The sequence below is a fragment of the Anopheles ziemanni genome, chromosome 2, assembly GCF_943734765.1.
Source record: "Anopheles ziemanni chromosome 2, idAnoZiCoDA_A2_x.2, whole genome shotgun sequence".
Taxonomy (NCBI): Eukaryota; Metazoa; Arthropoda; class Insecta; order Diptera; family Culicidae; genus Anopheles; species Anopheles ziemanni.
The window spans coordinates 72,519,128-72,663,306 of record NC_080705.1 but is presented as its reverse complement, the minus strand read 5'-3'; the positions used below and the strand labels follow the sequence as shown (position 1 = coordinate 72,663,306).

The 144,179-nt window shown below is 44.5% G+C and overlaps 4 protein-coding genes across 4 annotated transcripts; 1 reads left to right on the top strand and 3 right to left on the bottom strand.

The window, feature by feature from the left end:
- Nucleotides 1-19,891: 19,891 nt before the first annotated feature.
- On the bottom strand, nucleotides 19,892-26,047 carry LOC131282985 (klaroid protein). The gene is made up of 6 exons (XM_058312543.1): nucleotides 24,719-26,047; nucleotides 24,435-24,641; nucleotides 22,308-22,512; nucleotides 20,761-22,271; nucleotides 20,478-20,590; nucleotides 19,892-20,110 (listed from the first exon to the last, which is right to left on the bottom strand). Exons 1-6 carry the CDS (start codon nucleotides 25,953-25,955, stop codon nucleotides 19,901-19,903), a joined length of 3,483 nt encoding a protein of 1,160 aa, XP_058168526.1. The 5' UTR covers nucleotides 25,956-26,047; the 3' UTR covers nucleotides 19,892-19,900.
- A 2,478-nt stretch (nucleotides 26,048-28,525) lies between these two features.
- On the bottom strand, nucleotides 28,526-31,202 carry LOC131282783 (succinate dehydrogenase [ubiquinone] iron-sulfur subunit, mitochondrial). The gene is made up of 4 exons (XM_058312326.1): nucleotides 30,972-31,202; nucleotides 30,157-30,267; nucleotides 29,622-29,926; nucleotides 28,526-29,515 (listed from the first exon to the last, which is right to left on the bottom strand). The coding sequence occupies exons 1-4, from the start codon at nucleotides 31,029-31,031 to the stop codon at nucleotides 29,119-29,121; spliced, it is 873 nt and encodes a 290-aa protein (XP_058168309.1). The 5' UTR covers nucleotides 31,032-31,202; the 3' UTR covers nucleotides 28,526-29,118.
- A 5,411-nt stretch (nucleotides 31,203-36,613) lies between these two features.
- Nucleotides 36,614-135,483, bottom strand: LOC131290180 (rap guanine nucleotide exchange factor 4). Its single transcript, XM_058319485.1, has 21 exons — nucleotides 135,368-135,483; nucleotides 119,162-119,304; nucleotides 118,994-119,088; nucleotides 80,899-81,045; nucleotides 70,060-70,111; nucleotides 68,889-69,007; nucleotides 63,619-63,705; nucleotides 63,147-63,288; nucleotides 62,556-62,742; nucleotides 60,019-60,164; nucleotides 57,322-57,466; nucleotides 56,665-56,838; nucleotides 55,108-55,429; nucleotides 54,241-54,330; nucleotides 53,941-54,055; nucleotides 53,350-53,603; nucleotides 52,971-53,141; nucleotides 40,587-40,720; nucleotides 40,317-40,487; nucleotides 37,218-37,396; nucleotides 36,614-37,134 (listed from the first exon to the last, which is right to left on the bottom strand). The coding sequence occupies exons 1-21, from the start codon at nucleotides 135,400-135,402 to the stop codon at nucleotides 37,010-37,012; spliced, it is 3,033 nt and encodes a 1,010-aa protein (XP_058175468.1). The 5' UTR covers nucleotides 135,403-135,483; the 3' UTR covers nucleotides 36,614-37,009.
- On the top strand, nucleotides 46,948-49,904 carry LOC131290341 (uncharacterized). Its single transcript, XM_058319528.1, has 3 exons — nucleotides 46,948-47,623; nucleotides 48,718-48,797; nucleotides 48,876-49,904. The coding sequence occupies exons 1-3, from the start codon at nucleotides 46,948-46,950 to the stop codon at nucleotides 49,902-49,904; spliced, it is 1,785 nt and encodes a 594-aa protein (XP_058175511.1).
- Nucleotides 135,484-144,179: the final 8,696 nt, after the last annotated feature.

Genomic DNA, 144,179 nt, shown 5'->3' with positions numbered 1-144,179 from the left:
CCCCAGCCAGTGCTCGACGATGTTGATCAGAAGTTCGCACCGCTTGAGGGAGTTGGATCACAAAAGCCTTCGCACAAGGCATTGGTGCTGTCCACCCTTTTTGAGTTTTTCCATTCACGTTTGCTCCTGGTTGGCGGGAAGCGTCGATAATGAAAGCAAAAGATGAACTCATCGGGGAGAAACGATAAAGAAACAAAGGCAGCAACCGCAAACAAACACGCGACTTGCGAAACCGTTCGTCCCACACGGTTGCGATTGATTATTTATCCTGCCGCTTCACCAACGCTTGGAGCTGAGATGGAACATCTCGCTAACGAAGCAGCAAAGCGGCCAACAAAACGGTGACGAGTACTATTCACCATCGTCATGCAGGTCAATGAACCGCGGCCTTTTCTGACTCGTACTGGAGTTGAAGGCTATATCAACGATAAGAGCACGGAACGAGCTGATAGACATCCGGAAAACTTTCTTGAAATATTTATCATCTCCAAACGTTGACGCTCGACATCAGTCAATGGGGTGCCGAAGCAATCTCTTTCGAAGGTTCGGCTTTCTGCACAATAGAATTCGCTTCAAACCTCTTTCCCTGTTGTCTCGGGGAGTTAGGTTTTGAAAGGTTTTTTTTTGCGTGCAGGTTCCTCCTTTTCCTAATCTCCACATGACATATCGCGCAAGAAATCAGTGCATGGAAAAGGATTGCAAGGATTTATTCTGGAGGGGAAAAACATAACAGAAGTATGTGAAAAAGAAGCCCATTAGGGAAAAAACCCATCCCAGCACAGTGAAAGAGTTACTAGACGAAATTGAAATTTTCCCTCCAACCACAAAACGAACAAAAATCAACACAGCCAAACAAAAATCTGAGAAAAGCCACAGTAGCTCTGATTGAGTGACAAGCCAGAAAAAGATCCCCCATGCAGTGTGTCTGGTTTATCGGTGAGAGATTAACCTTGCGGGCCAGCACGCAGACCGAGATGACGGGGTTGTTTTTATATTTTCTCCACGACATTTGAGTTGAATGTCAGTGATGTTACGAAAGTAAAACTATTTATAAACTTTATATAAACTATTCTTTCTTTCGAAAAAGCAGCAAACTATAAAAAAGATTATTATAATTGTTTCAAATGTAGAAAAAGGAAAAAAACCCACATAAAGACAACAAATGAACTATATCAACCATGATCACCGGCATACTTCATTTAAGAGGGATAGACAATGAAACAAAGCATTAAATAATATTTCTTAACTTGAACGAAAAAAAGTTCTTGGTTTAGATATTTCGCAAAAGGCTTGAGGTCAAAGAAAGAAATAATAGAAAAATAGTATTTTTTGCCTTCGTTCAAGAACGTTGGATGCGGCTCCTTTGAAATTCTCTATTGGTTTTCTTTTGAATGTGAACGTGGTTCCACCAACTATGGATTTAATATCAGCAAGAGGACTGTTAATTAACTCCCAGAGCATTCTCAATATCTTATATGTCTTTCCTATAGAAATTGTACAATACACTAAATATTTGCAGTCAGGCATACTGAATCACCATATTATGCCTTGTTTTACTGGAAATTGCTGATATCATGATAGTGCTTAGAAAAAGAAAATAACATACGGCTAATGAAAAGTTGGACATGATTCATAGCAAATTTATAAGCGGTACTATAAAACAACAAAAATTAAAAAGTGTAAAATATGATTCATTGTTAAGTTAAAAGCCTACTTATAAGAACCTAATTTCGTGAATTTAACCAATAACTTATTGGCGAGTTGACTAAATGGCGAGTAAACCTATTTTGGGAGGAAATGGGGCCATCGAGGTCAACTGACTTTGAAATCACCGCTATAGAAATTGTGCGCAAAAAAAGTATTTGCAGTGAGGCATACTGAATCACCATATTATGCTTTGTTTTACTGGGAATTTCTGATATGATGATAGTGCTTATCTTAAATGAAAAGTTGGATATGATTCATAGGAAATTTATAAGCGGCACTATAAAACATCAAAAATTAAAAAATATGAAATATGATTCATTGTTAAGTTAAAAGCCTACTAATAAGGACTTAATTTCATGAATTTGGGAGGAAATGCGGCCCGCTTAGTCAATTGAGTTTGACATCACTGCTATAAGGGTTAAAAAACTTAAATTCGAACAGCAACGCCATAACCCAATCTGTCACAAATATGGATGTTGCGGTAAGAAAAAAAAGCCACAACTGCCACCGACGAAAAATATAAAACAACGCCCGCCAATATTGGTGCTACTGGACAGCTACCGTTTACCCTTACCGAAGCGAAACTGAACCGATCGATAACAGCCACATACGGTGCACGGGTTTTGTTTGATGTGGAGCAGGTGGTGATCGATTGGCACGACTCGCTTTAATTTATTTTTCGGAAAATCCGCTTCGTTTCTATCCGTTTTTTTTTGCCACCCATTTCCTCCACAAATAGGAGAGCAGAAAAGTGTATCCATCAGTTGGGATTCTTTTTCTTTTTGTCCGTTTTTGTTCAAAGTTCTAGATCAGATGGACGGAATATGTTTTTTGCACGTTCGCGCGAACCGCCGCCGATTGCCGCCGGGAAAACGGACGTTCGCACGTTTTTCCACTCGCGCGAGAAAACGACGCAAACCATCCGGTTTTAAACAAACACACGCGCTTCGGCGTCCCCCTCCCCGGCCGTCCCGCGCTCGACCCGACCCGGCTGTGGAGGATGTAAAAACATGCGTCAAGTGGTGTAGTGTCTCGGCGATATTGAGTGCAAAGTGCTTCCGCCGCAACGCAACCACCACAACCAGCTCACCGCAGACCGACGAAACACCCCGTCCTGCTGCAGGTTTGGGGGTGCGCTTTTCCGTGGGAAAATGTGTGCATACACTGAGGGGGTATGGTGTGTGCAAACAACCCTCATACCTCGCACGACGCATATCGCATCGTGAGGAATCGATAAAGGGTCCGTGTTTGGCAGGAAAGCGACCGGGAGGAGCGGATGGAAAACTAAATGAAAAACCTCTAGTGCACGAGGGTTTGTGGCACGCATATGCTCTATCCTGCCCCGGTCGACGCCGCGTTTCCGTCGTCCGCACGCCGGAACACAGGGCATCTCACGTCATTCAGTAACGGGTGGGGGGGCTGCCTTATGCTCAACATGATGACGGCGAGGCCCGCTCGGTCGCGCTTGCAAGGGCCAGGGATCTATCTGGTGGTGAGTTGGGTGAGCTATTTTTAGCACCGGGTATAATTAGATTTTATACCATTCGCTCGTATGACATGCGACCACTGTGCGACGGCTTGGGCGGAAGGTTGCTTGGGGTGGGGTTCGCTGATGGTGACGGCCTACTTTCCCGTGCTGGCTCTCTATACAGAAGTGTAGGTCAGGGATGAACGACGAGGGTAGAGACACAGGGGGCGCGCAGGACGGAGGGGTGAGGCCCCGAATGCGGCGCCGAAGGAAGAAGGAAAACGTTGGCGCACCGACGGATGGTTGTTGTGCCCATGGATTCACCCGAATGACGACGTGGTTGCTAAAACAGATAAATCGGACACAAAGTGCTAAGCAGTGTGCTAAGTAGGTTGAAACCAAACAAACGTCGCAAACATGGATGAGGTGTGGCTGTACGTAGTTGTGCCCGTCGTTTAGTATGCTGTTTTCTGCGCATCCCATCGCATGTACCGTACTTTATGATCTAGAACAGTTGGGGGTCGACCTACAAGTAAGACAAACGTCTGAAGGTTAAATAGGATGTGAAAAGGGCTGCTTGCATCGGACTACCCAAACACAACTAACCGATGAAGAATTGTTTAAATAAAAGTAGTCAACAATTCCAAAACGTGCAAACTTATAACCTTTTAAAGGTGGTATATTAAAGAAAAAGAAGTTTCCCCTATTTTTCAAAACCAAATACACCAGCAGCTTCCTTCCACACGTGGTGGAGAATAATAAAATCAATCAGTTCATAATGCAGCGTGTTATCTGGCTGGTACCATTCGTACCACGCTTCACTAGATGCCATTAGACACATGCAGGGTTTGGCACACTGTTTTTCAAACTAGGCAATACTGTTGAAAGTGGACGAGCCAACAGAACTCCGAGGGAAGTAAGGAGGAATGTTTGGAAAATTATCAACGCACAGCGTATTGCAGAATACTTTTCTTTTGTTTCACATCTTCAGCTACATTACTTCATTAATAGCAAAGAAATGGGGAAACGTAGAAAATTAACAAAATTAACAAAAAAGCATTCTTCTTCTTCTTCTTCTTGACGTAACGACCTCTTGGTCATACCTGCCCGTTAAGGGCTTACGAGACTTGTTTCCCTGTTGTACGTGGATAGTCAGCCCTCTCGTACAGGGGAGGGTCCGGTCTCGGTTAGGATTCGAACCCACGCCGTCGAGGTGGTGAGCCCCGGCGCTCATGGTCCGATTTTCTAACCGGCGCTACCGCTCGGCTGTCGCGGACCCGGCAAACAAGCATTATTTTCATCAAAATTTTAAGTGTTTTGCTTGTCTACTGAATAAATTAAAATTTCAAAAATATAAAAATCCTCGAGACTGACTTAACGCTCACTGCCAAACGCGCATTCATTTGAACTTCTTAAAGTGTTTGACAGTTAACGTTGAACAAAAATTGCTTTAACGATGCCTCAATCAGGTTGAAAAATAAAATTTCTGGTTGAACAATCAAACCTGGTCGTTTAAAAAAGATGCACAAATATCCTGAGCTCAAAGAAAAAATTTCACTATTTTCATCACAAGCTGGTAGTGAGCCTTAGTTTAACAACCACTGAATTCACCGTGTGTGTGTGTGTATGAGTGTGCTTCACCGAGTGAGCTTTTATCATCGACAACGAGTCCGTGCTGGGGGTGTTGCGCTAGTTCGGAGTGATATCGCAACCTCGGTACTAAGTGAACTGAACGTTCCACTCGTCGAAAACACATACGATTCGGCAGGAAGCAAAAAGCACATCAGGCGGAAGAGAAGCCCCGAACAAAGCGTTCCACTGTGGATGGCAATTGAAAAGGTGTAATGGTGCAAAAGAACGGCGGAAGGCGGTGGGTGGAAAAGGCACGAACAAGAGATACTACGACAATGGAACTGGGACGGACATCAGGGTAGAGCTTTTCGCTCCATTCCACCATCCGCCATCCGGCATCTTCGGCAGGGAAAAGCTTGAAAAGACGCGAAGGGTTCGCGCTCTCACCGGACAACAAAGAAAACTTCGAGATGGACCGAAGAATCGGGGTGAAGGGCAGGAAACGACACAAGACAAATGGAGGCCCATTTTCACGTCACATGTTGCTGGAGTGCACAGCCGGGAAACGGTGTTGTTGAGCCGCTCGGTGTCGTTGTTGTTGGCCTTATCGTCCTAAAAATGGCGAAATGTCCCGGGGCTGGGAGGTGTGAGATGCGGCCAGGGATTTCCCTCGCCATTCGCAAATGATTCATTTAGAGGTGACCAAAACTATCACACAGGAACAAGGAGGCGGACGGGAGGATGGTGAAGACGATTGGTGGATGACTTCAAGACTGTCAATGGATCCACTTGCCGCTTGCTGGATCCCAACCGAGTGGGAAGGTGTCGTGACGCGTTTGGATGTTTCGATAAATAATAAACATCCTTGAGCCGGAACGGACGCTCACTACACGCCAACGTTTATTTCCTAAGAGACCATTTCCACGATTTCCTTTCTTTTTTCTGTTTTTGGTTTGTTGCTCTTGATTCGTCCTCTTCCTATTTTTGGGACCAGCATGAATCTACGTCAGCCGAGATTACTGTGCAAGCAAGCAGCCGGTCTCTCTGTGCTCTGCTTTCGCCAGGAGTGTCTTCATGATTACCACTCGACCTACGAGAAATGAGGTTTTGTTTGGAGTGGAACAGTTTAGTCCTTGAGTGGTATCGCCCGAAGGCCCAGTGCGCTGGAGGAGGATGTTGATGTTCTGGCCCATGCAAACCTTCACCAGGAGCTAAGAGCTAGCAGTTGCATTTCACAACACCCTCGGGTGAAGTCCAAATTGTCAAATGGGCGATAAGAATGAAGTCTTCAAGAAGGTAATGTCCCGTTTATGGAAGAAAAGACAATAGACAGTTGGGAGAGTATGTCAGCCTACGTCCAAACGGAACTAATTATTGCCCTGCAGGTTTCATTAGGTTATTCTGTAATTAGCTTGCCTAGCATTTGTGTCAAGGTAACTCATAAATATGGGAACATTTAAGACGAACTTCAGATATTAAGAGAGAAAAACATTCTAATCATTGCCATAAATCTTTCCCTTTAAAGGACTAATTTTCCAACCGTACCAAGGTATCCAGTTGGTGGAGATTACTACGAATAATAATCATTATCTCAAAAAGAAACCCCCCTGCAAAATGTAAGTAGAACCGTCGCGACAAAAGTACAAGCACAAAAGTATAGAAAACTTCATACTTATAACAGATCATCACCGGTATCACAGGAAAGTATAGCCAAACATAAGTATTTTGATTACATTCTAACAATCCAAGCCAAGAAACTCCCCGGGCCGGACGCAAACTACCATCCGAGGATAATTTGTTCGATTTATTCTGCCATCCTGAGCTGAGAATATCCGTTTTGCCTTCCTTCCCACTGCTCTGGTAGCAGCTCCTTATGCAAAAATGGATGGTACACCTTTCATTCCGAGGTGCTGATTTATGCGCCCGGAAAGCAATCGGTTCTCATAACGAACTTACAACAACAGAGCCTTAAGGGCTCGGTGGCTCTGCTTCCGTTCCGAAAAATACCTCCCAAAGGCTCCCACGTGGGCTGGAGCGCCCTGTTCACGCGCAAACAGACACAAACCAGCAGTCACCGAAGCGTGCGGCAAAGTGATGAAATTTCAGCAGCAACCCCAATAATTTAATTAGAGCGGATATAACCCGATAGGACAACAGGATGGCTCCGAGCGAGGGTGGAAGAAGAAAACCAAGGGAGGTATTTTGTTGTTGCTATATTTTTACTCACACATTCGTTCAGCACCATCAACCCTTGTGGCAGGGTTGGGATGATTGTCTACCTCGGGGGGTCCTTTGCAAATGGAGGAGGATTAGAACTTGGAGCACATCAGGCTCACGAAGGTCAATTGGAGTTGTTGAGGAGGAGCCCGGCTGCTAAAAGAAGGATGCACCGCACTCGCACAAACACAAACACAGGGACCCGGCTGTGATGTGCTGGAGTGTCGTGCGAATGTATAACGTTACAGCCATAATTCAATTATGCATGCAGAGAAACAACGACCGACGGCTCCAAGGACGATCACCAGGGGACAGTAGAGTGAACGTTTGAGGGCAGAAGTAAAGGTTCAGGGAGCATTAGGGCCGGAATGAGGAGATTTGCATTTTCCGACTGAACTTTTCCATGAAAGAACATCCACACCTCCCACACGCCGCAGTAGTCTCACGTTCCCAAATGGAGGACACTCTTGAAATTGGCAACCGGAGTAACTTAATCCCTGCCGAGCGGGAGTCGGATCGATGCAAAAGTTCCGATCGGATCAGCCGAAGTCCAACTGCGGCCAGGCGACAGCAGTTCATAGTTGTTTGCAAAGCGAAGGGAAGATTATTTACACAATGTGGCCACGTCCGATTCGCACAGTTCGGGGAAGGTACGAGGGAAGCCACGGATGGTGCCGGACCTTTAAGGAGGATAAAAATATAGATTTGATTTTATCCTCACTCATCCGTGCGGCATCGAGTTACCGAAGCCCGCTAGAGACCACCATTGCATCGAACCATCGGAAGGGCTCCATGGGGGAGGGTGGTTGCGCAAATTGGATTCCGCAATGATACTCAATACAAGAGAAAAATCTTTTATTCTCAGATCGATTTCTCGTTCGCCTCCCAGGGCTTCTGGAGGGGAGATTTGTCAATAACGATGTGCAATTTTACATATTGCACCCCATTTAATTGTGCAAGATGAGGGTATCGATCCCAATGTGAAAAGCCGGCTAAAGCTGCTAGAAAATGGGTGACATTTCTAATTCCCAAAGCTGCACGCGCCTAAGCGGGGTGTAATACTTATTTCTATTACCATGTTTAATGCCAGTAGACGCAATAAACTCAAAAACCTATCAATCTTGAAAATGTATTGGATGAATTTAAAATTCGATTACTTTCCTGAACAGTGAAACAGCTTTTCCATTCAAGAATGATTCAAAAGTATTTTAAAGCATTGTTTAGTATCTGGCATAAACTATCAAGAAGAAGAGTGAGTATATAATGCATATCAAAACGAAGTGAACTGCAATAAACTTAACTCAAAGGTACCCAGTGCTCTAACAATTAAAACTGACGTAAATGTTTTATTACGTAAATGCTTAAGGACCATGTAGGTAGACCTACAGGAATGTAGAGATGCTTAGGAAAATTGGATATACAAGTACAAGATAATTCATATTTTCAAAACTAGCCAACACATATTTTCTGTATTGTTTGTTATCTTGATCGTATGTTTTCTTGATCATTTTGTTCTTATTTTTATAGACCACGGAATTAATTTTCTAACCAAACTGTAGTCTTCGTGACTTACTTCTTCTTCTTCTTTTTGGCGTAACGACCTCTTGGTCATGCCTGCCCGTTAAGGGCTTACGAGACTTGTTTCCCTGTTGTACGTGGATAGTCAGTCCTCTCGTACAGGGGAGGGTCCGGTCTCGGTTGGGATTCGAACCCACGCCGTCGAGGTGGTGAGCCCCGGCGCTCATGGGCCGATTTTCCAACCGGCGCTATCGCTTGGCTGTCGCGGACACCGTGACTTACTATTGATCGTTTCTCTAGACAAACGTAGAAAACCATTTACCAATATAGGGGGCCTGATTTGCAACACTCTATTCAGAAGATGGAAATCCTAGTATATCGAGCTCAAAAAGGCCACAACGAATGGTTCGATGGACTGTAATATGAATAAAAAAGTAATTGTAGTAAATGAACCAAAAGTAATGCCACAAGTTTATGCTTTACTTCAATGTTACAACAGCATAATGGTAAACATTGTCTTTGTTTTATACAATCATGTAAGTGCGTGTGTCAAACATGTGTTAGCATTTTGTTATAATATATTGCAGGTATAAATCAATTTAAAAGCCTGCATGTTTATTACGCCAGACTATACTACATCATGATTCTTGTAAGTTCTTCTCCTACATAGAAACCTCTCAATATTTGGTAACGCAGTACCGAATTCAAGCGAATTGCGACATCACGACCAAGAAAGCTAGAAATATACAATTATTTGAATCGTAACCTTTGAGTTCTGGAAAAGTTGCACCGCCTCGACACCATTGGTTTCCCCCCGGCCTAAGGTAATATCGATTCCGAAAGTAAACATTTGAGCAAGCACAATTTCAATCAACTTTTCACCCCGCTACCGGTCCACCGTGTGGGAATCTTATTTGATTTGATCCGAATCATTTGTGGTTGACTTTTCAAAATTTCACCCTTCTCGCACCGCAATGGCGCAAGTCGCTACCGGAACATATAATTCGCGTGACTAAGCGTAAGCCCGGAGGAATCCGACCGTACGAGGCGTTTCGCACTCCCCAAGAGTTGGTGCTGGTAAACAAATTTCGAAACCACCAAATAAATACTGTACTGTCAGCGGATTTAGTGGCCGTTCGGTTTCATTTCGCGGAGGGCTTCTTTGCTGGTTTGCGCGAGAAAAGGGTCACATTACGCCGTGGGGGACTTTGAGGCTACTCCTGCCGATGTGGTGTGTTTGGATCGACAAGCAAAATCCCGTCAAATCTTCACCGTCGCGAGCTTATCGACACATTCGGTCGACAGACACGCCAAAGCGAAGCTGATAGCGGTTTGGTTACGGGGTTTTACTTACCTCTCGTCTCGGTTGCGGCCTACTTGGAGCAGGATAAATCCGGGTTGGCGATAAATTCTGGTCTGCTTTTCGAAGAAGAAGTCGACTCGTCGCGTTGAATGCGATGCGTCAAATCGGACCGTGCTGTGGCTTAGTGGTTGATAATAGCTGACACCTTCGCGAATGCATCGACGTAGAAAGCCGCACTTGAGGCACGTGAGGATGGTATTTCTTATCAGGAAACGGACACAAACTCACCATCGTACCCTTATTTTCCAGTAACCTCAGTTGAAAGGCTGAGTTTAACTAAAGCAGGAGACTAGTTTCACACTTTGTTGACCATCTAACACACTCTTTGGTTTGCTGCCATTTGTTACCTTAGTTACCTCGACATTAACCTACTTTGACTCTTTAGAGTAGTAGTAGTATATATATTTTATAGAGGCTTTGAGCCGGGTGGCTTCTTTCACCTCTAGTTTTTGACTTTTTAGAGATTGTTTCAATTGCCATACCTTGCATTTAATACTATCGAAATTCTTTCGTAACATCCAATACCCTATGGAACCAATTCTATAGAAGCAAACTAATAAATGCTGCAGCATAAACTGATACAACTTTGCTATGAACAATGCACAAATACATCCGCACGAGATCACGCCAGAAATGTGAAAAATCATCCAAGCAAAGGACCAAGTTCCTAGACACTGTACAACTGAAATGTCACAGGAATGGCACACTGGGATGACATTTCGTATTCGACAGAGATTTCTAGGAAGTACAAGTCTAGAAGACGTGAACGCCACCCGACATCGTTGCACAATCCTTCCGCAATCACGGGATTTGTCTGCAATATTTACACTTGGCCAGGTAGCGAAATTTTCCAACTTCGCCCGACGTGAGCCTTTTCCGCACAATCGTACAATTTCACCCGCCTTTCCGCAACGAGCCCGGCGTGCGGTGTCGATTTTTCCGGCACTTGAACCTCCTTCTGAACCGTACAGAAAGTTGATACGCACAACATACACACACATAGACACACGCCCGCACGCACTAAGCCCGTACCACAAACGTGTCCAACGTGTGCTTCAACCAACCTAGGGCCCGGTTTTCCACTTGGATTTTGCGCTTCGTTTCACCTTCACTTTCTTCTGCACGCTCTACGTATGGAACAGCATCGGGATGAAATCACAAACATACACACATAAGGGAGACACACAGTAGCCCTATGCCATATCCTTGCCGAGTGAGATAAGCCTACTCCTCTTATTCACTAGGCTGCGCTTGTTTTCATGCACGATCAACTTCGAAAACTGTACGGCAGATGTCCTTCCGTCGGAAAATCACAGTTAGAATATCCTTTGCTGCTGCCTTTTTTACACGCTCTTCCTTGCTCGCTCTTTCGCTCCCGCGCTACCACAATTATCCGCTCGCATTTCTCTCGCATCGTGCAATCAAACGTATTTCTCTTTCGACTTCGAGAAAACTTTCCTTGGAAAGCAGTAACCGAAAGATCGGCCTTGCTCTTGTGGAGGAAAAGTGCCGTACGCCTGTTCCCCAAATGAAACGAATCCTTGCGATGATGGTCTACTTCATCTCAAAGAACTGCATATGAAAAGGTTACTTTTCGTTGATCCCAACTTATAAAATGGAATGCCTGAACAGATGGAAAAACTAAAACGATTACAAATTTATGTGCGATTTCATTTTTTATTTTCCACCATTCTGTCCATGCGTATTACCACCACGATGGTATACGAGAGGATGCAGACTTCGACGTTTCTCACTGAATGTCCAGTTTTTTTTTTCGTTTTTGTAATCCTCCACATTCCGGCGCACTCGGACTCTCGCCATTCGTACACACACGCATCGGAGCTCACATGCATTTTTCATTTTCCTTTTCTTGTTGTGAATAATCGGCTGCGGCTTGTTTTTCCTCCGGCGTAGCCGTAGCCGATTTTCCCATCGTTCATCGTACGCATCATGTCCAAACGTTCAGTTTTTCCAAACGTTCAGGGCTTTACTTCCCGACCCGCCAGTCATTCGGTGTTTTGCCTCATATCCTTCGGCTATTTGGTCGCAAAGCTTGGAGGAGAGCGAGGGGGTTGCTTGCGGTTATCTTCGGGAGAGCGCGAAAGGGCGACGGAATGGCATTTCGGTTGCCGTTTGCGGTTGGGTTTGAAAAGGTTCCTGTTTTTCTCATTTTTGTTCCGTTGCTTTTCCACCGAGTTTTTCCGCCACCGGAAGCCCCAACCGGGTGTTGTCTAATGAAGTGAAAATTTCTTTTCTCCAACCGTGGCGAGTTTCCGTTCCGTTGCGCTCGACTGGGTGGACAAAACACAATCATGCGTGCGTGTGTCTGTGTGTATGTGTGTGTGACTCTGTTTAGATAAGCGTGTAGCAATGTTGGGGGCAAACGCGTACGATGTGATGTATGTATCGTTATATCCACAGCGCCACGGACGACACAAAACGGCTCACAAATAAACATACAAAACGGTGGGGTAACAATATAAAACCATAAAATGGTCCATCTTCAATGTATCTTGTGGAGCAAACTGTGCGCCCCTGCGGTCACAACCGCCAAGCCGAGGAAATATGATGTGCGGAAAAGCTAAACAGAAGAAGCGTGCGTATGTGTGTGGCGCCACATTTGCGATGAAAATTTGCGTCGACCCAAAGATGACAGCACCTCTCGGAAGGGAAAACTAGAATAACACAAAAAAAACTCCAACCCCAATATCAAGAAAACGCACGAGACACACATCCCCGTGCCGTCCCTTTTCCGTGTCACAATCGTGTCACACCGCACAAACAAACCGATGAAAAACGAGGCTAACCTGTGTGTTTTCGCTTTATTCACCTTTCATTCGCGCTTTCCGGTTCGATCGCTCGCACGCAGGCGACGGTAGATAAAAGTAGGCGACGCGCACGCACACACCGACCCGCACTACGCAAGCTATCAGCACGCACACTGCTGCGTCCAAGCTGTCTCCTCCTTTACGACACTTTGTATCCTTGCACACCGTCGACACGGGCTTCCACGGGGGCAGACCGAACGCTGGAACCGTAGGAACACCGCTGGAAGGGGTGGAAAGCTGGAAAGGGTGACCTCGAGGGCCACCGAGGGAATCCCTTGTGTCACGGGCACGGATGTTCTGCTCCGAATTCCGTCACCGCTTGCGCGGAGCGATAGTCCCTGAAGACCGGACCGGACGCGAAACCGACGCGACCGAACGCGAAACGATACTGCGAGAGCAAACGCGCACGTCACCCGTTGACAGCTGGCTCGACGACCACCGTTTTCTCGGAATCGATTCCGGCAGCGACACAAGAGGGCAAGAGAGCGGCCGTCGGGGAGACTTTCTCACCACGAAAAATTACTACCAGACCCCCTGCAAGACGCGTGTGTCTGTTGGGGCGATTAGATATACACAGCGCCTTGTTTTTTTTTTTGTTTACATTGCGATGCGATCTACAAAACATGTTTCAAGTCCGCGGTGCATGTGAGATAGAGAAAATCAAACGAAAAAAAACTCCTCAGGTGTGGGAGAGAGCTGAAAAACGAAGCGAGGGAGGAGGTGGGTCGGAAAACAGGAACAGCAGGAAGAGAGCGAGAAAAACCTTCGTCGTTACGACGGAGGATCAACATTTTCACTCTCCGCCAAGATAGCGCGGATATCAAACCTTTCCCTTTTCGCTTGTGTAGTGGTGTACGGGGTCGATTGTTTACACGTGAATTGCTGCCACGAACACCAGCGCAGTATTGCTGTATTGCTCACCCTACTACGGCCGTCCTGATGGAAGAATTCCTGGAGACAAAAGGTTAAGGTCCTTGCACACCGTGGACCAACCAAATCCGCGAATCAAAACGAATCTCTTGTTTGACTGATGGAGTGCGAGGGGTTACAGTTATCAAAATATTGATAAAAAATGAACCATAAATGTACAAAGTAACCTTATTTAAACAAGTCTAGGTGGCTAATAGCCTTCTGTCACATCTTATTGAAAAATGATGTTTCGTGTTCTAGTTTTCTTAATTTTAAAAAGGTACTTTTCTTAAGCTTTCTATATTTTTTTTTAACGTTCAAATATTTTTTTAAATCGTTAAAAAATATACCCCATGTCCACTGTGATCCCCAATGTGAAAAAGAAAAACCTACCAACCCACACAAACACATGCACACCTTGTCCTAATGGTTGTTGGTAGGTGTTTTTCCTTATTTTCCCATGTTCGATAATCAAGTGTACATGTGTCGGTGAGAATACAGCCCCCTTCTTGCGTGAAGTTTTCCTTCGTTGGGAAAACGAACACGCTCGCTCTTTCTTCTCTTGAAAGAGAGCGAGAGGATTCTCTTTCGCCGCTGGGAAAATGGGAAAAAATCGATACAAAACAAGCAACAAACACATCCGCAATGTTTGCCTTTCTCCACTCGACCGCTCAAGAGGTTGTTCCCGGTTGTAACGAATACAGCGGGTTTATGTTTTATCAACAGAGAGCAGCGTACGAGAGAGAGAACGAGATAAATTCTCTGTAAAAAAATATCCCCCGATCTCGGCCCCCTGCCCCCTAGGACTAAAGGACATGCCGGAAAGTTATGTCTTCCTAACTTTGCGGCCGCTCGACTGCGGGAACAACAGCGGCACAGGTACGCGAGCGCCGCTTCGTCTTCGTTGGGTCGGAAAATGGGGAAATCTCTTCCGAAGGCCAATCCTCGTACGACCGTTGTGGCCCACTGATAACCAGCAAATCCAAAAGGACCACAAAATCCTTCCGAACTAGTCCTCTAGGTGTGAAAATTCAACCAAATACAAGTCATTTAAGGAGCCATTTCCACTGTGAGGGAAAATTACTTTATTCATCTCACTACAAGCAGTTTTCTTTAGCTTCCAAAGGGCACGCCAATACTTGTGTAAAGGAATTTAACTCCACCGAAGAGTAGGAAGCCATTTCCCAGGGCTTTTCTCCACCCCCAATGGGGGAGGATTCCGCCAATCAACATCCCCCAAGCTCCCGCCGGTCGCGGGGGCAATTATATTAGCATTAATTGATGATACCCCTCTACCCTAGCGTCCCCTTTTGCCTTCACGCTCGTTCGCGACTGAGTTGGGAGGTGTTGAACAATGCCACCCGACGGATACTAATTTGAATTCATGAAATGCCAACACTCTACGGAAGGATAACAAAGGGCACGGTTGAAAAGGGAGCGTTTTAAAACGAGTATTTGATAGTTGATAAATGATGCCCGAAAATCGAAGAGAAATTTTTCGATTCAATCAGTCCATCTCACGGCAAATAACATAAATTCTAGCTTATGGCTCGTCCAGTCCCAAACAGTAACCTGATCCTTCGACTTCACTGCATTAACCTCACCACGATAAACGAACCATCTGTTATGGCTGGCATTTGAATTGATTTCGCTTCATTTCCCGCACAAGAAGTTCGAGGTCCTTGCCGAAATGTAGAACCACACAAAACCCACCACTGGCGCGCGATGCGTTCGGGTGGAACACGATAGATATGATTTTCCATTTCGTCATCCCACGTAGACATATTCCGTGAGCCAGGTTTCGGCGCGGTAGGTTTTCCGATTCTTCTTCACGCGAAGATAAGCAATCTTCTTGCCATCAGATTCGTCCGTTTTCCCTGCACCGCCGCGTTACGATGATCTTTATTTCTGTTTGTTACAACACACTAACATTATCCTTTACCATCATTGGCAACATCATTGGCTTTAACGCTAGGCCACGCTGGCACAACGTTGTTTGCGAAAATGAATATTTCATTTCGGTTTTATGCATATTTCGTTACACTTTTTCCCGTTCCGCCGGGCTTTGAAACGAGCCTGCGATGGGAAGGGGGGGGGACACGGCGTGAAATTATCTTTGTTCCGCTCATTTTTCTCCTAGGCTTGGAGGGTTCGATTATGGGGGCAGCTATATTTATAAAATCCTCAAAGGGATAACGATGTCCGTCTGGCAGCTTCGAAAATATCAATTTCTTAATCACTTCAACCACTGATATCGGTTGAATACCTTGCGATAGCCGAGGTAGCCGAAATGACCCGCAAATGTTAACAGGCTATATTTTTGAGTATCTACCAACCAACTTAAGAACATTCTATTTATTTCATTGTAATATTAAAATTAATTTACATTATTAGTTTGCAGAATATCATCCGCCAAATGTAGAATGACCAACCGATGTGACTAACAGGAAGGAAACTAATCTACAAAATGTTCCTTAAGTTACAAAAGTACTTAAACATTATGCGTAGAATGTAACTGAAGTGTTTGTAGCTTGCACATTGAAAAACAAGTCTTTAAAAAATATCAGGATCATTGATTGATTAGGATTTTAAGGAAAAGTTAAATTAAGAAAAATTAAGAAGAAATTTAACTAGCACAAACGTGTTAAAAAAATCAGTACTAAAAGAAAATATGCTCAATGCTCTTTTTTCCAGTACACAACATTTTCTGTTTTTCAACAATTGCTTGTATGTGTAACTACATCCGTGAAACTACCTTTTATCTTAGCATACCTTTTATTTAATGTAAAATGATTTTATTTACAATGTAAAACAAGTCAGTACAAAGTAAAACGTGTGAATTTCAACGCATACAAATTAATTTACTGCGAATGGCTGTTGTCAAGTTTATCAGAAGTGTTTTGTTGAAAAAACCGCCATCAAACTACGAAGCTTGGTGGCTGTAAGTGAAATATTCCTGAAGGCCCCCCTCCCTTCCCCTACACCACAAATTCCTGAACTTCTCGGACGGAAAAGGAAAATCTCGCGCCAGATTCTCCATCAGTCCCCAGCCGCTCACCACCGGACACCAGCCTAAAGCAGCTCTCTTCCTGCTGATTCCAAGGCTAATCGTCTGAAGCATTTGAATAATGAAAGATTCATTTTACACTCAAACGCTTCTTCAGTGCCTTCTTGCTCCCCTTTTGCCACTTCACAAAGTTTGGGCACGCGGTTACCACTTGGCGGAATGGAACTCATTTCCCATTCTCACCACCATTCTCCCGGCCAGCACCATAACGCCGGTGGCCGGCGTTTCTTTGACACTTTCTTTCCCCCGAAAAAAGGAAATGAAATGAAATGCCTCGGATTTCCCCCCGTCATCTTCCCGCTCACCCCGAGCCGTCAAGAACCATACGGGTCACAAATTAACTTGCAGCTCGCTTGCTCCGCTTGCGCATATTGCATATGCACCGCGTCGTCCGGGATTGTGGTCCGTTGGAATGTCAAGTAAAAGCTTACGTTTTTTTCTCCTTTTCCACTCACGCGCTCTTCCCGCGCACGCGGGGAGGGGAAATGAAATGCAATGCAAATTGCCCCCTTCGTCCTGTGCAGTCCTTCGGTCCTTCGGCTCCAGACTGCAATTACTCCCGTTCAAGTGCCCCCGAGGATAATCCGACTCCGACCCCCGACGACATGGAACGACGCATATCAGGGATTCACTTTGAGCACGGGTTGTTTTTTCCGTATTTGCTTTGGCCGTCGTCATTTAGTTTGCATAATTCGTACTTTTTTTTTCTTTGTCCCTCTGGAGTGTCGCTTCTTGGTTTGGCTTAGAGAATCATCGTGTTGACGGGGAGAATTTAAAAGGTTTGTATCAACAGCTGAGAGCATCCTTTCACAATGAATTTAAAAAATAGAAAATAATCGTACTTACCTAACGTCTGAATAGTCTTGGTTATATAAAGCTCCATCCGAAACAGCTAATTGGTTGCTCGTCAAGCTAGTCAAATCGCGCAGCCCAGCTTCGATGACAATAAAATAAAATATTTTCACCAGCTAAAACAATAACGAAAACAAAATTAAATGCCACAAAATGTGTGTAGCATGAACTTTAATCATCATTAGAGTGGATTAGAAGCAAGAAATGACTATCCATTGTAAAACCTTCGGGGGGAAAACAATCCTTAAACTAGAAATTCAAACACTAAATCCAGCTTCAACTGGCCGCTGGAAACATTCCATCAGTTTCTCTCTGTGGGCAGAACTTTTCTCGACTTTTTTTCGCTACCGTTGCGACAGCAAGTCGAAGAAAACTTGAACCTCTGCAGGCTCCGTTCCCTTTGAACTTTGCACTGGAAGTACGCTACTCCGAACTCGCGCCCAGTTCGCTGTTGCTGGTTAGGTTTACGTTCGCCTCCGGTTCTTTTATTTGAAAAGCAAGGAGAAAACAGAACAGAAAGTTGCTAGGAAAAACAATGTTGATAAGCGCACACCCACCAAGTAGGGAAGACCAGCACCGAGCAGCACAAACAAGACCGAAAGAACAGGTGATCACGGTAAGAGTTTGTTGCAAATAGAAAGAACTCAGCTCACCGGAAGCCTTGGGAAACATATGCCCGTCGTACGGTGGTGAAGTTGGTGCGCTGTCTTGGTGCGTTTCAAGTCTTGACGATGGCCAACGGATGTATTTAATTGTTGCCACCAAAGACCGACCGGAGGTATTGCTGTCCTTTTAAGTTTTTTTTGTTTATTTTTAGCTAGTTTACTGTAATTCATTTTCCGGTCGCGATGGAAAAAAAAATACTACACTTTAAAAATTTACCGTTCGGAAAGAAATTGCCATACATTTCCCATGTTTGCAGTGTTCTCTTAAAGCTAGAAATGAAATAAAAACACAGATCCACGGATAGGTTACTGAACGACTTGCGGATGGCTACATTTTGTTTCTAGTACATTTTTGTCGTGTTTAGATTGTGCTTTAATTTTATTGCAAACGACTTAAATTAAAATCTTGAGTTAACCAAACGGACAAGTTTATAAAACCAATTCAAACAATATCTTTAAACATTTCTGTTGACATGATGTTTGTACTAATATCTTTTCTACAAGTATTAATCTTTATTGTTTAAAAAAAACTACGTACAAATATTGCTCCCTACCTCTCTCTTAAGACTGTGGAACTTTTGGAAAACTAAACGGAGTCTTTTGCTATCAGGAATGGACCAAATGTTTAATATCTACGTTTAATTATTTTCGCCAAAATTATTGAGTTTAGATGGGAGAACCTAAGTTATAACCTAAACAAACGTGAGAAACTAGCATTTTGAAGGGAAAACTGATTAATATGACCGAAAATCTATGTTTTCTATCATCTATAGGACATTACAATCGTTTGTATTAAGCATTATGTTTTTAAGCAGCAATCCTAAGGCATCTCTGGTTTACGTTTTGCTTCACACTTTCGTTAGGCCTCGTTTGTCTCTACCGATAGAAACTAAACGTACTTTAACACAGTTTACATAAATGGACAAACACACAGTAGGGCAGTATACAAGAGCTAACGAGAGAAATCCTCAACATAAAGTGTAGACAACCCCTGCGAGGATATATGTTAAAAAAAAAAGAATGGATAAGGTCCAGACCAATATTAGTAGTTTATGTTTACCTAACGTAGGTCTCGGATGAAATGTGTTAATATTTGTTAGATTTGCGAAAAACTTGATCCATTTTGTTAGTTCTTACATCGTTATGAAAAATACCTTTGGTTAGTGAAAACTAGTAAAAAAAAAGCTGTACAGAAACATTACGGTTTCATTACTTTTGGTAAGAAAAATGAGCTTTTGTAACAGAAAAGAAGGAAAACAATAACAAAGGAAAAGGGTAAGTTGTTTTTGTTTTGTTTTGCATTGAGAGCTTATTGTTTAACAAGAAAACTAAGGTTATGTAAAATATAATCAATGGTATGATTGATGGGGCTGTTACACGAAACTGTGATACTTGAATATCACAATATAACTAAGTAAATTAATATTAAAACAAACACTGCTCATTCCAGCTGGTACCGGACAAAACACATTTACAATAAGACTTACCGCAACAGAAAATTACGTATTAAACAAACAGAGTTAAAAATTCTCATCATAATCGGAGAATAAATACATACAATATTTTTAAAACTAACGCAATCAGCTTAACAAACGGCAGGCCGGCTGCATACCGCTGTTCCAGGACCTCTTGGTTAGAAGGTGGGGCGGAGGCTGGGGCTGGCTGCTGGCCGATATTCTAGCTGCCGGTGACTTAGTGTGGTGAAGAAATAGCAAGCAAAACACCCCTTTCTGCCTACACCTTCTCGCCGTGCACTCGAAACCGGTACAGACAGGTGTAGCGAATGTTACCATGGTTGGTCTCGATACGCAGCTCCACGATCTGAAGCGGTTGGCTCCAGTCCTTGTTCTGCACCGGGAAATACTGCACGCTGCTACCCAGTTTGTCCAGGTACTCGTAGCTACCCAGCAGAATCGGATCGGGGTCGTTTAGTTCTTGCAGTCCCTATGTTTTGTGTGCGTCCAGGGCAGGAGAGAAACAAAAATTGGTTATGTTGCCGGTAAGAAAACAATTAACTATTATTTAATTGAAAACGTCGCTACAGTTTACATGGCATGCATTTAGTTACGCAGGATGGGAACACTTTCACAGCAAAGGATTGGATTATCAAAACATCTCATCGAAACGCCGTTACGATAGTTGGACCATTTCTACGGTATTTTATCGCGATGAATTATTACGAGCAATTGTAAATTGTTAAGGTATTTAAAGACATTTAAAAAAAGTTATATAGATGTTTATAAAGAAATAAAATACTCAAAACAAAAGGCAACACCATCAACCGTAGATAAAAAAGACGAATAAAACCTACCCAAACCGTGAAGTGCTTCGGGGCAGAGCTAATAGATCCGTTCGCAACAAGCAGTTTGGAAATATGCTCCAGCGTGAAACCAGTCACGATTATCTCGGTATTTAATTGTATGACTAGAAATAGAAAGAACAGTGTGAATGGCACGAAAAACGAAAACAGAGAGAGGCTTAATCAATTGGGAAATAAACGGGGAATGGATGGAACGGAGAGAAAAACTATAGCGAAAATGGATCTAAGTTAAACTAGATGAAAATGGAAATTTCTTGTCGCTCCCGAAACTCACCCAGATACCCGGGAAACCCTTGGAACGCCCAGCACTGGCCCGGTTCCATGGTGGGTGAAATGACGGTCCGGGGCGTATTGGATGGGTACCAGATGGGAATGCCAAATATCCGAAACTCGGCCGAGCTGGCCTGATAGTTCTCGGTGCAACGAGTCGACAGCACCTGCCCGCCGGCCGATTCGAGAGCATAATCCACCATGCCGGTCTTGTCGGCATCGTACACGGTTAAAGCGTCACGCACGATCCGCTTCACGTCGTCCTCGGTAAGCGTTGACGACGATTTCCTCGAGTCTGTACCACCCTCTTCCGCTCCGGTGGATTTACTTTCCACCGCGTCCGTTGCAGTGCTCTTTGTATCCGACACTTCTTTCCGTACCTCGTCCAATCGGAGCAACATCTCTTCGCGCATCTTTTCACCGATTTCTTTCATCAACCGACCCGCGGTTCTTTCGATCTCTTCACGAACATCCATGCCAACCTTCGCCTGAATTTCCTCCAACCGCCGCTCGAGATCGTCCCGTGCCACAAACAGCCCGCTAATCCACGCCCGCAAATCCCCGTCCCCGATGTCCTGCTTCACGTTCAGCCCCAAGATGGTGATGATGTGCTCTCGGACCGCACTGTTCACTCCTTCGTAGCGCTCTTGACGCAAAGCGGTCAACCGGCCGTCGATATCGGCCAGCAGCTTTTGGTAGAGTTCGTTGTGCTCTAACCGATAGGCACGTAGTTGATCACCGAGCTGCCCTTGGTTTGCCTTAAGCGCCTCTAACCTTGCTTCCCATTGAACGCTACTGCTCAACAGTTGCTCACTAAAGTGTGCCTTAATATCGTTCAGTTCTTTGCGCAAATCGTCCACCAATGCATCGCGCCGTTGTTGATCCACAACCGACGCTGTCGCCTGGAATTCCTTGACCATGCGTTCCCCGTTGACTGTAGCTCGTGCGTCGATCAAGGCGAGTAACCGATCGGATGAAAGTATCCGCGTGAGAAGCTCTTCGAGTTGTGACCCAGTGATGACATAATGATTGTTGTGCACCGTAATCTGCTGCTCCACTAGCCGCTGAATTTCGGTTAGATATTCCTTGCTCAGTACTACCTTCCCTCCGGCATCCTTCTCCTGCTGTTCAACAATTTTCTCTGATTGTCGTGTGAACAATAGTGGATGAGTTGCTTCCAGCACGAGACGAACTTTCTCCGCCACAAGATCCACATCGGCATCCGTAAGGTGGTAGTTGTACTGTTTCAAACTTTTCTCGATAACGTTCGCCACGTGTACGGTTAGTTCAGGCGCAAGTGACCCCGTTGTTGGTGATGCCTTCATCCTTTCCTGCTCCCGTTCCACCGCTTCCACTCGGGACGCGTACTTTTGCTCCATCAAACCATCGATATACACGTCAATATGACGCATCAGGGCATCGTACTCTTCCGCACTGAGTGTTCGCTGGAGCGTCGAACGGAACGATTCATGGTCGTTGGTACCGCCACTTCGAGGCCACCACCACCAAGACCAACTCCAGGGCCAGGAGAATACCGTTAGCCAGCCAAACGATGGTACTAACGACCGCACGGATTCCATCCATACCGGAATTGCGGTGACATTCGCCACGGAACGATAGAACGATTTTATTCCGTCCCATTCCATACTCCGATCGATGCCTGATGGAAGGATCCGGGAAAGGGACGATAGGGCTAGTGTAGCGCGGGATGAAGCCGGAAGCACGATTGTTTCCTTCCCATCTGCCAGTAGGTAAGCTGAAAACAAGCGCATACAAAATAATTAGTTTGTTGTTAGTGTTTTTTGGTGAACCATAGTAAGCTGTAATAAAAGCTGTGACATGCTATCAAATATTTCACAGCATACTGTGGTTCGCCAGTGTAGAACAATAAACAAGATACTAGAAATCAGATATGGATACCTTGAAAGCCAATCCCTAACCTTCTCTTAAACCCTCGTAAATCTCAAGTTTGTCTTTTTAATGATATTCAATGACACTATGTCAATATTCTTCTCGCCAGCCGGAAATTTTGCCAAACAGAAACAATGGAAAACAGCAACATAAAACCACCTCTGCACACATATGGATACATCTTTGATTAAAATAGGATTGCTTAAGTTTAACCTGCGTTATCGAGAAGGATAGAGGATGGACATTCATAGATACAACATGAAGATAGAAAAAGTAACAGTGTTCATACTAGAAAGGAAAACAGTAACACGATAGAGTAACTGTGAAAGTTAAGGAACACAAAGTACGAACATAAGAAATACGATGCTTACCTGCAGCTCTACTACACTACGCAACAGCATGGCAGAGGTTCCGTCATCGGGAACTCGTTTTGTTATTTACGTTTTCTTCAATTTCTTAAAAGCCGGTATACATAAATAAAAAAGAACGACTCGTAACTTACTGCTGTTGGAGAGCCCAAAAGCTTCCAGATTATGTTTATTTTAACTATCTAAAACTTGTTTTCCAGTTCTTGGACGAACATATTTTTACGAGGAATTGACTTCAGTGGAGAAGAAAACAAAATTGTTTAATGACAATTCAAGTGCATTTACATTGCCAAACTTTAAGGGACAAACAGACGTTAAAACAAAAGATAGCTATTAACTGAATCCTGTTCCTCTATCCGTTCTCGTTATCATTCTGTATCCTTTCATATTGCCATGTATTTCATAGCTTTTTAGTTTAAGGAAAATGTAGTTACTATTAAAACCATTTCATTATTATATGTAGATTAATATTGTGGGTGTTTAGTAATATGGCTGACACGTTTAGGAATAATATTAAAAGAGAGAACGCGGCTCGTGTATGTCTATTGTCTTGGTGGGGGCTCCAGAAGGTGATGTATCGGTGGAGGAATGCGTGAACTTAAAAAAGAAACTAAATTGAGTATCCATTTTACGAATGGCACACTCTGCAACATCCACCCACAATCCATGGTTGCTGTTTTGATCGCAATTGTAACGCTACGCTAAACTTATCTAACAAAAATGTACCATATTACGTGCAGAATAAAATGGCAAACAATTAGGCGACAAGTGAATGAAAGAAGAAAAAAAAACAAAAACGAAAAAACAAGAATACTCCATCATTGCCGGCCCGCGTTGGCGCAGTAATTAGGCACTCGTTTCTTGTTCTGCATCGCCCCCGCCCCACAGCTGGCGGATGGCTTCGAGCGAATTTTGCGTAAAAAGCTTCATCTGATCAAGGTACTGGCTGTTCAGGTCGGACAAATCGGTCCACCGTTCGCCAACGTACTGCTTGACCGTGGCGACGTCAGGAAGCTCGGGCACGTTTGGCATTTCCGGCATGGCGGGAAGATTCGGTAGCTTAAGTTCAAAGTCACGTAAGCGCGACGGAAGGCTGGCGCGAACCGTTTCCAGTGCGGAAGGGTCTAGGTAGAGAATGGTACCTGTGGAGTGCAGAGAAGGTTATGGTTGAGCTAAGGATTCCGAGGAGAAACGTACGCAAATGGTTGCCTTCACTTATTAACCCTTAAAGTCACAGCATACCCCCTTTTTAAGTATTATTTCGAATTCGTTAAATCACGTGCCTTTAAGGGTTAATAAGAATTTTTTGCCATGTTCATAAAAACATCTCTACGTTGTATAACGATATTTTAGTTCTATTTTGTATTTGAATAGCTAGGGCATTGTAAATATAACTTACCTCCGATCAGCAAAAACGGGAGCAAAACCAACAAGAACAGCAAAAAACGACGCTTTCGTTGGCCAGCTTGCTGTTGCTCCACGTTCCTTGCGCTCGTCTGCAGCAGCCAGGCGTCCAGAAACAGCACGGAAGAAATCAGCAGGTAGATGCGCTTGAACACGTTGATGAAAAATGAAGAAACCAAACTATAGGCGCGGGCAAAAAAGCCTACAAAAAAGTACAATAAAAATGGATTCCATTAATTATCTGTTTTAAAGTTGGACCTTCCTTTGACGCACTGCTACCTCGCTCATCCTCGATGCGTGTGTAGTATTGGTACTCCTCGTCGCGACGCCGGAAGACACTACGCACGGAGTCGAAGCAGGTAAAGAAGAACGTAACGATTGACAGGAAGAAACGGCTGACGATCGACTGCTGCTGGTTCACGATCGTTTGACGCTGGTGCCGTTGGTTACCCTGACGCAGGTAACTGTCCACTTCCTCGGTCGAATCGTACGGATCGGAGGGCACAAACATCCCACTACTTCGGGCGGATGTGTACCGTTGGCGTATGAACGCTTCCTGCGTAGGATTACGCTCGATCATCGTCTGCACCCGCTCGGCGTGCTTGTTCAGGCTAGGCCGGGACATGTTGGGCATCGCAACTAGCCCAGGCGCAACCTCGCGACGATGCGGCGACAGCTCCGAATAGGTGTAGTCCGTCTTCGGGTACTTGTTCCAGTACTCGCCCGCTTCCAGGTACTCTTTGTAGGCCGCATGTTGCTGTAGCTCCTCCGGTGTTAGGACAATCTTCGCTGTGGCTGCCTTAAAGGTTTGGGCATTTTTCGGCGTGCTGGTACAGATCCTACCGGCACCTCCAGCAACGGTTGCTTTGCTTGCCCCAACGGTTGTACTTGTCTTCTTGCTGGTTGCCACGGAAACCACCTCCTCTTGCTGCTTAGTTCCACCGGTTAGCGGAGTCGGCTTCGATGGTGAGCTGGTGGCTTTCTTTGGTGATTCCGTTGTGGCCTGTTTTGCCACCGTAGACTCCTTGTCCGCGGAAGAATTGCCAGCGCTACTGGTTTTGACGGAGACCACATTTTCCTGCTGATCGACGCCCTGACCCTGCACCAACACCGTTTTCGACTCGAAAGTTCTAGTGACCTGCGTCGTCGTCGTGGTAACGGCCGACTGTGATAGCTGCCCGGACTTTTGTATTTTCTGAACGACAGCCAACGCCTTTTGCACACGATCCGGCGAAACGTCATCCGACGAGTAGTCGGATGTGACGATACGAGTCTTACGCATGGCCGTTGAACGGGGTTGCCCGCCGGCAGCGGCTAATGATTTTTGTGAGGACGGCTGCTCGTCGCTTTCGTCGATCGCTTCAACGGTGGGCGTTTTGCGGACCTTCCTGTTGCCGGCCGGGGAAGACTCGCCATTCTCGCGATCAGAACTGACGCGCAGGTTCATCATTGGAGTTTTCGAGCGCGAACGGCGCCGCGTCTCTATGACATCGCCGATGCTCTCCGGCTGGGACATTTTTCTTCCGTCACGATGCTCGACCGGTCCAAGAAAAAGCGTTTAAGCCGTCGTTGGTACTGTGCTCTCTTGATTTTTTTAATTTTCTTTATAACTTTTATACCGCTGCTTCGCATCTGAAAGTGGAAAAATACGAAAGCATGATTAAGCAACGTGTTGAAACCAGGTCATGTAATCATACAGTAATGTAAACAAAGTTGTACGGACATGAAGACTTGGGTACAGAAAACCTTCAAATGAAGAAGTGTTGTTTACATACCACAATCGGTATTCACCCGTTTCTTATGTACCTGTTCAGACACAACATACATATCTCCAGTGGTTTATGATCCCGTACACGTCTTGAACAGTCACATACGCACAGGATTACTCAAAGTACACCATATGAATGATCAACGATCACCTACCCACATTGACACGCACTCACACGTTCCGTACTTCCGTTCGTTCCGGCAGGAAAACTGGAAACGTGAGTGTTGACATTGAAACTCGATAGCGCTTGGTTTCGGTGGTTTTCTGGGGGCGGTAGCAGTTGCGCCACCTCCACAAACGAAAGAAGAAACCGTCGCGATAAATGGCCAGCAGCACCTCAACGCTCACCCTACCCGATATCCCCGTTAACCACAGCATACATAGCGTCTGTGAAATGTCAACACGCGCATATGTTTACCGACGTTTAACGCTCTTGTTTGGCCGGTAGGCGATTTAAAGTAAGATATATTGTGACGCGAATGAAATGTGTTTTCAAATGCTTCATTTTGCACCAATATGTTTTGCTCGGCATGGGGCACGGAGTTAAAAATAATAGTTCAGCTTTAGCTAACGGATAGGTCCCACAAAGTATACCGATCCAATGTTTGCTAGGATCTATCTTCCCTCGCGCCTTTTCTTTTGCCCAGCTGATACATAAGAGCAAGGCCGCCTCAGATCCTGGTTAGAATAAAAATACATCTTAATCCACGCATGGCAAACGTCCATTGCCCTAGGTTTCGCTTTTCAATGACGCTGAGTGCAGCATCCCATTTTAAGTCTTCTTTTTTATGATTAACCAACGAAACACGCATCGGATGCGCATTGTTAAAAATAGGCACATAAACAAGTGCGTCATCGTCTCGGTAGTTTTCCCTTTCCTTCTGACTTCCTCCCAGTGATGCGCTGATCGTCAACGTAATCGTGCCGTTGGTCCGCCACATGATCGCGATGCTAGAGCTCGCATGATCGGTAACATATTGGCGGTTATGTTTTTGAATTTTTAATTAACTTTTCCGACCAGCTCCACGATGGAGGCTGCCCCACCCTAGCTTGTGTTTTCTGTTTCTTCCACTCATGTTTTCAAGAGACGACGAGCTTAGAGACAATCTACAAAGTTTTATCTACTTTTAGCTGAATTAGTTGATAACAAGTTTACGGTTTACAGATAAAACCGAAGGAAAAGAAATTGACTCAAGTGTCAATCATCGTTAGCTCATCGGGGAACGTTGTATTCCATTAAAATGCAAGCAACTCCCCACGTTTGGAAGCAACATAGCAGTGTGGCTTGTACATCCACTTCAGAAGCATCGATATTTTATCATGGCGATCCGACCGAATCTTCGAAGGGACCGCGTTTTAAAAATAAACAATGCTCCCGCCTGCTTTTCTTCCCATCCATAGGAATACATTGAAAATGGAGGGAAGTGATGCGATCCGGGTTTCGCTACTGATACACTTTCCACCAAGCATCCACATACAGTTTTATTAACGAATGCGACTCATATGTTCAGTATTGTCCATTCTAGTTGATTTAGAAGCCCTTCGATACCAAAGTGGTGTATTCCTCGATGGAATACATTAAAAGTTCCGTCGATCGCATGACGCTACCCCGCGTTCCGTACCTGCCCTGCTTCGGATGGATCGACGCTTCACTAAACGGGCGATTTTTCATGGGAAGAACGGACTAAATCATCAAATCTTTATCGCACTTACCTGCACTGAGAGTATGGCTAACTTTTGGTGCTATTTCTACCCACCAACAACTTCGTTTTATATGATAATTATTTCATTTTTTGGAGCAACACAGCGGCGCTACTTCTCACGCGTTTAACAAAACTGACGTCACCGATTTGGACTGTCAAGTAGTGTTGAGAGAATAGGGATTCAAAATGTTGACTCTTTGGCGGTTTCTATCGGATTGGATCTTGACGAATTCGTATGAGATTCAATTCCTTTGGGACGCGAATTGATTCAATAGGTTTGGGGGTGACAATGATTTAAATCAAGACCTCGTTTAGATTTTTACAGTATTTGTAATTGAAAAAGGCCCTCCATCAGTTTGTTGATTTGATGAGGATTCGGATTTGTATATGCCATTCCGGCTTGAGATTCGGTTTTCCACCACTACATGAAACATTGACCGTTGGGCAGGGTTGCCAGAATGAAGTGTTTTAAGTTTGCTATAATTATTTCGCCAGGGCTGCCAAATAAGAGATTCGGTTTGCCATAACCATTTCTATTGGTTTTTAGTCGATACACATTTTTTTGAACACTTTCTTCATGTTGGTCATCATTTACACATGATAAGTACAGCGTAAATTACAGATATTAACCGAAATATGCCGATGAAAGCGACCGGTTTAAGTATTTTGTCTATTTATTACTCCTTCATTGCTACAAATCCATTTGCTACGGAGGCGAAAATAAATAATGCAGATGTTGGTTAATTCTTCTGGTGTCTCACTTGACGCCGTTTTTGTGTAAGGCATAGGACAGGGATTCTTTTTTGTGATGAAGGAGTGCATTTCAATTTCGAATTAATTAATCGCGTACTCAAAACCGAATCAACTGCACACTAACTGAAACGGAATAATGAGCACAACGGATGACCGGTCTAACTAGCCACAAGCATAATTAACTTCGATTTTTGGTCTTTGCTTCGACAAATTAGGATCTGATATAATGTGCAGCACCCTATCGTTTTCGAGGGATCGAATTAAGTAATTAATTTACAATGTTGTTGATCTTGCATGTGTTCAAGGTTAAGATGATTTGCCCCTCTTTTTGGTATCGAAATACTTTTTTTTGTTTGCGCGAGCCCTTACAAGGCCTACGCACGTCCAAATCCTTTTGTGTTGCAAAATAAAGTCAGCAATGTAACTCTATCAACGTCATGCCGCATTGCATAGCCTTACTTATTGTGCAGAGCGGCCGTCTCTAAACCTGGTGCGTCCTTCTTAGCAATACCCGACAGTAGCTTCTTGATCTCAGCGATCGCCTTACCAGGGTTCAGGCCCTTCGGACACGTTCGCGTGCAGTTCATGATCGTATGGCATCGGTACACACTGAACGGATCCTTCAGCTTGTCCAGCCGGGCGGCGGTGCTTTCATCGCGCGAATCAATGATCCAGCGGTAGGCCTGCATCAGCACGGCCGGTCCTAGGTACTTATCGCCGTTCCACCAGTACGAGGGACAGGACGTCGAGCAGCACGCGCACAGGATACACTCGTACAGACCGTCCAGTTTGGCGCGATCGTCCACCGACTGGAGGTACTGAGCGTCGCCCTTCTTTTCGGTGCTCTCGTTCCTACGGCAGCAAACAAAAAACAATCATGAGTAAGGTCAGTTACTAGGCAATTTATGGTGGCTGATAAGCCATCGGATGATGGAAACGCGGACTCAGAAACACTCACTTGCGCTGCAGCCAAGGCTGAATCGAACGGTACTGATTGTAAAAGTTGTTCATGTCAGGCACCAAATCCTTTACCACGTACATGTGAGGTAGAGGGTAGATCTTCGTCGGTTTGTCCAGGTTGTCCGCATCGATCTTGCTGATGCAGGCGAGCGTGTTGGTACCGCCAATGTTCATGGCACAAGAGCCGCAGATACCCTCGCGGCACGAACGGCGGAATGTCAGCGTCGGGTCCATCTCGTTCTTAATCTTAATCAGGGCGTCCAACACCATCGGCCCGCAGGCGCTCAAATCAACTTCGTACGTCTGGAAGTAGAATACGGGAAATGATGTATCAATGAATACCATTCAATTCACACTCGATGACAACAGTATTTTCTTCACATTCCCATTGGCTACTATGAGCCAGAGAACAAAAAAACTTTTGCATCGCAAACTCGACACATGATCAAACACTCGGTTCACAATTATGACGCGCTACGTCTGTTTTCTAAACTGCACGTTGCGTAACCTTGTTTTGTTTCGGAAAAACTCACCTGATTGTACGGTTTCTGCTCGGGCTGGTCCGGGTTCCAGCGGTAGATTTGGAACTTTTTAACTTTCTTTGCCGCGGCATTGTTGGCGGCAGCGAGGTGGATGTTTCTAATCTAAAACAAAAAAGGAAAGCAACGGACCCAGGTCATATCAATCATACGGACAAGCAGAAATGACAAATTGATTGAATTGCATTGGTAATCTGGTTGATACAAAGCGGCCTTGTTGACCCACGATTGACACCGTGGCGCGCGCGGTTGCGATTTGATTCAATTCGATTTACTGAATTGATTCGCGGTGCGTTCGCGTGCCGCCAGACGATGGTCGAACGATGGTATTTCTCACATGGCGAATGGAAAAAAAATAAAAGCAGCTCAAAATAGGGTACACGGGCGGATCAATTCCCGCCTGTGTTAATCATATTCTCCGCATCACATTGACCCACGACCACCTTGGAAAATGTGGAACCTCCTATCAGCTGGCGGTGGAGGGGGCAAACAAGATTGGTTCGAAAAGTTGATGCCATTACGCTGAGGGAAAGGACTGATGGGGGCGCCTAGAAGACTCTTGTATGTTGCAGACTACAAAATTATCACTTTTTGCACGATAGTCGTTATATAATGGCACACTTTTTTTTACACGGGCAAGCGCGGGAGATTATAACAGCGTTTCTTTCGTGCGTCAGCATTCCATTCCTTCATTGTCCCCGGTGGCCAATGTATCCTTTGGGCCACAAGCTAATCGATGTGAAAGATCTGGAACTAAATCTGGCTGAGCCCCCGGCAGACAGCCAGGTTCACCTATCCCGCGCACATACCTGTCCGAACGTTCCGCGGCAGGCCAGAAGAAACTTGAGATCCGAAACAAGCGCGGCCATGATTTTGGACAAGGTTTTTTCGCAGCGCTGGCACGACAACTATCTGCACTTCTACGCGATATTTTCACTCGACGTTTTGTGTTTCTGACAACAGCAGCGAGAACCTCCCGCAGTTACCTAAATTTGTGAAATAATCCAAAATACATCGAAGGACGAGCCGCGCAATGGAACGAGACAGACAGGTCTGATGTTGCTACAAGATGAGTGACAGAGAGCACAATATATTTGTATCTCATTCGAGATAATGACAGCTGACAGCTGTCATCCTCGTGTTTATGGCGAATGATATGTATCCAATTCAAATTGACTGTTAATTGAAACTTACCATAACATTTTCTAGCTGTTCAGAAACGGAAACAAAACATTCGGAACTAGGAATAAACGTTCATGAAATGGATAAAGCGTTTCATTGAAAAGTGAAAATATGTGAAAATACTTTATTATTTTACGATCGATTCAGAATCGGCTCAACGTTTGCATATCAACCACTTCCATATGAGCTCCGGCATGATTTAGCCGGTACGCATAAATTGGGGCCTTTTGGAGACATATTTTTTGTGTTTTTGTTAATAGTCTTCACCTCCTCAGTGTCCTACATTCTCACCTGGCTACACAGCGTTTCTCAAAGATTAGTTTTGTTTTAGAGATAGAACTGCTAAATTGTTAAATTCATAGCTAACAACTATAATACAGGAAAAAGGGTGTCTGTTTTTTTATCCCTCTTTCTACTTACGGTCCGTGATGATCTCAATTTCTTTTCGACCAAGGGGTCAAGTTAGAGCGTCAATAGCATATCCTATAGGTTGATTATGAAAATGTTGTTTCTTCAACAGCGATTAGAAAAGATATAACGAGAGACAGCTTTTGAGTATGATAGGATATTCTATCGCCTACCAATTCCTTCCAGGGAAGAAGCCTTTCCAGCAAACCTTTTGCTTCCTCGTCTTATTCAAAACTCGTGTGTAAAGTCACTGCCCTGACATGCCGTTTCGATGGAAACATCATCCCTACTAAATATTTGATTATTTTGATATACGTTTGCCTTTGGTTCTACGATGGGTCACTGACTAATAAACGATTCCAACAACAGATCTACGAGCTGTGTAGAAAAGGAATTCAGTGATTTCTTGAAAGATTTCGCACAATTACGTCTCGTGTCGGCTACGGACTGAGCGTTGAAATGATTCCACCAATTGCTAAAAGTGTACAGTGTTTACGCCTCTTTCACATCGATGCTGATAGTGGAGGTTGATAAGACCAGATGTGTTTAGTACAGTTGGTGTGCAGATAACCTCTCTACGTTTACTTCTTTTTCTTACATTTTGAATTTGTTTTCGTTCGTTTTAGGGAGACTTTAGAATATGTCTTCATTTTTATCAATCATGTGATTCGAAATGTACAGCTATAACACATACACATTAATTACATTTATTATTTTTTTATGTTTTCTCCTACTGCCTATTTACGCAAACACTATGGTTCGTTAACGAGCGTTTCTAGCAATACGCTCATCAAACTCGTTGGAATTTGAACATCCGAGAAGAAAATATAACAACAGTACAGCGAGGAATAGGACCGCAGGAGCGTTAGGAGCCGCATTCGTCTCTCAAAGAAAAAATCTGGTCTAGTTTATGCCGTGGACCATGTTGTTTGTGAGTAATCGTTTAGTTGCATTCGACTTTATATGTGTTGTAAATTAAACACAAAATTGCAAAATATAAATTCATGCACAAACTACGACCCCACCCGCCATTCAGTGTGCGGTCTCTATTCACTTTTCTTCTTCGTTCTGCTTTTAAATTGGAGTTAACCTTACAGTTTTGTGCCTTTCGTTAGTATTTTTTCGGTTTTAATATAGGTACATTTACTTTTTGTGTTCGGTTTCGTTTTAAACTTCTGACTCTGGTGACTTTCGTAAAATGTTACGATCTGTTGGAATTTTATTAAACCGTTATTTTTAGTACGAAAATGTTTGTCTCTACTATTTTATCATCCAGACTACATATGAAAGCCAAAGGAGTGGAAAACACAAAAAATAGAGCCAGTTGTCTTACATTTTAGTATAGTTTTCTAAGTTTATATCTTTTCTGGGGTATCCAATCGTTTTTCGAACAATTTCCACTTTCCATTCTTTCAGGACCCCGATTTTGCCCATACCATTTGAGTAACGAATTCACGGACACTATACAGTGCATTTTCAGTGAGAGGAGGTCATTGTTGGTACCTAAAAGAGTTTGTACCTAGTTCTACTTATGCATCAGAATGATTGTCAAGAAAGACGCTAACATTTGTTACATGCTGTCACTACATTCATCACGATCACTAGCTATGGCTGAACCGTTACACATTGGGAAAATATTGATCTTGCGTGTGATCGCGTTTCATCTAGAGCTTTAGAGATCACTAATCGCAATCATCCTTTTGTCCAAAGTGCTTGCTTCCACGCTATGAAGATCTCACTCACTCTGATCTATCCTTCTGATCTATCTGATCCTTTTCATTTCCTGTTACCACTATCCCTATCTCCATTTATCTATCAATCGAATTGTATTTTAGTCTCAAAAGGTACAAGTGTGAAATGTTCATCTATCATTAGAATGCCTATATACTCTAGCATCAAGTTGACTGAAGAAACATTCGCGCTGATAGTGCTTGCTACTGGACATACATGTTTTTCGTCCGATAATCTTTCCTATGTTTTTCTTCTCTTTTAAGTTCCTACTCGGAGTCAATGGTAAGATTTTCCCTCGTGGCCGTATGTACTAATTGAGTGTGTCGGTGATGATAAAGGGTTGGAACACTGATATAAACGGTTACTCACACGGTTTCCTATTGTTGACATTGAGTATTGTATTTTCGTACTTGTACATCACGGCTTAATATGTTTTATCGTCCAACTTTCCCATTTGCTAGCCCGGGTGTACAGTAAATCTTTAGACAAAAGTTCCCAGTACTCAACAAACATTCTTCGAATTGTTCAACTTGGAGAAACTGGATTTAAATGATTATTTAGACAAATCGGAAGCTAGCTGAGTAAGAAAATTTGTTCTTGCGACACCCAAAGTCTAGCAGTATTCTGTTCAGAAAATGATTGTCTTACTGGGGAAAGTTTGGTTGAGCTGTTCTTTAGATGTTGAAGCAAGGGGGTGTAAAAGTAACCATTTCATTTTGAAAGGAATAAAACCGGTCCGAGTGTAGCAAAACTTTGAGATTCGTTTTGATTTTCTTTTGCATTATAGAAGCGGACAATGACTGAATGTTCTGTTCTGTTTTCAGTTTGAGTGTTTGATGCCATCCGTACACGTTTTTGAAGGATGGTGAAAACAAGTTTTCGTTCCATCGCTGTTCGTTATACATATGTTGGGATTACTTGTACACATCGATGGAATAAATGGATAATTCTTATTTTCATTACATGCTTCCGTGGAGAGATTGTCGGCTAATCACATTGACATACGTGTGTTTAGTTTATCAGCTGCATTTTGAGTATGGATGGACGTTTCCGTTCCTTGGGGTAGCCTTAGTACTAACGATACAATCACATCAACTTATTGGCGTAACATCCCCCGCACGAGAGGAAGGCCTACAACCAATAGCTATTGGGATTTTAATCGGTCGCTGAGAAATGCTCTATTTCTAATCGAAAAAGAACCATTTAAGAAAACACGTACAAATGGATTACCAGCTTTGGTCCAGCCAAAGAATTCCATTTGTTGCAGGTTAGCAACCGATGAGCAGTTTGAAATAGAAAAATTATATCTTTGAGAAGGGTCGCACTCCGGTTTTTTTTTTGTACAGATGCAATGTTGTTGTAAATATACTTCCTACACATCTGATTCTATAGTAAATAGTTTCATCTCCCATTATTTTTTTTGCTTATTTTGCTGCTTTGAATTAAAGAACAGGATTTCACTGATATTGACGACGCAATGCAAACAGCATATTGTAATAGGGAAGGTTGTTTGTGATCGTTTGTGGATAAGTTTGATTGGATATTTTTAGGTGTGTATCAAATAGATTACACCTTAAACTTTTTCTGATATAGAAAAGGTCATGAGAATATTATTGTGTAAAGTACATGCATACAAGACTAAGAATATCGGCATAAAACTGTCCCAGGAGATGGCTTCTTCAAGTTTGTCATGACATCGAATGAAACAAATTAATGAAACAAAACCTATTTCACCTCAAGAAAAATGGCGCTTCCTCTTTGAACGGAGCATGATTTCAAACATATGAATTAAACCATCGTAATGCAATGGGAGAAGATAGAATGAAAATTTAAGTTTCTCGATCCGATATTCTGAGAAATCGAATTGTGCTCGTAGTATTACTTTACATAATGTCAACCATAGTAGACCGTTGGAGCCGAATTCGTTCCTCGTTTCCTGGAAAGAAGGTAACGAACTCGGCCATGCCTTCAATTTAGATTTACCAATGAACAAAGAACTTATGTGCCGTGGGTTTTCACTGCGAAAAGTATCCGTTTCGTTTTCTTACCACTGGAGCAGCGGTGGAAAAGGTTAAATAATCGCTCGTCAAGGAGATTGTGCGATGGATACGGTAATGGAGAGGAAAAAGGCTTCAATCCTAAATTTTAGGAAGTGTCATAAAAAAATATCCGGGGAAGGCCGTAACAGAACGTTTGGATTGGAACCATTTTCTTCGTGACTCTTACCAAAACAAAGTCAAAATAGATAAATGAAACCTTAAACGAAAGCTACTAATGCCACGATCATGTATGGTGTGTATAACAAGTACAAATTGCCGCTATGGGAGGGGTACCTCATTTCTATTTTATAAAATATCTAACATTCATTTGAAAATACGGTGGTTTCTTCTGAGCCTTACTGCAGTAGGTTATCCCTTTTGTGGGACACGTAGACGTCTGGTTTGGCATTTTCGCCTTCTTCTATTCTAAACAAAACGCATTCCACTGCAGGATCGGAGGGGTAAGTGTAAAACCACACGCGGACATAAACTACTTCTGCTACAAGGAAACCAGTCATGTTAGAATACGATTCGTAGAGTTAGGTAAGTTAGCCTGTTGCTTCCGGTGAAGAGTACCAGACTTCACGAACGCGGATGAGCAGCAATTGGTTTTGCTGAATGATTGTGCATCGGTTTTAATCAGTGCATTCGGGAGCATGTCAATCGTTAGTATATATATATTATATAAAACTCAAATGCGATGAAAAAGGAAAAGTAATCTATGTAGTCGCTTAGCGTCAGGTTTATTTGACCAAAATAATTACGAATATACAACTGAAAATACTTAAAACAATACTTTACCTACCACCTTCTAGGTCGGTACGGGTCAATGAGCGTGTCAACGAGTTTAAATCAATGATCAATTAGCGTTGTGCAAAAAGAGAATCTCAACGAAAAATATTGGTGTTGGGAACGAGAAAGCATCCTTTTTCGTAATTGTTTTTCAGAGTTGTTAACAGAAGTATTTAATACTTCACGTTGGCGCTCATTGCGCGTCAAAGTTGAACCATATACTTGCTGGGGAGATTTGGATGAGACTTTTGCTCTTCTTGAAAATGTTAGCACATTTAATATTTTGTCATTTAGGTCGCTATGTGCTGAGAACATGTGCATATCAACTCAACGATGTATTATCTGCAGGAGAAACTCCACGTTGCGTCGCCTGAAAAACGTATCGCCTATGGAGTGTGTTTTTATTTCTGTATCTCATCATGCAATCAGGATTGGTCTCATGGTACCAGCTCGGCTAGGATACGCCCCCCAGGCGTTTGGTCCAGTCGGTTAGTTGATTGGTGGGGCCTCCGGAGGATACGGACGAAGTGTGCTGGGAAACGGGGTTGGTGGGTGTGAAGTTTTAAATTAATCTCCCCAGTGGGCGCTCCGGTGATCCATTTATCGCATCCTTCACGCCTCACAAACGGACGCCGGTCCCTTTGGGGCTGCTGTCCGGTGCTGCCGTGCATGTAGGTATATCCCTTGGCGGTGTCTTAAGATCGACGCGGTTCCACCTTCTGCGACATCGAGTTCAGCACTCTTTGGTTATCGATCGTCCGGAAGCAGCGGATGTAGTTGCGTATTTCGTTCTCGTTTTTCGGCGACGGTGGATCCAGCACTGGTGGAAAGAAACCCTCCCCGGGGTGTATATGTTAGCAGACCGCGGCGGTGGTGGAGGGGTTGTTGGTGTTGGTAACTTACCCAAGTGACGGGACCGACAAAACCGCACCGCGCGCATCGTTTGCGCCATCATGTGCATCTTCTCGAAGTTCACCAACCCGTCCAGGCTGGTCTTGTTGCCCTCGTGAGCGAACGTCATGTCCTTGAGCAGCAGTGGCATGAACGGGATGACCGGTGGTTGCAGTTTTCCGACCGACATACTGTAATTGGGGGGTGAAAATGGATGTCAGAGATTGCACTGAATGATAAGCAACAGGACAAAAAGGCTCAGGCAGACAACGTCATGACGGGACCCCAAGCCGTCTGATGTTTCCTCGCAAAACCAATATTTGTTTATTTCATGCATTGGATAAATAATTACGTAATTCCAGCCTCAAAAAATAAAGTAAAAAACTCCCTATCAACTGAGTTTTACAAACGAGAATAGTTTTGTATAGAAAAATATAAAGGAAGAAATGGTTTTCCCGACCGGAACAATGTTTGGCAAAATATGATCCCTCAACAACCTTTCCCATGCCACTGAAAGGAGATGATCATGATGGCGAATTAAACCTCCCCTAGAAATTTCTTATTCCATCCAGCTAATGTCCCGGACCCGGACCAGTAGTGTGGCAAAAATGAGAAAGCAGCCAGAAGGAATGACTCGTGATTTTTCAATCGGATCGTATCGGGAACGCCCCCGCCGCCGTCTGGCTTATTTGCTGAACTTTGCCGCTCGAACTTTTTCCAATTTTCAACATCAATACACCTTCGGTTGAGTTGATTGAGAGGCGAGTGAAAATGAACGAACACGAGGGTAGGAAGGTGGGAGTGAGTTGCAATGTTTTTTTTCCCCCCATTCGGTCCGGTATCGTTATCATTACTTCACTCCTATCGATAGCCCGTCGTCTGGGGTTGGAAAAGGCAGTTTCACACGCCCATGCCTTGAAAGGTCCTTTGGAATGTTTTTCCACGCTAATGGTTTATTTCCAGCCGGACGAAACGGGCCCCAAAGGAAAGGGGAAGGTGAAAGAAAGTGGCCGAGCCTGGTGCGACGGTTAGACACGCGGCATGATGATGGCTATGATCAATTTCCCAAGTGGGTGCGTGTGGCGTTCCCACACGACGATTGTGCTTCGCGGAAGGCAACGAACGAAAGGATCCGATGGCGAAGGTTTGATGTAATTTGAAAGTTGCTCGTACGAACTCGCGCGCGAAACGCGTCCGCCACTTCCACAAACAATTTTCACCCGAACGATTTCGATTATCACTCCGTCACGGCAACAACACGGTGGCGCCAATCCCATCGGCGGAAGTGTTATTTAAACTTCTGATGAGACACCTTTTACGAGATTTTCGGTCGGAAAGATTAAGCTATTATCACACGATCTCGTACAACAAGGACGTGGGTACGGACTCGCATGGCTTTCAAATCCCTCATCAGTCTTCTGGCAGGTGGTTTGAAAAAAAAAGGCAAAAAGATAGGCAAAATACTCTCCGCTCGTAACGGAACGTTTCCACGTGCGGCCAAAGGAACGTGGAGGAGGTCGGCTTCGAGGGGATTTAATTTGATTTTCAATCTACCATACTCGTGCGTCCTTTGGAGGTCGTCGCAAACGCGAGCGTGGCGGAAGGCGAAGGACACGATCGGACAAACTGATTGTGAATTCTTCGGAGCCGCTCAACTTTTTTACCCACTCCCACTCGAGTTTTCCCTTTCATCCGACCCAGAAACGTTTTTTTATTATTTTTGTAAAACTGAAGCACTAAGGATTCGCTGTGGCAGTATCCACTTGACATGTGATTCCTTTCCATCCCCGCTCCTTTGCCTGCGCCAGTGATCCCTATCGAAATGGAGCATCCAATATGTCTACGGCTTCGCCTTGGCTTCGGCGACAACCTTATCGCAGGCTCATTCAGAACTAATCCAACCCCAATATCCGGGGCGCTTTTGAGGATTGCTGTCGTGTCGGAAAAGGCTTGTGGGGTCGTCCGATGCGCAACAAGTCCACCGACTTGCGACGTCGAATCGGGGCTCTCTCATCCCTTGATCCGCTTGTGCGACAAATATTAAACCTCCCACAACCGCGCCGGGTTTGGGTAGGGGTCCGGCGTGTACACGCGTTGGATGCTGTGGTTGCCGGTTCAATTCATCAAACTGACACCGAAATGCCACCGTCGGAAGGATTCGCCTCGGTTATCCTTCGATCGAACAACACTCTACGCGATTGATGTCGCGAATGGAGGCGAAGCCGAAGTAACTTGCATGTGTTTGTGGACATCTATTTTGCGGAGCACGAGCAAACAAACTGGAATTCAGTATGCCAAACAGTTTGGGTATTTGATGTATCGTCAAGTTTTGTAAACTGAGATGCCAATTCAACCTCGGATTGGTTTGTCACCGACAAAGGGGACAGTTTCAGCGTGATTTCTTGTCTAAAAATGTGGCCTCGCCAGCTATAAAACACATTTAAATAACGCCAGACATTTAACACAAAATAACGCCAGCTGACAAGCAAAAGTTTATAAACCACCCTCTCATCAAAAATAATTTGGAGAACATTACAGTGGGTCATATCAATTAGTTTCTACTCCTGTTAATTCATTTAGAAGAATGCGACTCGTTTATTCCTACTTGGCGCTAATGCGTTGCAACTTCTTATGAATTCTCCATGTTTGTTTTGTTGGCTATTGTTAAAGCAAATCTTCAAAGTATCGAAGCATAGGGGTTCATTTGAAAGTATTTTCTTTATTAAGCTGGCTTATGCAGTGTTATATTACTTTATTTGAAAAAAACTGTCTCTCTCTAAAAAGGACGAAGTTTTCGACAAAATCAACTACCATCAGCAGGTAGTTTAAAACCATTCTCGCAAGCAAAAAAACCTTCCCGTTTAAGTTTCTTTAAAAGACTATTTTTGGTTTCATCACCCCATGGAATCAATCGCCATCCGTACTTGGACGGAACTCAATCGATTGTGGGCGAGTGGCGGAGTTGAGTTGGAAGTTTTTTTATGGACCGGTGCGTAGGACATTTGCCGTGTGCCTTGCAAAACACGGACGGAAATAAATCTTCTAATGGAATGCATGTCACGCGTACGGTCGTCGTTTGTACAAAATGGGAAGCGCCCCCAAAAGTCTTACCGATAAGCGCGATGGTTCCGGCTCGGATCGATGAGCGCCTCGTACTCGGTGAAGAGCTTCCGGAACTTGGACGGCAGCTTGTCCCACGTGCCCGACAGCCTCGAGACGGCCGTGTTCGAGAGGCCCATCACGATGGCAAAGAACGCGTTCAGGTTCTGGTATTCTTTGCAGCTGGTGGGAGGAAAATAAAAACAAATCGATGAAAAACGTTGGTGAAAAGTAGGAGCAAATTGTTATTTGGTGGGTGTTGCTGACTCCTGCACCACTTACAATGCGGCCAGTTTGATGAACTTCTTCACCAGAGACATCCGTTTGGTCATGTTGGTCGTCGAGACGATCTCCGTGACGACCCAGTACTGGATCTCGTTGAACCGTCGGATGAAAACGTCCAGATTCGATGTGATCTGTAATTAGGAGGAGAAAGCGCAAGAAAACACGTGAGAAAAATCAAGTTTTTTAAAATATCATCTCTTAACGCACAATTGAATGTTACTTTTTTCATCGTGCAAGTAAACCTATATTTCAATCATTTTCCCACCCAATTAACGAACGCCAGATGACCGTTTTCCACCCCGAAAGGTAAGTGAGTGTGTTCCGAATTTTCCAACATTATTATTATTACAGCCTCGTGGTCAAGTCTACGAACAAAGCTGTTGTTCGCCCTTCGCCGAAGGACTACCAGCGGGAGGCCAGTATTATATTACTTTCCACTTTGCTACGGAATCCACCAGTTTTGGCGGAAGGAAAAGCGGCAACCACAATCTCCACCTATGGTGCGGTTCGGGCGGTTAAACGGAACCAACCTTCGAGGTACAATTTGATTGGAAACCTTGCATCTGCAAAGCATGGCGGAAATAAGGGTGACATTTTGATTTTCCTTCAAGCTCCTCCAATTGGTTTTCGATACCGAATCACAAATTTTAATTCGACCAAACGCGAAATGAACCGTTCGTACCCAGCTGGAGTTCGCAAGAAAGAAAACTTTGTTAATACTTCGCTCGATTGTCGATGCTGAGTGTAATTTCGGTTCAATTGCCTTCGTTAGTACGCTTTCCGCGAAATTAAGGAACATTGGATAGAAAGCTTTCTAGAAAAAGTCAGCCATGATCGGCTTCGTTGTGGCAGCGGAAAATACAATAAAAAACATCTGCACGTGTCACGTTTGGCAGTAGTATCGTTTCCAACGAAAACACCCAGCAGGAATCAGGTCTTGCTGAAAATGCTGACCTTCTGCTTCATGTATTTTAGATTTGTAGAAGAAATGGCAAATTTCCTAGTGGTTTAAATTTTCCAATCATTTTATCATTTTTTTTCTGATCAAATTTTTTTTTCTAGACATCGAGATAAATAAATAAACAACAGTAGACACTTTATTTATCACAACTGTTTTTAATATTTAACCAAAAGCGCATTTCTCCTACTCACATATAAAGGAACGCGCAAGCATTCCAACTTGAAATTATGAAATGTAATTAACAAGAAGCTTCTCTACCCACATTTTCCAGGGCGAGAGGAAATTATTCCAAGATTAATTTTATTGCTTCGGGTATTTTCGTGGTGCAAAACCGTAAGCTAAATCGTGGCATTTCGCGGATGCTTAACCGCAAACAAACCAACAAAGATTTGATGCCCCAGAAGTACGCCGGGAGCGGGGGGGGAGGCGCAAACGTAAAAAAAACACACACACACAAAAACACGAAGAAAATGGCAACAGAAACACATAAAAACGTCAGCAACTTCAGCTCTATTCAAAACATTTGCAAGAAGTTTATTAGATTCGTCGAAATAGCTCAGACGAAAGCACTTCGTTGGTTGGTTTCAACGTTCCAACGAGCTAAATCCCGGCCCGTGCGCCAACGAGCGAAGAGAGGCCCACCGCTTGGGTGGGAGGATTTTTCCGCCCAACGTTATGCAGCGAAGCGGAACAGAATGCTCGGGAGTTAATATTGATGGTAAAGTTTTTCAAGAAAGCCGCTTATTTTGACGCCTTCGGCGGAGATCCTTTCCAGCGCCTTTCGCAAGCAGGAAAAGGGGTTTCACACAATGGATTTCTCCTCTTCACGTTCGTCACATTTGCAAAGAAAAATAAATTCACACACAAAAGCCCACCAAGTGGGAACCGGGAAAATCACTTTTGTCACACCGCAAGCAGAAACGTCATGCTGGCGGAACAGGAGGGAGGCGTCGTTTGGAGGCGCATGGCGTCAAATGGCGACGGTAGGGTACGGTGGGAGGTTTTTCATGGTGAACTTTTTTCCGCACCACCCGGCGCCTCCACCGGTACGGAAGTGAACGTTTGCGGTTTCGGTGAGCCAGGGAGCGCAGATGTCTCACTTCAACGTTTCGGAAAACTCATTCCCCTCCCCTCCACCGTACATCCAGCCGGTTGGGTGAGGAATTTTCATTTGTTCCGACGAAAACAATGCCTCCCCCTCTTCCCTCAAGTCCGGATTTGCAATCGAAGATCGAGGGGCGACAAGGCACAATTTCAATGACGGAAGTACGAACGTATTCGAAATCACAGTTGTTCGACGGTTTTAACAAGATTGTTTTTTTCTCTGTATTTTGCTTTTAATCCAAACTGATTTTTATGAGCTTCAGGTTCGGGGAAGTCGTTTTCGATCGAAAAACATTGTTTATGAACCGGAAAGAAGCGCTCTTCTGGGAAGGTGGGTCCTTCAACAACACAACTTCAGCAAAGCAAAGCTTTGATCAAATCATTAGAAACGATACCCGACATAAGCTTATTTGAATTTTTTTATAACCATACCTTTCAGTGCTTTTCTTCATCACAGAATTTACATTAAAACACGAGTTTTGTTAGGTTTTTTATTAGAAAATTTGCTATAACTATTACGGGTAGGCATGACCGAAGTCTTTCCGCCAACAAAGTAGGAGAAGAAGGTTCCTTTTATTTTTGTAAGGTTCCCAGACCGTAGCTTTATTATGATGACTCCAGAAGGATTTGGTCCACTTTTCATTTTCACCAAACGTCAAAACGTTTGAAACGTATATGGATGATTGAATACTTTATTAAAGCCGTGAGCAGAATATTAAATAATTAAATTTTCCTTGACAAACTTACAATTGAAAGAGGGTCAGAAGCAACAAAAGAACGTTCAGCTTTATCGAGGTTCTATGACAGCAAATGTTCTCAGTTATCTGAGTTCGCCAGGATCGACTGTACAAACTATTAAAAAAAAAAATAAAGATTTTTCATAAAAACTTTTCCTAATTTAGTGCATCAAAAACTTGGTTCATAGATTTGCATTAACAACGTCATTTCCTGAGCTTTAAAGCTTCCCGTTACGCTTCCGTTGCATCGTGTGGACAAAGCTTTGATTGCGGCGCGCAGTTTCACGCGCATCACTCACCGTCAAGCTACGACGCAGCTTCTAATGCTCCGTCATCCAGCAGTGACTCAGCTCCAAACCCCCCAAACCGACCCCACAGAGGCTCTCCCAACCCACCCCCCCCCCCCCCCCCCCCCAGGGCCAGCAGCACCGGCATCCGAAGCATCCCACCCGACGGTTGCGATCTGTCACGCCGAAAAGGGAACGCGCACAACGCGATTGCACTGGTGTGCAGTTGGTGGTGATGGTGGTGGTGTGTGCAGTTGGTGATGCACGATGCACACAGAACACGTTCGGTCGTGCCCAGTTCGTTCTATCACCCTCCCCAGGCCCTCCCGTGCATCACAGCATCTAAACACACAGCGCACACACACACACACACACGAACTCGGGGGCCTAGTGATGCTAGTGGATGCACTTTGTCAAGGTCAGCGCTCGTGTTGCAGTGTGTCACGTCAATGTGTGTCGTGCAGCAATCGATAAAGGAAAGGGTTGCACTCAGGGGGTGGAAGGTTGCCTGGAGCACACTAGTACCAATCCTCCCTCCCCGCAGCTCCACACGCGTCGTTGTGTGAATGTACGGCCGTTTCTAATGCGTCGCCGTCGAGTGTTCTTTTTTAGTGCAACGTTTTCTGTGCCGCCATCTCCTTGGGTGGTGTGCGCGGATGATGGTAGTACACACGACCCTTCTCGCTCGCCCCTTCCCCCCGTTTTGGTAGTAGTCTGCATGCATCTGGGGCCGGGTCGGCCGCTTTTGGAGAAGCTACACGTCCACTGCACCGCACCAAAAGGGGTACGACGGTGCAGGCGGCTTAGAACGTTGCGCTCGCGAGAAGAAAACGCTCGGCTGAGATGAGATTGGCTGGCGCGGCCGGAGTTAGTGTTTAGCGTTGCCGCGGGACGCTCGCGTTGCGCCAAAGTCCGTCCGTTTCGGTGCGTTTTGTTCCGATCGCGAGAAGCGAAGAAGAAGCGACGGCTTGTGGTTCGCATGATGTCCCCGACGGCCCCCCAGGGCGGGACAGGCAGGGTGGTGAGCGAAACGCAATGAGTGTGAGTGTGACTAGGTGGCCGCGCGCAATTAGAACCACGAAAAAGGGTTTTGGTTTTTAATTATTCGGGTGGTGCCGATGTGTCGACTACAAAAGGCTCGCGAGAGTCAAAGAGTTTCATTCACCGATTTTTTTTTTTGAAAATTACCACACTTCTCGAAATTGCACCGGTGACGCATAAGAAAGAGTGTGTGATTTATCCACGATCAGAACGGAACGCGAAACGCGTCGATAGCGTGACCGAGTGGCACAGAAACGGAAAGGCCACCCCAGTCCGTAAGGCCACGACCATGTATAGGTTTGCGGCTGGCGAGTGCGTCCCAAAGACGCCATTCGCGATCGCGTTATCAGTGAAGAGGAAACGCGATGACAAGTTTTGCAGAAACAAACTATTCCATTGAAATCAATCTTCCTGTCTCTTCGTTGAGGCACGCCCGGAGCGGCCAAGGGGTTGGAACGACAAGGTTGCACGACATATGGTCGTCCGTGGTCGGACGCGCGGAGTCGGTCCACTTCTGTACTTCCCACCCAAGCAAACGATCCCCCGTGCTCCCCCCGTGCGGCAGCTCATTTATTCAAACATCTTCCCCAGAAGGGGGGCCTCTTTCCCATTTGTTTCTTGGGGAGAGGGAGGAGAGGTAGCTCATCTCGTTGAAATTCAATTCTTTCTACACTCCGTTCCGACGCGGTGGCCACCTCCTCCTCTAGGGAGAGGGAGGAGCAGTAGGCTCGTATAATAATTACGTTTAGTAGCCGGAGCTACTAGAAGACGAAGAAAAACAACAAGAAGAAGGAGAAAAAAAACAGGCATGCGAAGGTAAAAATGGCACGTGTCCCTAGTTCGCCCTCGCCGTAAACTTTGCCGCTGTTGTTGTGGGCATCCCCACATTCCGCCCATCATCATCAGTTTTCTTCCATCCTTGTTCGATAGCGATCGTTTGTTTATCGAAACATGTGTTGGTTGTTTTCGTGTGCGTGTGTGTGCGAACATCGGCGGCGCCATTTTCCGCGGTCCGGAACCATGTGACTTTCCCAGCCGTTTTAGCTATCGATAGCCTCCGGGTTTCGAACTCTGTGTACTCCGCGAAACAAAAGCTTTCAAAGAAATGTGAAATACACAACCCAGAATTCATTGGACTGAGTACCAGAAACACAAACACACACACAAACACAGACACACGAACTCACCCTGGAACAACATATCTGCGTGCACACTGCGAGGCGCCTTCTCGCGAATGTAGTGTGCTGTAGCTTCTTGAGATGCTATCAGATAAGGTCGTGTGTTCTGGTGCGAGCGTGGTGAGAAAAGGGGGGGTGAAAAAAGGCAAGGAAAACTCTAACGTGTCGGCAGCAAACTGGAATCCCCTCACCACCGGTGGCGGTGTGCGCGCGCCTCACGTTACACCGGAGCGGAGACTTACGTGCCCGAGAACGTGCAGATTACATAATGAAACAACAAGAGTGCGACGCTACCTACTCATGGTCAAGACGCGGCGCTCTACGGAGGGGGCGAGTGGGGGGTATGGGAGCGGCGAGCACAAGAGATTAAGTTCTCGTTCTCGACGGCGAGATCGGATTCTGTTCTGATGCTACCCTACCCCCCATCCCCTTCGCCAGCCTCCAGCAGGCTCGCACCGATCTATAGTTTAGCGCGCGTCGATTATTGGCGCCCGGCGGACGACGAAAGACGGCGACGAGTCGCGGAGCCAAGTTTTTCTTTCCAGCTTTTTTTTTTTGTTAGATTTGTCTTCGCTTCGCTCCTCTCCGTCTCGCACTCGCTGTGTGTGTGCGCGCGCGCGCAAGAACTATGTCAAGGCATTCTTTTGCCGCAAATGGTACTCTGCTTGGTGCGCCAAACGGGCGGGTACGCGTAGTTGGTCTCACCCGATCGCGGCTCCTCGGTCTCGATCATTAGGGGAGATAATGTTGGGCCCGTGCGATCATCGTCGACGTCGGGAGGAATACTAATTTTCGCGCGTACGGCTCGTCGCAAAGGCGTTGGACGTTTAGAGCGCGGCGCTTCCGATTAGGGCTGAAGTGAATAGGATAAGTTTAAATTTCAGGATAAAGTTCTGCTTTCTCTATCCAAACTTCCTACCAGTCACGTGACCCAGAGGACAAACATTCTACCTGTGCTATCGACATTCCACCAGTGACCGAGAAAGAAGGAATATTAAAGTGTGTGAGTGTTGTTAGTGTACGCGGCCTAGAGGCGGCCCCCGAGACGAGATGGATCTTGCCCCGTCGATGGTGCAACGATCCGGCGACAAGCTGATAGTGCGGCGGGTGGTCAGTGGCGAGCGGGTGCACCTGAGCGAATCGCCCGTGGGTGGAAGTCCCACGCTAGATGACGAGGATACCCCGCAGCACCAGCAGCAGCTCATGGAAGGTTGGCGGCAGGAGTTTGCCGACCGTAGCCTAGGCTCCATTACCCTCCGGTCACCGGTGGACGAGTCGGAAGGCGACAGTACACCGGGAACGCCGCAGGACACCGAAAACGAACGTCAGCTGCCCCAGTGCAAGATCAAGCGCAACTACTCGTGCGGCCGGTGTGCGTACTTCACGCAGAACCCGCGCGAGTACCTAACGCACCTGCGCGATACCCACGGCGAGAAGATCGTGATCAACGAGTGCAAACGGTGTCTGTACGCGTCGCGCCACTACCAGAAGCTGGTCCGGCACATGAAGATGGTGCACGGGTCGGTCGACGGGATTCGAAAGTCGGCCTTCGGTAGTCGTCGACGGGTGCAGAGAGGCTACCTGGGTGGCGGAGTGCCTGGAAAGCTGCTGCGATCGAGCGAGGCCGAGCGGCTGACATCGGCTTACGTGCAGCAGCTAGTGGCGTCCGGGCTGCCGAAGCTACTGGAGGAGATCGAGAAGGCTGGCGCAAGCACATCGCTTGGAAGTAAGTCTTATTGGTCATACCATCGGTCATCAGAATAGTCCAGAACCTAATTCTCAATTGAAGACTATCTGTCCTAGTACCAGAAGAAGTCAATATGAATGTCAATACCTTACGCACTTCATCAGTAGCTCATGGGGACTCATGAATCACTTTAGAACTCAGAGATCTGATTGTTATAGGGGAAGTTTCAAGTTTCATTCATCAAGAAGTTCTTCATTCGCGGAACATCTGCGTAAAGAAAGACGTCTAAACGGGACGGAAAATTTTCTTTGTAAACACAAAAGCCATGAATGTGTTTCAATTGACTAACAATTATTTACTTACACTCGTCATCAGCTAGTTAGATAGCTGATCATTATCATATTAGTTAAAAAATGTGCTATGACAAGAATTCCACATTGCCCAGCCAACTACCGGATCTTAATACTACAACTTTTACGCTTGAAACTTTAGCGCAAATTATTTTCAATATTAAAAAGAAAATTTTAATTTTGAACATTAACATTTGGCAAATTAACATTTGGTAGAATTGTTCCGCCTTAAGAAATAAATGTGAATGAAAAAGTACCTGACCAGTCAAAATAACTGGTCCGGTAGTTCTAGTGTTAATGGCAGATGAACCGGAACTCTTTTCATTTATGCTTTCTACCGGAATTGGTATACCAAAAAGGCGCAATCAACATGAACTCGTTAATCAAAACTAATATCTGATTAGAATACCAAACAAAGAGTCGAAGGTACTCTTTTATAACTGTATTATGCCTAAATTAAGTTTGAATATTTTTGTCTTTGTATATTCTACTGACAAGATTGACTCATGGAAAACTTTTTGTTTTTGTAAGCTCTTGGATATAAACATACTCTTCAAAAGGATCTCCTTTGTATGAATTGACTACTCCTTGACTAAATTATATGTCTTAGAACTTAGATTAAATATCTATCTTAAGACTTAAGGTCTGTAAATCTATAAACTTGCAGACAATGGAAGTGTACTCGTGTTAACCTTTGACCTAAGATAAGAGTTTCTATTGTTGAGCTTAGGATTTATAGCACCACTTTTAATCGTTTTCCTCGTTCATACTTCCTTACTCCAGCCAACAGCTTTACGCGAAACAACACGATCCACCTGGACCTGGAGCAGCTGAACAAATCTTTGCCATATTCCCCGGAGAAGGTAAGCAGGAACCCGTCTGCCATGCTGGATGATTTCTGTACTGAAATTTTGCTGTGTTTGCTATCCGTCCATTTTTAGAAGACCGTTCTAGAGGCTAGTGAAGGAGACCGGAGGGAACGAGGCGAGAATCCCCCCACGACGAGTGAAACGGAAGATGACGCAAAGACCAAAAAACGATCGCGACCCATCCCGAATCTGATACCGCTTAGTGTGTCACCGGTACCGTCGACCTCGGCCGGGTCTGGCCAGCGGTTCGTGAAGCCACTGCCACTATCGGCATTGACGGCGCAGCCTGAAAGCAAACGAGAAGACCACAGCCCGGCTCAGGAGTTCCCGATCAGCCTTACCAAGCACGAACCGGCCATGACAGATGTGCCCGAGGAAACGCACAACCCCGGGACGAAGTGTATTTACTGCGATCTTGCGTTCAAAACGGTCGAGGCGCTGGCGAACCACATCAAGCTGGCGCACAAGGAGGACCTGATTGCGTACCTGTTGGCGCATTCGTTCGAAGAGGCGGAAGCGAAGGGACGCGCGATGCGGCAGGCCGAGGTCGGCCAGGCGAACGAAACGTGGAGGCGATTGGTTGAGGGTGGTTCCGTCGTGGATGCGGCGGTTCGGCGTGAAGAGGACACTACAGAGGCTAGAAACCTGGTGACGCAGGTTCAACCGACGACGAATGACGATACGGACGACGACAGCCGGGAGGGGGATGGTCATCCACATCAGGCTCAAACGTTCTGCGGTGTGGAGACGGCGCCCGGGTACGGCGAGGTTACGAACCGGATCCCGTGCGTGGACCCGACGGCCGGCGGGACGGCACTGATGAAGAAGGTGTTCAAGTGTCCGCACTGCTCGTTCTGGGCCTCGACGGCTTCCCGGTTTCACGTGCACATCGTCGGCCATCTGAACAAGAAACCGTTCGAGTGCTCGCTGTGCGCGTACCGATCCAACTGGCGCTGGGACATTACCAAGCACATCCGCCTGAAGACGATCCGCGATCCGAGCCACAAGAATGCGTGCGTCCTGATGAACGACGAAACGGGCCGGCGGAACTACACCAAGTACAATAAATACGTCGCATTGATGCAGATTACCGACAAGTAGGGGCTGGCAAAGGAATTGACGGGGGAGGCGTAGCGAATGTCAACTAGCAGCAAGCAAAACGGAGAGTCCGCTTCACTGTTGAACAAGATCAATGATTGTAATACATAGGACATTTGACATCCAACAGCATTGAGTGGTTCTTGTGTAATCGTTTTATCTTCTATCGGTGTCATTTTCCACCAACGCCAAAGACACAGGAGGAAGACTAGTGTCCTACTTCTTGAAGAATTGCAAACAGTCTAGTAGTAGAATGTCAAAGCCATAACCAGATTAAGTCCAGGGTGGATCTTCAAAGCATATTAACATCACCACAAGGAGCGAGCGATGGCCATCAAATTGGATTGTTTTCCCCGAAGCCACCACCCTTTTTCAAAATGCCGGGAGGAGTATTCAATATGCCGGATAGCGACTTTGAACCTTGTGGGGGTTTTGCGTTTGGGTTGGGAGTAAATGGTAAAGGAATATTACTACGCGCTAGTATCGAGTTCAAGTATCGATCGCCGCCTTCGGTGACTCGGGCAACGCTATGCTTCTTGAGAGGAACGTTAAGTTCACATCCCGCGAAACTTCTATAGGATCGCTTTTAGAGGAGATAGGAAGAAGCGAGAATAAATTTTATGGAATCGCCCATTCCGCTTGACTTGACGTGAAGTTTCTTACCGTTTGAGGAATTTTCTTTTTACTTGTTGCTGTTGAACACTTGATTTGTTTCCAGCAGTTTTTTTTTTAATGTTTTCTTCGCATCGGAATTTATATACTTTCGAAACGAACTGCCCAACTACTCTGTTGATTCTTTTCGTATACGGATCCTTCCTTGCCCCCCTAACCTCTGCCTCGCTTTCTGTTTCTCTCTACGTCCAACCCACCGATTATTCCGTCCGATTCCGCTACCACCAGCGACCAACTCCGCAGATTCCCGGTCCAGGAGACTTGCTTTGCTCTGTTTCCACATCCCCTTTTGCACTTTGGCGTTTAAAATATTCCACAACAGACAATGGTTGTGAACGTTGGGAAAGAAAAGGTAGCACAACAGCTTCTCGCAACCAACATTAACCAAACCTGCAGCATCCGAGTGAAGTCGACAGTTAAGTCAGTGATGGAGCGATAGATTTATAGAGACGCAAAGTGGGAACGGATCGTAAGCAGTTGCGCCGCTTTATTAGAGTTACATTATTTCTTATTACGCTGTCGTCAGCGCAAGGGCATATGGTATTTAGGCATTAGAAAACGCCGCGCACGGTCACTTACGGCACCAACATTTGGCATTCCTTAACTGTTGTGACTGCAACCGTACCAGACGTGGGTATTGTAGCAGGACCAATAACAAGCATAGGATAGTAGATTTGTTTTTTAATTGATATATAGGACTTCTGGGAGGAATCTCTATCTTAACTTATACCACACATACTTTTGATGTAAAAACTTAACCATTTTTATGTAACACACTTTGGGTAAAATACTTAAAAATAAACTTTTGTTCTAAACAACACACCACAAATCGTATCGAAGTAATGAGCATAGAGAATGGAAAGAAATTGTTACAAATAATTAAAAAAAAACTAAAAACTAAAAATAATCAAAATGCAACAAAGAAAGAGAACTATCTACTTCTTTGACAAGGGAAAAACATGTTATGTTGAATTTTGTTCAAATAAATTGCATATTTTGTTTTAATTTACAAAATATTGTTTGGGATAATGAATGCCGCTGTTTGGCAACGAGTTGAGCCAAGTTGGTAAACAATCCAATTTTAAAGGCAATCTTTATTTAGTATTGTTTAAAATTGACTATTGAATTCAATTTTTGTGCTAGTAATTTTGGATAGAAAGTTTGAAATCAATTGAAATCAACCTCATTTTGTATCAATTTACAAAACGAGAAAGTTAGAGCGTTTGTTACATTTAAGCTGAATGTTTGTGACACTAATGAAGTGTAAACCCAAAAAAACATAACTAAACGCAATTCATTTCGCGAATAACAAAATTAATGGAATTGAACCTCATTCAGAGTTTGCTGAATGGAAAATGCAAAGATCAGCACCTTTCGACTTTTGGCTTTGATGTTATCGCAGCACATGGAACTACCTCTATGTAGTTCCACGAAACTATCTCGGAAGGATATAATTAGTGATTCAGCTTTTGCTCTCCGTGGCCCACACATCTTTCGCTTTTGTACGGTCTCTTTCATTAGTTTAATAGATTTTCGTGCATCCGTTCGTACCATCTTTCTTAACCGGAAACAGTGATTGCACCGCTCGCAACCGGGTGCACTATGACTTCATTCTCTCAGTAGTACAGACAGAGCTAAAGAGCGGGTGGGAAAGTTTTCATACTTAGAAAATGGCTTCAAGCGGATTTTCAGTTCTATTGTTACAATCTGCACTCTCCAATTAGAGCTGACCGTCTTTTGGTGGCTGAGCAATGTTTTGATTTTTAAAATTAGCTATACAAATTTCATTTCCCCATTGAGCAAGTTGAATGTCAACATTTATGTTTCTTGGTTTCACTAGAACTATTTACATAAGCGTGCTGTATCGGGCGTAGCGCTTTGAAATCGAGCAAACAAAACCAAGCTACAAAACCATCTTTCCGCCGCAACATTGAAACTATTCCCAACACAAACACGAGACTTCTTGAAAACTGACGACGCCACAGCAAACTTCCCAGAAGCGCCGCAATAATTCACGAACGATTTATGCAAGTGCATGCTGCAACGATGGTGGTACCGCTTATCGGCAGTACAACTGACAAATGCAACGTTACGAAAGTGCTCGTATCCATCCAGACGTCGGCTCCAAGCGAAACCGTTATCTGCTTGACGTTAGATGAATGGATCAGAAGATCTGTTCTCCGAAACGAGAGCGATACGAAATGTTTTTCTGTCGAGGCACCATTTTTCAGATGCCAGCGTGGAAATGGGTTAAACGGCAGCATGCTCTCTGGTTGGGATTGCCGGGACAATAAATTTCTTCCACGAATTCTATTTCTTTCTATTCTTCTAACAATAAATTTCTTCCACGAATGGAATGTGCTATAGTTTTTTCTTGGATTCTCTTTGTGTACTTACCTTGTTGAAATGATGTCGACCGAAGGTATGATACAGCAGTTCGTACTCGTGCACAGCCCAGAATAGATCCCAGTCGAACAGCGTTATATGGTAGGCCACGTCCTTGGTTGATAGAGCTTCGAAGTCCACATCCGGAGCCTCCGTCGGTACTTCCTGCTCGGGCAGGGGTGTCTTAAATTGAATTAAAAAAAAATGTGTAAGGTCCTTGACATAGTTATATTGCCTTTCAATAGTTTTCATTAAAAAACTGAAATTAATGCGCCCTGCCTTAATCTGGCTTGCCTATTTGTTGAGCAGCAATTACATGATACTAGTGATTGTTGATGATGATATCTGTCCCAGTGTTCATTATACCATCGAAGTAATTTTTGGTACTCACCAACGCGTCCAGGTGGTCCTTGGGTGAAACGAAGATGCGTCCGTTCAAGCTGAGCGCCGTCGGTAAGCTGACGTCGTTGTCCTTAAACACGACTCGCTCGCCGCTCGATTTCACCTCCACCAGCAGCAGGTCCTCCGGTAGCCGGGCGATCTGCAGCTTGTCGGCAGCACAGGCCTTAATTACCTCCGCCGTGGTGGCCATCGGGAAGCGCAGGGTGCAGTACGTATGGTCGGCGCAGTACACGCGGAAAATTACTACAAGAACACAGGCAGATCAGGTGTGGTGTGAGTGAAGCTGGTCACGTTAGACTCGACAAGCAGAGCATCATTTTTCATCAAGCGGGATGGTTTCGGATGGATGAAATGTGCGTGTGAATGTGTGTTAAAAGTTTGTGAAGGTTACTTTCCCATGCGGCTGAGCAGGCAACCTGATAATCGATCAGTGACGGAAGGGTGGGGATCGGAGTTCCTATATGCTGCCCAAGGCCAGCACAAGGTAGTCACCCGATTTGCAGGAAATGGATAATCGAGGGGGAGTAATTGTGAAGCTGTGCACACCGAGGTAGGTGGTAGGTGAAAGAAAATTAATTACTATCGTCATCCGGGCGTATAACAGTCTTTGAGTGTGTGTTTCCACTAAACAGGCAGATCGGCTGTCCGTTGGGTGGGAGTTTCCACTTCTGGGTAGCGTTCATCTGCCGGTCCTCCTACGGGTTCCAAGGTTTTCCAGGTCGGGGCGAGCATGAAAAAAGCGGCAGAGACGAAGATTTATTTAAAAGCGTCCTCCCACACCCGCGGAGCGGTGCCCGGGTCCGGGCCAATCCACCCGCCGGCACAATCCAGACACCGGCCTCGTTGGCGACGTTGGCTCCACTTGCAGCGACTCACTCACCTGATATCGGGATAATTGCGTTAGCACGTGATGTATGATGCTCGCTTCCTCCTGGAGTGCCGGTTCCGCCTCGACGTCCGTTGCCAGTTCCTGCGCGGGGCAAAGTGTCGAAAAAGAAGGTCAAATCAGTGACAGCGTAATGATGGAAAAATAATGCAATTCCACCGTCAACTTGACGTTCGTGCGTGTCCCACTCGAGAGGAGATGCTGGGAGGAAATGTTGCACCAAGTGGGTCGGAAATTGGAAGAAAAAATCGCTTTCCTTTAGGATCCCGCACCGAACAAAATGGCATTAAACATGGAATCGCGGGATGTACATGATCTCCCGGCGGAAAGTGACAGCCCTTCCGGCATAATCCATCAACGCGAGGTTGCGAAATGTCTTGTAGATTATTCGGAACGAGTGTGTTGATGCTTTTTGAGATTTTTCTTTTCTTGTCTTCGGTACGCCTGCAATAGAATGCGTAATTCTTCACCCGGAGCTATTTACGTGCCCATCAAAATCGCTCATTTTTGTAAAGAATAAAGTACCAATCGTGTAGATTGCGTTGCCATCATTGAGACGACAGGGGATAAGGGAATAAGATTACATGGATACATCATGAATAATTGACTTTAGTACACCGTTTGAGTACATTCTATCAGGTCAATCAAAACCTCATATTATAATATTGTTCGTCCGAATGATTTTTTTTAACACCACAAAGGAGGAACGTGCGAAACCATTCGTATGAGCTCAGCACAAAATTTAGTAATGCTTTCGTCATTTCAAAAGCACTGACATTTTATATCCATAGACAACAACATCAAATATGTTGTGGTAAATTCTGCTAACATGTAAATGTTTAAATTTTTTTTGCACTTCACCTCGATAAACTCAACCGCCAGTGGATCGTCGAAAACGGCGTGCCGCACCGCCAGCACCCACCGCTGGATGAACTGCACCACCCGCCGCTTGCTGGTGAGAAAGTACTCCTGGTCCTCTTCGCTCGCCTGCCGCAGGTCGATGTCGGCGTCGGCGTGATAGTTGGCGGCTAGCTCGTCGATCAGCAGCGGGGTCGGCATGAAGACGATGTGCGTGAGCAGGAAATCGTCCAGGAACGGATCGTTCGGTCCCGCCTGTCCACCGAGCCGCGTCTCCAGCAGGTGCTCCAGCATCTTCTGTGGCGTACCGGACATAACCGTGTATCTGGTTTGTGTCGAGGGGTAAAGTTTGAAGAACGGAATTGAAAATGCAGTGATGAAAAAAAAAAAACCCGGAAAGTAGGATGAGCTCTAAATTCGGGTGAATATTCTCAAACCATTAAACTCTAGTGTCGAGATCGTTTCCAAGATGAGGGGGCTACCAGCAAAGGACCAGTAAACAGATTTGCTTAATTAAAATGGCCTCGCCTTAACATCATAAAAATATAAAAAAAAGGTATACAAAACCCCAGAATGAAGCTAGGAGGATTAGATTATTCGAGTGATTTTTTGCGTCCTGTCGACAAGGCCACCAAAATGTGGTTCCAGCTTTCGACAAGCGATACTCGACACCGGACACTCGTCGACATTCTCCACTTTCGACTACACTTCTTCGGTTCGGCAGAAAAAGAAACCCAGATTGCTTGAAAAAACAACGGTGTACCCAAGTGCACCGGCGGCCTTCTGCCGTACGCTGCATCACAAGCCAAATGTAAGCATCCGGTCTGGCTTAATTAGCTAAATGTTTGCCGTCGCCCCACGCCCCTCTCTCCCCCAACGATCCACCACAGGACAAAAAATATCTCCATCGCTGGCAAGATGAAAGACCACCGGTAAAAGGATAATTAGTTCTCCAAGGGATCGTCGTCCCCTGAAAGCGGGAGGGGGTTTTTCACTTTTGTGTGTCTGTTTTGTTACGATCCAGCCTTTTTTAGGTTTTGTTTTTAAATATTAGTTTCTCCAGAAAGGACGAACAAGCGTGAACGGGCGAAAAGGGAAAGCGTACTTCTTGTGAGACTTTTTCAATCGGATGGCTTGTGAAAAGGGTCTGCTGTTTTTTCCCCAAAACTCTACTTGTCCTAAGCAAATGCCAAAGATCACGGGTTTAGCTGTACGGCGAGTTTTGCAAATATTTGTAAGAACGTTAGGATTGCTTCCATTATTGGTTTGTCCAAGCGAACAGCGGATGTCTCTTCAAATCAGATCAGACACACTGAAAGCAACGGTATTTGACTTTTCATCTTGAAGTCAATTCATTTTGGGAGGCAACAAAAAAAAGCGTTTAACCTAGACCGATCTTGTGTATAATACAGTTAAATTTAAAATGTCCGATTCTATTACTATGGTACTAAACCATCGCCATTTAAAGCCCTGGGTTGCCACCAACAGCTAGTGTACCGGTCGAATTAAAATAAAACAAATGCAACTGTTAACATCAAACCACTATACGAAAAGCCATACTTGAATGCCGAGTAGCCGCGCTGCTTGGCGACCCGCTCCAGGATTAGTACGTCTTTGCCGTGCTCTTGCAGCCGCAGCGTGTTCGCTTCGACATCGCGCAGGATGCGGTTGAAGTGCTCCTTGTCCACCCGCAGCAGGTGGCAGTTGTTCTCCTTCAGCACGATCGTGGCCGCCCTGTACGATTGTTTAGTTTGTTTTGTTGTGTGCGGTTTCCATCGTTGCGTTTATTGGAATTGTTTAAATGCGTCCCCCGACAAACGCGTGCCGAAATGTGTTAGAACCGTTGGGTTGTGAAAGCAATAGAAATACAAAATAAATAACACAAAAGGATTATTAGCAAGCACTTAAACGCTTGGACTATGTGACCGGTACTATGTTTAGTGTAATGAAGAGAATTTTTCGTATTTTTTTGTTAATGAAGCAAAAAGATTATCCTAGAAGAGATTATAGACTTTTGAATAATTATTTGTATGATTCATACTAACTACATTTATACTACGACGACAATTAATGCGTTTGTATTACTTCCACCAATTGTTAGATAAGCTTTCGTTTTCAATATTTGTAGATTTGGGCAAATTAATGTTCGTCACCAAAGACATTAGAAAAAGAAAATAAAAAAACCCAAGGAGCCATATCCATTCCACGGCAACTCACCTAGGGGCATCGTTGATTAGTGCCAGCTTGCCGAAATCGTCACCTTCCTTGAGCGTCGCGACCGTACCCTTGCCGTGGATGACGACGTCAACCGAACCCTTCAGCAGGATGTACCAGGACCGTCCTTCGTCACCTTGGTTGAACACTGCAAAAGGGCACAGAACAAGAAGATTACGACGGATCTGCAAGTCATGCGAAGCGGCATCAAATTAATCACAGGATTCTGGTTGAAGGACTGCGAAAATTGGCATCCATTATGGAAGCTAATGGTATGTCTTTTAACGTTTTTCTTCTTTGGTTACTCCTGCCGAAATGGTACCGGTAGGGAGAGAAAAAAAACGCGACGATAGACGACCGTCATCGACTTTTGTTCTTGCTAATGACATCCAGCCAGTTAATGTTATGCGTGAGTAAAGCTTAATGTCTTGCGCCGGCGATGAGCCGGGCGATACATTATGAGGACCTAATTTCATTCCGTTACGCAATTTCTCACATTTACATCTCGATAAAACAAGGTGAAAACTTGTTCGACGAAATGGTTCACTGATGAACTTGCTCCTCGAAAGGGGGTGTGAGGTTGCCGGGAGAGACTCGAAGGACACTGGCGGATTTTTCCCGGGTCAGTAAGCATGCACTCGCCGGGGAAGATATCCAACAACCGTGCACCTTCAACATCCTCCCATTTTCCGACCCTGGTGATTGACGAGCGTTGGTTGAAATTTTGCGCACGGTGGGTAAACAAAATTTATGACATTCCGGGCGGGAGGGGTTGAAATAATTTATAGTTTCGAAAGCCGCACTCGGACCGGTTCTACCGCTCGACGGTTGGTTTGAATCAATTGCAACCCACGATAGTGTTCTGTAGTAATGGTACGTTAAGAAATTCGAGGAGTATGTAAGGACATGAGGTATGTAATAATGGCACTATCCTTCGCCGACCTGTGGTTCATCACAAACGGATTCCTTTTTTGGGGAGGAGGCAACCGGCGGACTGAAGAGGGAAGATTCCTTTAGTGAGGAATGGTTTTAATTAATGTGAGAATGTTTTCTATGTAAACTAATAAATTTACTTGCTAGTGCCGGAAATGAGGTAGTTCAAAAGAGATGCTTTCGTTGGGACGATTTCTTGCTAATGTATTTCATTTTCCAGAATCATGGAGGTTGAAAACAAGAACGAACGGAGGCATATACATGCAGTAGATTAGTTTCATAGCAAGTTTTTGCTTCAAACTTTTTATTCATTAGTTCAAACTCCATTTTTACTCATCATCGACCTTATCCAATCATGCAATCCGGTTTCGAAATACATATGGACAACCTTTATAATATTTTATTTTCCATGTTGATGTAAAAATTCAGAAACTCAAATCTAAGTCATCTTTTGTACACATAAGTGCATACAGAAAATGCAAGCAAATACGTTTTCACTAAAAGATGTGGACGTTCTGCAATTAATACCTACAACGTCCGAAGAAATAAACAGAGAAAACAAATGTTTGGTAACGAAATAAATTTTCATGAATGTACAGACTTTCCTGAAGTGCTCCACAATTTTGTAACAGGTAATAAAAACGGGTTGTTGGATATGAATGTCGAGTAAACGCTCCAAAAACCGTGGCAAAACTTCAACAAAACACTAATTTTAGAGTCACTTTTTGCACGTAGCTTTCCACGGGGGTTTGAGTCCGTTTGAGTTTTCCATCGGATCGTTCGTAGCGTATCAAAATGTAGCACGGCTAGGGTTGAAAGTTTTAACAAGGTCGAACCTTAGAAAAACAGGCAATGAATAATGATGAGTTTTTCTCTCGCAAAACCCATCCTCATCGGGCTGGTTCCACTCCCAGCGGTAAACGGGTGAGGAAAAAAGGAGCCCCAACTCGACGGCAAAATTCTTCTTGTAACTGTAATAGATCACGGGTCTGTCGGGGTCGAACGAGAGGAAATGTCAAACAGTCCCTTTAGGAAAACCGATGTGCTAGATCGGATCCGTCTGTCGGCGTAATGATTGATGGATGTTTTAGGTTGGTACAAGTCACAACAAGGTGCCTCGGCCAAGCAGCAGGAAACATGTTGATATCCTTTTTTACTTTGGTTTTCCAGAAACTCACAAGTGGGGTGATAAAGATCGTCAAACTTAACCTGTTCCAAATTCGTTGGTCTTCTCCTTCTACATGCGTCAAACTGCTTCCCATCAACACCTACAAACGATTTTCCAATTATCAAGGATAACTGTATCCTATGCTATGCAAATCAATCTGATTAGCTCGGAAAATTTATCCATTAAACCTGTGGATGAGTTGAAGAAACACTTCCTAGGTTGTTGAGTGCCTATCGGATTTGGCGGAGAAGACGGAGATATTTATCCAAGTAGATCATCGGTATGGTATCGGTTCCCGCATGAAACGACGCACATGGAAACATGCCCGTCCCGGGGGACACACAAAAGAAATTTTCCACCTAATGGGGCGGAAAATTAAAATATCAATTCGTCTTACAAGGGACACATTCGGTGGAAACGGAGCGAAAATTCGATGCTTTGTCGGTGCGGAGCAATCTCATTAGGGATCCTCAAAAAAGGGAATGGATTTCGGTGGATCGTACGACATAGGGTATCTGTGGGTTTTGCGGTCCAGGAAGGAGGGGGGGGGGGGGGGGGGGTAAACCGCAAGGACCTTCCGCGACGCTTGGCATACTTACACACGGTGCCGGCATGTGCGTGCGCCTCGAAGACGATTATGGAGGCCAGCTCGCGCTTGATGGAGGTTGACAGATGCGACAGGGCGGCGATGTGCAGCAGTTCCTCGTACACCAGCTCCAGCTCCTCCTGCGTCCGCTCATGCGACCTGTTGAAAGGGGAAGGTACAATTAGGCAAGCGTCTTACTTGTAGTGCGCATTCCAGCCGAGTCTGGTTGATTATTACCTCGTCACCGGAATGTGCAAATGTCAGTTCATTTGAAAGTATAATATACACACATTACGAGCTTATGTGTGTGTGTGTGTGTGCTTGTACACTCGCTGGAAGGATAGCACCGAGCCTCGATAGAACGCGTGTAATTCACTAATTAAGAGCAACTAAATTAACAATTCAACAGGCTGCCTGAAAGATTCCTCTAGTTCGTCGAACGGAAGAGATACCTGCATGTAAAGTAGCATTCCATCAAAAGGCAACTTTCCGGTGAACAACATCAACAACAACAATAACAACAGTTTGATCTCAATTAGCACCAACGCTGAGGCCGGGCTTTCATTTGCAAATCAAAACTTCTTCGTCCCGCATTTCTTAGCAAAGCCTGGAGAGACTTAATTTGCTGGACAATATTTGCACTACTTGGGCTTGGGCGTGGGCCGACCGATTTTCCCGCAAGTGCGCTCGAACTGGCTCAAGTTTGGCCCGAGCAAGCCCAGCAGGATCAAAGACTCCATTGAAATATTTAATTTCACTCTCTCCCCCCGTTTCTCCGTCCCTCTCGCACATCATGTCGATGGTGGAGAAGCTACAAGGAAACGCCTACTACCAATGGTCCAATTAGTGGTTTGGTGGAAAGTTTTGCCCAAATCAACTGGAGGGAGGGCTGTTCAATGCTTGAATTGATTTTTCTATTCGCGAAAAACGTGCCGCAGTGATTGATCGGGTCGAACGGGCTGGTATGTCGTAATTGCGTTATTTGAGTCCAGCCGCCAGCAAAATCTTCCGGTTTAAAAATTCGGGAAAAGCAAAATTTTGATTATTATCATTATTAACGTGCAACGACGAGAAAAGCACAGTTGGGTTGAAATTGAATTCAATTAGTCGTTATTAACTTAGACTCTTAATATTTATTATGCATGCTATTATTTCCTTGTGCCCGCGTTTAAGGCAATTAATGTTCAAATTCTATGCTATTACATTTTTATTAACCATTTGGTAAAAGAATGATAACATTGGTACGCATAATGGTTTCCTTTAATGGCGAAAAGAGAAAGAACTTTTAAATAAGTAAAGCTTACAATTTCCCTGAACCTTATCATAAATTGACTGTAAAATAAGAGCACGAACGGGACGCATACCAACGAGAAGCCACTCTACACGGAATGCACTCGTAATCACCAACTACTCGGACGACATAATGTCTTTCCGATGGCATAATTTAGAAGCCGAGACCCGGAAGGCGGAAACTTGGCTCACTATCGAAATTTATAGTCAGCATAAAATTCACCCATTCCGTCTGCCGGCGTCGAAACTTACGCCCGGACACGATCAACATATTTTCAATGGTGCATAAAATGATACTGCAGCTCAATTTCTTGCTCCGCCCATCATTGCACAAACTCCCCCATCTACTCCGCAAAGTGCGAGTCGTCGAGAACGGTCGGTTGAGTTGAGTAATAAATATTTCGAACAGCTTTTCACCGAAGGGAGGAGAGAGATGCTGCGAGGAGAACACTATTCTTCCAAGCCGCAACTCGTAGCTGTCGGAAAGTGGTGTCTATAATTTTTCCGAACGATCCATTTTACGCGTTTCCCAACCCCGGGGTGGGGAAACGCTTCCTGGGAAAGAGCTTACCGTAGTCGAAACTATGGTGGTTCAAAATTGAATCATAAAATTACAAATACACAGCTCCTCGGGTGAAGTTTTCCGACGAAGATGGAGAAGAAAAAAAAAGCATACCCACCGCTAATAAAGTCGCTATTATTGGTGTAATAAAAAGGCTCTCCAGTTGGGAAAAACACGATCGGGGGTTCGTTTAGCAACCATTTAAAATCAGTTAAAGTAAGAAACTTTAAAAAAAAAAATGCAATAAGTGCACCAGTCTCGACGAGAGGAATGAAATAAATATCTGAATAAGTAAAACCAGGCAACCAAGTTGCATTCGCTTTAGAATGCTTAAAATGGCAGGATTGGAAGTAGTGCCGCGTCGTACCGATAAGTTGCACCAACAAGCGGAGCGATGTGGAATTATAATTTAAAATTCAATAATAAATATCCAACATGACCGTTGGCGTTGGCGTTGCTTTGCATGGTTCTGTTTTTATTCATGTACGCGTCGGGTGAAAAGAGCATTACAACGCTCGCATGGAGACGGCTAACAATATTGTGCGCGGGTGGAAAAACGTAAATTGAAACGAGTGCAAAAGTGGACAAGAGTACGATGGACAAGGAAAATGTATTTATAAATATGGAAATAAAGAAACAGCAGCAGCTTTGGGAAAGTGGCGGCAAAAGGACCGGAGGATGTATGATGCGGCACTTACGGCTTCCTCAGGATCATGCGGAGCGTTGCATCCGGGCCGCGGTGTAACAGCGCCGGAAGTGCCTCTCGGATGTGTTCGTTCGCGTGGTTCACATCGTCGGACGTCGGTGCACCGCCCGCCGTACCGTCCTCATCCGACTTGAAGCGATACAGAAAGCACTTGTCTTTGAACGGCTGCTCTTTTGCCACTGTGGAAAGCGAGATAAGAAAAAACAAGAACGGATGAGAAAATAACCATGTGTAGTGTAGTAAAGGGGTATAGAGGAAAAACCTTTAAGCACGAGGAAAATCGAGTTGAAAAATGAACACAACCTAGACGTAGTAACACATCGTGAAAATGTTGAAGTAATATAAAGCAGGGAAACATTTATCGTGCTGTACAGTGTAGATATACAATAGAAAAACTACCGAACGTGTTTATTAAAAAAGGTAAAAGAAGAAATAAACATGTCATAATGCAACATCGTGAAATCGTTGCAGTGAACGTTGTGAAATTGTTCAACAAAATGCCATCAACGATCGTTTCACTTGTTTCGGACATTCGAAGCGTTTAACAGAAAAAAACTACCCTTCCCTTGGACGGCGAACTTACCGTGACACAGGACCCCTTCCTCGAGCAGCGCCTGCCACATGCCGGCCGCCTGCGTTCGCGTGTGCACGATCGGCGAAAGATTCAGCAACCACTCGACCAGCTCCGTGCCGGGGGCACATTTCCGGATGAATTTTCCGCCCACCTGGTTGTTTTTTTGGGGGGAAACACGAAACGGCAAAAAGAACAAAGGACAACGGGAGGCGATAAGTAAAGATAAGAATTTAATTTGTGTACTTTGGCCATGTAGTGTACGGTGTGCGTGTGCAAGTGTCCTTTTCCTGCCTCTCCCAGCAGACACAGACAACCTCTTTTTCTTTTTGGTGAGGTGTCAGGCCGTTACAACGTAATGTGGTTAACTCGCATGGTTAGATCATATCACACGAAGAGGCGCTGTTATGAATCGGTCCCTCGGGGAAGAGTACTTCTCTAATGTTTGGATGTATGTGTGTGTGTGTCCGTGTGCTATACTCACCTTTCGGTCCTTTAAACAGCTGGTATTGTCTGACACTAGGAGAACACGGAGTGCCCAACCCATGCGGGACATTGCAGGACTTGGTATCTGGAGGAAAAGGGAAACAATATTTAAGATTAGTTTTCGAGGTAATTGTTTTGTAAACAGATTACTTGTTTAACCGGTGTAAGATCGTCGATTAGCTTTTTTTTTAACAAAATGCGATTACTAATGGCTTTAATTCCAACAAGATTAAGTTGTGCTTTATATCAAAATCTGAATGAAGCAGTGACTTCTTCAGTGACTACTCGATTGGGTTTTTGATTCTTCCTACCTTTTAAAGCTAATATTATTTACTACAACTATAAAATTTGGGACAATGTGTAACAAAACATGATGGAAATTGTTTAACAACAATCAATCTTTACCTAGGCTTAATAGGAGCACATCGAAAGTTTTCCATCTAAAAAAGTATACAACCAACCCGGCGGTCGGTTATTTCCCACAAGGGTTTGCGTCAATGAAATCCATCTGCAGCCATTTTATTTCCTTTCCTGTTCATAAAATTTATTCATGAAAAACCATTTCCGAAACGATGAGTTTCCGACAACGGTGGAGTAGTGATTCAAAAACCAAAAGACGAGTCTGTGGCTATTATCAGCAAATCGATCAGCCCTCAAAAGGTCTCCCCGGGACAATCACGGTGAATACAGGAAGGCTTAAAAATGCTTGTGATCTACATCAGAGCGGACCATCGTCGTGTTACGGCCGTAGCAGGAAAGTCGAGTGAGGGCAAAACAACCGCAACAATGACTAAAACAATATCGTTTACATATTCCCCGCTGCTTTGCCGGTTGGTCGTCCGTCTATCGGCCTTGTTTTTCACCGTTAGGGAGGGAAGCAGGGGGTGGTTGAAACCGTATTTGCATATTTTAAGGGTTAAACGATAGAGACATGACCATGTGTGAGTGTATAAAAATGAAACAGGATCAAAGTGCGATTTTCCCAGGGCGAGTGAGTGAACAATCGAACGAGCAATGAAGTGATTCAGGGAACGGATTGCAATCTTTGAAAACCTCACTAACAAACACACAAGCACACACTATCTTCCTTCCCCGTTCGTTTTCCCTTTCTCACTCTAGGTTCATGGGGAAAAGGGTTCACTTTTGCAGGGACCATTTCGCCTTTTACGAGGGAACGAAAGCATAAAAGTACCGAAATGAACGATAATTGTGTTTAATGTGGTGTGCAAAAGTTTTACCACCAAGGTTTTGTTTTATGGCACTTCTACGGCGTGTGCCCGGAGAGGCCGGGGCAGGATAGGCTTTCCAGGTGCATGTGGTTTGCTGCTTTGATCGCTGTTGTCCAGTAAGAGGGGTTTTATTTTTTCTTGGGACATTTTATTTGCCATTTTGAAGGTTTAAAATTGATCAACAAAAGAAGGATGAGTAATGTACTTGAACACAATCACAACATTACGAACAATTTCATTGGAAATCTTATCCTTCAATCTTTTGGATGGATTCAACTGTGCTTGTCAATGTGATCGGAATTAAATTATAATATCGCGAACGAGATGAGAGCATCAAGATTGACGCTTGAAGCTGACGCGTTGGTTTTAAACTTTTCGTCCTCTCCTTGCGGGAGGAAAACCTCAGCGGGAAATCAACTCCCACTGCAGACCGGCCCAGTGTGCCACGTCGAGGCACGTTTCTTGCTCGGTCCGCGGCTCAGCCGTGGTAAAACTTTGTACCGCGTGCCCCGGAAGCCGGTCGCCGGAAAGGGATCGGTTCTTGACGATCGGAGTCTAAATGAACGACGTTCGACCGTCGGGAGGGGGAAAGGGCCGACGCGGGGCGATGATAACGGGGGAAAAGTTTGCCGTCGATAAGTTCTTCACGGGGTGGATTTTCGGGAAAGCGCGTTACGGACGATTCGTGGCTTTCCCTGCCCAGGGTCTCGCCGTCGATGCGGTCTTGAGTAAGTAGATTAATGTAACATACAAGTAGATTAATTGAAATTTCAATCACGAAGATTTAGACGAACGCAGGGAAAAGTTTGTGGTGCACGTTTTGCGCCGGTGGAAGCTATACATTATCAATTTTCTTCGCCCTGCGCCCTCGAGGGTGAGTGAATTGAATGACAATGTTCCGTGCGTAGGTAGCCCGGTCCTATCCGTTCTTATAGCTTCGAGATGGAGCCGCAAACGGGGAGGGCGTGTGGCAGAAGAAAGTAATATCCCTATCCATATCTCATTCCGGGAATGGAAATCTAAACGATTAAATATTGATCGTCATCCATCGGTGGTCAGTTAGGTCTAACCCTTCGGAAGCTTCCGTTTGTCTACAGACGGCATGGAAATCGGTTATCATCCGGGTCTGAAAGAGGAATTTCCCTCTTTTTTTTTGAGGACAAGGAGAAGAATTCTTCAACCAAGAGACGTGAGCTAAGCACCACATCCAAGCGCAGGCAGCCCGAAAGGGCGGATGTAATCAAATCGATTGAATCATTCCTTTTTACCGCCCCCTTCCGATTGGAAAAACTCTCCTCAGCAATGGTATTTGCGGTGGACAGATTCTTCTCTGCAACGAGACTCCATTTCCACCGAGCATAGAACGAGGACGTCGGTGCGGACCGAAGGCCGAGAGAATGCTTAATATGACCGCAAGATATTCGAAACTTTGTCGATTCCACTAGTTACGCTCGCGTCGGGAGTAGAAAAACATCCCCGCCCATTTCCATTTTCCCTCGAAGGAATCCTCCCGCTGGTGGTGAGGTTTAGATTTTATCATTTTAATTGGTTTTCGATTGCACCCGATTGATAACTCGGCAGGATTTCTACATCTACGCGACGAAAGGTGGTATGATATTGGTTTCAAATTTAATTGGAGCTTTTTTTATGCTAAGAGCATTTTTATGTTGGCTCGAACGTACTATGATGAACGGGTCAAGTCCAAATATGCAGCTTGCAAGCGTTTTTTAATGAGCCATATTACGAAAAATGGGTCAGTTACAGTTGCACTCATTAAGATAATGAGGTGTTATTTTGTTTTTCGTTGCTTATGTTTGTACTCCTTGGTTTATTACTTTTGATCTAATTCGCGAGAGGAAGCGTTTGAAAAAAGTGATAAAAGATAAACAAATTAAGACGCACAATTAAACACGATAGCGTGGTTATTACGTGACACACCTCAGAAACCTCAATGACCCAAACGTGAACTTAATTCGTAGACTCACTGCACGTGAATCCATTTCGAATGTCTTTCTCGACACGTGCCATCTAATTTATATACTCCTTGGTATTTTGTTTATTTTGTTTCCTTCATTCATTTCATTTAACTTTAAAGCCATCCCTTGCCGATGAGTGGGTGTGCTGGAGTAATCTACCGTTAAATTATTATCGTACAAAGATCCTAGATGGCGACGAAGCGAAAACCCGAAACCACCAAAAAGGTGGTGAATTTAATGTCGGGATGAAAAAAGTGGAAAAGATTGCAACGTGCCACCCGCGTTCGTGGTCGTTGTGGCCAACTGTCTGGCCCAAAACATCCGCGCTGGTTAAGCGGGTAGGTGGAGCCCATCTCGAACGCCCCCCAAACGACATGGTACGACGGGCCAACTACAACCCTGAGGCAAGAGACCCAATAAAACAATCGTGCGATAACGGCCGAACGGAGCAATAATTAGCATTCGTATTATCCTCGCTTGGATCCACTTTTATTGCGTTAAGGGCCGTTACTGACGTCCTCCGGCCGCGTGAGGCGATGGCTTGGTTGGACAGTGTGATGTCTTGGGGGTAGGGGGAGGAAGCACGTCGAAGGGGCCGCGGCCTTTTTTATGAGCGTCCGGAAGACATCAACGTGAGGAAATGAGAATAAACGGTCAAACGAACGCTTGACTACACGGGTGTAGGGACGAAGAAAGGAGCTCGCTGGCTGAAGATCCACGCTCCTCTAAGTTCCTCAGAATGTCCTCTCCATCTTCCTAGTCTTGCCAAGAACCGCAAGAGATTTACCGAAACGGGCGGCCCACCCAGCAGACAGAAACAAGCAGCAATAATGAACGACGAGGACGTTCGGATGTCGTCTGAAAAGATGTCGTTTGAATAGCGAATTTGCTTCAGGCGACGTGGGTGGACATGGCCAAACCCCGATGGCGTGGTGTTTTACAACGGACAATGATTGCGAATTCGAGTCCCGGGATCTTCCGACGATGGTGTTTGATCCGGACGGCGTGGGTGATTTGATTTTCAGCCTCGCTGACGATCAAAAGCAAACGGAAACTACTTAGGCTCGCCCGCTAGGATTTCTGAACGCCATCAAGCACCGTAAGTAGCTCACGAACGTGTACGCCTTCCCAGTAATTTATTTTATCGTGTGATAGCGAAGCGGGAGCACCGCACTTGGCGTACTTTTCTGACCACTTTTTGACGATAATCCATGAAACCGAAATTTATGGTGACATTTATGAGCCGGTGTGCGAGATAAGGCCGGTACTGCTGTGGGCACGAAGAGGCGAATACATCGACCAGGTGCGAGATGGTTAAGGGAAAGGTTTTGCTTGTTTTTCGCCATTTTCTGCTCGAAATGGGAAAGCAGTATAAGGAGGGTTTGATGGCATTGGAAACATTTGTATAATCGCTGCTATCTTTAGGAATTAACAATCGTGCAATTTGAAGCTTATCTTTGCCGTTGTAGAGGGGTTTATATTTTGATTTGATCAATCTTTTTCTATAGGAATGTAGAACAATTATCAAATCTCGGTTCAATTTAATCACAAAGATCGATTTTGCCACAAAGCATACACACGATGGAATGCCATAAGGGACACCACAAGCTTAGTGAGCGCTCAATTTCCTGGCGAGTTTTTCTAGCTGATCGCTCAACTTCAGGTGTGCAATTTAATCCTGAAAGACCGGAAACAATAAATCCACCATGCGACCGGAGCGCAATCCGGCACCCGACGCGGCCACTAACGAAGTGCAAAAGACCGCGCACGTGACCGGCATCCACCGGGGGGTAAACGATTATACGTGCGTTTCCGCCAGCCCACGTTTCCGATGCGTTTTTATGTGCCAACCACCATTAAGGGACCATTAGAGCTGACCACCTTTTGGACGGTGCACTTTCGGGGTCTAGTTTTTCTTCGTTTAACGTTTTCGCGGGGAAAGAAAATCTCGCACACATTTGTGGCTGCGAGTAGTTCAGTTCACTTCGACCAGGAGAGTGGACAGACCGTCGCTGGGCCCAAGGGGAGGGGTGCACTATAACGAGGGTAAAGTGTAAGCTCACCTCCGTGATTGGTGCGGCAGGATTTGGATGATCCGGACTGAGCTGCTTTTTCGTTGGCGACGGCTGCTGCTGCACGTTCGTCTGCACCGTGCTGGTCGTCTGCATGCTCTGGCCAAATCCTGTTCCACGGAACGAACGGACAGAAAGAGGGAAAAGGATTATTAGAAATGTATCGAAGCAACTAGAAAGTGGTAAACCTGTGGGAGAACTGCTTGATTGAAACCGGTGAAAGAACGGATCTTTTAATTAAATATCATGTAACGCTGTTTTTTTAAGACTCACAAATAGTTTGAATGAAATCATATAACATAATAAAAACATTTGTAATATAAAATAAATCTAGTACCCTTTTACTGTGCAAGAATCATCAAAATATCAAATAATAAAATGTTGTAAAAATAATGTGCTAAAAAATAGGAAGCTTAACATAACGGTTTATTTTTCAAAAAAAAATTGTTGCAATCATGAAACAGCATTTATTTGTTTAATTTAAAAATTAAACATTGTTAAGATTAACGATAACACATAAATTAACGAAATACCTTCTATGACCACCGTAGCAAACCGAATTACTACCAAACCAAAAACTATAACAGAATATCTAGCCAAGTCCGCTCGTCCATCATAGCCGCATGCCAAACGGTAATGACATTCCAGCAATGCATAACTCCCTCCCATTACCGGAAGCGCAGATTTTCCCCTACACCACGTTTCGGTCGCTGTAGTTTCGGAAATTAGTGTTCGCTTCATTACCGTACGCAACATGTGTGGTTGGCGCATTTGGATGTTTAAAATGTTGACACTTGCCGTCAAAATCGGCATCATCGAAACATATGCGAGGCCGAACGTCATACCGATTGGGAAATGGATGGTTTGGAGCAGGAAATTACGCAAATATCGAACAAGATGGATCGATCGGTGGCGGGTGCAATTGCATTACGGTGCGGTAGGACAAGTTTTGTATCGTGAATTTAAATGGTTGATGGTAGGATTGCCATTACCAGCATTTAAATAATACAGAAAATGTTAACGTTTATTTTCAATCTAAATTAAATTTGAAAACCAGTGATAGTATATGATAATAAGAAATGTAAAATGTATATAAATGACCAAAAATCGTATGGTAAATAACTAATGCCTTTTGATATCAACGCACCACGTCAGTACTTACCATTTTTTAGCCTACAGTTCGTAATTATGTCGTTCATTAATTCTTTATTTTTCTGGAAAGAAACAATTGGAAACAGTATTATTAAAATAACAATCGATTCTTCTATAATAATAATAACACATAGATTTTAAGTCCACATTTTTCTTTAAATCAATTTTAAAATGGTACGCTCACATGTCCTATGTCACGTAAGAGTGTGTGATTATTAAAACTCAAAAGATGCAGTAGTTTCAAGATAAGCCTTTAAAAACCCCACTCATGCACTGTATAAGATTCGTATTCATAATCCGTGTAAATCAAAATTGCGAGCAGTTTGTCGTTAAACAGAAATCAATTTAATCCACACGTAAGCGATGATCTTCTTTCAGCGTTGAATAAATAAAATGATAAACGAGCTTGCAAAGATAACAGTGGAAAAGCAATCTGGCTTTCGTTAATTCAAATGACTGAGCTGAGATAGCCATACGGACAAATTACTACACGAATAGACCTCCCGATTGGCATGAGAGGATATGTCTCGTAATTCAATCATCCTGATCCGCAATGGATAGGGTCTGATTGGGAAGAATTGTGAAAAATTGATCCCTTCCCCATGTGCCACGTGCCTCCATCCCATAAATATCTCAATGCATCTTCGGTTGGACATGGAAAAAAGCCAAACAAGGGCATTGCTGGAGGACCTTCGGAGAGGAACTACAAGAACACGAACACTGAATTACACGTGTAAACAAGTGCAGAAAATGAAGAGGCTCCCTATTGGGAAACGATAAGTTCTCGTCCGGACGAAACCAAGGAAGCACGCAACTGCGGGAATGCGGGATTGGAATGGAGGGAAAACGTATAACATTGCAATTACACATTCGAGAACCGAGCCCGTCTTGTACGTCCATAAATCTACTTCTATAATTCGAACAACGATGTCAGTTGCATGCCCTGCGGAAGACAAGCGCCCGAAGGTGCAATGTGGTAAAGCGTGTGGGTTAAATGCGGAGTGGAAACGACCGTCTTCGTCATCCTGCAGCATCATCATCATCAACATCAGCAACATTGGCCGCCGGGGTCGTACATGCTCATGAATAAATCAGTAAAAGTGCCATTCAATCGTTCTGCAAATATTCGCTAAAAATAAAGCCTGTGTAGAGAACGGGTTTAGGGTTGGCAAACGGGGCAGGACATGACTCCCCAGCAACGTTATAAGGCTGTCACATTTTTCGAGGATTGGACAGTGTCGGAAAGCGTTCGGTAGGATATGCCACTTTTTGACACATTCGTTAGAAGAAGGGTTTCCAGTGGGAAGGGGCTTACCATCGTACGCTAAATTTAGAAAAAGTCATGCATAAGAAAACGTTTTTAATAATCTCGCTTGGCTGTTAGATTCGATGATCCTTCATATAGTTCAGTTGAAACGGTTTAAATGAGGTTTAAATAGTTTAATGAGGTGATTATTAGAATAAAACTTCTAAAAGATGACCAAAGCAATGTATGTTTTTTAAATTTCAAATCCATTGACTGTTTCTATCCACAGGTACGCGATTTTACTGAACGAGGCAAAAGACTATACATTCTACTTCTTTTCTCCCCCGATATGTGCAGTCAGAATTCACTCATCGCAAACAAATGAAAAGAAAATCCTTCACATCCCATTCTTGAGCGGAAAACAAATCCCCGTCCACCACTCCTCTTTCTACAGACACCGCGGTACGAGCAAATGCTACAATGCCCGCCGGATTATATTCACGCAGCTGATGACGGAAGAAATGTACTCCCACCGTTTTATGCACGCCGGTGCGAGCAACCCGGGCGCTATCGCCTGGCATAATAGAGAGTTTCGCTCCGACGGTAAATGATGCCACACCGTGGGGGGGGGGGGGGGGGGGGGGGGAACACTGCGGTAAGGTGCCGGCGGGAAAAATGATCCATCATCAAATAGTGCGAGCGCGTAAGGAAGACAGATAAGAGACGATCCTTGCAGCGTGCTTGGGTAGATTCCTTCCGATGGATTGGGCGGGCGGGAGAAAACCACCGAGCACACAAAGTAACGATTCCTTGGTGTGTGTTTGAGTGTGGTAAACATGAAATCAAAATTTGCCCCGGATGCCCGAGCATGACTCGAGGAGGTTACTCAGAAAACAATTGACGATTGGATGGGACAGCTTCTTTACGGCTTTCTGCTTCGGGGATTGTTTGGAAAACGTAATGGAAACAAACGCAAGACGCACACGTAGGCGTCGGGTAGTGGAGTCGTAAAAGAAGGATGTATGGATGAAGCTAAGCAATAGCAATTCTATCTACACGGTTGAATTACTTTCGAACAATTTAGATAAAATAACTTTTATAACGTAGCAGTAAACATAACTGTACGATATTGCGACGCCTAAAGGTAGGCCACAGAACTCTACAAGGTTCTGAGCAGTTAGGAATTTTGAATTTAACGAAACCCTACAAGTACCAGTTTATGATAACCTGCTGTTCAAAAATAACGGTTAATTGATAACAGTGTCACCGGTCTTAGACATCGCTAGCACAACATTTGTGACGTAAGTAAAGGCGTTCAGGAAATCAAATAAACCCAACTTGAGAAAAAACCACTGGTGTTTGTTAGGCTCTGTCCCCAACATACTTAGCATTATAATCCACAGAAAGTCCCTGGCGGGTAGCGATCTGTGGACACTATATTGCGTTCTCTGGTACCGTTGGACAAACCCAGATTTTTGAAACCATTTTCTTCTTTCTCTATCCACCTGTTGAGTAACAAGTTCCGGAGTAGGCCGTACCCTACATTTTGGTCCTTCGAACCGGATTGGCGCAACGAACCTATCGTGCGCAGATTATTTCATACATTCGTCGTCGGAAGAGGAACTTTCGTCTACCGGACGGGTTGATTGAACATCGGTGGCAGACCACGGACACCACACGAGGCCGATCCAGTGCGCATCGGTGCCTCAAGGGGAGAGAACCCAAGTCGGGAGTTCTCTTCAGTGGATCAGTCCAGCGCTTCGTGCCCAGCGTTTGTTCAACCCAGCGTCTACAGGAATCGTGTATCAACCGGACGGGTTGATTGTCCATCGGTGGCAGACCACGGACACCACACGAGGCCGATCCAGTGCGCATCGGGGCCTCACGGGAAGATAACTCAAGGTGTGAGTTTCCTTCGGTGGTACCGTCCAGCGTCTCATCGCCACGAGAAGTTTATTCAGCGTGATTGTGAGTACCAGTCCAGAGTGTCGTAGCAGTCGACGCTGACAAAACAGTGAAGTGAAAAAGTGAAAAGTGCAACAGACTAACTAATAGTCACAATGAACACTCGCAGTAAAGTGATGCATACCCCGCCACCAGGGAGTGACAATTCAGACGAAGCGGCTACGGAAGCCACGGTGGAACAGTGCGCGAGTGACCACGTGACGAAAACAACCCCACAGCACGTGTCACCAAAACCGTCGACGTCATCGCCAGGTAATCGTGAGTTGGCCGTGTTGCGGGCAAAAATGAAGCTGGCATATCGTCAACTTATGCAGCTTCAGCCGGACATCACCAACAACAAACTCCCTCCGGCCACTGCGCGGGTGCACTTACGCACATTACGGGAACTTCAAGGCACCCACGGCAGGATTATGCAGCACATCATAGATCTCCTGCCAGATGACCTCGAAGTCGACATGGACGCCGACGATGCCTTCCGGAAGATCCACACCACCTGCACAGCCATTCTGGAGGCACAGCTGGACGAAACGCCAACAACGTCAGCAGCTCCGGCAACTGCGGCAGCGCATCACCTCAGTGTCCCGATGCCAACCTTTGACGGACGCTACGAAGAGTGGCCCAAATTCAAGGCCATGTTCCTCGACATCATGGGAAGGACACCTGTTTCGGATGCAGCAAAATTACACCACCTGAACAAGGCACTCACCGGAAAGGCAGCAGGAATCATCAATGCGGCAATGGTGAGCAGCAACAACTACAAGAGTGCCTGGGAGGTACTCGAAAGGCGGTTTGCGAACCCACGAGCAATCGTCGACAAACACATTGCTGGGTTGCTCCAACTAAAACCCGTGCAACGCGAATCAGCCAACGAACTTCGATCACTAGTAGAAACGTGTAAGGGTCACGTTGATGGGTTGCAGTTCTTAGAGAAGAACATTGATGAAACCAGCAACCTCATCATCACCCACATCCTCGCGTCGTGCATGGACCCTAGCACTCGTAAGGCATGGGAGCTCACATTGCAGCACGGCGAGTTTCCGGATTTGTTCCGGACGTTCGATTACATCACGCGGCAATGCGAAGTGTTGGAGAGCTGCGCAGCAGGCAATATGGACAAACCATCTCGTCCAAAGCCGGCTCCTACTAAAGCGTTCACGTCGACCGTTACGCCGTCACCGACCGCAACGTGTGTCATGTGCCAGGACAACCATATGCTCAGCAAGTGCGCGGATTTCATAGCACTATCGCTACCAGACAAACGGGACAAGCTCCGAAGTTGGAAACGTTGTTTCAACTGTTTCGGAGCTGGTCATCTCAACAAAAGGTGCCCCTCGAAGTGGACGTGTCGTCGGTGCCAGCAGAAACATCACACCTTGCTCCACGACGAAGGGACTAGTGCCGCCAGCGAGATCCGTCACGAACAGCCAACATCTGCAGCAGAACACCGTACAGCTACAATATCGCTTCACACGGCGATACCATCGACAGTGTTGCTGTCAACCGTCATGTTGTACATCACTGACAGCGCAGGGAAGAACCATGCTGCAAGGGCTCTCTTGGACAGTGGAGCACAGTCCAACTTCATTACGGGAAGGTTGGCGCAATTCTTAAACCTACCTCGGAAGTCGGTGAGCATTCCGCTGTCGGGGATTGGTGGCAGCCAAGCGACGAACGTAAAGTCATCAGTACGAGCCACCATCCAATCGCGCTGTTCATCATTTTCGACGTCGCTGGAGATGCTGGTACTGCCCAAGCTGTCAGCAGATGTGCCTGCCCATCGTATACACCACAGCCAGTGGACGATTCCAGCAACCTGCGTCTTGGCTGACCCAACATTCCACAAGCCTGGTGGAATCGATATCATCCTGGGTGCGGCGTGCTTCTACGAGCTTTTAAAAACCGGACGCATCTCACTTGGAGAAGGTATGCCGTCACTCCAAGAAACAGCATTTGGATGGGTTGTAAGTGGCACAGCCCAGATAGCAGAGCAGTCGCTGCCAGTGGTGTGTTCAGTCGCCGTACACACCAACGAGCTGACTACGATGATGCGGAAATTCTTCGCAATAGAAGACGTAGGCAGTCTCCCTAGTTGGAGTATCGAGGAGAGAGCCTGTGAGGACCACTACGCGGCCACTACAAGCAGAGACGAAGCCGGCCGATATGTCGTCCGACTTCCGAGAAAGTCTGACATGATCGGGAAACTAGGTGACTCGCGGACGATCGCCCTCCATCGGTTTCTGGCTATCGAGAGACGTATGCAGCGAGAACCCGAAACAAAAAAGGCATACGTGGAGTTCATGGCCGAATACCTCCGCTTAGGCCACATGACAAAGGTGGCAGCAACAGGTGATAGTCGGGAAACATTCTACCTCCCACACCATCCTGTGTTTAAGGCCGACAGCACCACCACGAAGTGTCGGGTTGTGTTCGACGCATCCAGCAAGTCATCGACAGGAGTGTCTTTGAATGATACGCTGATGATCGGACCAACAATTCAACAAGATGCTACATCGATCCTGATGCGATTCAGAACTCATCAAATTGCACTGACAGGAGATGTGGCAAAAATGTACCGCCAAGTATGGGTACATCCCAGCGATCGCGCCCTACAGCGCATTCTGTGGCGAGCTTCACCCCATGATCCCATCGAAGAATATGAGCTGAATACTGTAACTTATGGAACCGCATCTGCACCATTCCTTGCGGTGAGATCTCTGCAACAAACAGTATTGGATCATGGGAGTGAGTTTCCAATAGCAGCAGCTCGGTTCTCTGACTTCTACGTGGATGACTTTGTGTCTGGAGCTGATTCACCCGAGGCTGCTCAAACCTTGCAACAGCAAACCGAACAACTGTTTGCCAAAGGTGGATTTGAGCTGCGGAAATGGGCATCAAACGAGGAAGCGGTGTTGCATCATGTGGACCAACAAAGCCGAGCATCCAGCCCATATCCCAACGACGATGACGACGGATCGTTGGCAACACTTGGAATCATATGGGATACGTCAGCGGACACTCTGCGCTTCAAAGTCCAAGCCCCGGATGTCAACGAAGATGCAACCAAACGCAAGGTATTGTCCACCATTGGGAAGATCTACGATCCGGTAGGGTTTGTTGACCCAGTGAAGGCGGTTGCCAAACAACTTCTTCAACGTGTATGGACTCTGAAACACGTCAACCAACAACCCTGGGGATGGGATGCTGAACTTCCGCTGCAGCTACGAACGGAATGGCTCAACTTTCTTGAGCAAATGCATTACCTTCACAACATCAGCATTCCGCGAGTCGCCATTAGATCTTCAGTGACCACCATCCAATACCACGTCTTCTGCGATGCTTCGGAGAAAGGATATGGAGCATGCTGCTACATCCGTAGTTGCGATGCCCAGGGACATGGCACAATGGAGCTCTTCGCCTCAAAAACCAAGGTGACACCCCTCAATAGCAAGCACTCTATCGCTCGGCTTGAACTGTGCGCAGCTCAGTTGGCCAGCTTGCTATTCGACCGAGTAAGAACTGCGGTAAACCCAGGCTCTCTGGCAGTCTTCTGGACAGACTCCATGACTGTGGTACATTGGCTGCGAGCATCACCGAACTCCTGGAAGCCATATGTTGCCAACCGGGTATCGCAGGTGCAACAACTAACGGAGGGTTGCACGTGGCGTCACATCGCAGGAGTCGACAACCCTGCTGACCTTGCTTCCCGAGGATGTTTGGGCAAAGATCTCCTCTCCAGTACCCTATGGTGGCAGGGTCCTTCCTGGATGAGCCTGCCAGAAGATCAATGGCCTCCACCACTGCTTGCGACACCAGATCCTTCAGTGCAAGCAGAGCAGCGAGTAGCAGTTGTGGCATGCGCTGCCATTGAGCTGCCAGCTCACCGCATATTTACGCTCTTTTCATCGTATTCTAAGCTGAGACGGATGACAGCGTACTGGGTTCAGTATTGGAACCGATGCACCAAACGCCGGTCGTACGAGAACCCTGGCCTGACGACTAAGGATTTGACGGATGCGGAAGAAGTACTGTGCCGCTTGGCTCAACGAGACCACCTACAGCAAGAGGTCAAGGCCTTGCAGCAAAACAAACCCGTTCCTGCGTCGTCCCCGCTCAAATGGTTACATCCGCAACTGGGAGCTGACGGAATCATCCGAGTTGGAGGACGTTTATCCAACTCATCGCTAGCGGAGGATGTGAAGCATCCACTAGTTGTTCCTGCCAGTCATCCATTTGCTCGACTGCTGATGGAACATTTCCATAAGCAGTTACTTCACGCGGGACCGACTCTGATGCTAAACACGTGCAGACAACGCTTCTGGATTACAAGTGGCCGAAATCTCGCCCGGAAGGTATTTCACCAGTGCCACACCTGCTTCCGCGCCCGACCATCGTCGTCAGCAACTATAATGGCTGACCTCCCGGCTGTCCGAGTAACACCGGCCCCTCCTTTTTCGATCACCGGTGTTGACTACTGTGGTCCAGTGTTCCTGAAAGGTGGCCACCGACGGGCGGCGCCCGTGAAGGCATACGTCGCCATATTTGTATGCTTCACCACCCGTGCCGTACACATCGAGCTGGTGTCAAACCTGACAACGGAAGCATTTATAGCAGCATTACGACGGTTTGTGTCTCGTCGTGGTTTGCCATTGGAGTTACACTCGGACAACGCGACGAACTTCAAGGGAGCAGCAAATAAGCTGAACGAGTTGTACAAGCTGTTGCGTACAACTGAACACGAGCAGAGCGTTCAAGCTTGGACACTAGAACGGAAAATTTCATGGAAGTTCATCCCACCAAGAGCTCCTCACTTCGGTGGACTGTGGGAAGCCGCCGTCAAAACCATGAAGTACCACCTAGTGCGCGTTTTAGGAACGACATCACTTTCGTATGAGGACATGTCTACGCTGCTGGACGAGATAGAATGCTGTGTCAACTCCCGACCTATAACATCGATGTCAGATGACCCACACGATATGACAGCCCTCACTCCTGGACATTTCCTGGTTGGAACGAACCTACAGCTTGTTCCGGACCACTGCTTGCTGTACGAAGCCGAAAACCGGTTGAACCACTGGCGTCATGTTCAACAACTTCGCCAGCACTTTTGGAACCGTTGGCAGAAGGAGTATTTACAACAACTGCAGGCGCGTTCTAAATGGACAAAGGAAGGTACAACCACAGTAACGCCAGGAACGTTAGTTATAATTAAGGAAGATAATGTGCCTTCGGCGTGTTGGCCATTAGCACGCGTAACCGAGGAGCATCCTGGAAAGGATGGCAAAGCGCGTGTCTTTACATTACGTACAAGTAAGGGAAGTACAGTGACTAGGCCATTGGTAAAGCTGTGTGTATTACCAAAAGCAAACAGTTAAAATTATTCAATTTTAAGGTGGCAGAATGTACGATATTGCGACGCCTAAAGGTAGGCCACAGAACTCTACAAGGTTCTGAGCAGTTAGGAATTTTGAATTTAACGAAACCCTACAAGTACCAGTTTATGATAACCTGCTGTTCAAAAATAACGGTTAATTGATAACAGTGTCACCGGTCTTAGACATCGCTAGCACAACATTTGTGACGTAAGTAAAGGCGTTCAGGAAATCAAATAAACCCAACTTGAGAAAAAACCACTGGTGTTTGTTAGGCTCTGTCCCCAACATACTTAGCATTATAATCCACAGAAAGTCCCTGGCGGGTAGCGATCTGTGGACACTATATTGCGTTCTCTGGCACCGTTGGACAAACCCAGATTTTTGAAACCATTTTCTTCTTTCTCTATCCACCTGTTGAGTAACAAGTTCCGGAGTAGGCCGTACCCTACAATAACAAAATAAACGCAAAGCAGTGTCTTTCAATTAGAAATAAAATACCACCAACAAACGTAAAAACTGAACGATAAAATCGAACAACCATTTTCTTGCCAAACAAAAAAGAAAACAAACTAACGAAATATTTTAATAAAACTCGAAAACACCAGACAAAAAGAAAAAGTATTCAGTAATTTTCAATATTTGCAAATCAGTGAGCCCATAATGAGCCAAACCCTGGTGTTCGGCAAATCAGAGGCAAAACCAATCGCCCACCCGCCGAACAATCGTGTCCTGCTGTGCCACTGCTAATCTGCCGAACGTCACCACGCTACCTTCCAATCATTAGTAGCTGGCTATAAATAGGCTGTTCAGGCCCAGCAACCAGGAAAAGCATCCTTTTTCCTCGGATGGACCGCGTTCTCTGCATGCGATCGAATCCTTCCACCGATAGATGACGAAGGTCGCTCTGACCATCGTTTCCCATCGCAGCAGGGGTGTTGTGGATGGAACGGAGCGAGGGGCTTGGATGGGAACCGCAGATTGCCAGACAAAACCACAAACCGGCGGTAGACGGCAGCCGACCGGTCAAGCCATGCTACACCACCACCACCATCACCACCAAAGCCGCCGGACGGGGGTTGCGTGTGCTGGTGACGTCAATTTGCGCATTTCAGCCGAAAAGCTCATCCACAGAAGTAACCACAAACAATTTGTCTTTCTATTGTTGCCCGCTGGCAGGCCGGGTCCGTCCGGTCGGGTGGGGGGGGAAACGGCACCCAGTTAACGTTGGACCCGGGAATGTGAAATTCTACCGTCAAGTACCGGGCGCCTCCATCATGCGGAATAATTATTCTTTAACATGGTGTTCAAGCACTGGTGAATATTTGGAGTGATAAAGATAATGGAACTGACTAGAGCGAACATTTTTCCATTGGTTACTAGCTTTCTTCTCTTTGTGAAGCAATTAAAAGGCAAAATAAATTGATTTCAAAAAATGCTTTCCAATGAAATTTAATAAAGCCCTAATTTCAACCTAATACCAATGATAACAATGTTTTCATGAAAAAAGACATAATTTTCCTCCTTCAATTTATCGCTATTTAGAACCTACAGTGTAGGAGGACATATCGAAAAGGTTGAGAATATGAGGGAATCTAATTTAATCCTATTTAATGAGAAGCTTTATAATAACAAGGGGTGTTGCTATATAAATATCAACTTGCGCCAACATCCGTAAGCCGTATTGATACTTCAAACCGTGAGGGCGTATCCTATAATATCTTATTAATGGAAAAAGCCATGTTTATTACGCCTGGAATAACTCCCGGTGACGACACAGCCAACCAATCAGTGATTACTTCCACACATTCACAATTAAGTGGCATTTATTTTTATATTTGTTTTCGTCTGCTTTTACTTGGTGACGATGGTTACCGAGTTGTGATGACGTCCTTGTTCTGCTCTAGTTAATCGAGACTCCAGAGATTTATTTTGGAGTTTTCCCAGAGTGTTCCCTTAAACTTTCATTTATTTTTAACGATCTCTTGACATTCGAGTGCGAGTGGGAAGGCTTTGAGATCGATGGTAAAAGTCATAGTTACTATCGCGGTATTTATTAATAAATATATTGGTCCCCTTGGGTGGGTTGGTTCAAAATACCGACGAGTTTTTCCAACAAATCAGCGGAAAGTATTTTTATGACTCTCAGCACTCGATCTATCGTATCTATCCTATAAAAAGCAGCAAAATTTGGTTTAAACCTAGCTGTTCAATCGTAATATGAATGATGTGAACGTCTCTTGAGATATTTCGGGAAAGTGATACGTACCTCAAAAATCAGTCTGAAATCTTGCTGCTCCACTCGCAGCAGCTCGCAGGTGGTTTTGGTTACCACCGTGCTGTCCCGGGGCAGATCGTGCAGGATGGACTCGCCGAAGGTGGCCCCGACGCCCAAATTACATAGTGTTACTGACAGCTGTAGAAAGAAGGAACAAGAAAAATATTATAAAGTTATTGAAACAATGATTTTAATTTGCACTTTCAGACTAATTAAATATAATAAAACTTCACTTTGATTATCGCACTAGACTAGAAGCCTCCGTAACAAACTCTTGTTAACAAAAGCATTCCGAAAAGGAAATGCTGAACAACCCTGTCAAGCGAAGGATTATAAACAGGGGTGCATGTGACGTTTTTCGCAGTGTTCTTGAGGTCCCGCAGAACAAATTTCTTGTGCCTGGGAGAAAATTAAGCTTCCAAACCATGCACCGTTGCATTGTCACCGAAGGAGGGTAAAATTATGTCGCACCCGCGCTCTGTTGCAGCTGTGAGCAAAGTTTACCGCTTCGTTCGCTCGGAAAAATACCCTACTGATGTGCTGCTGAGTTTCGCGACGCTTTTCCCAACCCTCAACTTAGCGTGTGCTCTTTTTCACGCAGAGATATGAGCGGCAGCGTCATATGGCAGCAGTTAATGCTACCACTTCCCATTCGTTTCATGGTAATATTGGCTTCCTATTTAATGGCGGCATGGAGCGTAGTGCCGTACCGTTGCCGGGTGCGACCCTTGAGCGGAAGTCCTATTAAGGGACGGGCTTTGTTGCACCGCACACTTCAGAAGCTTCGGTTGTGGCTAGAATAGACACCGCACTGCTAGCCGGGGGTGATGTACCAAGACGGATGGATGTTACTATGCATAAGAAGGTTAGGCCCTGCCCCGTAATAGAGAAGAAACCTTTAACGAACCGACATTGTTTTGTTGTTCGAAGTGCAGCAAAGTAGCACTTTGTGTATATTAGATCTTATACGAGCTTGGATGGTTAATCATTAAATGAAAAGAAAATGCAGTTTTATTAATAAAATGAATATGATTTTACAAAGCATAAAAATTGTCTCTTGAATGTGAATTCACGAATTTCAAAACCCATTGAAAGTCAAGATTATATTTATTTTATTGATTGTTTTAGAAGAAACAAGTTAACTTCAATTTATTCTATGCATACATATTCATTTATACCATTGAATCGCTTGGCGAGAAGTACAATGAAAAAGATTACTATGAGGGATTTTGCAATTCAGAACAATCTAGTGTGCCGGAATATTTCAAAGCTCTCCTGTCTCCCTTTTGATGTACTGTGGTTTTCCACTCCGAACCAATACGAATATTTCAACCATGCCAAAACCTACACATAATAAAAACAATCGCAAACGAACCAACAAATCGCGTCGGCATCACAAGTGGATCGTACACGAAAGGAGGTAAATTGACAAAGTAATTGTGCAGCACAGCGCTGAGGAATCGATTCGATCGAACGATAGAATGTGGCGAGTCGTTCGTTCTTGATGCTACAATTTCCCCCAGTCAATGTAAACGTATGTCTGTTTGATTTGGAGAGGTAGAAGGGAGGTAAATGTATGAGGGAAAAATGAAGAAAATTTGCAACGAGAGCCCCCCTTTTCCTACCCGGCTGACGGTGGCTTTTCGGTTGGCTGAAGCGAATTGAAAAACTCGAAATGGAATGCATTTTTCGCCCGCAACGGAAAACTTTTTCACTCCCCGTCCACTGGCACGGAGGGGGAGGAAATGGGGGGTGGGCGAGGTTGGAGAAAACTTCAACAAATCAATTCGACTTGGAACTTGGGCAAATCTACCGCTACGGGGATTTCGTATTTCGGTTCTACGGTTCCCCGGGAAATCCTCGGATAAAATCGAACCGAACTCGAACCCCTACCCGCGCTGTCCTGCTCGGCTTCCTCCACCCGGGCGTGGGACGCTTGGTGGAAGTAATCTTCCCCTTCCGTTCGGCTTCCTGCACCCGTTAGTGCGGTTTTCCGGCACAATTTGTTTCATTCATCTGTAAAACAATTTCCATTTTCCCCCCGTAAGGCATTCGGAAGACATTCAACTCACCCGCTCCGGAAAGCCTCCCCCGCGTGAGGAGGAAAATCAATCACCTTTTTCCCTCGAAGTGTACCTTTAAAATGGTTGGCCAAGCGACACAACACAACGCCACGATTGTGGGGAAGGATGAGACAATGTGGGGTGCGTGACCATATTTCGTCCATTCACGACGGCTTCGCCGTGCGCTAACCCGTACTCTCGATGCTGGAATTTACCTTATTTCGTCGACGTCGGTTCGAGGTAACACTGTAGCGACGGTGTCGCTTAAGCCACATCCTTCAGCACGCTTCGGGCAGGGGTCTGTGGAATTGGTTTTGTCTCGCTTTCCGAGAAAAGCGGCAATTCCGTAGCGGGGCGCTTTTCTGAGGCACTCCACCCCCAGTTCGTCGAGATTTCCTTTCACTTTGCTTCAACAAGCGACACTTTTGAGGGATTATTTGGTTGTCCTTTAGCGTCGGCGAAATTTCCGTCTCTGTTGGTCGGCACGCACTACCGAACGTCCAATATATTTCCATCAAGTGACACTCGGCTTCGCACACGCACAAACGTTTTGGAGGTAAGTCTTTTCAGCGTCCACGATAAAACTGGTGACAGTTGCGAAACTAACGAAGGGACCAAATTGATTGAGGCTGCGAACAGGTTGGATAGATTTGATGGTATTTTTCATTCAATTAATTTTCCCCTAATACCTAAGACAAGCAAGAAATACATCTTTCCGTCCATGGGAGACGAACAGAAGGGGCCCACATCAAAGAAATACCTAGCATGCTTCGTACTGACAAACATCGTCCTCTGATGGTCACCCGAAGCATTCCTGGAGCATCTTCAAACCACATTATTACACTAATCAAAAGACGCAATAACTCTTGGGCTCAAAATTGTGTCAACTTCGGCAAAAACTTCCACCATCAATCGCGCTTCCGAAAGGACCTTCACGCGACGGTATTTACCGTTTACGGCACCCTTTCCTCGTAGGGTGCGCCTTCGTTTCTTATCATTGTTTGTTTGCAATGCTAAAGAACTCCAGCGTCGTTTCGTCCTAGCTGTCGTCCGCTGATGGATCACTGAGCAGCACAAAAAACCCTCTTCTCCCGGGGGCCGGGACAGAAAATCGATACCACGAGAATGAACTTCAACCGGCCTCGCGAGGAGTCGTTCGGGTGGGCGCAACACATGCGAACACTCGTAAAAATAACGCTCCATTGTCACGTACTTTCGTATCTTGTCAGCTTTCTTTTGCGCCAAGAATATTTTCTCACACGCGCGAACAAAAAAAAAAGAGCCAACGGAAGCGTACGTAAGACTCGCGTGCTGACGCTAAACTAAGAGAGGAAACTTGCTGGGCGGAAGGAAGCGATATGGTAGATGCGATCAAAAATATCATCATATCCGGCGAACCGTACACATTGGAAAGCTCGCGCCGGAATGTCGACAATAAGGACATTCCTTGTGATTATTTCCTTTTTTTCCTCTAGATCAAGCACAAACGAGCCGGTTGAAACGGTGAGTAGCTCGGGAGCGGTTGATATTGTTGTGGTATTTTTATGTGTATATGAGTATGACTGCTCTCGCTTCCGTTTCCGTTTGCATCTTTCATGGCACATGATTGTTGTGTATGTTGAAATGTATCCTTAAGGATGATAGGAGTTTTTCAAAAGAATTTTCGTACAAAGTTGACACGGTTTTCTGTCAGTATATTACGCATTTGATAAATAAAACTCAGAATATTTTAATAAGTTTGTTAAAATTTAAACTTACTATATGAGTAGCTTTACATTAGAATTGTTATTAGAATCAACGGCAAACACGCAATAGCTTAACAAAAAATCTCAAAAATTTCATTAGGAAACAATTGAAATTACCTAAATTTTTAATTTGTCACTTTCAGAGAAAGCTAAACGTGATTAGATATTTTAGGTGAAATAAAAATAGGTCATTTGCTATATTCCAACTTGACTAATCTTTTCAAAAAGATTGTGTGACACAGCTTAAAAACACAAAAACAAATAAAATTAAACAATTTTAATGACCTAAAACTAACCTTAAAACATCATACATACGCAACAAAAAGAGTTTAAGTGTCAGGGGACCACATAAAACCTTTTTAAGTGAAATGAAAATTGGTCATTTGTTTTCACTTTTAATCTTTTCAAAAATATAGTGTGACACAGCTTAAAGACACAAAAGCAATTACAATTAAACAATTGTAATGACCTAAAACTAACCTTAAAACATCATAGATACGCAGCAAAAGGAGATTAAGTGTCAGGGGACCTTATAAAACCCGAGTAGCATGCAAACCGACCAGATTCAACAAGTCTTTGCCTGCGCCTGTCCTTTATTCAAAGAAGTTGAAAACTGCAGTTTTCTTCAAAGAAGTTGCTGACAAGCAAGCGTGCACAGCAGGAAAGTTTTCCTAAGCCACCCGCTTTACGGTTTGCTTGTGGTTTTATCCTCTACCTTCGAGGATTTCATTTTTGCGAATCTCAAACCCCAAAAGCAGAACACCCTGCAGCAAAACTCGAACCTGTCCATCAACCTGTTCCACGCGGGGTAGTTATCATGAAAAGCGAAATTATCGTTAATGCTAAAGTTTTGCGTACCCTCGGAAAGGAAAGTAAAAATAAATTGTCTGATCCCGCCGTCGATCAGTTGCAAAACAGAAAACTCTATCCCGACACCGACCGGTTCGTCAATAACGGTACGGGCCTTTCCTCTCAATATGTCCGTGCCAGTTTTTCCGCCGGGAGGGAGGGAAGAGAAAAAAAATGGAACATTCATTTACGGTTGCTCTAAAAGCGAGACAAAATGTCCCGCTGGGATAATTTTCCACTCGATCGTTTCCGGCATCTTCTCGCCCGCAACTGGTGGCTCACAGCAAGAGGACAAAAAAAAGCGGAATGGTTCAAGTTTTCCACCCTCATGGGTTCTTTTTTTTTCTCTAGTCCCTCTTACCCAGCCAACGCCTAACGCTTCTTTGCATTCAAACCGACCGGTGTTGGGTCGTTAATCTTGTTGAAAGCCAAAGGAAGCACCATTTTGACTCACCTACCGCAGGGCAGGGAACCTGCCAGGGTAGGGAAAGTTGTGAAAAGTTTAAATATTTGTTTTTTTTTTTCCAGTGATGCTATTTTCCTCCGCCGATGGGCTACGCGTAAAGTCGCGTCGTTCGCTGTCAAACCGATAAGACGAAATTGGGAAATGGTTTATTCTGCACTCGCAACGCGCCTGTCGCACTTTCTAACTAATGTTTTTCTTTAACGACTATGGCTGAACTTGACGGTGTTGAAATAATGCAGGTGTTTCGCGAGCAAAACGTAAACCAAACGAATTTATTTGCACGGAAAATTTATATTTTGTACAAAGATTAGAGTCTTAAAAGTATTAAAATAAAAATAAAAATTATTATAGAACTCAGTGATGTTTATATCTAGCAATACATCACAACATATACGATTTAACACATGGGCATGGAAAACCAGTTTTATTTGTGAACTATATTTGTTGGTTGTGTATACAGGATGCTCAAACTCGAACAGGCTAGAATTAACCCATTTTTGTAGAACTCTCGGGTGTTTTATTTACAATTTCATGAAGCAAAATATTCCTTGCAAAGTTACTTCCAACGCTATGAACTTTTTGGCCTAGCATCTTAATAGAATGTCAACATCCTTCCACCAAAAGCAACGGACACGGGAGGAGGAACAATTTCTACCCTTTAGCGAAGTAAAGGAAGTGGGTGAAAAAAAAAACCTCCGTCGGTAGCCACTTCCGCTTGAGTTTCAAACACAAAAGACGTTTCTGCACAGTTCCTGCAAGTTAATGAAGGTTAACTGAAGGGCCGCAGGGTTCACAACTTTGTAGGAGCCGCTTGAATTTTTTTTTTCGTTCTTTGCTCAAGCTTCCTCTGCATTCCTTGTTCTGCTAGTGGTAGATGTACCACTTGCTTCACTTCGCTGTTTTTACCGAGAGTTAGGAGGGAGATTTATTTGTTTTTTCTTTTTGCATTCGTCCATACTTTGCGCTGTAGACAGCTTCAACTTCAACTTTCAACGCGCTCGCGCTAAAGAACGCTCAAAATGAACAGGAACAATGTAAAAGTGAAGCCATTGGAGTTACTCGTGCTAGTATTTGTACCCACCGAGACTGATGGTACCGTTCCTTTGCATTGCTGTCCGAAATGAAAGGCAAAGAAATCTCGCCACAAACCGCGGTGCTGGAGTGTAGTAAATTGGCCCCCGTTTTCAACATTAATCGCATCCTTTTTTTTATGTCAGCCTATACCAAGCGATTTACGTTTTCATGTTTGAAATAGACCAGCGGATGCAACTGGTATGTTGCAAGGAAGCAAACTGGATTGGATTCTTTACCAAGCAAAAAGTATTTGAATCAGCAAATTTCCCTGAGTGATGTAAAAAGTTTGTACGTGGAAAAGAAGATGTTACTATTCGTTAGACTGAATAATTTGCTTTCAAAAATAACATGGTCCATCGGGAAGGCAAAAACATTACCTTCAGTAACGATAAATTATGGATTTTGTCTACGCTGAATATTTTTGCCAATTTCAATTTCCTCCCATTGATCAAGTTGAAAAGAAGGTCGGAGAAACTGAAAGCGGTCGGTGTGACAGAATTGGTACATTTCTAATACAAATCTAAGGCAACGTAGATGAAATGTATTAATCCCTGCCCGCCTTGCGTCAAAGAAGGAGATCGAAAGGAGAGAGATTTCCCGGGAAAATCCCAGTGAAAGTACGTCAGAAACTTCTGATTAATTCTCATCCGTCTTCCAACATTTTCAAGCACCCGGGAAAGCGTTGCCTAGCCGGTTGGGATTTCCCGCCTCGCTTCCAGTGACACTCGGGGACCTGAAGTGTCAGAGCCCGAATCGTAGCACCGCAGCACCAAGGGACACCCACATTTTATCTCAAAATACTATCCATCCATTCGTCGGTAGGGATGCGAGCGTTCGAGGTGCGATTTAATGAAAGGTTGGGGAAATCGCCCAAATGGCGGGAGGGGGGGGGGGAGGGGGAGGCAGTCACTTAGCTCCAAATGGAACCATAAAACGTGGAGATCTACATAAAATGGAATTATGTCACCGAGGACAGCGCGTCGGTCGTCACAAGGTGGGCTGGCATATTGATGTGGCGACTCTCGGTCGGACTGTCCCTGGTTGACACGAAAATGGAAAACCAACTCCACCGGTGTCGGCTTGGTGACTCGTGGCACCCGTCCAGACAGGAGAGTTTGGGCACTTTGGCGTAATTTGTGGCAGATGGTCAGGATGGATGCGCCCTAACGAGCCATGTTATGACGGATTTGGAAAATTGCTATGCATCTGAACCAAGATTGTTTTGGTAGGATCAATTTTCTCAGCGAAAGTGAAAGGTAGGTTAGGGTTTTTGTTTATGTCTGTCAATTGCTCAACACAAAATTGATTGCAATGTCACAACGGATACTTTAAATTAATCCATGAATCCCATGTGCAAAGATAGCGGAAATAGAAAGTTTCCACTGAATATCAATCTTCAACATCATTGCGAGAAGGTACAAGGTTACGCTTTTCTTTCCGTTTCGAGGAAAAGCGTAACGCAGACGAGCGATGAAAGATGGAAGGTCGAGTATTCTCTGGATGCTGCCAAACGGGGGAGCTAAACTCGACGGAGCTCGGGTAACATTAAGGATGGAGTAGAGAATCAATCAAATGATGCAATGTAAGGGAAGATGATGCGCGCTCCGGTACGCTTGAGTAAACTTGTTGAATGGCAGCATGGCTATCCTTTCCGGAAGAGACAGAAACTTTTCGCACAAACACACATATACGCACATCCATTTCAACTCAGGTGAACTGTAACGGTTCAATGGCATTTTCATTTCCTTGCAGTATCAGGTAACAGGTGGCAGCAGTTCCTGCAACAAGTGCGCTTCAACCGTGTACTTTATGTTTAAAGTCAACCGTCAACCCTCGTCCCAGTTTTAAATCCTCCCAACCGGAAGGTGGCTCAGCGCGGCGGTGAATCTTCTTTTGTTGAACTTTTCCCCTTTTCAGAATTCAACTTTGCTTTAGAGTGAAATGTACTGCACCAATTTGGTACTTCCCCCCCCATTTAGAACCCAAGAGAATTCATCTCGTTTCGTACACGCTCGCCTTCAAAAACCACATGCCCATCATTTCTGGGGGTGGAACGAAAAATTGATAGCCACTATAATGTTCAACCATTCATTACTTTTATGGGAAGGTAGATATCTTTTTTTTTTTTTTTTAAATTTCCCTTTACCTGCGGTGATCGTTACAACAGCTTCTCCGGGGCGGCAAGAAAACTCCAAAAGTACTACTGAACCCACTGGTGGGACACCACTCGATGGAGCCATTTTTAAGGACAAAGTTTACCGACCCTGACCCTTCGGTTTAAAGGCTCCCGGGTGGAATAAGTTGTCGCCTTCGTGGTTAGCTGTACCGGAAATGAACCGGTCGATGCTTCTGTGCCGCTTCATGACATTGATAAAACTCTCATAGGTGTGCTCAAGCCCCAGAGGTTTGGCCTTTGCTGAGGTGGAAATGATAATGAAAAGTTCACTCCCGCCGTACTGGAAAGGGAAAGACTTCCGGTGAGCCTCTTCTCACCTGCCGCCAGGAGAGCCGATGGTGAAAAGAACCACACCGGAAGCGGGATGATTTAAATTGGTTCACAAAAACACCATGCGGTGGGAAGGAAAGTTTTTCACCATTTGTTAGGGTTTGAAAGTTATCGGTGGCTTGGAAATTTATTCGTAAAATCCTAGTAGAGTTGCTCCTAATCATAGATTCCAAAACAACAGAGGCTGTAAACTGGGATTGTTAAACTAAAACTTAAGATTTTTTCAACAATGTTATTGCTTTTCCATTAAGAATAAATTTTGTAGAAAGAGGGTAACGCAGGAAAAATCAAATTTCACTTAATTTCATTTCAATTAAACCATCGTTTCATATGAGATTCACATAAAAATTATTTCGAAGGTCTATTTACCACAGAACCATTAAAATTTCCTAACAAAATATCTCTACCCGTAGGTCGCCACGCAAAATAAATAAAAACCATATCACACGGAGTTGCTATCTTCAGCATCACATATGTATGTACACACTTGCACTACACATGCGTGGCACAGTTGCAAACATCAGCATCACCTAGCTCCGAATCACATTAGGGCCGATAAGGGCCGCAACACCGACACGCCAAGCGTTAAAAAAAAGCGCTCCTAAACAACAAGCCAACCCAACGACATCGAGGCCGCGAGTAATTAGCACGTTTTGTTGTGTCGCGCGCACGTTCCGGTCCCGCACACTCGCGCACGATCAAACGCTATCCACCTGTACGCACACGTGTGCCACCAATCGCGAATGATTTATTTATTTGTTTGCCATTTTTTTTTTCGTTTTTACTCATAACAACCCATCGCGAGGTGAAGTGGGGAAGATTGTCGAAGAGATCCGTATCATAAAAATATAAAGCCAAAATAAACATAGAGGAAAAAAAACACGCACACACACAGCGACAGCGAATCGGTGGAAATTACTACCCCAAAAGCACCCCGGACCACTCGACGGTCAACACAGGGTGACAGACACGAGGGTGTTGTGCCACTTGACAGCAACGACTGCAATGTGAACGGGTTGTTGATGTGCCCTGGGTGCTGGACAATTGGCCTTCACCTTCACCGTGGCTACGGGTTTGCACTCCAATCACTGGCACTTTAAGCCGATTTTTTCACTTTCCCAACGGTATCGTTGGTGCTGCGGTGGGAAACATTTTTCCCCCTCCTTGTGGAGCCTGCGCTTTTCGAACACTTTCGTTCTTCATCTCACTGTTTGCATGATGTTGATGAAGTTGTTTTGTTTCATACAAACTACGAAGCAGCGAGAGAGTTATTGCCTTTTCCCGACACCGGTGTTCTTGCAATCTCAGGCGTTGCGTTGATTGTTGAGTGAAATAACAAAAAAAAATCCTTCATCCTTTTTAGTTTTGTTTCAGTATCCACGGAAGGGAGCTATCTATTTTTTCGCTTCAATTTTCCGTCCACGAACGTGCACATCGTGAACCTTTCAAATTGTGCAGCTGCTAACACCTTTTTCCGTTGTTAAATAAGGCGCACACCACAAAACAAAAAAAAACAAACTCGATTAAACCTGCCAAGCCGAACGCGCACTGTTGCATCGAACGGAGCTCCATGTGACACTGACTAACGCCATGACGTGACGCCGCTCGGGTGCCTCTGCTCCAGCGTAACGTGGGGACTGTTATCACAAGCGGATCGTTCTCGTTCGAAAGCATATGCTTTCGCAGCACGCCGTACACCAACACCGTTCCCGTGGAGCCTTTGCATCCGCGTGTCGGGATGGTTATCACTATCTCGCCACGAGAAGGCCAACACGACGGAGCGGTTCGGATTCGTTCCGCCAGATGCGTTTGGATGTCATAACGCATGCGACGTGGCGTTTGTTAGTGGCGTCTCGCGTCAACTCGTTTTGATGGATACGGATACGCACTGTATTATGCAAAGGTTTGTTTGTTAGGCGCCACATATCTGTAGTCTCGGACTCTATGGCGGATGATGAGTTCATTTTGTTTAAGAGAACGCAAATTTCAACTTAAAAGTTCAACTCACATCTGTCATCTCATCAACTTTATTTTACTTTATCACATTACCAATCACTTGGTCATTTCTATTGGCACACTTGATAAGTGGCATTGATCTCCACATTCTAACCTATCCCAAGGTCTATCACCCCCTATCAAACCCTCTACCAACCCTTCACAAAGAGATAAGACACGGAAGCGTGACAACATCCGGAGGAATAGGAGACAGCGACAGCAAGTGTTTGTTCCCACATGCCTCTGCCTACTTCCAAGTGACCATTTCCAGATGGAGTATTATCTTTCCCTTTGCTTTTCTTATTAGCCCTCTCTGTGATACTCCAACTGCCAGCTCTCGACGCACTCTTTATTTACACTACATGCAAAGGCATCGGTTGCGGATGCAGTGTCGAGTTTCCTTTCACTTAGGGAAGCCATTCACATCTTACTTTCCATGTGCCAAGGGGTGAAGAATGTTGCTTGCATTGCGGCAACGATGACTAATCTCTCTGACTTGCTCTGACTGCAAACTGTAATGGCATACTGCTATCCATCAGATCATCGAAGCATCTCCCAAGCTGCAGTGAAGAGCAAATTGGTCGTAAAGGTTTTTGATTACAAAAATAATTGTAAGCTACACTTTCCAGCACGACAGTTCCAGTTGTTTGCAATACGCAGACTTGATTATAGCAATGTAAAATAAATTAACTAATTTAAGTCTCAAAACAAAATACAGCATCAAGTGAGTTCATTGAGTCCGTAAGTGCAATGTCATTGCATGTCAATCTATCTCTCGTATGCGACAATCCTTGGCTCACCGAAAAGGTTTGCCAACTTCTAGCCTTTGTAAATAATCAGTAACACCTTCGTTGCATTGCAACCGGATGTTCAAACCAAAAATTCCGACAACGAGCCAGCAAGATCGTCGGAAGAAAACAGCAAACAACTCGAGCGAAATTAAATAATGCAACGGTTGCCGTCGTCTGCGCAACTCGGAACTCGAACTCCCGCGCAAACCATTTTTGCGCGCTTGCATTCCATGTTGGCATTATTTGCGGCAACGTACAGCACTGAAACGCTGGAGTGACGACCAACGGACGAACGCAATCGATTGTTATGCAAATAAACACGCAAATACACATTGCGGAGGCCGTTGCTCACCTCGTTTAGCGACACTTGCAAAGGGGATGGAGTCACTAATTATAAATTATTCATTACTTTTTCAAACCCCAACACGTATATGTACACCGTTGAGACTTGTTATGGGAGTGTGATTTTGAACGAGGCACCGAAAGATTTAACACAAAATGGGGCAAGCAGAAATCGGATATTTTTCCTCCTAAAAAGCAAACAGTTGAAATTTGACGACGCAAGAAAAGGGTTTAAAGCATCGCTCAATTTTTCAATCTGAACGATGGTGACTCATAGCTGCTTCGTACAAAACAAGAGGCATGGCTAAAGCATGTGACATCATTTTGTTAGCCATGCGTGCGTTTAAAATACTGGAAAAAAATGGTAACCGATCGGTGTGATCCTATCAAAGCAAACGGAGCCATTTATTCGAACATAATACCTGTATTATGATGGACGAAGTAAACAAAGGGCGTTTGTATGTTGTTTCTGCATCGTTTTCCACCGAACACACGCTCGTCTCTTTTGGGATTGAAAAGAAACATCCCCATTCGGATGAATGTGTGTGTGTGTTTTTTTTGTCAGAAAAACTGACGCAAAAGACCAGACCCTACGACCGTGGTGACGTTACAACCATTTCAACGAGAGGCGAGATGCATGTCTGTTGGTTTTGGCACGCATGTCAACAGATTAAGCATATGAAATGTCGTAAAATACCAAAAGAACAGCAGTTTACAAGAGTGTAAGAATTAGCAAGATAAAAAAAAAAACAAATTAATAAAAAACAAGAAGACTTAATGTTTTAAAGTGAGTATCAAAACACTGTATTTTTGTATAACAAGTTGAACAAGGTGAACCATTTTAAAGCAAACTTTGCTATATCAGAGAACACTGACAAAAATGACTTGTAGATTGTAGTTCCCATCATCATCAGCGTTGATAATTTTCCTGTATGGAAATTCAATAGAAATGATGTCCTCTTCGAAAACTACTGTCTCTGAGGACCAATTCATCAACTCCATGGAAATGAATTTGGCACATTCTGTAGGTTCCAGAAACTCATCTAGAAATGCACGCTGTGCCCAAAGTCCGTCGATGCAGCTCCTGGTTCTCTGGCACCTGTGCAGGACTGCGGGAATGATTTAGAGACTCCTTGAAGCATCATTACTGCGACCAAACGCATTCATTATGAGTTTGCGTTGCTCTTGACGAACTTGACTTCTGGTCAAACAGTGGCTATAACCATTCCGATTCCTGCCGTCCTGGTCTAGTTTCCGTAGAATCAACACTGCTCTTCCGTTCGAGTTGATTACTCCATTGCGAAACGTCGGTGCAAAACGAAACTGATGTGCCGCTGCCAGGCTGGTAGATTAGTTTCATTTGTCTGGCTGTCTCGGTCCGCTCGGAAGACAAAGCTGAACAAATCTAAAATTCCATTCCCAGTCCGTTCGGTTTACCTTGTGTGGCCGTGTGTCGTTACTCGTCGCAAAAGGTAGCAAACAGGACGATAACTCTGCATAATGAGGTGTTGCCGATGAGCCTTTTTATGGCAGACTGCCCTCAAACATGACGAGCCGGCCTTTTGGTGCGACTACGCGATGCGATTGCTTTCCGTTTGCTTTCCAACCATGGTTGGTCGACGAAGTTCACCGAGCTCGGGCTTGTGTCGAGTTTGATCCTTGCGAATGAGGCACGGGCTATCTGGCCGTTGTTACACACGTATTTCCTAAGCAAATACGCTCAACAATGGACCAACGGTACAAAGGGAAGATAGACAGAGCACCAAACGTACGCCGATGTGCTCATAAATACCGACATACACAGAACCGAGTATCGAGATGAACGATTTTCCATTGCGTCGATGCTTGAGGAGGTCAGCTAGTTTACCGGCTGCTATGAGAACGGGAGCTCAACGGTTGTTGACTTGATAATGCAAGAGTCCCATCCTGTTCAGTTATACCGCACACCCCTATTTCCTGTATCCGAGCTATTACCAATGCACTTCCTTTATGCAAAAGTTAAGTAAACCGGGAGCCCGACAACGGCCAAAACGTCTCGGCACTGTTGAGAGCCCTCGAATGCTAGCAAATACATGCGGATACCCTGTGCTACGGGAAACGAACGATTTGTGAACCAGGAAACGATTCCTAGCTGAAGCTAACCTTCATTTCCCAGGAACAATAGTTCGTAGTATGGAAATGAAACCTCTGCAGTATACTAAACGAGTCCTTTGTACCTAAGCAGCACGGGTGACCTTCCAACAGCGTGGTAGATACCCAACATGATATCCATTAGCAGTACCTGCCATACCCGTCCAAATATATATAAAAAAAAAAAAAAAACCTGCCATACCTGGTTTCATTCAAATATGTAATATTGATATTGTTATGGCATTCCTTGTGTCACATTCTAGCATAGGCCACATTGAAACTAAAGATAAGTTAGTTTAAAAAGTAATACGAACGTACGAATGTTTTACACAACATAGATATTTGTAACAACTACCGTAATATGGTATTAATTGAATGTGATGAGAGAAATTTATCTATTGAAAGTCCATTTGAACATATTCTTTAGTTCTGATTTTACAAAATATTTCGCTGATGCAAAGGAAACAAGTGCTTTCATTGATTCTACTTCATCTTTAAAGTTGACGAGAAAACGCCATCTCGTCATGCATAAATAAGGAATCTTTCAGTAAACCATTTTGAAAGCGGATTTACGTTTTGAATTTTCATTTATGCGAAGGGATGAAATGTTAATGTTCCTTTTCTGGCGCATCCGGAAGATCATTTCCTGGGATATGATTGAGTGGAACTTCTTAAAACTTGTCATTAATTTTAGATGGTAAATGCTATAATTGGAGAATCTGTAATGTTACATTGAATTCGTAGCATAATATTTTTGGGAACAACATATTTAATGTTTTGTTCCCATGTAGGTTATGAAAAATATAGCCTCAAACCGAGGGAACGAAAAACGAAATAAATTATGCAAAGTGACTCTACTTTCATAGCCTGTTGGGACAATTTGAGTAATTTTATCACTTCCGAGATTTGATTGATACAACGAATTCACGCATCTATCAACATTCCCCTGGAGATATATACACACGGTGTGAAGGAAAACATCCCAACCATACTCTTCCAATACCGGTCCAGATCGGATCGTCCGATATCGAAGGGGCAACCATCAATGCAGGCAATCGGAAGCAATAAATTACATTCGCAGCGATGCAGGAACCGGCGAGCGAATGATGAGCCATAGCCGAAAGGCTTCTTCCACCGGGAGTCTCGCCCCGTTCTAGGGCGTAACGCGCCGTTCCCTGGGCGCGCTGAATTATAGATCGAACGCACCAATCTCGGCGGTGGCAGGAAACCGTGGTAATAATCATAACACCACGGGGCGTTTTGCTGACCAACCGTTCTCGGTCTCGGATGCTTCTATCGGCAAAGAAAGCATAACCGGAGAAACGTGCCGATGCGTTGCTACCGTGGCTCGAGAAATGATACACCGTCTGGTGAAGAGTGGGATGCTTCACCACGGGATACTGATAAGACAGTTACGTCCGGAAGGGATTGCCTCTACTCAGCCGGTACTGCGATAAATTCAACATAAAAGAACTCGTTTCACGCAACATTCTCGAAGCGTCCGGATGTTTGGGAGTTCTTTTCCGCCACCACACTTCACGATCGGAACCGTCCAATCAACGTACGTAGGTGAACCTGTTTACGGTGGAAGTAATTGGCAGCTGTCAACGGTACCACGCCAATCAAACTCCAGTTCGTTCTCGAGACGTAGACTTCCTTCTCCCGGAGAAGATGTCGATGGCGATAAGGCTAATCTTCCGGACTGCGTCGACAATCCGACGTTGATAAGGGGAAAGCCTAAGGTAGCATCGGAGACAGTGCCAAGTACCGGAAGTAGTTGGGTAACGAACGAAATGGGACACGATGACCGACACTCCAAATCGTCTCCTAGACCGTTAATAAATAATTAACGAAGCTCCGGAAAGGTCGATGCCGTTGGGCTTAGCCTCTGGCTTCCACAGCCTCGGGATGGCTATGTTGTTATGTTTAGCCACTGCGAGCCTCCGGAAGAGGGTTCGCATTTCTTTTTGGCGAAATGAAACGACAACGAACGAAATCACACTGCCATCAGGCTGCCATAATCATCGCAACCGATGGACGCACGAAAGCTGGACGGACCTCGTTCGCGTTCACTAATTAGCCAAAGATTTGTCGAGAAAGTGAAGGCCTACCGAATTCCGTTTCACAGCCGGTCGAAAGCTCCACCGTCGTCTGATTGACCTGTGGACAACGTATTACGTCGAAAATGTGATTCCCGGTGAAAGGAGTCTTTTACCTCAGATGGTCAGTGTCGCAAAAAAAGAACCAATAAACAAACCCAGGCGCATCTGACATCCAAGGCAATCAAAGTTTCAGAGATCTTGATGAGCTTTTTGGTATGAAACTGTCTCCTGGTTTAATTTTATGATTTTAGTCGAGATTAGATTTTGGATTAGATCGCGAGATAGGATTTCTAATTCAATGCCAAATGAAGCTTCCAATGAAATATTGCGTGTGACGCAAGACTTTCGCTTCGCTCAGCCTCAGCCAGTGTTATGCTTCGGCATCACGCAGTTTCGTAGCAAGTAAATTACACTCATTTCGATCGTAGATCGACGTGAACTACTTTTAACTTGTATCGAGGTTTTGCTATGAGGTTAAGATTTTCAGAACACAAATCCTGCTTTCAGTGGATAAAAATTAACCTATCTTTAGAGAACCGAAGCAAATTGCACAAACATGCTTTCTACTTACAGATTTTTTAGATTCATTATTTATTATTATACCTGTAACGAAAACAAAAAATCATTAAAATAATCAAATCTTGAAAAAAATCGAAAAATGAAAACAAGCAAATCATTTTGCCACAAAGTAGATTAAAAAGTTTTGTAGAATGGAAAATGTAATTGAAAACAAAAAAAAATGAAAAAAAGCATTTCATTATACCAAAAAATAGATTAAAAAGTTTTGTAGATTGAAAAATTACATTTATAGAGAACGTCGTTTTATTATTATGTTAAATCATAACAATAAAGACATTGATTATTGATGAAAGCGCTTGCATCCGGAAACTACAACCTCAAAGCATTTCTTGTGTTCCGGTGGAAAAAAAAATTTCATACTGCAGTTCAACAAACTTGTCCAGCATTGTTGTTAGCAAAGATATTGTTTTAATTTTTTTTACCATTTTGCAACCATGCTCAATATCATTCAAGTCACTTTCAAATCTCACGGTACATTGCGTGCTCGGTAAACACTTCCGGCAGCCGCGAATAATCGAACAATTTCCGTACGAGCGAATGCATTTGAACAAAAAAACAAAAAAGCAAAATCGCATTAACGCCCATAGTACAGCATTTTCCAACCGGTCGCTTCCCGTTAATTATTGCTGTCTGCGTTTGCAGCTTCCCCCCATCTTCGGATCGGGCCCCACCGATGAGCTCTCGGTGCGATGGCCAATAGGAAAGATTGGCGCCATCAAACAGCTGGGGGTAAGCGTTGGTTCCATAAAAAAAAATAAAACAAAAGCAGCCAAACGGTTTTCAAACGCCAAAGACGGTGCGCCAATCATAAAAAAAGCGTCAAAGTGCTTTTTTCCATAAGTTTGGCAAATTATTCGTCTTTTCTTCGAGACTCACTTCGTGCGTGGGGGACGTGTGTGTTTATTAGGAACCGATTCCAGCGTATACACCAAAAGCGATTGGGTAGAAGGGTAGAAGGAAAAATACACACTCATAAAAACCGCCAGAGCTAAACGACACACATTAACATTGTCGGCAATGCTTCCAAGACGCCGCACGGTGAGGTCATTGCCACGAGATGGGCCCGAACGAGCGGCGGCGCGTCATCCACCCACGCGCAATGCGATGTCTAATTGCTTTCGACGGCGCAACATTGACGCGCAGCATGAAACCGACCCGCTTCTCTTCTTCTGCCTCGCCCCCTCAACTTCCCCAAAAGTCAAGAATTATCGCATCGATGACACTCCGTGCTCCGTGAATCACGCGAAGGTGCGCTGCGGCGTGGGAAAAACGGGCAACTATCATAAAACAATCACAGCCTCCCACAGACGGCCACACCGATGGCGAGGGGGAAATGTGTGTAGGTGTGTGGGTTGAGTACTCGCCCGGAAGAGAAACCGGATCGGCCGGAGTGAAGCAGCACCGGGATGAAAAACAAACAGGCCCATCTTCCGCCCCGTTCGGCTGTCGCAAGCAGACAGCAATCTCGCACCTAAACGAAACAAATGAAGATGGTGGAAAAATGCAGCCTCCAGCATCGCCACTGTCAGTGGCAGTGTTGGTGGTAATCACCTGGTACTTTGCGAGGCCGAGCCTGTACGCCGACCGAAGCGCAAGGAGAAACACGGTATCTGAAAGCTGCCATTTTTTCTGCCACCCTTTGGTTTCGGTCGGTGTGCAGTCGGTGGAAAATTTGTTGCAATTTTCCCGAGGCCACCCCTCCCTCCCACCGAAACCCGGGATGGGTGGTGCAACCGAATGAATGGATGCAATGGGCGGATGGGACGGACTAAGTGCACAAAATAATACGGCTGCGGAACACAGTTGCAAAACGCGGCTGGAAGAATTGTGCCATTTTTTCACGATAATGCTAGTCATTACAAACGGTTTTTTTTCGCTCGGGCTCGGAAAGCGTGGAGATTTTCTATCCTATAGAAGCCTTTTTCTCTCTTAAACGACTATTTTTAGACACGCCGTATTGTGCTCACTTGCAGATAATTTACCAAACCGTTGCTTTTTGCTACCTGGGAGAAAGAAAGTACGATAACAAGCGCCACAGTCGATTATGCAAGCGAGGTAGATACGAAATGTGGTCAACTTTTCTCAATATAAAATACAAAAGATAAGTTTCGCGGAGGAAAGATTTTTCAAAATAAATCAAAATCTTTAAACAAACACCTGTAACACTTTTTCCTCGTCGAGTTCAAATGTTTTGTATAAAAAAATTAATAAATTCAGCTGATTTTAACTTTGACCTTTAAAGTACATTAAGCAAAAGTGACGCATAGTGCGGCGGGTGAATTGCGCAGTGACAAACAATGCCTATTAATTGTAAAGCTGTACTTTTAGCAACTTGAAAGACAGTTTGTTTCGTCGGCTTGCACAACCGATCGTCTGCTCGCGGAGACCATTTATCTCATGGCCAAACGAGCCGAGTAAACTGCTGACAATCGTTGGGCGGCCTGCAAGCATTGCCGCTTACTCGAGCATTAACTAACAACGGTAGTCGAAGAACAATTGAAAGAACAGGAAAATGAACCAGCGAGATGTTGTTTCTTCTGGGTACGTAGTTGAGGGACGAGATTAAGCTTTAGTGCCGGTGCATTGAAACGGGAAAATGAACCAAGATTACCAACCATACCATGGATCCTTGCTTTCAATTGTTGTGAAAACTCTAATTTGCTAATGTAAATTTAGTTTGTCAAGGCAATGGATTATGGAGATACTTATTTCGTTTGAGCGATTTCTTAAGCGATTTTGTTTACTAAAACTAAATATTGTAAGTGATAATATTTGGGTAAGATATACAAACAATCAATATATCAAAAATAAAATATCGACAATAAAATGTTACACAAATTAATTAGATTTACGATGAAGCTAGTGTGTACTAATGTACTAATGAAATACAAACGTTTAAACGAAACTGCATTTAACTTTTTCCCAGTTGCGTGCTATGAAAGTGTTTTCCGCCTTTATATTTTCCCTCCCGTTTGTAGGTACATTCATTCGAAATGCAATATCCATGGCAAGGACAATTTACTTCACTTTGTAATTCCATGCACTCCGACCTTCCTTCTTCTCTTTCTACCCTTACGTTATATTTCATCAACGTGGAAACCTTTCATTACTCGTTGGTTTAATAAACGGGGCACATGCAAGCCCTTTGTCTTTACAGGAACGGTCCGGGGCGATCCTTTAAATTGTCCTCGCCGTCTAATAACAATGTCGAGCGTCAGCCTACAGGATAACAACAAATTACCAGAGCTGCCACCGCATCCACCAAACCAGGCAGGCGGTCGAACTCCGCTTTCCAGCCGGTCGGTCCAGGAATATCGACGAGCTTGCGGTTGTTTAGCTAAAAGGATAAATCGACCCGTCCGGCCGAAGGGGAAAATCCCACCTTGTCGGGGAGGCGAAGCGGGCAGAATAATAAACACCCTGTTGGCGTGACGTTCCCTTTGCCGTGGGGTGACGTTAGTGGCTTGGTTGGCAGGCCCCGTCGGTGCATGCAAATGGCAGTGCAATTCCATCCAATCGGTCCTTTGTGCCTTTGAAAACAAAAAGAGAGAGGCACCAACGCCCGAAAGGAAGGGAATGTGTGATAACCCACTGTGCAGGACACGGCGGTTGAAAGTGGTGGAAAATGTACTGATTGACATAACGTTGGCTTCCCAAATCCTAATCACAGGTCAGTTTTCAACAAACACACATAGCACATATTTTAACAAGCAATAGTAAGTATATTTAATGGCAAGCTTTCACCAGCTCGGTTTTGCTCCGGCTATTTCTACTCTATATCTATTAAACTAACGACCACTGTTTGGGAGCTCATGTAGAATGAAAAGCTTACGCCGCAAAAGGTTGGTGGAAAGTCAATGAACGAAAGCCTTCGTGCCATGACGAACACCACCGTTACCAAAAGGATTGAGAAATGAAGCTAAAAAGTGCTGAAAACCAGCGAGCGAACGATTGAAATATTGTTTATTACTAATGTAAGCATTTTTGTGATCATAAAATAACCTCACATGTTCAAAACAATAGAAACCCCGGTATGAAAGAGAAAACACAAAGATTTTTCACAAAACATGCCCGACTGGATTTCGTTTTTAGAAACAAAAAATGCTCTGAAGTTGGTGTCGAACTGAGCGAAACTAAACAAGTTGCGGGGTAAAAACTGCCGATACCGAAAGCTTTTGATATATTATTCACGTTGCAAAAATGCCGCACACGTATCTGTAATCCTTTCCTAAACCTGCTTCAAAACTGCACGTTGATATGCATAAAAAAATTGAGATTCTTTTTTTTGTATTGTACTAAAACATGCAAACGCATGTATTATTATTTTAAATCAAAAGTTTATCTTCTCTTCATTCCAGAAATCTATCAACGCACCAAAACATTGATTCATTCAAAGGTGTATGTTTTCCTTTCAGCTACCGGGAGCTGGGAAAAAATACACAAAATTCAAATCCATCCCATCACCCTAGACCCGTGGGAACGTCACGCACCGGAGAACCGAGCCCGGTCCAGTGTGCCAGTGTGGCTCTAACGTGTCCGTCACGGTACGGGACGGTAACCATCGAGCATCGATGCAACGATGCACATGGATGCATATAAATTTACACCTCCACACGGAGCTTCGGACCGGATCCCGTCGTGACCAGGAGCGCAAGGTGATTAAAGGATTCGAACGCAAACACGACGCGCCACGATGAACCGCAGTCGTAATTTAAACGGTAAATAAACTCGAAAACCGTACAAAACCCTCCCGAGTGCGTTGTGTGCGCTGGGCGCAGATTTAAGGTAAATTCGTTCGACATCTGTGCCGTACGAGCCGGGAATGGTCGGTAAAGATAGTGATTATTTGATGAACATGACACACACAAATACGACAGCAAAAAATATACTCACGGCCAGTGCCGGACGGGTTTACGCGATGCACAATTAATTTTAAGTCAACCTTTAGCCCCAGTACGGCAGAAAAAAGCACTCGGGTGGATCAACAAGGTATGCAAATAGCTTCATATTGGCATATTTGTATGTTTTAAATACAACAGAAAATGATGTAACCATCTTCCGTTAATTATGTATAAACAATCACGAAACTGAATATATTAACCCAATTGTTTTCAGATGGCCATTTTGACACGAAACAGAGATTGTCATAAAAAAGGGAGAAACATCCAACCCAAACAACACAACGAGTCGCGCAAATCGAATACTTCAAAAGCCGGGAAATGCGAGCATGAATGTTTTAATTTTAAATTGAATAAAAATTACCCCAAATGAAAAGTTGCCACACTTTTTCCCGCTCCCGGAAGCCAATTTGTTACACACTTGCTGCGCTGTATCTAATGAATGTGAGAATAATTTCTTCTCTGCCGTGCGGCTTCTAATGTGTGCGGTTTGTTTGAAAATCATGTTTTTTTGTGTGTGGTTTTATCGTTCTCTCATGTCACTGGGGGAACAAAAAGCCAGAAGAAAACATTAAAATAAAGAAGCAATTCCAATGGAAGGAGGTTGATACATCTAGGGCCATCTTGCGGTAGGCTTGGGTGAAAAAATTAGACCATTCGCAAATGGGACTTGCGTGTCTTCTAATCGCGAGCCGCTCGAAGGGGGAGGGGAGGAAAATATGAATTATTTTTACTGTTTGAATGGACTGTTCGTTTGCCGAGTTTACTTCTGCTCCCATTTTATTTTGTGCGTTGAGGCACGGGCACTCAAAAGATTACCGGCCAAAGAAACGGCAGACCGGCGTCGAAGAAAGATGGTTCAAAATTAGCGATGCCATTAAATTATTCAACGTCAAGCCAGCCGAAGCAGACCGTCGGTGGACCCATGGCTGCAAAAGAACTTCTCTCCACCCACCAGGTGGACCGTGGTACGGCGCTGCTTGACCTTCTTGACCGGCCTTCTCACCCTGCGAAGAATGTTTACCTCGATAGGCTACGGAAAGCGCAAGGGACGGGAAAAAATCCAGCTCAATAGAATGACATAAAAAAGATAGCTACAAGAACCCCAGCACATCTTCAACATTGTGTGCGGAAATCCACACGGAAGCTTTGGCGTGTGGCACGGGTGGCATTGGCCCAGCAGGTACCGCTATGTTTATGAACGGCTGCCGGAAAACCGGCCACTTTTCGCACGTACATCAGAGCGATCGGTGAATGAAGGCACGGTGCGCGGCACGCCACCGGCAAGTTCTTTCCCCCCCGGTTCTGATACCGAGCCGAGCTACAGGTATTTTATCGCCTTGCGTGACCAAACGACGGGAATGGTACGATGGTACGACGGTACACGGTAGTGGACAACTTTCCCGCAGCACACGACATACACCACGCCAAGTTCTATCCACTTTGTTGTTCTCACCCAAGGGACAACCTATAATAATCGATTGCAAACACTCTTTTCACGGCACCGGAAAGCGCGGAGATTGCGCGGAAGCCAAGGACGCGGCCAGACCCGAACCGGAAGGTATACCGAGGGGAACAAGTAAGCAAGCAAGTGGTGCTGTGTGTACACTTCTTAAAGAGGCCCGACGACACGATTAATTAGGTTTCCACCGTTTTCCCTCGACGCTGTGGGATGGGACCGTGGAGGACCGTTTCAGCTAATGTATTTATGCTGTACACTTTAAAAGCTACCTGCCTTTTACCCAAAACATCTTTCACCGCACGCGGCTCGGTTAAACACCGGCATCCTCATCATCTTCATGCAGCAGCCGCAGCATCATCATCATCATCACCATCATCTTCGACATCAACCTCATCCATCTAGCGGTTCCTAACGCGCGATTGCAGACAAAACACACAAACACACACACACAAAAGCTGTCCGGTTTACCCCGGGAAAAAGGTGGCGCATCTTGATTTATGAGACTTTAACACTCAGCGACAGCCCTCATTTAGATATGCGACCCAGATATGCAAAAGGCAAACACAACGGCAAGCTTCCGGAACTACTGGTGCGTGCGTGTGTGTGTGTGAAATGTAAAGTACACCGACTGGCGCAGACGGTTCCGTTCTGAGGCGATTAAGATACTCATCTGGAGAACATGCTCCAACATCCGGGGCAGTAGATTGATAGAACCGGATGGACGTGCGCCGTGCGACCCGATGGACAGGCAATCTGTCATAAACTTTCCACCGCTCAACAGGTTGCGAGCGTATACTTTTTTTTTCTATTTCCTTTTTATTACTAGCCATCAAACGCACGTTACTTTAAGCAATGATTTATGAACAACCAAAAGCGTTTGTTGACATTAAAACTACATTTTATTTTAAGAGAGGGGTTCTCGTAAACATCGTCAACTCAACTGGTTTGATCTTATCGAGGCAAAAGGCCCAAGGAAGCCGTTTTTCTTCTATATTTGAAGACACTTAAAATAGATTGGATATAAAAGAAAAGTTAAAGACACAGAAGCTAAAATTAAAAATATTAAAAATTTGAAAACATGCAATAAAAATAAACGATTGATAAAGTAATCTCGAAATATTCTCATCTGCAATGATCAATTTCTTCCCAATTGAACAAGTTAATGGATTGGTGAAAGGAAAAATTACCACTTTTTTATGCGTGCATAGCTTCATTCAGAGTATAATATTATTCATAATGTTTCTAATTTTAGAACCTTTGTGCTGTATACCTTCTTTTAGATATCTTGCTTTGTTTAAAGAACCTGAAGTTCCGACTTGTAAGAGGATCTTTCTGACAGTTGGAATAAAGTTTATCTGATCAAAGCCGATTTGCATAAGGGTTTTCAACAAAAATACTTTGTTTGGATCGCACACAATAGCTCATTACAGCATTATTAAAAGTCTATTTATCCTGTTGAAAATTGTGATAAATAGCAGCTGTTTGCAGATCACGGTCATGAACGCCAATAATGCGAATCATGAGTCTCAAATTTTCTTGAACAGACGCCATCAACACTCCGACGGTTGGCGTCGCAGCCCGTAATCATTTCATTTACTTGTACACTTCGATCAGGATTTCGACAAAAGGTTCGATCATGACTCGCCATTGCACGAACCGAGGTCCCGCGCTTGGAGCTGTTTTCGAAGTCACGCGGTAACGTAATTCCGTCGGATAAATGTGTTGACTTTAGTGCAACTTAACCTTGCCGGTACGGCAATGCAACCCATTGAAGGAGATTTAATTTATGCAGTGGATCATTACGAGCGGCGGAAAGGTATTAAGGCCATGCCGCCATTAAACTCCAAACACAGCACAATGACACAAACCCCGTGTCTGATAACATGGGGTGTTATCACATAACTTAATTTAATCCTTTCATGATCGCTTTCACTTCACCGAAGGAGGTGTCCGGAGCCTTGCTTTATCGTGTCAGAAACATAAGGAACATTTGGCTTACGACCTCCGAGGTTATATCAGGGTTTCCGCTTGTAAACTCTCACCGATTTCACAACAAGGTCATTTGGCTGGCGGCATTAGCTAGGCGCCATGCCACTCTCGTCGATTGCCAAAGTTTACCGGTGGTTCCGAAAAACAACAATATTTTCGTTTTCAACGCGCCCACCGGATAGGCCCACACCGCAGCCCTCCACAGCACCTTGAAGTCCGGCACTTGCCCGATAAATGTCACCGTTTGTTTGTAGCTTAGAGGTCTGTCGGACGTGCGCGCGCGCGATTAAAAGTGGCCGGCGTGGAGTGGAGTGGAGTGGGATTATCCAAAACAGACGCCGACGCGTGTGTGGGTGTTGAACGGTGTGGTATCTGCCGTGGGTGGTTGCTACCCCGTTCCTGCCAAATTGGGTGCTGCTGGTCACTGGTTTCATCATTGCCCTGGTGCGTAGGACTTCGGTGGATTTCGCCTCGCGATGGCGGCCGTTTAGTATTCCGCAGTTTTTTGGCGAAGAAAACGAAACCGCCGTACCACTTGCCGAGTGTCTCGATCGACTTGACTGGAACAATGTATCCAAAAGGCACGGAGACACACACTGCCCACACCGTAAGAGCGGGTTACAAGGGATTGAGGGAAGATTTGTTTTCAACACCCACCGAATGGGGCAAGTGTTATGTGTCGCTAATGCAGATATCGCATGTCTCTTGCTTTTGGGCTGATCTTGAATGATGGCGTGGCAAAGAAGTGTGGACCTCATTTAAGCCCCAAGCAGCAACATGGAACGGATATAGATCATAGCAAATCAAAGACTGTATATAAATTTACAGAAATATGCCAATTAATACAACATTCAAGGAATTATAACACGAGGCGGATAATGGGAACGTGCCAACGCATCTTACAAAGGACCATGTGATCTTAACCTTAAGCTAGATCCAGACGTAGGCGTAGCGGCAATCGGACCCGTCCACTTTGTTCATCCAGCATCTCGCTCGAAAACTCCTCAATCATTCGCAAACAATCAATAATGTGTTTCCATACACGGGTTGGACGTGTTTGATTCTCGCTTCGTTTTGATTGTCTCTTCTTTTTGGTTTGTAAAAAATCAATCCTCCACTCGCCGTAGACACTTGCCCAAACAAATGTTTATATTTTTGACCTCAAACGAAACGGTGGACCCACTTGAAAACGTTGGACCAAGTACCTCGCGAATCTATGGAACCGCCAAACCTTCGCGGTGACGATCGATTGATTGTTTCCCCGTGCGAACACCGTTTTGGACCGCCATCCGCGGGGGGAAAGTAGTGAATCTTGACCCGTTTTAATCGAATGTCACATTTGCTTAACGCTTGCCGCAATTACTGTGTTCTCAAGTACTTTTAACTTTTTGCCATCGCCAAAAGGCCGTCTTGTCTATCCGCACTCACTTTGTCTGCGACTAATTTACACACTAAGGTCTGTTTAACTTTTCATAACACCCACCTCCCCCGCTTGACACCCTCTCCCTGTCACAATGACGCTTGCCCTTTTCGGGGCGGTGGCGAATGTGTGTTGTTATTTCTTTTTCTTTTTTCCATTTTTGCGCAAACCTTCAACGTATCCGGCGTCCGAGCCCGTGGTTTTGCGTACCGATGCACGATTCAACCGTTTCCGTCATCATGAAACCGATTGCATTGAACGGGGAGGACTATAAAATGGTTGCGCGTTGTCGGGTTGGTTGGATTGCTTCAGTATTCATTTTCCGCCCCGAATCGATGGCCGATCGATTGGATGTGGTTGGGCCGGGAGTGGGTTTAACTTCCAACAGCTTCATTTCGATACCTCCGCCCAATCCACAACCCTGTTCCATTTGCGGTGATCGACCAGACGAGTGAGACGAATCGATCACGATTCAAGGGTACGACGGTTGAAAATCGTAAACAATTAGATGATTGTTTAAAGTGAAATTGAAAAAAAAACCAACATATTGGCTTCTTGCTTTTGTGTGGTTTGTTTGTCTGAAACAGCGTGTTTCATTCAAAAATGTTAGAAAACATATTTGTCCATGATGTGGCAACTTTTTATTTTTCGAAATATTTTAGTAAGCATGCATGCAATAAAAATGAATAACAGAGAGTGAAAGTAATGTGATCAAAGTCAGCCCCATGGTAGTGTTCGAATGAACTTTGCCCAAAAATGAAAAATTTATTGATGTTACATGAATTTCTAATCAATGCACTAGCGTTAACTTACAACTAAATGTAAGTAAAATATATTGCAAAAGTTGGCCTCGTTTTACCTTTCGATGCGCCAGATTTAGGACTTGGTAAAATGCTCCTAGTACAGCAGCCAATTCACCTCGTTCTTTCACGCGGCACTATTTACGCAAATTCCAGATCCACACGGGCAGATGTCACCGACCGTATGTTTAGTTTTATTGGACCCTGAAAATGCTCTCCAGCCGCTTATCTTATCTGCGCGCTCGGGTATTAGAAGTACCGGTGGAACAGCCACATAAACAAGCACGTTGCCGCTCGACCTACGGCGTTATCGTATCGCGCGTGGGCTGTTGGTTATTGCCACAATCCGGTCTGCCGATGGTGCTGAGGAGGTCTAAGCAAACATACGCACAACGCGAACGCAATGGCCAACACTCGGTTTGGTCTGCAGATGCTATTTACACGGACAAAATGGCGCAAACAGAAGCGCGAACCGATGTGGGACACTGCAAGGCGATGTGGTATGTCGTCACGTAACGAAGCCAGTTGCCAAAAGCTGGAAAACACATTAGGTTTTTCTCTCTCTTCGTTGGAAGTACTAACACTGCAGGATTATCTACACGGAATTTATTTGCTACTCACTGTCAACTGTAGCTAACGGACTCAAAAACCCAGACTTTGATCCTCCCTCCGCGTACTATTTCATCCACAACTGTAGCATCGGTTTCGCGTTATGCACTTGCAAGTGATCGATACAGCGTGCTGATCGAGCCGGCACCACAAACAATTTGACTCAAATTACGCTTCACAAAACTTCGCGGTACACAAAAACGGCACAGTGTCGCAGCAGGAGCGCACGTGAACGGAATGCACCAGATTACAGTGATGATGATGCATAAGACCAAAAGTAGTCGCTAGCAAGCACAATGCACACCGATGCTGCTTGCGAAGAGGCCAATTCCGGCACACGACAATCACAACCAAAAACAATCACAACGCGCTAGCAAACAGCTGTGAAATCCACTTCGTCGTCGTCGTCGTCGATGTTACACTGTGGAGACCGCAGTTCGTTTGTGACGGTACGCGTCGTCAAGCATCCACGGTGGAACTGAGCGAGCAGCCCCCGAAAAGCGCACGCCGTCCACGGAACGATCGGTCGTTGGGGGGGAAACCGAGCGAAATGGGGTGGGGAAAGTGCCTCGGGTGGGAAGCACGAATAAACAGATCCACCCGAGCAAGCAAGATGGCGCTACCCGCGGCCTATCGTGCGCCCGTTCGGACGACGCGCGCAGATGATGCACTTCCACGGTTGGGAATGTGACGGCGATCGTGAGATGAAATCGCGCGCGCGTTCGTCAAATTAAAATCTCGTAAGCTCGCGAGACCACGGTCGCGACGAAGCGTTAAATATGAGCGACATCGCAGTCGCAACAGACGCAACACAGCGACGCGATCGGTGGAGATGAAATTAATGGGCAGCCGATTGGGCGTCCGTAGAAAGAAGCCGTAAACAACGCGAGCGATGGAAAGCGCAACAGGAAAGATGATCGTAATCGATTACAGAAGCCCATCATGATGAAATTGCTGCACAAGTGGAACGCCGTTTCGAGCCACTTAAATTCGAATCATTCCCTGTCCAGCAATGTTCAAGCGGTTCGGCATTTCTCGCAATCGTTTGAGAAGAAAGCGAAAGACGAAAACAAATTCGACCTACGATAGGACGCGGTACTGCTGTCATCGGACGGATGCATTGTATGCTGATGACGCCGGAGGGTCAAAATGGGTGGACAGACAAGAGAGGGCGGCGGTTGCAGTGAAAACAAACAAAACTAAAGCCTTCGCCGTGAGTGTAATAAGTAAGATTTGATATATGTGTGCTAAAACGATGAACAGTGCTACTTAGCCGATGCATGAAGAGCTAAACAGAGTAATCAATGAAATGCATCTTGCACTGGAAAATCCCGACATGAAGTCAACACTTTTGAAACAAAGTAGTTCCGACAGAATTAGTTTCAAGTATGTTAGAAATATAAATTTAAGATTAACTAAGATTCAACATAAGCAAAGAGTTGTAATGTTGTTTCTATCAATTATCAGAATAGACATTCTGTTCAGCAAATGCTCTACAAATATTAGGTTTTTTTACTCTTTGTAAAATAAAAAGTTGAATATTCTTTTGCAATAACTATTTGTAAACTATTTAAATTTACTTAATTTGATGAAAACCAGATTTATTATATTCTTCGGCGTCTTTTGTCATACTTGCCACGCAACGTAGGGTTAAGATAAGATTAGATTATCTCAAAACGTCCATGATGCATCATTGGTTCTTCATTATTAATTTATTTTACTTATGTGGATTCGGGAATGAAGAGTCTTCTAGATTGACTTGAGTTGAAGCTCAACTGATAATAGTAGGACCCGTGTTTCTCGATTGTCAATAGAAAATTTGTTTAACAATCATCAAAGTTAGGCACACAGAACAATACGTAGCACAAGCACAGACCAGGTTTGACATGTTATTTTATCTGCTTTTCTCATGAGCATCGCATCCGAAATCAGTAAAAGCGAGCCTATTTAAACTCCAGATCGGTTGATGATCAGTCAGTCAGTGTCCAGACCTAAGGAAGTTGTTGTGATCGATTAAAAACACTTACGCCATGGCTTCTACAAATGGGGAATTGGATATTTCCACGCATCTTAAAGTTCACGCTGTCGTTGTTGGAGTATATGAAATATTGTTTAGCATTGCATCCGTGGTACTAGGCAACCTTTCGGTTACAGAAAATGAGAATAGTAAGTTCTTATCGATTAGGGAGAAACTCTTGACTGTTGAAATGCATGTGTTAAGTTGATTGTCGTTATACACGACGATAAAAGGAAACTTTACGTTTGTTTGTACAGATTTGTTTTAAGTGTTTCGTAACCGTTTTTTCGTGCAATTCGTGATCGTGTAGAGTTGTATGGAGTCAAAATTTGTTATTTCTAATCATTATCATGTGCCATAACGTTTTGTTTTTTTTTTAGCTAAACTTATTGTAAATGTGAAAATAGTTTGAGAAAACATTGTTTTTACACATATGTGCCAAACGTGAAATATTTTCATGTTTGAAGAATCCTTTAATAGAAATTACAAAGTACTTCGATCATAAGTCGATCATATCTAAATCAAGAAGTGTAACGTTAAATGTGTCGACAGAACAATTGACTTGATTGGCGCAAACTGAACATAAAGTGTACTGGTTATTCTTACTTTCTCACGGTCGCAATCTTTCCTCAGCTAAATTCTTCATTTCTACGCAACCAGCTCTTCTATATATCGGTATCGCGGGATTGGTATTTTCAACATTTTATTGGATTGGTTTCTTTGGGGTATGTATTGTACATTATATCCATCAAGGTACTATGTTATATTTACATTTAACGAATACTTTTTACTCATTTTATCTTCAACAAAACAGGAGTTCCGCTTCTGCTTAACGATTTTTTTAATATATTTACTAGTGCGAATTATATATCATGCATTTTCTACATATTCAATGTTCGTAAATGCGAATCAAGTAGGACTGCTAGCAACGCTTTTCGTGCTGGGTGAGTATTTTGACACAAATTTTTAATACTGTTCTGTTTATCAATAGCCACAAAGCTTGTCTTGTCGTTTCCCAAAATGCATGTCATTTGTTGATTTATTTGTTAGTTTATTATTTCATGAACCCTTCTTTATTTCATTCCCGATTAGGTGTTCTTAAGTACGAAACCAAGGTAGCAAATGAATTGCAAAAATCGTTCCGGAACAGAGAATCGCCTGCTACTGAATGTCTCAACCCCTAACCTTATTCAAGCAGTTCAATATCAAACAGCACGTTATATGTATTCGGTTAGCAGTTCTTCCGCAGTTTGTCAATCGAACAGTGCAATTATTGCATTCAAGGATATTGGAGTTAATACTTTCATATTAACTATCAGAGTTTTTGTATGTTTCTTCTGTTTGTTTATCATAACTTTAGGAAAACTTGAATATAACTATTAAGGCATAATGAGAAGTTAAATATATCAAAAATTTAATGTGATGTGAAATCGACTGTAACAACTTTCAAGACTGATTTGCTTGTCTTTCTACAGCAGCTTATTCCCTATTTTGTTAAATCTGCATTTTCCGGGCGTTACGAGCCTTCTTAAAAAATAAAAATACCTTACACTTGACATATGCAAACAGTTAGTGTTGAATCACCATTAAGGAAACACAGTAAACAAATGCACCTGCAAGCAAACAAGTGCAAACAAACCGATGTGCATGGACGCGACCGTAGCGCAGCTGCGATGTGGTTACCGAACGGCTTAATTCCACCATAGGTGTCGCCTTATGCATAAAGGGCTAAAGTTGTTGCTGCTTAACTACAGCGCTCGCAGATCGCTCGCTCTCGAATGGAAACCGATGTGTACCTTTTACCTAATGTAGGGACATTCACATTCCATCCGATGGGCCGTGCCGTAAGGGACGGGTGCGAATCGATACAACGACACCGGACCGGACCAACTTTGGGGTGCAGAAATGTTGCACCGTACCGTAGTGTGAGACAGGAACACGTGCAAGACCTTTTAAAGTCGATGTGGCACTGTGTTTAGCGAGGAAATGGTTGCATAAATTGAAACGATCGGCTAGCAAGACCCAGGAAATGGTAGATAAATCCAAGTAAGTAACGATTTATTAATAGTTTGGCACCACGAACATAAAAAGGGAGGAAACTATTGCACATTAAACAATGAAATTATGAAATTTAAAGTCTAGTTTGTTATTTTATTAACGTTTCTTTTCAGGTTTTCTAATATTTAGAATAACGTTAAATTGAAAAAAATGTCCCAAGAGCGGGTTTATCTTAACTTGTGAACTCTTAACCATCTAATTGATTACACATTCTTGGAATTATTCGCTCGTCAACTTTTGCAGTATGCCTAATAATAAAACGCACACGCCCAACCCTTTAATTGATTTCCAATTTAAAACGGATTGTTCCACAATCAACCAACTTAATTCGACCTGCCCACCGTAACACGTAAAATATGGCACACCTTTATCCCCTGAAGGATTGGCTTGGTGACACAGTGCGATCGAAAGCTTACTTTCCGAACGCCCGCATAAAATTCACACATGCTCATTAACATACCGTTGATCCGCTAAAGATCCCCCATCCTCCCAGCGTCCGGCGGCCCGAATCGTAACGCTAATCGAATAAATTAATATGTACACCATTCTATTCAAAGTCAACATCGTGCCATCGGATCGGCAGCCACCACCACCGTCAGACGCAGCATAATTGTATTAGATACGCTTTTATGCCACCGCCAAAAGACAAACAAACGCGCTCGGTCGCGTGCGTAAGTTATTCATGATGATGATAATGCGCTCTCGCTGAAACGGTTTCATTTGTTTAAAACGACGACGATGGATGAGAAATTGCCAGAAATAGGCGGCTTGTCGGGTGGGGTTCGAGGCAACCTTCCATTATTCATATTGCACGTGCCTAGGGCTTTCGTTGGGGAACACCACCGCGTGCAAGTCAAAATCATCACACACTACTGGCGAAGAGGATGACTAGGGGGTTGGTTTCGCGTTGATGGTATGCATGCAGCCGGCCATTTCTCATTTCCCAGCCCCGTCGAAGATGCTGTCAGCGAACCACGTCGGATAGAGCAAGGCCGCAGAGCCTAAAGCGCACAAGCTCCAGGCAGTCGAAGCGCCCACTGTTTGCCCGAATACCGAAAGCATAACGGCATCAAATCAGCATAATTCAGAGACAATTGACCAAACAACCCACCGAATCGTTTGCCGACGCTTTCCACACTACTGTCTGATAATGTGAGGCAGTCCCAAGAAGTCATGGAGCTAGTGGCCTATCCGGTGAGAGCTCGCGTGTCTGTGTGGGGGAGTAGGTGTGTTTGCGTGCGGCAGGGAAAATAATGTACAGTTGATTACTTAATAGGAACGAATTAATTCCGTAATTGAATTTATATCAGCACAAACATCAACGCGCGCACCGTTTGCCCAACGAAGGCCTTCGCTGTACGGAGTTCGTGTCCATTTCCTCAGGGTATTGTACAGGCTCGGTATGGAGAGGGCTGGTAGTAGCCGGGAGCCGGGAGCCTTAATGCTCGGTGCAAGGATATTACCACCGAGGTGGCAATGGACTCTTTCGAGCACAGCACAGGTCAGTCTACAGGTTGCTTCAGCTCAGTTTGCACCGAGTGTGTTTGTCGGAAAGAGGTCGCCTCCAGACGTACAGCAATTTCATCATGTCGATTATTGGCTTACCCGGTGGAGTGAAAGAAATTGCACGATAGCTCCCGTAATATTGCGCTGCACGATGGTGTGGAAAGGTGTTTGAAAACTTGACCACAACATCGATGTTGCGCTCGTTGCAATTTCCACTCTCTGCTTCGTCAAGGTACGAGCTTCACAGCCGGACAGGAACAAACTGACCGGACGGAGAATTTCCGCTTGTTCCACTTGTCGAACTAGGCTGGACACGCATTGTTCCTTGCTGGTGCAATATTAAACATAATCTAAATCATCCCGACCGCATGGCCAGCGGACTGTTCATCGTCCGTATGGAACTTTGCTTTGGCTGCGTAGGCCGCGATCAATGTTGTTCCATGAAAGTTTACATTAAATTGGCATCAAGCCGCAGTTGCACTCGATGTAGATGTTGTGTAAACCTAAGGCAGGGCAAACAACCGGCAGTCGTAAAGTGCCTGAGCAAAGTAAGACATTTATGCGCCACCCCGTTCTCTGGTCGGAGAAGTTATGACCGGACATAGATTTTTCAGATTCAAACGAGCTGTGGGAGACTGAAACAAAAGTGTGCCAAGCGAACAATGTGTGTATAAAACTAGAATTGATAAAAAAAAGTCCATGTTTCAAGTTTCGCAGTTCAACAATCTTTCAATTTAAACTATAAACGATTCATTCAGTATTTAACATTCATTTCAAATGTTGACTTTTTCCGTAGCATTTCATTCATTTGCATTTGGGTAAATAAAAATGAAGGGCTCAAATAACTTCGTTTCTTCAACCGTCTCCACTACGCAACCTAAGGCAATGGCAACCGTTTCGTACACCGACGATCGCTTTGCTTGCACCGTGGTTTGGTTCGGGGAGCTAAAGTGATACATTTGCGTAAACAACAAAATATTAAACGGTTAAATCCCGGCACAGCCTCCGTGGCGCGAATTCCCTAAATCCTCCGTGCGCTTTCCAAGCGCGGAGTACAGAAAACGCCACAGAAAAGGAAACGAACGACCAAAGGAAACACCGACGAAAAACACAAAGTATCCGTCCCGAGCGCACGGACGGTGGACGACAGGAAATTGCGGAAGTGAACGAGGAAATTGCACCTCGTGAAATAGGAGATGGGCGCCGGGCCGTAACAACGCCGTGCCTGGAAAGCCAGCAGGCCGGTGGAAAACTGGTGTTTGACAAATAAATAAACAACGGCAGCAGCCCGAACACGGCCGGTCCAGAACCGCACGGCCAGGTCCGCCAGCAAGTCAAAGCATTCTCGGGGTTGGTGAGTAAGCCATGACGAAGATTGTTGCTTGATGAGGGCACCAAGGGAATCACGACGGGGTTTTCACGACGTCTCGTAACGGCTGATGAACTTCCGTAAACAGTTTTCGTGGTGTGTTTGCACAGGGAGGGATTGCGGGCGCGGTTGGAAGAAGATTTAGAGAATCTTTGGTATTTGGGATATTGTTAAGATCGCCCGAGTTAAACATGTAAAATAACTTAATCCGGTGTATTCAAAGACGCTTCTTTGATGCAACTGCTATTTAAAACCGGCGAGACCCAAAGTAAATTGGCAGAGCAATCGTCAGTGTAACGCAGTTGGGCCAGATTCAAATGTTCTAGAATTCCAACACTTGAAACATCATTAGATACTCGAGCGACCATATGGAGGCAAGTAATCCACTGTCTCGGAAAATAGATCTGTTTAATGTCTTCTTGAGCACGCCTTCAAGTATCAGAGTTCCTTACAGTAAAGGCTTCATAATTGGGTGGAGAATCGTTTTCATGTTTAAAGTTGCAAATATGTTGGAGTTCATAAGAAAATAATAAATATATTTGTCTAAGCATACCAGTCGACAAGTATTGTGTGTATTGTGCATCATCTTCGTGAATTTAACAGGTCTCAGGAAAAAAAAAACGATTGAATACTACTTGCAAAACGTTCGCCCATCACTGTACCGCTCCGTATTCGGTTGACCGTACGTGGTCTATCAAACATAACTTCCAGCCATCAATATATCAACCACACAGATAGAGGCACAACACTTTCACGCATTCTCTGGAGCCGCCACGCATTGTCCGGGGCCTCGGGTGAAACTATGATACTCTTCAGCCGACGCGTCGGAATGCTGCGTCCAGCGTAACGCAACGGTTTCATCTTCCCGGTTCGGAAGTGGTCCGGTTACGTGAGGTCACGTCCGCCCGAATGTAATCTCTTTCCGGTAGTCCGGGGCAGATCGTGTAACCAGCTGAACTCGCGTTCACCAAGGTGAAGAAGAAATGTTGGAGCATTCGCTAAGCGGTGTTGGATGCGAGAAAAGATCGTAATGCTTTTCCGGTGAACAATGTTGATGTGTCTGAAAGAGCCAACGGGGGTGTTGGCTTGATAGTCACGAACAGTATCGAATGCTAAAGAGTAAGTTATAGGATTCTGACCGTAGGTTTGTTGCGTATGGAAACCTCCCGAACCTGCTGGCATCAGTATGCGTACCCAGCGTCAGCGGCTCAAGGTTCCGATAATTTCCGCCGCACAATTAGTCCAACCGGGAGCATTCACAATTACTTGATTGGCCGTGAGCGGTATTGTTTTGTGGTTTCGAGAATCGTTGATTGGGCTTGATTAGGGCGCGTTTACGAAAGGATTTTTGTCTCGCATATCGTTTCACCCTACCATCCCAAACCACACATATTCGTTCGGATCGTGCACCGTATCATCGCATATTACAGTTATACCTAAGATCCTAATTGAAATGACCCCGCGCTAAAGTGGGTAGACTTTAAGTAATTTGACCGAAGCCTGGTTGTGGCTTCAACGCATTCTAGCGAAATCGGACGCGAAGACCGTATAATATTTAAATTCCAACGCATGGACGGTTCTGCAAATCGTCTCTCCAGATCCAGACCGTGTAACTCCTCCGGAGGATATCGGGGACATTTCTCAAGTCATGTTACTTAACGTACACATACCAGACGAGAAGCAAATATATATGTCTCATCGGTCTCTGGCCACACGGTTCTGCCCGTTGGTATGACATCATCCGGCTGCCGGCTACGATGATATTCGATGCCGAAAACTAAGTAACCGCAACAGCTCCATCGGATCGGATGGGATGGATGATGCCGCTTTGTTTACCCCTTCGACCACGTGGAAGCCCGGTTGCGCCCGGTTCGCGTGGTAAAATGATACCTTTGTTGTGATGTTTTCCATTCGAAGAAGCGGAGACAAACAATCACTTCTTTTCATGTGCTTCGGCGAAGGCCTAGCGGGGGTCATAGGCAAACATACGTGTACAGGCAGCGTTGGATTGGTTTTTATCGTACAAAAGATGCACAAAGCCATCGTGCAATGGATACCGGCGTTCGGCAAACGAACATTATCTAACCAATGGAACTAATTTCCACCCACGTTGTTAAGAGGTTTTGTTTTTTTCCAGGAACATTCGCACAACAACTTCGCGATGCTGCTGACACCCACCGTCTTTCTTCTTGCGATATCCATTACCAATACCCAACCCGATATTCTTATTCACTTATCCCTTAATACACCGTAGGCCTACCTCGAATGGAATAAAATCACATCGACGCCTAATCTGAACCATCCTCAATAAGATTGAAGAGTCTCCGAGCGCCTCAGAAAGGCACTATGAAAAGGACTTGGATTACTTACAGACCGGGACCAATCTGGTAGCTCATGAATTTCACATGAAGCAGCAACTGGAGTGGAGAAAACAACCCCCGACGAGTTGCGTCCTGCTGACGTTTGTGAATATGTGATCCGTTTTTCTTTATTCCAATAATCCTATCCCAGAGGAGTAGGCTGATTTGGAACGTGGCAGTTCGAAGAGGTAATGTTTCGCGAATCATTCAAATCCTCACTAACGATATTGTGCGAAAGTAATACGTTATAATGCATCATTTACTAATGCTATATGGGAAGCATTTACTGAAGTCCATGCTCCAGATGTATTCTAGCCATTCATGAGTAGTTATTTTATGTAGGTTGGATTAACAGATTATACAGATTTCCCCTCAGCTAGAGAAATAACCATTTTGCTCTGAAGCTGACTTTCCCGAAAAAGGTTACATTTGTGGGCAAACTCGTTTGATAAACCGGAATATAGAAATTCTGTGGTTGATTCCCTGCCTTATTCATGAAACCCTCGACCTTTTTCGGGCACTTCCTTACCCTTACTCATCGGAAAGTTTTCAAGGATTTTTAGCATTGTTGCTTTTAGAAATCCTGCTGACCAGCACATGATTTGTGATTTCGCTTGTAAAAATTCGAAACCAATACCACAGGAATTTGTTGTGCTGGTTTTGAGTGCTGTGTTGAATTTTAATGTGCTCATTTCCTTTCTTGTTGCTTCCTAAACTGAGATCAAATTCAATCCCTTTTCCGGGGAGTTATTTTCGACCAGATCCGAGAAATTCATCGACCACATCGAGAGGAAAGGATGGTTCAAATATTTAAGGGAACCAGGTTGTTTGAACTGTGATGTGGCACGGTAATGCCAATGTGTGGCACACACCATGGAAGGAGGATTAAAAACTAAGGTTACACTTTACGGTGGCTAAACACGACACTTTTCCCCATCCACATGGAGGCCACTTACCTTTCCATCTTTGGTGTCTGCGGCGTGGTACCGAACCTCGAGCTGGCCTCCAAGCACGGCGTACCAATATCTTCCCTGTTCGCCAGCTCGAAATACTAAAAAGAGCGTCAAGGGTTTAAGAATCAAACAACAACATATCACTCTACTAGGGTATCGGCAGATACTTACACGTCACGCCTTTCTCCAGATCCTCGTAGAATCCGCACATGGCGAGCTGCTGCAGGGCAGATCCGGGCAACCTACACAGTGGTTCTACCCGACGCAATCGGCACGATATCAGCTCACAGTCACGCAGGTTCCGATCGCAAGGCCTGAGGATGGTAATGAACATATTTTCGTATAAGTTTTATTAATGAATAGTTTAAAATGATAAGTGTTGAAAGTATGTGTATTAAATAACATTATCATTTTCTTCATCAAATATTTATTTACATACTTCATAAGTTTCGTTGAATCACATGAATTGATCCCAAAGTAGTCTTGAATGGTTCTTCTCGCATGATTTCGATACGCTAACGTCGGATTAACGTAAATTATGCATAGTAAATGTCACAACATCCACACCTGTGGCATATAAACACTTTCTGCTACCATCACCAGAAAAAAAGGAAATTCCGCTCCAGACTCAACAGGGGCGTTGGAGTTCACAATAACAGTGCATAAAAGCATCGTCTCACGCTGCTCAGTATGAGCGCGCTTGAACGCTGTTATGTGCCCTCGGGAGCTGCAACTAAATCTCGCCCGTGAATGGAAGTAATTTTGTCCTGGCGCCTTCCGACGGCAGCTCCCCAAAGGCACCGAACTTCACGACACGTCAACAGCCTAAGTGACGGGCGGGATATCTCACGAGGGCAAGCTAATATTTTCATTCTGTGAGCCTTTAGCTCTCCGCCAACGTTCGCCCCCCAGCGTTTCTTAAGAATTTCAAAATCTTATCAACAGCGAAAGCAAACGTGAAGAAACCCTCCGCAAAGGGTGAAGCGGTGGACACCGGGTGAAAGGACGATATAAGACTTGACTCTACTTAGGAGGTGGCTTTCGCTCCAAAAGCAAAAGCTAGGGTGTTTATGTGTGCGACTCCCTCGGCTCGCCGCGTAACGAAGAAAACCCTTCGGGGGTTTATTTTTAACCGTGCCCACAGCCGAAACGAATTAAATTAGGGTTGACTCAACCTTCAAGCGTAAAATTGAGCAGAAGAGTTCAGGATCCTGCTGCAGCAGTGCATAAAGCGGGGCGATACACAACGAGGTTTGGGATTTAATGTAGTTATTTTCGGCGTAGCAGATTTACTGATTCAGTTATATTTTGTGTCAAATTTGCAAACAAAATTCAACTACGCCAACATTGAACCCATTCTGCGCAGAGTTATAGCCTTCCACCAAAACAGGGGGCTGTTTTTCTTTTTCAGGACAAGCTCCCGCTGATCATCCATGATTTATGGAGCTCATAACTCAGATTTACTGGTTCACACATGTTTCCACCCGGTTCAGGTCCGGTCGATCGGACGATATTTTACTTCCGCTCCCCCTTCCGCCAGCGTGGGTTGCGGCGCGAAATCAATCAAACGCCATTTGCGCCATGGAAGTGGAAGAAGATCGAAAAACATAAATTTTCCAAACATAACCACCACCGATTAAATGCGCCCTTCCTCCACACGCATGTTTTGCGCGAAACGTGGCGTCTCTCTTTACATACAAAAAAAAACGAATACTCCACCGGGAGCCGCTAACAAAATATATTGTTTGAAAGGTAAATGGTGAAATATGGCCTAGTCCTCGTACCGAAGAGAGCAAGGGAAATTTATCATCCTCTTGCGCACATTTGGGAAATATTTGCGTCGGAAACTAATTGCTGTTGAATTGGCAACGGGTTGTTTTGATCGTCAGCTGGATGTTCAATATAATTTCCAAAAGTTTATCTCTTTACAAATCATCCGGAAACTGACAGATTCATGTATGAAGCTTAGGCCACGACATTCTCAATCCCGGGTCGCTTGCTAAAGCCGTTTCCCAGTGGACCATTCTATATGCTAATCGCACAAACATACGCAAGCACGATTGGTATCATCCACATTCATCGATTCTACATCTCGTTTACCTTGTTGTTTCAGCTTCTACTTGAAATACTAAGCCCTTATTGAAACGACGGTAAAAACACAACTGATCCACAAAAACCTACAACGGTTCTCCGGGCTTCCGGTAGAAGAATAGAATATAAAGCTTCTAGGAAACGTGAAATGGAAAATAAAAAAAACCGCTACCCACATTCATGCAAAGGGAGAAAGTCGGATTTTATGGAAGAAATATATCTCCACATTATCATAAATGAATATTTCACGGCACGCGCCCGCCAGGAAACACGGAAAATCGCGCGACTTAATCGAGCCTTAGTTTTCTTGTTCGTTTTCTGCAGGTGGCCTCTAACATTCCCGATAGCGAAAGCCAATGCTCGAGCGAACAACCGTGATCAGCTGGGGGTTGAAAAAATATTGCCAAAAAGGCAAGTAATGTGTCGCCAACCAACTTGCTTGCGGGGGGGGAAATCGAAACAAATTTCGGTGACAGGCGCGACGATAAAAATCAGTTTTATTTATGTCGATCATATTGATTCCGATTGTAACGCGCCGTGTTCGAAGCACAGCCGGCACCGAACGGCTGTTAAATGATTAATGTTTTTAAATCCGCTTGGAACATGTGAGTTGAAGCACAGAATCCAGGTGCCTTGTGTTTTACCAGTAATTTCTTTTGCATGCAAAATATACCAATGGAGCAAGGACGAAGACAGACCTTGTTGGACCATTTCAAGATAAACCTTGTTTTAAATGGAAAATTGCAAAGAATAAACAAAACGAGAGAGGAAAAATCATCAAGGCGTGCAACTGAATCTGATGTTAATGGCGTTGGATAAAAATAGCACCTTCCACCGTCCAACACTATCTCGCAGCCTTATTTCAAACTCAACTTCAGGATTGAACAATTCACGCTCTTCACTTTCCCACTTTCCGACAGCACCTTTGTGTGCAGGCTTAGCTTCTAGTGAAGGATGCCACTACTCCCTCTGGCAACGAGGCGAAAGAATAGAAATTATGCTTGACCTGAGCTACCGGACAGAAAAGCTACCGCAAAAATGCTGCAGTTGCTGGAATAAATAAAACCGCACCCAAAACCCTCACCATAGATTCCAGGGAGAAATGAATCGGACGCGAAAGCCAGGCAAGGAACTTTCCATTTTTCCGCACCACCCCCCGCCCCATCGTGACGGGCTATTGTGGTGTAGGATATTTTTATATGCCACCGGAAGCGGAAATGAGTCCATTCGGGAAGGCTGCCGTTCTGAGGCGTGCAGATCAACGAGGATGGAAATGGCGAAAGCAACAAAAAGAAAAGAAAACAAAACCAAACTCTAAACTAACAAAACCACCAGTTGACGCCAGCGGCAATAATGGCGGATTTGGGGAGAAAAATCTTCTCTTTCAAATAGGTTGCTATTTTCCTGATTTATTTTTCTTCAACTACCTTGTTAAAGCGAATTTTTTCCTTAGCTTCCCAATTGTGCCTTTTCGATGCGGCATCATCACATTATAAGCTTTTGCTGATCAACATTCATAGTTGCAATAGACTCAAATACAGACGCACATAATAATTATAAGGGAAACAATTAAATAGCCGTATAAATGCTTCCAATGTATTTTTCCTCGAATGGCGTAAAGTTCAGACGTAAAGAGAGAGTAATATTTTTAACCATTTTGCGAGAAGGAAGGAAAAATCACCAGCTGATGCGTCGATGTTGGCACACTTAAAAAGCGATAAAATTATGTCACTTCTGCGAGAAAGATTTTTAATGACGTCCATTCGCGCCATCATGATGTGGTCGGCAGTGGAAATGGTATGTCCCACCCAACCGAAGCCTCAGGCCTTCGTTTTGGTTGCGGTTGACCTTTGCATCGACTTCAGCGAGAGGCAAAGTGTTTCTTCCCGCGTTATGTTTAACCAAATCGCCCTAAATGTCCCAAAGTAAAAAGAGGGGAAAAACCACACTCCGTGATGGCATCGGCGACGAACGACGACGATAATAATGACCGTGGTGATGATGGTGGTGGACGGTTTGATCAGCTCCTAACCGAAGAAACGGTTGACTTTTTATGAGCTTAACCACATTATTAAATTCTTAATCGGTTGAACACGAAGACGAAGAGGCTGGGAGTAGAGTTATTACTGTGTTTAAGGCATGTCATCTTATTAGCACGTAATGAGGTTTGTTGATGTAATTTCAGTTATGTGACTATTTAAAGAGAAATATATTATAAAGCCAATTTATAAAATAACTTTTCTATTAGAATAGAGAAGAGAAAAATGGCTATGGTATGGCAAAAGCTTTAAGAGGTATGCACTTAACGAAAACGTTTGTTTGAGATTGCTTATTGAAAAATGTCTTACAATAAGCTTCGTCTTCAAAACATTTCCTTTACCTCTCGATTAAGAATAAAGACGGTATTCTATGCTTTCAGGCCACTTGGAATGATATCACAAACGCACACTTTCACTCTTTCAGGGCAGATCTTGTTTATCTTTAGCAGATGAAGAAAGAAATTTTAAGTACGAAAAAAAAACCTCCAGAAAAAGGTTTCTGCTGAAGCTTTTGAATGACTCTTCAAACGACAGAAGGTACAAAGTCAAAACATTCGGCCGGTACTCAACTCAATGGTAGCTTGCGCATTGTAGGAAAAATATGTTGGCAGCATATTTGATGTTGTTATCTTCCGTCCCTTCACTCCAATGTTCGACTGATTGAGTTAATTGCGCTCGCATTCGCTGCCAAAAGCAATTGTTTCTTTTGTAGAATGATAAAACCAACCAACTCCGCTCAGAAGCCAGAGCAACCCGATGAATGGAAAGTTGAAATAAATATTTGATATATACTTTTCTAAATGTTCATTGTAAGTTTGGTGGCTGGTTACTAAGCTCCTAAACCTAAACCCGACCCGCTACACAACATTTGATCGTGGGTACCTCCATCGGGAGGGATGGAGTGAGAATTGCGTTATAAGACTTAGGAATTGTGATGAAACTGCTTGTTATCTCCACTGTTGGGCATATTTAACTGCCATTTTTGTTCCACCAGTATTCCAAATCTCATAGTATCCAATACTTCGAGTACATACACGTCCCAGAAAGCCAATGATGCGAAAGGATAATCAGTTTTCGGTCGATTGATTTGGCACATTTCAACCAAGCCGATTTTGAGCAAAATGAGAGAAAGAAACCCCTATGCGATCACGAAACGGGATGCGCTTATTTGGGATGCTCCGCGGTAGGAAGGTTGAGAAAAGAAACGATCCACATGTAAACTCGCAACCCGGCCAGAGAGTGTAATCCAATAAAGTTTATTCGGTGTGAAAAAAATTGACAGGGCCTATTGAAACCACGTGAAAAGCATATCTTTTTTGGCGTTTGGTTTTTCGTGATGCGAGTACATAGCCCAAAAGAACTTCACGGAATGATTTTCAAATATTTTAAATTGACGAGACGAAACATTTCATAAAAGTAATGAACAAAAAGGATTTGTAATGATAAGGCCTTCGGAGATGCTTTGGAGTGACCATAAGTTTGGACATTACCTGTTGAAATTTGTGAAAATGAAAATAACTAAAGCCTTTTTTCAATTGTTGAAGGGCGTAAAAAAGAAGAAAAAAAACACACCATACCTTGGAAGAAACACGTACCGATTTAGTGTCGGAATGTATCAAATGGCCCGAGTCTACACATCGAATGATCTGAAGGGACTGAGTAAACCGTTAGCAACAGCCGCCCATCGGTTGCAGCTTAACTTCCTAGTCCCGGGCTCCCAGACATAAAAGGTCATTCCTATTTGCTGCGAAAAGCCTCCTACACCAAAGATGCCGGTTACTTTCGGTTATTTTTAGTATCTATTTCAAATGACTCCCCATGGCAACTTGGTTTCGTGCCTACTGCTCGGCTGTGGCCATTCCGGATGATGTCTTGGTGGGCCAATACTAAAAATAGGAAACCATTTACGCAAACAATCACCTTGCAATAGCCCGACTTTCCCGAAAGCGGAAAAGAACTCGGAGGGTGTGCTAGAAAATGGGCCACCCAAGTAACGAGCTTACGGAAAATCCTTTCCAAATGGTGCGCATTTTCTTTTCTTCCCCGTCGGATTCTGTGACGCAGTGTTTTTGGGGGTGAAATCATTCCGGTCGGCAAGTAAAGCTTCTTTTCAAAAAAAAAAAACTTTTAAACTCCGACGTGTAACGGATTTAGTTGCGTGAAGGAAAATTTGGAGTTTCTCTGACGTAAAGGTGGCAATTAGTGAAGCTGAAATAGGGTCGATCTTGTAAAAATTTCGATAAACAGCTTTACCTAAATTGAAATATTTTATTTAGTTTAGGTGAAAGAAAATTTCCGCATGAACTCAATTTTAGTCATGAAATAAACCGTTTAATAGAAAAATCCTCTAAAGAGCACGACAAACAAATAGTACCGAAGCTAGTCCTCAAGAAGACAAAAAACATACTGCATTGAAAAGTTCTACACCAATCATTTTCCGAGGAAAACAGAACAGAAAAGAAATCAATGCCCGTTGGCAGCAAACCTCAAAACATTGGAGTCCTTTCTTTTTTAACCTTCGTTCGAATACCCTCGAAATAAGGCAGGAAAACTTGTACCTCCACCATTACCCCCTCAAAGGAGCAGATTTTCCCGGCAACGGTTCCGTAGGAGCAGCATTTCCCTTAGGAGCTTTCTCCAACCCCCCTACACCGTGTAGGGAAAACATCTATTCATGTAAGGGACAACCGGAACGGATTGCGACCGGGGAGGATATCCGGAAAAAGGGGTGGTTCGGGGTGAACATAACAATAAATCTCAATTTTCCACCGGCTGCCTGGATGGTGGGTGGCGTCAAGTGTTGGCTGCTGTTGCTGCTGATAAAACAGCGAAACAACGTGCCGGTATTTCGGCCGCCCCGAATGCCGGAAAAAGTTTTGTCCCAATCCGAAGAAATAGATTTTCCATCCCACCCGCTCAAGCTTCATACGACCCATCCCCTCCCGTTCTCGGAGTGTCTTCGCTCTTCTTGGGGAAAAGGCATTCCGAAAAGTTGTGCAAGTGGGTGATTATATTGGTTCACGAAGGGTTGTTTCAGGTGGATTATTGGCTAGCGCATTGGAAATTATTGGCGACCATAAGAAAGGATGATACGTTTTATTTCCAATTGAGTGTGGAAAGAGAGAGTAAGGGAAGGAGGGAGGTAGGGGAGGGAATTGCTGTAACTCCTGCAGAATCCCTGCTCCAACCGAAATCCGCTCCCTAGATGTCTTTCCAATGCGATCAAAACCGTCGACATCCACCTTCAACGCTTCGACGAAACGCAAAAAAGTCACTTCAAGCCAAAGCCGGAAAAATGGGCATCCCATTCGGGGTTTTTCTCTCCTTGCGTAACTTGCGAAGTGCTAGGCGAGGGGACCAGAAGAAAGTGGAGAACTTTTTCCACTTCACGAGACCTAACGACCGGAGCCTTATGATGGTGATCATCGGGAGGATCACAACCGACGATGATCAGCGTGATTGAGAATAATGTCATCCGACTCGCAACATCGACCCCCACCCCCCCCCCCCCTCCACCTCCCCGTTCACACGGCAAAGGTAAGATGGAAGAAGATAAAAATGATGATTATGCTTTTGATGCGAATCGTGCGGAAAATTGCCCATTTCCCGAAGGCTGCAAGCAAATCTTGCAAAAAAGGGAGAGACAAACCGGGTGCGTATGTCATTCTGATTTTGCGCCACGTTCTATTGGCAGCGCACCCTTTCCGTTTACGGGTGGGAAGTAATATAGTTTATCGGAAGTTGTTAAGCAAAGTGACTGTTATCTTGACTAGGTTTTTGTGGACCAAGAGCCGGAGGCTTCAGCGTGGGTTTTTCTTCAAAAGGTTCACTGATAGAAAAGGTTGATGCTATCGCTTAATTCTACCTTAAAACCTAAGAAATGGAATTTTAAATTTCCTCTCTTTAAAGTCTTCTGTTCAGTTTTTCTGTCATCTGAAAATAAGGTTCACGAAGGACAAAACCTTTGCTGGCAAGTATCGGTAAATATCCCAATCCGACGACTCCATTGAGTCCATCACTCTTTCCGCTTTGTTGTCCGTAAACCAGAAAACATGAAACTCACCCCGGGCGGCGTCAACACGGTTGACAAATATTATGTTTCACTTTCAAGGCCGAGCGCTACTTCCTAAGGATGCTAGCAATCCGTCAGTCAAACGGCCACCGCACTAAACCACTGGACAGGCCCTTGTCAACGCGAACGGTGATCCGGCGACCCTCGTGAACGGTTGGTCGAACCATGCAACAAATTATCGATTTCGTGCCGGTCACAGGATTGATAATGTCCACGGTGAGAGGAACTAATCGAACCGGAACACCCGAACAAAACCCAGAACATAATGAGCCCCAGTTTGACCGTGCCAGAGCCGGCACCGGCGACCGTGCTAGGTCGTTTCCGGTGTCGAATTTGACATCGACGGGGCCTAGCTTTTCACCTGCCGGGACCATTAACTCGTTGGACTTACAAAGGATTTCTTTTCATCGCGCAAATAATGGTCTCTGGGAAATTACAAAGAAATGTCCCACTCTTCTTCCGAATGGAATCGTGCAGCAATTATTTCAGCTCCCGAAAATGGTTTTGTATTCGATCGTTTACATCAACGATAAATTATGCTCATTAGCTGACATCGATTTATGACTTTGGCGCGGAGAAAAGCCATTTTTTACCATTGTCCGCTGCATCATGGTGTAAATAATCTCATTTTTCCACAACAGAAAGACGGGATGAATGACAAATTGTGTTTCGAATATTGAAAATGTGGAAAAAATGGGTGGGTTTGAATTACACTCCCTAACAGTTTTTTTTTTTCATCCAAATTGAACATAAAAAATCCATGTTTCCGTGGAACTCTCGAATTTTCTTAGCTTTCGTGATACCGCTGCTCTGGCTCGGTTCTTTAGATATTTTCTACGAAGTGATTTTATTGTATGGATTTGTTTTATCATTTTAAAAAAATTGAGAATGGAGAAAAAAAATGCTGCGGCAAAAGTTATGTTCCTCTCCGTTGCGCTTCTCTTGCCAGAAACGAACATTGTCAAATGTGATCGTGGGCAAATCAAACATTTTCTTTTAAACAACGACCCCAAAAACTACACCAAAACAAATGTTTTTCTTGCTAGATTTCTAGAAAATAAAATGACCGGAGGATGTTATTGTTTTCATATTAATGATCGTTTGAAAATGCATTCGCTGGAAAATAGTACCAAATAATAAACGATTACTGATGCCTTTCAATTTAATTGAATCTCTCGAGTGTCATTCCCAACTGCCAGGCATCATCTGTTGCTCTTTGACGTTGTTTAAACAAGCAAATTGTTTTATTCTTCCCAGGGAAAACTACTTAGGATCTATCATCTGCCACATGTTCCAACAACGATGTTCTAGCAACGATGTCGGAGCAAAAACTGCTAGTATTTCTATCTAACAACCTTTCATAGCCTCTTTCGAGACAAGCCGTGCCGAACATATTTTCCAAACTATGCGGTCATTCTCATACCGATTAAGGGAAGAACAAGGCTACCAGAGAGAGAGAAAAAGAGAACTGCTGACCATTATCGTCGACAAAATTAAACATTTTCCTTCCGGTACCGGCACCGGAGTCGCTCTCAAAATGGCGCACGATGGCACCCGGCAATGATCAAACAATATCAATGTATCCTCCCAACCATCCAGCTCCCAAGAATGTGGGACAAGATATTACGGTATGGTAGAAAAATTAATAATCGAACGGATAAAGCGAGAGCGGCTGCCGTAAAGTCGGAGTGTATTGTGCCGCTCGGTTTCAATGTTAAAACTTCGCAAAGGTACACGGCCCCAGCTGTTATGTTTGTTGGGTTGACTTGGCCGTGGGACGACTAGGAACCCATACGAGGACATGGCACATCCCATCCCACCACCGCACTGCTTCCAAACCCTACGAAAAGCCTCCCTTCTCTACACGGGCGACGTGGAAACGTTCTCCGAAGGTTTCAATCCCCATGGTTCCGTGCTGGGCTCGGGGTTTACTAAGCTCGCTGAACGTACGAATTTGTAAGCTTCCGGTCACCGACCTACCACAATCCCTTGCGCACCGTAGAGGAATAAACCCAAACCCGTACCCAATATTGAGCATCGGTGGTGCGGTCCGCCATGTTGGGGCTGCTAAGCCGATGGTCCGGGGGGTAGAAATTGGATACCAAGCATCGCACGAGTCGTTCGCCAATCCGTGGCATACACTCGGTTTCACCACACCCCAAAAGGGTATACCGCAGCGGTGAAGAAAATTCATCCCTTGGTGTCTTCAAAGCCGTACCACCAGGAGAACATCTTGTGACGTGAAGTGTGTGCGTGTGTGTGTGAGTTTTGTCCGAACCTGAAACATACACTAACTCAAACACAGAAGTTGAAAGCAACAGGACCAAGTAGCCAGTTGACTACCTTCGGTCCTACGCAAGCTCCATTCCATCAAAACAGTGAGGTAATCTTCGGTTGGCTTGCTTACCAGTGAGCGTGTGTGTATGTGAGCTCTTCCGGGGTGCATCTTAATGGAAACGGTGGAGTGATCCATCCTGACGGCTGGGGCGAGCACCCCAGGCCTGGGAGGTCCTGCGAGTCCTTTGTTTTTGAAGTTGAAGTTTCCTTTCAGACAGGATATTCATTTGATGTAAGCTTCCATTTCCATTCGGTAAAACGGTCACGACTGCGCTGGGTGAGATGAAAAATCTCGGTAGCATTTTAATCCTTTCCACAACACTCGGAGCCGCAATTTGCCAAAGTGTTTTCCCACCGGTCGCAACGAACCCCCGATCTAGAAGGAAGTGTGCATTGAAATAAACTCATGGTTTTTCCTACGACGTTTCGTCAAGTTTCTTTATGATTTTTACAACAACATTGTATAAGTTAAACTATAAATACAATCCGTTAAAACGAGGATCATTTCACACATGTTTAATCCATGTTGTACCACACATTTTCGGACCATCAACTAAACAAATTATTAAATACTGTTCGGGGGAGTTTTCTTTCTTGTTACTGCCAATTAGCAACATTAATATTGAATTTATTTTTATGATCCACAGACTAGAACTAACGTCGTATTACATATTTCGTTCATATTTTTCTACATTGCATTGAAAAATAGTTTACTTTTTATATTGAAGAATATAAGTCGCAGTGAAGAGAAAAAAGTTTGGCTCGTGAAGCAAATCTATGTTCCCTTTGATGATTTCCGCTTCTGTAAAATAAATAGCGAGCAACATATAACTATTTATGAACTCGTGACTCCATCGATCATACCAAAACATGCCCTGCCGTCCCTGCCGTCATCCCTACAAGCTGCAGAAGGTCCAGGAGAAAGCATAAAACATCGGTCGATCGGGAAATGCTGCCAAACACACTTCCTCCTCTCGCTCCTATGGTCACTATGTTTCGTTCTATCATCGTCAGCGCCATCGGGCTCATCATCGTCACCGTTACCGGCCACAGACATTTAGTCATGACGAATGGCGTGCCGTTTCCTGCTCCAGTTTTTCTGCCGCAGTGTTCTTTTTCGCTCCCTCTCATACGGACTTACTAAAATACACACACACACACACCAACACATACGCCACCTCGCCCCCGCCTGGATGGGAAGGTTATTTGCGAGCTACATGTTGCTTCACAAACTAGGCACTCTCGTTCGGGTCATTTGTTTTTTCACCCACACAATTCGCACCCGCCCAAACCGCCCCCTGCGACGTGCACCGTATTTTTTCCATTCTCCGGCTGAGACAACGCTTTCCACAGCAAGCCCGACTGTGCTGTCGTATGCCCGCTGGTTTCCCGCGCTTTTCCCAGCCGTATTTTCCGCACATTCCCGCGCAAGCCATGCCTTTTCCCCAAGCGTCCCGCACCCGGGCATCATAAATGGCGACGATGATGGCAACGATAATATGCTGACTCTGGGTGTAACGCTGATGCCGACCCTGTTGCGCTATTTTGCGACGTTCTCGGTTTTCTCCTCAAACTCTCTTCTCCTTTCTTTTTTATTTTGCCTTATATTTCCCCATTTGGCTGATGTTTTGGCTTTTACATTTGCACAAGCCCCGGGTGCCGAGGGGAACAACATCTACGAAGGGAAGCAAGCACTGTCAAGGGCACCATTTTCTCGGTGTCTGGCTGCCCTTTCGCTTTTCCGGCGGTACGCTTTTTCTTAATTTTGCGTATGATGTGTCTGTTTTGTTTTTCGTGTTTAGATTTTGTGTATTTGGGTTTTTGTCTGCGGCTGCAGCAAGTATGATCTCGGGGTGACAAATCGAGCGGAGGACGGACAATTCAGTCCAAAAACAGTAAAGTGCCGAATTTTCCCACAGAGGGAAATTGAAGAATATATAACACACCGGTCGCAAATTCACATTCTCTGTCAAAAGGGAATGAAATAGCTGTCATACAAAAAGATCCCTTTTTTAATTGTGTTCACTCATTTTAATCCAATGTCAATGAAAACTCAAGAATAACATTAAACATTGAAAATAATTTAGTAATGATAAAACGGAAACCAACTTTTAGGTTAATCTTGATTTAAATTAAACAAAAAAATGTGAACTTATTCAATTATGAAAAGAACATATTTACGTTGAACATATCTTTTCATCTATTTTTTATCAATTTTAAATAACATTTGAAAAAAAGCGCATACAAAAAGATATAGATTCACAATTACAAAACTAAGGTGTAATTGTGCAGCAAATACAAGTAAACTGATAATAGATGATGACACCGAGTATCGTACATCATAAGTTATGCAAGCTTACAAGATAAGAAATCTGTCGTGGGAAATCAAAAATGAATTCGCATGAAAACTGTCCGTCCACATATAAATTCCACCTTCGGTTGAGTAAAGAATCGTTTTGGTATCGATCCTTCGCACGACCGCGAAACCCCATTGGCATTTACCTCCTCAGGCCCTTGTACGCGCCAGCTGGTAGCGCTTCACCTAATCGAAATTCCACCCATTCGGAAGAGGAAAAGCAAATGTTTTAAAGCTTTTCCTGCCCCTCGGGAAGAACCGAAATGGAAACCGAACTAAAAAACGGGGATTGCCTGTAGGCATATGGCACTTCGATGTCGTTTGCCGGTGTCTGATTTTTTTTCTGCAGGAAACAACACGTATTATCAACTGCGCGCATCCCTGCCACGTCGGGGTGCCTTTTTTTCGTTTTCGGAGGCACGGCACGTTGTTGCTATCTGTCCAACAGTCGAAATGTCACAGTACGGTGCAAATTGGAAAACGATGTTGTGTGAATTCCGGTTGAATTCCCTTCGGTGCGAGCGTGTGAACGAACTCGGAACGAAGGCTTGCCAGGCGCGCCAGCATCCGGCGGTAAATTGAACCTGAAAGTGAAATGGGCGAAGCTGCCAGGTGACGCACTTCGAACGCAAAATTATTCGAAAAACGACTATTTGGCATTAACACAGCAAGTATCAGCTGTTGCTGCATGGTTTGAACGTTTTCAAATTGACTTTAAGATGTAGTACGTTTGTGAAAACATCGGTAGGCTTGTTTTTGCAGACATCACAGCTAATTAACTGTTAAATTATCGAAAAGACTTTCCAAGGATATTCTACAGAACAGCAACGGGGAGAGGTTTTACAGCGATCAAAGATTCCATTCTTCGAAAGTTTTTGAAATATTCTTCAGAAAGACATCTCGCTCGACGTACACCACAGTTTCTTCCAGCTTTGAAATAGCTGCCTCACTAGTTCTCACCAAGCGAACCGATGTTGAATTGTTCTTCAAACAACATTGTTCGTAGCCAGCACGAAAGTTGTGTCCTGCTTGGGTTTGAAGCAACGCACCAGAGTGGATGCTTAGTCACAACCAACTGCCGGTCCAAACATCAAATCAACCGGTTCCGAGCATCTCAAGGACTCAGATTTTATTTAAATTTTTCAACAAGATGAATAAGTAATCAGCCCGACTTTCGGATCTTATTACTTTTCACGGCATTTTCTCTCGCCACCTGTACACCGTCTTCGCCGCATTCGATGGCACTGTCGGCCAATACCAGGAAGGATGTCATGCCTTTTGAGCTATTTTAATTTATTTGGTTTCGTAGGAAAACTGTCAGAACCTGGATTGGATGGCAATGACGTGGTACGGCTTTTCTCTAAGATTGATATTATACTTTTCATAATCTCATAGTACTACCACACCGAAAACAGGCTAGATTGGAGAATTCTTATTATTATCTGGAAATTATTAGAAACAAAGCCTTGTCGTGCGATGTGCTAAACTTTTCCATACCTACATTGAGCGACATTCAAATACTTCTAACAACACGACAGGACGACACGGAAAAGCTCTTTCGGGCACCCTTACAAGCGACGCAATAATAAGCGGATTAGCGAGAAGGAATTAGCAAACAGTCAATATTATCTTCTGCCGGCAAATGAAGGAATATTGCCGCAAACTTTTTCCCCGGACACGCCAATCGCTACGGTAAACAACTCGCGCAAATCTGCCTGACAAATACTTTACGACCGAAGACACTGAACAAAGATGATGGTGTTTGGTTGTCTTCAGCGACGGCGCAGGGCGAACGCGATGAAGTCCTTCGTGGCAATGAATAGATGGGTTGGGATTTGCAATCGATTTTCACTTGTATTTATTCACACGCTCATCGCGTTTTTACGTTACTTGGCGGAGGAATTGAAAAAAATCTGCAGACGACCGGAAGAAACGTATTCACGTGGTACCGTACCGAGGGAAATCGGTTCCAATTTCCGCGTAACGTAGCGTCGGTTGCACAGTCAAACGCGACACCCATTGCGGACTTAAATTTTCCCAAATCAACAAAGGTATCAAGGGGCGACCACAAATTTCGATTAACTTTCCGTGCCGTCAATATTGATTCAGCTGTGAGACATCGCTTTATCTGCGCTTCGTTTTTCCTGAATCCATCTCGTAACTTACATTCGAAAATTAAGTCGAACGGGAATCTCTCCTGTGGAACAGGTGAAGAAGATGTAACGAAAGCCAGGATTACAATGCTGATGAAGAAAAGCGTCATCGCAGTGATATGAACAGCAAGGATTTACATTTCAGAGGAAACATCCCTGGACGAGGTAGGATTAGTATTGATTGAAAATAAATCTATCAGTAACATTCATTCTGATTGACACACAAAATACAAGTATGCGATTAAGAAACTTACAATTTAATTGATACAGAATTATGCAGAATCTGCTCAGCAAAGTATAAAACTATTCGATTGAAAGGAATTTTATCAAGTTCTTTTGATGGATTAATTAAATGACCAGATTCAGGTACAAAAAGAACTACCCTATAACGCTCTGTACTCATATTTTTTCTGTCAACCATAATAAAAGACAAGTATGGAAATGACGGATTAAAACTTGACATCGGGTGACGATACAAAAAAGTGTCATGGAAAAATGGATAAAAATAGGAGAAAGGGAGAATGAAAAAAGCCAATGGTGATTATCATTCGCACCTCAATCTAGTCAAAAGGACACCTGGCATTGGAGCAGAAGAGAAGAACAACGAATCGTCCTGCACGGACCGCACCGTTTAATTTGCACCGACAGTTATTTTCACGTTTGCAGCGTATAATTTATTCATTGCGCAATCGCTTACCTTCAATTCACATACACTTGGCTTTGGGACGCATAAAAAAGGTCATAGCAGAATAAACCGATTTACAGTAGGTAAAAAATCAAGAGAATTGAATTTCCCGTCAACCGGAATGCTTCAGCAATTATTTGCTGTGAAACAGAAAAGCAATGTGATCCCGTTTGAGTCGGCTTTTTTTTTGTTTTGTGAGCTTGCGAGAAGAATATTGAAGGTGTTGAGAAAAAATCTGAAACGCTTCTGCTTGCTCGTTAGCATATCCAATGCGATTCATCATTATCCTTTATCAAACAGAGTGTAAAAAAAAGGTTCGTATCTCAAAGCTGCTTGTGTTTTCCTTGAACGAAAATAAAAAGGATCCATAACCAAAGGAGACTTTTCACTTAAGCTAAAAGAAAACAACAAATATGAGAAATACATTTTGTTTTCAAAGAATGGATGATAATTGTTTTCAACTGATTTAAGTCAAGATGTCATATGACTTAAAAATTCAAAGATAAAATCACATTTGCTGATCTTTTTTCAAATTTTTTATCATTTCTCGTGCGAGACATTTTTCACTTCGAGTGTTGCTACCGTCATCTGCCGTATCAGGCATCTGTCAGTGGGCGAAAGCAAATCAATCAAACTGCACTTACCGTTTATCTATTGCCGTTATCCATTCCATCGCCATGATGCTGATGTTGCTGCTGCTGTTGCTGGTTCACTGTTGCCTTTTATTTCATCAAATTCACCTTCATACACTACGATTCCGTGCACATACACAAACCTTCACACACAAACACAAACGTCGTTCACCTTGCAAATGATCTGGCTGCCTGAATCCTCCTCTTCCTCACACTGCCAGCGCTAGAGGATCGAACGAGGTCGGGCTCAAGTTGAGAAGGCGAGATGTATCTTCACTAATTCTCATTGCTTTTTGATTTGTATCAACACTTCTAGCGCAGAGTAGGTTGGAATTGGCTTTTTCACGTGTTCGATTATGTTACACTTCTCGCGCGCAGAACAATAAACACCGTAATTTCAAACCAAACTCCCAGCATGTCGCACCTGGATGGCTTGCGTGTGGCCGGAATGTGTTTGCTGTTAATGGTTGTCGTTGTTGTCTGACACTTCACTTCTCACTGATAGCCCCCGTACGAGACACGCTGTGGGGAAGATAAATAAGAATTCTCTAGTTAAATACTGACCTTCGCCAAGCATACTTAGTAAACTTCTAACGAGTCCAATCCGCAATCAGCTTCAACTACACGCGGGAAAGGATACAGCGTTCGACTTCTCGCATCGGATTGTGGTTTACAGTTTACACCGCAGAGTGTCTCCCGAGTGACGGGTGACTTGGATTCGCTTCCGAGAAACCTACTCTGTATGTTTGCGAATCAACATATTACCCTACTCCTTACGCTGTCCTTTTCACGACAGTTTTTCCAGACAACTTTCTCGGCACTCTGGTAAGGCGAAAACAAAACAGCACAGCTACCTTCCCACGGGATCGGAATGAACGTTGGAATAAACAGAAAGGAAAATACTAAACACACCGTACTGCCACCACCGTACAGTGGGAAAGCCGCCATAAAACGTTTGCTGCTTACACTGGAAACAGCACGACACAGCACGCCATGACACTTCAAGAGCGCACCGAACGACACCAGAAAGGAAATTCAAAGGCAGGAAAACAGCCTAACGTGTTTCAGCATTCGCTCGGCTTGAATTTCCCACATTTTAAAGGACAGGATACGCCGCCTGCTCACTGATTGTTTTGCTTTTCTGGTTTTGGTTTGTTTACTTGCCCTCCAAGTTTGGATGCTTGTTCGTTCGGAAATGTTATTAAACCAATTTCTTAAAAAAAATCTCACGCTACACCAGATCTTTTGTGGAATCTTTTTGAGCAAAAATATTTCTTCTGGTGTCTTCTAGGGGCATCGTTAGATAATTGCGAGATTTTCTTCACTTTCAGAGTGGATGGTATTAAACAGCAACTCGAATTCAACCTCCTGGTCGCTTTGCTTCGTACCCATCATCCATCGACGGAGTATGTAGGGCTTCACCTAAAAACAGCATGTACGAAATGTTTGATTAGTAAAAAAAATAAAACGGATCCAGTTACACGTGTGCGGTTGCCAGTTATTTGTTAAATGAATGAATATCAAGTTCCGGAGCTTTCCGACACGTTGACGATAAAAGTGCTCATCTAAAAACACGAACGAGAGAATAATCGAAGCGGGAGATCCTAGGACGCCCCGAGCCAACCCAACGATGCTAAATTACGATGAAAATATTCACGAAATGCTCTCGGACGACTTTGCATCAGGCAACGACAGTCACTACCCATGTCTCTGCCCTTGTTTTCTCATCATTTGAGTACGTGTTCAGAAAAAAGGATCGCCCGAGCTTTTCGAGTTCTTCCGGACCTCCCCACCCCGTAAACGGAACCTTCTCATTACGCTTTCAACACGATGTTTTCCGCCGGCCTTTGAGCGACCAGTTTTGCGTTACGATTTGCATTACGAATTCGAATATTATTTCGGGCTGCCTGCTAAAAAGTTGCTGAATTCATTAAAAACTTTTCCAAGCGTCTTTTTGCGTCCCGCATCCGACCGTTTGGAATAACAATCACAACGAATATAAACGCATAAAGTCAACGTTTACGCTGGATGTATGGTTTAAATTTAATTTTAAACTTTTGCACTTCCGCCTCATGAAATCTTTTCCACTGTAATTGCGGTTTCTGTTTGCACATCAATAATTAATATTCTTTACTAGGCGTTCGCATGCCGCGAAATACAAGAACCCTGCCAATACGTAAACCAGGCTTTAGGGCTTTATGTAGAGGGAACATTGACGATAAGATAACAACCAAAAACTGCCCCACCATGTCCCAGGGAGCTGCCGAAGGAAATAACAATTTAATTCATTAACAAGCTACTGCTTCAGGGCGGAAATATTGCTTCGGAGGAAAATTAAATCAATTGCCAACGCCGCTTGGAAAAGCCAACATGCGCTCGAACGGTTGTCACTGCCAGCCCGGGTAACCGAGGGAAGGGGCGGTGAAATAATTTCATTTTATGGCAGCATTTAAAATGATTAATTACCATCATCGATTAATTATTTCGCATGCCCGAAGGTATACGATAACATAAATATCGTTCGATTTTCGCATACATGATAGCTCATGTTCTTGGGGCAAATTATTAATTATCCGTTGGACCGAGGCATTTATTTTCCTGATCCCCCCGGTCATTCTTACTGATGGTTTTGCATTTTAATCAGTTGAAATAAAAAGCTCTGTTTTTCTGCGGAAACATACATTGCATCGACATTAGTACTGTATTCTCCCGATATCAGTTATTGAAGAGCAATTTCCAAACAGCAAAGGTTAATCGTCACATAACGTTCATGTTGTTTTGGTGTTTTTTTTCCGGAAGCACTCCTACAGACGTCAATGCTCCTAACACGAGAAAAACTACACCCTACCGCTCAGGAGAGTGAGGGTAATGGAATGGCAATCTAGTTGTGGTTTGATTTATTCATTCATCTCCTCTTCGAACACTCACGCCACTGACCCAGACAGAAAAACTGGACCTTTTTCCAAATGGCCCACGTTGGTCCATGCGACCCACGCACACACATGCGTGTACGTTATCCGGCACTTATGATTGATTCGTTCCCACTACCTCTGTGATCGATAGTGCAAGGATCGAAAGCAACATAAAACCAATGTTAGACATCCCATATTTACATCGAATGAGTGTTGTTTGCTCATAATACATGTTTGCGGTTATTTGCCACATTTTGTGGTCCACCGGGTTCTGCTGGGGTGGGGCCGGCGGGAGAGTAATTGCTTCCAGACACTCTATACTACCATATCGCCCAAACCACATGTGAACGAAGCGGCAAAAAAGTCCCGATCGAACCGATTTGCGTTGTTTGAATTCGGTAAGCGCATTAATCAAAACGTCCATTAATTGCGTGTCACCGGATGACGGATCGTTTCCTTCTAAATCCACTACAATACCAATTAAAATCCCATCGTTTATACCTTCAATACTAATCCTTTTTTATTATCTTCACTCATGGACGTTCTAACCGAATGCGAAATAGGATAACAGAAGACCTGATTTGTCGCAAATTAAATTGGAACCTGTTGCGCTTGAACGAAGGTGCTTCGGTCTACGCCAATTCTTCGACACCGTAGGAAAGCTGCCATTCAAAAACCCTGACAGGTGTCGTCCCCGATTAAGTATTGAGCGGGAAGACGATATTGACACTCTCTTTAACCCCCCCGAGGGGTCAGTTTCAAAAACTACCCAAAACTCACCGCCCGAAGACCGAAAACCAACACGCGGCTGACGTTTTGCACCGGCCATCAACATCACCTAAGGGTCTAGGGCTTGGACAGTTTCTGACGACGAAGATACGCCGGTTGAAATATTAATTATCCCTCCGCTTGACACACCGGGCGCAAGGAGCTCGGTGGAAAATTAACCTCACCGCCGGCGACGGATGGGAAACTGTCAAGCTGTTTCCGCAAGTAATTTTTAGAACCACCGGGACCTCGGGCCGGCAAGTTTTACCCCCTCCTTGCTCACCTTTGGTCCTGCCCACATGCATTAGTGCGTCGCGTGATGACGCTTAATGATTTATGGTTTCCAGATAAGTTACCGCCGCCGTCGCGGTGAGGTGAAGGTGGGAAAAGCGGAAGAAAAGCACAGACCAGCTCCGGGTCGACATTAACGGGTTGGATGAAAATGGACGCGCCGGTCGGGAAAAAGCTGATTCATCGTCCTGATAGAGCCAACGCAATAATGTAAACGACTTGGGTGAGTTCTCGTTTCGATTGGAACATTGAGCCATAAACCGTCAGAATTACTAGCAAGTTTTGAAGCTTCAGGAGAGTCGACGGAGTGAATTCTAGATTCTTATGAATCTTGATACAGATTAATCCATCACGAAAGACAACGACATTAGATTTATGTCCCTGGAATTAAACCTTATCTAGCTAGTTTTACTAAGTAACTCCACAAAGATAGCGAATTTATTGGGATCAATACTTAATTATTTGCTGGTCATGACACCCTTCTTAAAGCATTGGTGAAGGAATAAATATTTATTATATTTGTTTTCCATTCTTCACTCATGCTGCATATTTTATCGGAGATGGTCTCTCTCACCTCGCATGGCATAAATTCCTTCGCTTTAACGAAACGCGTGACAAGATTACGTTAGAACCGGGGCGCGTAAAGGAACGTCCGGGCTACAGACACCAGACAGCATTAAACTCCACATACACACACACCTACACACCCACCCCTTGGGGCATACATGAAGAAGTTTATTTTCCACCGAACGGTCAACCGTAACGATTTTTGTCCAATCCTCACGAGCTGCTTCATCGCACAGAACGTGTCCCTTAACCTTGCCCGGATCACGATCTGTCGGGGCCTTGAAATGTGAAAAAAATAACTTCCTGCCCGGTCGCTGAGATAGAGCTGTAAGTTGTTGAAAAAAACTGGGACCTACCCCAGGCGGAACCCCACCCGCAGTTCCATAACGCCTGTGGAGGAAAAATACTTAATGCTCTTACAGTTCAGCCAAAACGGACGAACGGAATCCCCGTGAATGGAACCGTCGTCCTCACGCAACAGTGACTCGAACTCGGGACCTACCTGGGCAGGAAAAGTGTCTCGAACGCTACCGAAGCTTAAGGCTCAGCAGTCAGCTCGGGGGTTCCGAAATTGAGTGAAGGAAAAATTTATGCAAACAGAAAATTAGTATTCCATTTCAAGCTGCGCTCGGCACCCTCCTCATGGGGAGAAATAAAAGCGCCCGCAGTCGACCGTCCATTTTCCCAAACGGATGGACATTGATTTTCTTTTTTTTTGTCGTCTTGAAGCTGAGGCAGCCGTGTGGAAATGCGGTGTGAGATTTGCAATCATCATTCCCGAGTCGCCGTGCATCAGTTCAAATGGACCCGGGACCTTCGAAGTCAACTGCCCGTTTTCCATTTCCCATGTCAATCCGCCAATGTCCCGCCCGAGGCCGCGGAACACTAACGGGCGCGAAACTTTGTCGTAGCTGATGCTTGCTGAACGCTGAACGATGACTCGTTTCTCGCTCCATAAATTCGCCCTCATCGACAGTCGGGTGCGAAACTGTGAAATGGAAAATGCAAACGCCAAGCAGCGTGGAGGAGGAAGTGGGCGCCAAACTCCGGGGTCCGAAATTTCGTAAGCCTTCGGCGTCCGGGCGCGTGGGGCATTAGCCCATGGTGATCCATTGCCTAATTGAAATTGAATAAGTAATGGAAAGTTAAACCGCACCTTCCAACCCGCGAGTAGCGCGAGCTCCCAGGCGTTCGCGGAAAATGGAAAAGCATTTCGAATGGTTCTGATTTCCATTTCACACCACCACCCTGAAGGATGTGCGTGGAGCTTACCAAGTTCGTCCAAGGTGTTCCTCCTTAGACGTTTCACCTCCCTGGCACGCTCTCTAAACGACATCCGGAGGATATCCGCTAAAGAGAATGCTTCCAGGCCACAATGGCGTATGCAAGAAGGATAGCAGACCGGTGTAGGGGGCCCGATTGATGATGATCAAGTTGCGGTTAGACGAAGTTTTCCTCCCCGTCGCGAGAGCATGACAAACCGATCGGGGTGACTGAACGCCACGGAATGTGTTTTCGTAGCGGAAGTGTGAAAAGCGCCCTGTAGACGGAGCTTCGCATTCGACGGCGTGTGTCCGCCAACTCAACTTCTAGTGTTCCAATGTTCGTAGAACTCCCGTGCAAGGTAACGCGCTAGGCGGGAAAAACTTCTTACTTCATGCCGCCAGCCATGGGCCCATAATAAACCCGAAGGAAAATGAGTTTTGCGGTAACGTTGTAACGATCCGAAGAACACCGGGTGCCGCTGGATGCAGCAGCGTGTAGGAGTTAGTCTGTTGAAGTTGAAACCAATACGGGAACACCGGAGGGTCCCGCTGCGTGGTTCGATAGCACTCTCACATCCAGCACACAGGAGAGAAAACCGGAAAGTCATAAATAATAAAGAAAATTTAATAAACTACGTGAATATGCACCGATCACCACTTCCCGCCGTGGTTGCCCTCGAAACCCTCGAAAGCTTGGTCGCAAGAACCTCTTCGAGGTTTGCTTCCAGCTTACTTTTCGGTATTCTCTCAAGCTCCAGCTCACTTCCCCGTGTGTTGGCATTTGCGATGACGATGATTATCTAAAAGTTTACCGGCAAAACTCACTCCTGTCCTTCCCGCGCACACAGGAACTCGGGATTTTCCAGCACTTTTCACCTTTGTGGAGGTAAGATTTGCACAACTTCCTGTGCCTGACAACAACCTACCTCATCAAGAAAGCGTGCGCCTTAGCTGTGGAAATAGGATACCACCCTCTACTACATCTCAGAAACAAATACGAAAACACCGAATCTTTGCGATCGATACCAACATACCTGAAGGGAAAGCTTCAAACCAGAAAAAAAGAAACAAATACGATGTAGAGTGTAGGCTTTTCAGTTTCGAGCACGACCAGTGCGGCTTTCACCAAAGTGCCACACTTTAAATAGGATTTAATGGAAGCCATGCGCCACTTGTGGGACTGTCCGGAAGCGACCCTCCACGTGTCTCCGGAGAAAACTTCCCTAGGTGGTAGGAAAGGGGGAAAGCTTTTAACGCAAGCCGAAAGCCATATGAGCTGCTTTTACGGTGTGTCAGATGTGCGTACTTATTCATTATGACGGCCTACTATCAAGGTCATTTGTGCGCCATGAGAGTTGACGGGTTCACTAGGCCGGCGGTCGGTGAGGTCAAATTTTTATATTCGAATGGTTAAAGTAGAAAGCAGAGTCTAGGACAGGAGTCGGCATACATTTCCTAAAAAGGGCCACATGATTAATAAGATACCGAAAGCGCATCCCGGATACCTTAAATGATGATTTGAATAGAGTATCAACTTTCTAAATAGTTAAAGATACATTAAAAAGTGCTGTAAGAAATATATAAGAAATTTAATCATTAAACTTTCTTAAACATTTTCATACTTTTTTCGTTGAATTTGATGTTTTAACTAATTAATTTTGATAAGTTGTACTGTCAACTAATTTCTTTGATTGTGCTAGAAATTAATTCTCAACTCAAATTATTTTAACATATCTTTGTTTTACTTGTTTACTCTCAGTAGTGAAAAAAAACTTAGCGACGACAAGGTTTCAATTTTGCGAGTGTTATATCGAAACGGGTATATAATTTGTATTCCTTGAATGTAGCTATATTGGATTCTAAGTAAACTTGTTTTTGCCGCCAGATTTTGGACGATACTCGTGAGACTATTTTAAATTTAAATTTTCATTTTCGAGGAAAAAAACTGACATCTTAACAACGAACAAATTCAATAAAAATGAAGATGTGTATTTTTTATGAAGCACTAAAATTTTCTTACGGGCCGGACAAAACCAGTTGGCGGGCCGGACTTTGCCGACCCCTGGTCTAGCATTCCACTGCGACCAAAAATGTCATTTGAATTTGTTTCACTATATTTGGTTTTTCTGATTTAAGGTTTGTCTCAGTTATCCACTTTATCCGGGATTACAAATTGGCTGAATACAACTTTTGATGTGAAGTTCTTTAGGAGGGGACTACTCTGAGAAATAGTTTCGTATTTTTTATCTACAAAATTGTTGACAACTACACTTACATATGTTCAACGAGTTGCTGAAAACTTTTCGACTTATGTGTGAACTAAATTTTACGTCCCACAGGGAAAGAATGTGTTGGCTTTTCGCACTAGATATATAAAACCAAACAAAAATGGTAGCCCAATGTGCGCTCGGGTGTTTGACTCGAGAGCACCCGTCAACAAACATTGACCGAAACGACGCTCGTTTTCCCAAAACGGAGTACCGGGCTGCAATTCCATTTCCATCTAGTCCACAAAACGTTTCCCTCCTTCTTCGACCGTCCATTTTCGCGATACGCGCCCTGCATTGCTCCTGACGTTGATTAATCAACCATTGCCCCCGAGGGTGGCCAAATTAAAAGGAAACATCCAGCGAAAAACAATCCCACATTGGCGGTTTCATCCTCTCCCTGCTCTCCTCTCCGCCTTCCCCGGTTGCATATTCCTGCCCTTAAGGGGGTTTGTTTTTCCTCCTCCCCCTCCTATGCTGTCAAGGTTAGCGAAACTGAAATTGCTCGCAACATGAAACAACTGTGTTTGCCTTTTCGACGAAGGCTTCCTTGTTTTTGTCTTACTTGCTTCGGGCATGAAAGTAACACCAGCAGGAAATGTAACAGGAAGAGTCGTAAGGAAGTCGCCCGGAACGACCGGCGGGGAAGAAACAGCAAAGCGGCCAACGTCGGTAACTTTACTACGATTTCCTTTGCTTATTTTCCGCCCAACAGGACGGGGTTTCCCGGGGCGACCCGATAAGGAAAGGGGGG

Bases quoted from the DNA above. Each gene is read 5' to 3' on its own strand.
- LOC131282985 (XM_058312543.1), bottom strand. From the start codon at position 25,955: ATGTCCCAGCCGGAGAGCATCGGCGATGTCATAGAGACGCGGCGCCGT. The intron at 24,642-24,718 runs GTAGCAGTGCGT...ACTTTTTTGTAG, and splicing joins ACGCATCGAGGATGAGCGAG to GCTTTTTTGCCCGCGCCTAT. The intron at 22,272-22,307 runs GTTTGGCTGGCT...CTGGCCCTGGAG, and splicing joins GTGCGGTCGTTAGTACCATC to TTGGTCTTGGTGGTGGTGGC.
- LOC131282783 (XM_058312326.1), bottom strand. From the start codon at position 31,031: ATGGCCGCGCTTGTTTCGGATCTCAAGTTTCTTCTGGCCTGCCGCGGA. The intron at 29,927-30,156 runs GTGAGTTTTTCC...TTCTACTTCCAG, and splicing joins AGCAGAAACCGTACAATCAG to ACGTACGAAGTTGATTTGAG. The intron at 29,516-29,621 runs GTGAGTGTTTCT...TTGCTGCCGTAG, and splicing joins CAGCCTTGGCTGCAGCGCAA to GAACGAGAGCACCGAAAAGA.
- LOC131290341 (XM_058319528.1), top strand. From the start codon at position 46,948: ATGGATCTTGCCCCGTCGATGGTGCAACGATCCGGCGACAAGCTGATA. The intron at 47,624-48,717 runs GTAAGTCTTATT...TCCTTACTCCAG, and splicing joins CGCAAGCACATCGCTTGGAA to CCAACAGCTTTACGCGAAAC. The intron at 48,798-48,875 runs GTAAGCAGGAAC...GTCCATTTTTAG, and splicing joins TGCCATATTCCCCGGAGAAG to AAGACCGTTCTAGAGGCTAG.
- LOC131290180 (XM_058319485.1), bottom strand. From the start codon at position 135,402: ATGGCGATGGAATGGATAACGGCAATAGATAAACG. The intron at 70,112-80,898 runs GTACGTATCACT...GTTTCTTTCCAG, and splicing joins ATTTCAGACTGATTTTTGAG to AAAAATAAAGAATTAATGAA. The intron at 63,706-68,888 runs GTGAGCTTACAC...CTTTTCCTCCAG, and splicing joins CTGCCGCACCAATCACGGAG to ATACCAAGTCCTGCAATGTC.